The sequence below is a fragment of the Excalfactoria chinensis genome, chromosome 25 (assembly GCF_039878825.1).
Source record: "Excalfactoria chinensis isolate bCotChi1 chromosome 25, bCotChi1.hap2, whole genome shotgun sequence".
Classification (NCBI taxonomy): Eukaryota; Metazoa; Chordata; class Aves; order Galliformes; family Phasianidae; genus Excalfactoria; species Excalfactoria chinensis.
The window spans coordinates 39,048-177,734 of record NC_092849.1 but is presented as its reverse complement, the minus strand read 5'-3'; the positions used below and the strand labels follow the sequence as shown (position 1 = coordinate 177,734).

At 52.0% G+C, this 138,687-nt stretch overlaps 8 protein-coding genes, 1 long non-coding RNA gene and 4 pseudogenes across 20 annotated transcripts in view; 4 read left to right on the top strand and 9 right to left on the bottom strand.

Moving 5' to 3' along the window:
• Positions 1-19,690, bottom strand: part of LOC140262584 (uncharacterized) — a 23,762-nt gene extending 4,072 nt beyond the window's left edge. Inside the window, exons 1-3 of one of the 3 annotated variants that reach the window (XM_072357014.1) lie at positions 19,003-19,690; positions 809-5,831; positions 491-617 (exon numbers count right to left, since the gene is read on the bottom strand). In XM_072357014.1, coding sequence (XP_072213115.1) covers positions 491-617; positions 809-832 — 151 coding nt within the window. In that variant the 5' untranslated portion in view covers positions 833-5,831; positions 19,003-19,690. The remainder of the gene's footprint in view (positions 1-490; positions 618-808; positions 5,832-19,002) is intronic. The other 2 variants (XM_072357015.1, XM_072357016.1) reach the window with 2 other exon arrangements.
• An 8,388-nt stretch (positions 19,691-28,078) lies between these two features.
• Positions 28,079-29,020, bottom strand: LOC140262549 (olfactory receptor 14A16-like). Its single transcript, XM_072356935.1, has one exon. The coding sequence runs from the start codon at positions 29,018-29,020 to the stop codon at positions 28,079-28,081; it is 942 nt and encodes a 313-aa protein (XP_072213036.1).
• Positions 29,021-30,292: 1,272 nt separating this feature from the next.
• On the bottom strand, positions 30,293-38,330 carry LOC140262548 (annexin A4-like; annotated as a pseudogene).
• Positions 38,331-42,391: 4,061 nt separating this feature from the next.
• Positions 42,392-56,180, top strand: LOC140262547 (annexin A4-like; annotated as a pseudogene).
• Positions 56,053-60,192, bottom strand: LOC140262646 (ciliary microtubule associated protein 1A-like; annotated as a pseudogene).
• Positions 60,193-63,153: 2,961 nt separating this feature from the next.
• LOC140262546 (uncharacterized) lies at positions 63,154-66,826 on the bottom strand. The gene is given in 9 exon segments (XM_072356933.1): positions 63,154-63,334; positions 63,557-63,832; positions 64,132-64,243; positions 64,706-64,830; positions 65,327-65,412; positions 65,613-65,869; positions 66,063-66,216; positions 66,464-66,525; positions 66,683-66,826. Coding segments are annotated over 9 exon segments (1,356 nt in total). The 5' UTR covers positions 66,786-66,826.
• Positions 66,827-69,260: 2,434 nt separating this feature from the next.
• On the bottom strand, positions 69,261-71,056 carry LOC140262698 (uncharacterized). Its single transcript, XR_011905850.1, has 3 exons — positions 70,983-71,056; positions 70,093-70,304; positions 69,261-69,437 (listed from the first exon to the last, which is right to left on the bottom strand). It is a non-coding gene; the product is annotated as an uncharacterized lncRNA (long non-coding RNA).
• Positions 71,057-76,686: 5,630 nt separating this feature from the next.
• LOC140262684 (protein MANBAL-like) lies at positions 76,687-80,264 on the bottom strand. 5 transcript variants are annotated; one of them, XM_072357170.1, is made up of 5 exons: positions 80,008-80,264; positions 78,173-78,262; positions 78,017-78,098; positions 77,442-77,636; positions 76,687-77,031 (listed from the first exon to the last, which is right to left on the bottom strand). In XM_072357170.1, exons 4-5 carry the CDS (start codon positions 77,589-77,591, stop codon positions 76,924-76,926), a joined length of 258 nt encoding a protein of 85 aa, XP_072213271.1. In that variant the 5' UTR covers positions 77,592-77,636; positions 78,017-78,098; positions 78,173-78,262; positions 80,008-80,264; the 3' UTR covers positions 76,687-76,923. The 5 variants fall into 5 exon arrangements, with proteins under 5 accessions (XP_072213271.1, XP_072213275.1, XP_072213272.1 ...); XM_072357174.1 differs by having other exon boundaries at positions 77,442-77,633; XM_072357171.1 differs by lacking the exon at positions 80,008-80,264 and adding an exon at positions 79,871-80,003.
• A 3,796-nt stretch (positions 80,265-84,060) lies between these two features.
• LOC140262665 (SUN domain-containing protein 2-like) lies at positions 84,061-89,422 on the bottom strand. The gene is made up of 10 exons (XM_072357133.1): positions 89,403-89,422; positions 88,989-89,050; positions 88,784-88,833; positions 88,300-88,340; positions 87,939-88,035; positions 87,279-87,363; positions 86,654-86,754; positions 85,968-86,135; positions 85,094-85,180; positions 84,061-84,168 (listed from the first exon to the last, which is right to left on the bottom strand). Exons 1-10 carry the CDS (start codon positions 89,420-89,422, stop codon positions 84,061-84,063), a joined length of 819 nt encoding a protein of 272 aa, XP_072213234.1.
• Positions 89,423-103,015: 13,593 nt separating this feature from the next.
• On the top strand, positions 103,016-106,086 carry LOC140262653 (ciliary microtubule associated protein 1A-like). Of its 2 annotated transcripts, XM_072357117.1 has the most exons (6): positions 103,016-103,182; positions 103,425-103,625; positions 104,004-104,105; positions 104,447-104,568; positions 104,736-104,876; positions 105,434-106,086. In XM_072357117.1, exons 1-6 carry the CDS (start codon positions 103,065-103,067, stop codon positions 105,515-105,517), a joined length of 768 nt encoding a protein of 255 aa, XP_072213218.1. In that variant the 5' UTR covers positions 103,016-103,064; the 3' UTR covers positions 105,518-106,086. The 2 variants fall into 2 exon arrangements, with proteins under 2 accessions (XP_072213218.1, XP_072213217.1); XM_072357116.1 differs by having other exon boundaries at positions 104,736-106,086.
• A 183-nt stretch (positions 106,087-106,269) lies between these two features.
• On the bottom strand, positions 106,270-111,899 carry LOC140262545 (annexin A4-like; annotated as a pseudogene).
• A 7,588-nt stretch (positions 111,900-119,487) lies between these two features.
• Positions 119,488-122,945, top strand: LOC140262624 (protein MANBAL-like). 5 transcript variants are annotated; one of them, XM_072357076.1, is made up of 5 exons: positions 119,488-119,631; positions 121,370-121,459; positions 121,534-121,615; positions 121,999-122,190; positions 122,601-122,945. In XM_072357076.1, exons 4-5 carry the CDS (start codon positions 122,041-122,043, stop codon positions 122,706-122,708), a joined length of 258 nt encoding a protein of 85 aa, XP_072213177.1. In that variant the 5' UTR covers positions 119,488-119,631; positions 121,370-121,459; positions 121,534-121,615; positions 121,999-122,040; the 3' UTR covers positions 122,709-122,945. The 5 variants fall into 5 exon arrangements, with proteins under 5 accessions (XP_072213177.1, XP_072213173.1, XP_072213174.1 ...); XM_072357072.1 differs by having other exon boundaries at positions 121,996-122,190; XM_072357073.1 differs by lacking the exon at positions 119,488-119,631 and adding an exon at positions 119,636-119,768 and having other exon boundaries at positions 121,996-122,190.
• Positions 122,946-123,626: 681 nt separating this feature from the next.
• LOC140262544 (uncharacterized) lies at positions 123,627-131,371 on the top strand. Its single transcript, XM_072356932.1, has 9 exons — positions 123,627-124,020; positions 124,151-124,257; positions 125,458-125,556; positions 126,398-126,514; positions 127,198-127,298; positions 127,718-127,814; positions 128,336-128,387; positions 129,070-129,306; positions 129,626-131,371. The coding sequence occupies exons 1-6, from the start codon at positions 123,627-123,629 to the stop codon at positions 127,722-127,724; spliced, it is 825 nt and encodes a 274-aa protein (XP_072213033.1). The 3' UTR covers positions 127,725-127,814; positions 128,336-128,387; positions 129,070-129,306; positions 129,626-131,371.
• The last annotated feature ends 7,316 nt before the right edge of the window (positions 131,372-138,687 follow it).

Here is a 138,687-nt window from a genome sequence, read left to right as displayed (position 1 = left end):
CCTGAATGATACCACACCTACAGCTTCCCTTGGAGAAAAGAATGCTTTTTCGACTCTGCACATTGTGAAGGGATATTTTTTCCTTTCAAATTAACTTTGCAAGAGATTACTTATTTTCTTAGAAACTACCACTGGTCAAGGCATCAAAATGTTGATGGCAATTGCATGGAAAATCCTCAATTCAATAGCAGTATCCAGGGAGTCATCTGTGAGCTGGAGCTGGTGGCACCATGCAACACACAACACAAGGGCTGGTTTTCTCCCCCTGGCTGATGCCTGCATGCCAGCACTGACTCTGCAGCTTTGATCAGAGTGCCGTGCATACTAATCCCTTCTGAAACTCATGCTTCTCAGTATCTCCTTTCTTGCTGGCACTGTGGTGTTAGTCAATATGTAGCTGCATGGCAATTATTCAAGGCCCGGCTTGCAGAGGCTCATTCTGCACAGCCAAAGGTGTCCTAACAAGGAGGGAAGGCAGCCAAGCTCTGACCCAGCGAGGCCACACACTGGTACGTCTCCAGCATCACGTCCCGGTAGAGTACTCGTTGCGCAGGGTCCAGCAGCGCCCACTCCTCCTTGCTGAAATACACGGCCACCTCCACAAAGCTCACGGGCTCCTGCAAGCAAAGAGGCTCCTTGCTGGGAACAGCCAAGGCCCAGGCAAGCAGCTCACACAGGACAGAAACTTCCATCCCAGCCGCATCTCTGTCCCCAGCACACACATACGCTGGCTGAGGGCACCTCCCTCTTCCCCTGCATTCACATCCCTGGCCCCTCGGCCTCTCCTGTCCGCTTCCCCAACCCCTACCTCAGCTGGATGTGCTGCGGCCATTTGCTGCTCTCCTGCAGCCTGCGATGATCACGGCTGGAAGGCAGAAGTTGAACTGGAACCTGCAGGGAGAAGAGAAATGGCAGGGGAGCTGTGAGGGAATGCAGCAGTCCCAGTCCCAGCTCAGCCCTTCTGCAGGGCACTACCTGGCCCTGCAGAGGAAGACAATGAGCTGCAGCACAGGAAACAGTCTGGCTCAAACAGATGAACTGTCACAAAACTGTCTCAGACTGGGAGGCAGAAACAACTGGTAGCTGACACTTAGTTCAACAGCTGAGACTGAGATGGGGACTTAAGACAAAGCATGGCAAGGAGGCAGTCATCTTACCCCAAAACAGAGAGCAGCCCAAGTGCCCCTCCAGCTCTGCTGCACAGCAGCAGGCTGCACCACAGGATCTGCCCTCGAGCAGGGCTGTCTCTGCAGCTCACACCTGTACTGAGATCCCTTGCAGCTTGGCATCAAGACTCCTTCTCAATACAGATCTTCTGTAAGACACCCGTGGTTACTTTGGAGCTTTCATGTGTTCTCTAAGGTTCAGCCTTAGAGGGACCATGCAGGTTTGATTCCTTCTACACAAAGCCCTGACCAAGCCTGGGACTAGGAGAGGATCCAGCCACATCCTAGCTCCTTACCTCTGTGGTCTGAAGACATGAGAAAGAAAGGGGAACTACTCTGAGCCTCGTGACTCAATGGCAGGGCCTCCTGTAGGTGTGTGTGTAACCCTACCCTCTAAGCAGTAAATAACCAAGTGTATCCAGCCACCTCCGATCCTGTTAAGTCACTGTTAAATCACTACAGCATATCCCTATTATATCAACAAATATAGTCCTGCTTCTCCCTTAGGAGCGTGTGCTGTGTTTGGATCCACCTGTGACCAATGGGCAAAGTCTGAAGGGTAGCAAGAAGGGAAACAAACCGATGACAAGAGACATGAAGCGCATCCCAAATTCTTCTGTGAATGACTGCTTATTGTCTACCTTAGCTGCAGTTAAGGAAACTGAACAGTGATAGACGAGGAATGGGAAAGGGGAGTTTTATTGGAGGTCTGAGTGGTGAAGGAAGTTGAGGACATACAACAAGGACAGCCTGTGCCAACTGGGGGATCTTTTGATTGACTGCAAGCACACCTAAAGGGGACGGCTACCCAGGAAAGAGCTGCAGAAATACTGTAAGAAAATGGTACGGCCATCCAACCATCCAGCAGGAGGTGCAGAAAAGCACCTGGTTCATGGAAGAGCACTGTGAATGCAGCCCCCAACACACAAACACAGCGAGCCTCAGCGCAGATGGCAGCTGCCAGCAGAGCAGCCTGCTGGAGCACCACCTCTACAGATCAGTGAGGGGAACACCTGGTGGCAAATGGATTAAATCCTCTGGCAGATGTCTGTATATCCTCTCAGGAGTGGAAGCAGCCTTGGGCTTGCTGAAATCAACCAAGCCCTCAGAAAAGGGTTGGGAAAAGTACTTTGTGAAGGAGGCTGAAGTAGTTCTCAAAACCACCTCCTGCTGATGTTACCTACAAGTGATGATGGCTCGCATTCCTTGGGTAAGGAAGTGCAAAACGTCAAGGAGTCAACTGGATGGTACACACTTCTCAAATCAATAGGACGGCTTACTTAAACACGTAAATAAATCCAACCATACGGAGATCATTTTTTCATCTCCTGAGAGCGTATCTAACAGCACTGCAGCCTGCGACAGTCACAACCACCACCAGCCAATGCTGCGCTGGTAATTTTAACTGAACCATGAAGGCAAATTATCGAATAGTAGCAGTGCTATAACAGAACAATTAAGGCAATAAACAACCACGTGGTTACAACAGCCTTGTTAAGCCGTTGTTAGAGCACTCCAGGATACCTGCATTACATCAATAAATACATTCCTCCCTCTCTCTTCAGCTGAGCACGCAGACTGCGCTCACTGCCAGGGGACGCTCTCAGCAGCGTGTGCCCTTTGCAGAAGGCAGCCTGGGCTGTGCTTTACTCACCTGCTGCTGCTCGGCCGTGCTCTCAACGCATGCTCCAGTCAGCCCACAGGCTGCCAGCTTCTCATCGCCTGTTCCAGAGCCCAGCGCCGGAGCTGCTGCAGATGCTGAACGTGCTCAGAGCACACAGCTGTGCGCTCAAGGCATCTGCAGCTGCTGGGGCAGCCTGAACAAAAGCCTTGCGAGGGATTTGCACAACCCCAGCTGAGCCATCAGGCAAGAGCTCAGCAAATAAAAGGTAACGCCATTTCAAGGGTCACCAGAGGCAGATGTTGCCTGCAGGGTCCCCGAAGGGAAGCTGGGGGCTGCCGAGGAGGAGGAGCAGGGGGAGTGGACATTTCCTCTTTTAGGCTTCACATTAAGATACTCTAAAGGAGGCATCGTGGAGTTTAAAGGTTCCATCAATCCATGCGTGCAGAGCTGCAGAGCTAGGTCGTCTCGTGTCTCCCATGGCCCAGAGGAAGAACTGCAGTCCCAGCTGCGCTGTGTTACAGAGATCCAACCAGGCAGCAGTGAACAGTGAAGCAAGAAGCAGAGGCTCTGTTGGAATTTAGAATAAAGGGGGATAATTAAATGTAGTTTGTAGAGGAATGATCTAGTTAGTTAGAATAACAAGTAATGGAAACAATGGGTCTGGGAGAGCAGGAAGGATGCAGATAAGGGGTGAGACCTCAGGAAGACATCAGGCAAGGAGGAGATTAGAAGTTTAAATACCAAACGAGGAGCTGCATCTCCCTAATAAGATGGGCAATAACAAGAGGAGGTCTGCATGCTAAAGAACTACTGAATATGTATCAGAATTCCGAGAAATCACCGACTATGTATGAGGTGTACCTATATCTGTGTCACGATTTTACAAGTTGGTGTGCAGGTTTGGTGGAGCTATCCCCCTTGCACTTGGTGCCGTGCAATGCTGGAACCAATCTCTGGATTATAGAGTTTGATTTCCACAAGTCATGGCAATCTCCGGTACAGCACCAGAGGACATTCTGTGTTGAACAGAACTCTTGCAATGGAACCGAGCTGTGGATAGGAGCTTTACGCAGAAGCTGCTATAAGAATATGAATTTCCCCAGATCCTTGTCTAAGGGTCCTAATATGTCTTCTGTGCAGCGACTGCATGGGGTTCTGTGTGGGTTTGTGGTCTGTATGGCTGGCTGTTGTAGATTCCTGTGACAAAACCAGACAAAGACTGGTTCTGTACAGACTGGGAACAGTGATACTTGAGAGCAGCTCAGCAGAGAAGGACCTGGGGGTCCTGATGGATGAGAAACTTAACATGAGCCAGCAGTGTGCTCCTGCAGCTCGGAAAGCAAACGGTGTCCTGGGCTCCATCAGGAGAGGGGTGGCCAGCAGGGACAGGGAAGTGATTCTCCCTCTTTACTCTGCTCTTGTGAGGCCCCATCTGGAGTGCTGTGTCCAGGTGTGGAGCCCTCAGTACAAGAAAGAAGAGGAGCTGTTGGAAAGGGTCCAGAGGAGGGCCATGAAGATGATCAGGGGACTGGAGCACCTCCCCTATGAAGACAGGCTGAGGGAGCTGGGCTTGTTCAGCCTGGAGAAAAGAAGGCTGAGGGGTGACCTCATTGCAGCCTTTAGGTACCTGAAGGGAAACTATATCCAGGAAAGGAGTAAACTCTTTGAAAGGGCTGATAATAGCAGGACATGCGGAAATGGATTTAAGTTGAAAGAGGGTAGATTTAGGTTGGATGTTAGGGGGAAGTTCTTTACTAGGAGAGTGGTTAGGCCCTGGAACAGGCTGCCCAGAGAGGTTGTGGATGCCCTGTCCTTGGAGGTGTTCAAGGCCAGGTTGGATGGGGCCCTGGACAACCTGATCTAGTAAACATGGAAGTTCGGTGGCCCTGCCAGGCAGGGGGATTGGAGCTTCATGATCCTTGAGGTCCCTTCCAACCCAGGTCATTCTGTGATTCTGCGCAACAGTTTCTTACTCAGGCTTATAAGCTCACTGAAGCAACAGCTCCAGAACTCCTAAGTGCTGCTCAGAATGTTAATTCCAAGAAATAAATAAATAAATAAATAAATAAAAATAATAAAAATGCCCAACTTTTATGGCACAAAGGTAGGCTCAGTTAATTAATACAAGAGGAAATACACACCTGAGAAAGGTACGACAGAGTAGAAGAGATAGCAAAATACCAGCAGTTCCTTAGTGTTTGCTGCTAAGTAAGGTTAAGCAGCAGGCATCCTCTAATGCATAGCACAGACTAAGCGCTTGCACAATATACACTGAAGCCAAACTCTTGAAAACGTCCCAATTGGGAACATTCCTCTCAATATACAACTACCAAACAATTTTCTGAGCAAAGCTTACACACAAATCAAGTACTTAATCTACTTAAAACCATCTACTGCAACATTTATAAACACAGTACTATCTGCTATGTCATCTGCCAAAAGCATCCCAAAACACAGCTTGCTGGATCCTGCACAGCAACACTGAAACAGCAACAAATGCCATTTGGCAGAACTAACAGAGTAAAATTCCTGTTACAAAACGCAATTCCATACTCTTAAGGGCAACTATTACACTCTTAGTTTTGATTACTGTGAGTAACATGTAGGAAATCCATTTATCTATGAATCAGAAATTAACTCAAGACCAGTAATACAATTCCTGTATAAACCAAAAAGACCTGCAACAACTGGAAAGTGCTGTAATACGTAGTTTATATCATTCATGGAACTGATAAAAAGTTAAGGCTCCTACCAGGTATGGAGATACAGCTGCATTCAACAGTTCCGCCCTAATAGTTTATGATGCTGACATATAAAACACTGAGATACAATTCTGATTAAGACATACTAAAAACAGTTCCTTCACACAACACTCGTATGATGGAAATTATAATTAGAATACTTCCTAGATGAGAACCGTCTTTAACTTCTTGCACTTGCTGCACCTGCGGTTCAGCCACAACTTTAGTGTCCTGATCAGAAGTCACAAGCTGTCTGCTTTTTGGCTGCTCAGAGAGAACTTTCCTGGTCACTTTTGTAAGCTGTGGAAATACAAAAAGATTCCATAAGTGGTGGTGGGCAGTTCTGAGAATTCACAGCCTTACCCCGATGTAGTAACACAGCGATTCAGCCAAAAAAACTCTGACACAGTCAGTAATGTGTTTGGGGAAAACCTGGTGGCAGAGGGCATGCATAAAGCTTCTAGTGGTTGGCAGCCTTTGGAATGCAGATGAGTAGCAAGCAGAACACTTACATTGCACTTACATCTCACCTTAATTATTCAGACTGCTTTTCAGACCATGCCTTCTTTACACCTCTTGGTACATTTATTTAACTTATTGGAGCATTCCAGTCACAAACCAGCCTTTGTCTTCTACAACTACTCTGACAATCGCTTAATCTTCACAAATTGTAGGAAGCTGTTACAACACTTGTGCTATATTAGGAAAGCTCAACAAGTTGTTTTTCATCATCCTAAAATGCTATTTGATTTGGCAAGTGGAGAAGTGAATAGAGTTGGATGTCTGAGTGGCTTAGCTTTGAAATTTGAGGCTATTACTTAATACTGTTATTTTAGGAAATACTCAGTCGTTAAGAAAAGGAAAAGCTTATTGAAATTATGAAGTCTCAAAAGTAAACACTAGGAGGTAAATCGGGGTAATTTTAAAATATTTCTTCTCTATACAGACTACAAACAAGTTCTGATACACTTTTTCATTTATATATTCTCCTAGAAATAAAAATTTGGCAACACGCTGAAGAAAACAGTACAGTTACACTCCATAGTTGTATGAACTCCTTTTATGGTACCTGGACTCCTAAAGATACAAACATATTCCAGTCAATATATGGCTTTATACCCTTCCAGTGAATCCACGCTACATTGTATTTTCTAACGGACGAAAACAGAAGTTCCTCATGCAACTGGTTTTGTAAGAAGTCAACACATCAAAAACATGTTTTTGAGAGCAAAATACACACTACATCACTCAAACACCCAAACTTTGGTTTGTTCCATTTGAACATCCCACCAGCTCCTCTTCAATGAGAAGCTATTCGTGTATGGGAGAAATTAAATACACAAGAAAAGCAAAAGAAAAAGAAATCAAGAACTGCCCTGCCCCACACATTCACAAAGTCTAAATTGGAGGAAGTCTGGAATTCATTTGGGATGCTTGTATTTTATTAAATAATTGAAAGTTATCCACTGGATGAAAGCAATTTTTTGAAAGCAAACATTAAATGGCACAATTCTGTGCTGTTCAAACCCACGCATGGGAAGCTGTGTGCACATTAACAAAAAGAAGGTGTCTAGGCTTCTTGCTAAAAGCTCCTGTTAATGCTCTTTAAAGAAATTGGTTTTAGCCTCTAAAATTTCAGATATATTTTTTTTTCTAAAAAATTACAATACTTATGCATTTTGTGTTCATTCCACACAATCTACATTGCTGTTTACGCTAACTGTGGGCACGTGCCTTAGTCTACATCCACCAGCCAAACCCTACAGAACCTCTGCTACGTTTCAGTCAGTAATAATGTCGTACGCTTTGTATGTTGATCCCCAAATCAATGTACTTCTTTACATGTCTCTGCATCACCTGATTATCTTACATTCCCATTCCCTTCTAGGTTCAGCATGTTCTGGGTATGCAGCATTTGCATCAGTACTTCTTAAGTCCACAGACTGGGGCAGGAAAAAAAACTTAGATCATGTGATGCTAACAAAAAGAATAAAGTTCCAGTACACATATGCCCTGTAAATCTTTGGCTGAGCAGCCATCTGTTGTAGGCGCTAACAGTTTAACGTTGTAGGCGCTAACGTTAAGGGTTTGAACCATGGAAGCACACAGCAACAGCCATCAAGCACAAAATATTCAGCTAAATCACTAATTTTGGCTGAAGGTAGGTAAGTTGATAGTCAACTTGACAGATAACAGATGACTGCAATATTCCCATTACTGGTGGTTTGCGTGAGAAATTTCAAGTTGCGCTAAGAACAGCGCATCATTCTACTGATCTTCATAGGTTCTTCAGATGAGCTTGCACATGACCCTTATCACAGACTACATTTGGACTGAAGCTCCAGGTGACTGTTCAAATTGCTCTCTTATTGCTTAAATGTATTTGATGTGATACGCACCACACTAAAACAAGTGACCTTGTGGAAAAATATTTTGATAAATATATGGGTTTTGCACTACTGTTAAGTTGAATTTCCATCATTAAGGACCAAAACGTTTCTTCAAACAAGTAAAATACCATTATAACCTGCTTAAAGCAAATATTCAACCCACCTTTTAAGTTCTATCCTTTCAACAATGACCAGCTATTGCCTTTCTACAGGTGGGCAAACAATACTGAAAGATCCTGAATAGGGGAGTTCCCTTAGCAGTTATGTGCATTTAGTATGGCACAATGCTTGTAGTCCCCAAGATGTCAGTGCTCTGCTGTAAAATCCCATCCACTGTGCTATGCTTCAATATGACTCCATGCACTGAGCTGGAAAGTTGGGTCTCATTCATGTTTCCGCCATTTGCCAGTCTCTTACACCTGCGTGACAGTAGGCTTCCATGACTATCATATCAGAGTATAAAGCGTCTATGGAAAAAAAAAAAAAAAAAAAAAAAGCAGTGTTCCTTCATATAGATGGGAAAAAATAAACATAAAAACCCTAAAATAACTAAGTGGTAAAGGCTACTGACAGGATGTTTTAGCAAGTTTTTCATTAATATTGATACTACTATCAATATCTTCATACATAAAATTATTTACAGAAGCAAGAGTCAGTCTTCGGTAGTTCTAGCAACTACAGATGAGGACTGACAGTTTAGAAGACAGTTTATCCTCTCTTGATGGCAATTTAATAGTCAAAATCTCAAGTTAAATGTGGCATCTTAACACAGCAATAAACATTATCATTTCACTGAAGAGGAGTGAAAGAACAGATCAATGCAAACCACTGCTCCTTTGGACTGGAGGGGAACAAAAAGAGCCTTAACACAGGGCAACTACACTGCCAAGTACCTGCAGCAAGACAAGCCCGGAGCTCAAGACCCCTCATTCTCCACAGCACTCCATACCTGATTCTGCTTCCAAAGGGTATAACGTCAGAAGTGTTAAACGAGCCTAACAGTGGAGGAAAGCTAAATTTTCACATAATTCTCTAAGAACAGCCAACCCAAATAGCGTCCAAGTATATAAAAAAAACCAAATTAATTAATAGCTGACATGGATTAAAAGAAGCTGTAGAGCAAGACAGAAGCTCCCTCCACCCACAGTATTTTTAAATATATATGGAACTACAGACAAAGAAGCCCACCAATGAGACTTTCATCAAAGCACAGGCATCACATATGATCCTAAGACACTACTCATTCATTTCTTGTGATGCTCCCACCCATTCACATTTACCTGTTACGTACAACTGAGCTGTGAAGCAACAGCCTATCCTGTGCAGTGTCCAGTGTGCTGGGATCCTGATCTGCAAATGCAAGCCCAACCTGAGGTCATGCAAATAAAATGTGCTGATATGTTTAATACAGAAACTTCACTGCTGAAGTTGTTGACCTGCTATACAAATATTAACTGTAGGTGCTTTGGTGCAATCTTCTGTAGGCTAACTGCATTCATTTCTCTAAGATGGAGCTTCTCAACAACTTTTTATATGTCTACGCATACAAATTCCAGGCTTTTAATGTACACTAGTATTTTAAATACCAAATACTGTGTACTGATTTAGATTTTTATTTTTTTTTCATTTAATGCCCACATTAATCACTAGCCATCACCATCCACATTGCCTGCCCACACTGAGGTCACACAAATTAACAACTGCACAACACCTCTGTACATGAGGAAAGCAGAAGAACAGCAGAACTGACCAGGAGCAGTAAAATGAGCTGCAAACAAAGCTAAAGCTTCCCCTGGACTGGACAGGCCAGAAGTTGGTATCTGCTAATGCCTATGGATTTCATAAAACACTTATTTTCATTTTTGTACTATTTTTAAACAGGCATATTCAGAACACTAGATTGTGACTTGAACTTCAACATATTTTAAGTAAGATACACTTTAAAAGAAACTTCCAAATATTTTCAGCCTATGTTACTTCCCATAGCCAACACCTCAATGAAGAGATTAACACAACTACCAGAAAAAGCCACGCAAAAGGCTTCTCAGATGTTTCTCCTATAACCTATAGCTCCCTGTTCTGCCATATTATTCCCAGCTAGTGAGCTTACTCTGGCGCTCCGGATACCAAGTCTGTATCTTTCTATCTTATCTTCTCTCATGTACAGATGAAAAATTACTATGCAAGGATACTATCATGCAGAATGATATGTTTCCTCGCTAATCTTCACTCCCTGCACAGCTGGTTTGCTCTCATTTAGTGGAGGGTTGTTTCTTCTTTTAAAGTATCTGTTGAAGGGAAGTGGGAGAGATTAATCTTCCTATTCCACAACTGAAGGAAGCAACAATTATCCGTGCTACAAGTTCATACGCAGCAATAAAGTTCACAAAAACTGTTGCGCTTTTACTCTGGCAGGCAACTTTGATTCTGGTACTGAAACCAATCCCGGAGTAGGATGGGAATTGGAAAAGATACCAAACTTTGCGGGCTAATGAACTCCCCAACAACTCTGCACGGCAGCCTCGTCATAAACAGACCTGTGGTTTTATGAATCGCATCTATTCCCTAAAACAAGTGAAAGCTCAACAATATCTTAACAGCAGACTCAGATTTCTAAAGCCGAGGTGCAGCAACTGATGTGCTGGTCAGCCTGTTCTAATTCTTCAAAGATATTAAGTATCATCATAGTATCGTGCGAGTTGGAAGGGACCTTAGAGATCATCGAGTCCAACTCCCGGGCTTTGAGCCCCCTGTGGAGCGAAGCGGCACTTCTACCCCTGCGCCACAGGGGGGATTCGAACCCGGGCCCTCCGGTGCCGCAAGCAGCAGCTTATACCACTGCGCCACTGGGGGCACACTTCAGGAGTCTACAGGAGATGACACGTGACAGAGTACCAACCGCTTCAGCGCTTGCTTAGAGGAAGCAAGTTACAGGTTGAGCATGAAGAATGTCAGTGTGGCAATGCTGGGAACAAGGAACTTCCTGGTTTCAATTACTGGATGTTCCTCCTCCTTATTTACCAACATGATTTTCAGTTTACCGCAAAGTTCTTTTTGCTGCTAAGCGAAGTGGCCAATATCATGCAACGCTACAGATTTGTCAGTGACTCGAAGCAGTGCAGTTCTCAAAGTAAGTATCTGCTCTTTTCAGATCTGCCTGGCAGAATTTTACAGACAGCACCTTCTTCAGAAAACCTGGAAGCTGGTAGGAGAAGATGCAGTTTGTCATTATGAATGTTTGAAAACATCACTTGAAGCTCTAAGGTCAGTTCTTAAGGCAGTTCCAAAGGTGAGGCCAGAAGTCTGATGTCCTTTTACAAGTCTTAAAACGCTTATCTTAGAACAACCGTATTGCTATTATTTAGATTTCACGTTTCAAGTCTGCAGTCAGCACCGTGCTTAAGGAACTGGAAGTCAAACGCTGGATTAAGGGCTTCCAGGACACTTAAAGAGTAATTCAAAGCACAAACAAGCTTTGAAGCTAGGTTTAAGTTCTTTATCATCATATTTTTGAAACATACAACACGTGCCTAATTCAGGGAAGTTGAGATCTGAATCCAAGGAGCTCAGATGCAAATGCATGTACATCTAGAACTCCAGGGAAGAACTAACGCATACCAACAGAACAGCTGCTTCAGTGCTGTTATAATACACTGTTGGCCAAAAGAGGTCTTGGAAACCATGACAGAAAAGGACCTACCATACCTGAGGTCCAAGAAGGCATATGTGGAACCAAATAAGTCACGGACAATTACAGTAAATATAAATAAATAAGTTCTCTTCCAAAAGGAATGTATAGAATTGACTACGCAAAGGTTATTTTAATGAACGATTCTGCAGAACTTACAAACTCGGATGAACATCACACAGGCTTTGGAGTTTGCTTCAGATGCCTTGAAAAGGATTCATTTCCATAAAATGTGCTGGTTTAAGTTCTGAAACATGTTCAGGACCAAAGCTAAAGTGAAATTAAACTACTTACAGAAGAAGCATCACTTAACTTTGAGACTGTGATAATAAGAGGAAGTCAGTGTTTTTGCCAGTGATTAACTTCTTGCCAAAAATAGAGTTTAACCCAAATAGTCCAGTGATTTTCATATTACTTTGTCTTTTGAAAGATGTCACCATCATCCATTACAAGCTGAACTGAAATCAGAAGTAACTTTTGCTTACTTTTGGGCCACTGTAGGAAAATCTGTCACCTACTGGGTGCACGTTTGTTCAAAGTTGGAGCACCCCACCTTCTCAGAGTATCACTGCAATCAAAACTACAGGTAATTCAGGTTTCGACTCGCTGTTAAAGGATAGACTGTTCCAGTACTGGAGCTCAGATTTAAGCACAATAATCCTTCCTTGCAAGTCAAAATAACAGAGAACAGACCCTCCTAAAAATTCCATTGATACCCTGAATCCAAACAATAAAACCCAGCGTTAATTAATACGATTATAACTGTAACAAAAATGCTCAATAAACTAAATTGCAACAGGCTCATAAAAATAGGATTCCCCCAGCCCAAGCCTTTTAGACAGGTACTGAAATAACTGGACAGTAAGCTTTAAACAGGAGCAGTAATACAGACTTAAGATCCTGGATTAACTCCAACAGAGGCAGTGATATTTTGCTGGAATTGTTTGCCTTGCTGCTTCAAACAGCAGCACGTTGATCATTCTCTGTCTCTATCCATCGGGCAGCAACAACACTGAATGGGAATGAAACTCAGAGATAAGTCTGACGTCCAGGTAGCAACTTCCTAAGCTTTGATACTCAGTGCTTGAAGTAGCTGTGCCCTGATGCACTACCCAGCTTTGCTGTTTTTCTAATTCCTAGAACACAAGTCAGAAACCAGCTGAATATCTCAGATCATTTTAGCATAAACCTCCAGCGTCAGGCTGTGAAAAAGCAAAGCCACTTTGGACACTGTCCTTTTGATTCATCAGTTCCTTATTTGAACAACAGTTAGAGCAAGCCTCTGTTGTGGGGCAACCTGTGACAGCATCACAACCTATAAAACTACGCTTACGCATACCAGCACTGACAGCAAACAAACCCATAAAGCCAGCAACAGACTTCACCATCAGGTTTCTCAAGCACTTTGTTAAGTTTCTGACAAGTGAGCCGTATCGAATGGTTCAATATTTTTTCCCTGATACAGCTACTATTTAGGTAACATTGCATTTCTTGAGGCTCTTCGCTGACAACCTACAATAATAAAATACTTGAAAACAGACGCAGAAGCTTCGATCTGCAGAGAAATATCTTTCATGGAATAACAGAAGTCTGCAGTTTTGTCACGTGAGCCTGTAACATCATTACCAGGACAGATGGAATTTGTTTCACAAACGTCCTCAATAAAGTATTAATACTTCTCCACTGTCACTTATTTCCAGAATCTAGCAGGAAAGAACCAGTATTAAACTGTGGGAGAATTAGTTTAAGCAAAGAGAAAATAACTTGGGTAAGAGAATCTGAAAAACATTAAATATATAGGGATTCAGAATTTAAACTGACTTGCAAAAAGCCCATCACAGCTTGACAAGGAAGCTTCAGACAAAAACGTTACATTCCACAACTGTGCTCAAAATACAGCACGTTCCTGAAGAAGTTTCACATGACTGAATCTGAAGGTCTAATTTCTTCAGTCTTTACACTGCTATCAGTTTATGTGCAGTTTTAAGAGTGTAAGCAATAAGGACTTCCACAAAGTCCCTGAGAAGCAAAGCATTTCCGAGGCCAACATCATAAGCTACCTTGGATATATGCAGACATCCATGTATCCGTCTCCACATCCATCCATTCAAGGAATAGCACCTGTACGTATGTATACTGAATTTGAGATGTCTATAATATCAAGGCAACCCCGAACAAACCTTCTCTGTAGGATACTGGGGACACCAGCTCCTTCCACACCAAAAGCCTTATGCGGATAACAGAGCTGCTGGAAGAACAGAGGCAGCGGCAATCTATTCAGCTTATGAACGAATGATTCCTGTTGTATTACATCATTCAGCTACCCATTAAGGAGCTGGACTGACAGGATCCAGAACACGCGCAGCCCAGCAAATGAGTGTTGGCAAATGAGTGTTAGAAAAGATGAAGGCTCAAAGAAATGGGTGATTCATCAGGGCGTCAAAACAGCATTTCCCCAGTTCTCTGCAATGTTCTAGGCTAAATAGCTGGCCTTGTACTGGTAACTCCATCAGACTTCCAAAGTTGGAGCTAATTGCTGTTCCTGAAACACGTAGCCAGACACAAAATACCTGCGGCAGCACACATCACAGAATGCCGTCATGGCTATCCTAATCACAACATTATGCCACATTACAGTCACACCTCATTTAGGCACCTCTGTTCTCTGCAGCTATTACTCTGTGGCCACTCTCCCCTTGGAAAGGGCACGTAGCAGCAACACGGACAGCAAACAAATGTGAAAGACCAATGAAAAAAAAACAACCAGATGATCAATTCTTGGCTCCATCGCTTCACAAAAACTTAAAGATACGTGGGCTGTGAACCAACAACAGGATGTTTCTCTCTTACAGCTCTTTGAGGTTCGCAAAATGTAAATGAATGAGTGGTACAAAAAAATAAAAAATAAACAAATAATCAACTTCTCGTCTCCCGTTTTTACAAACTTCTTCAAAAATTACTGTTCTAATTTATATTGTCAGACAGAACCTCAGAAATACACGCTGTTATAATAGAAATGGGTCTTCAATTATCCAGTTTGTACAGCATCAAATTACTTTTATAGACCAGCTAAAATATGGCTATTGCTAGTTTCATACTCACATAAAGAGCTTCAGAAGCTCCATATTTTCAGAATCTACTGTTATGACTTACTGGCTTGCCTCAATTTTAGCACAAAAAAGATAAACGCTTTGGAGAAGTTAGCCTTTACACTTACAACGAGCTTCTTCAAAGGAGCACATTACGTGTGCTTGCATTTTCCTTCTCAAGAATATCAGATACAACAAGTATTATTTTAAACCTGAAGTGTTACATCACCTTCCCCTCACTCATTTGATGACTGGGTGTACCTTGTGAGAAGCCATTCAGCTGGCTAGCTCTCGTCTTAACCACTCCAGTTCATGTAAAACAGATGTACATCATAAAACATATTAGATTCAGTACATATATGCTCTACTTAGGGGGCACAATTGCTTAAATCCCTTTCCTGAGCCTTTTACTACAATACCAGCTTTTACTCATCTACACAGCTCTCCGCACACTGTTTCCTCTTAGAAACAGAAAACTACAGAGACCACATTTTTAACAGAATGAGCATCTTACATCATAAAACAGCACCTCATATGTACACACGTGCAAAAACTGCGCTTGCCAAAGTCTGCTATTCCCCAGGCCTGAAACTGTGCTTCCTTGCTTTCTTCACGTGGCCTCTTCTGCCCTTTTCTGTGCACCAGGGACAGCCTACTTGACACCACATTTCCTAGATACCTTTACAGCCACCTCTGCATTGTGCATTGACAGAAGGATGCTGTTCTTCAAAATCAGTCAGGCTGCAGCCCTTGAATAAACCCACTCTTTCCAACACAAACAAAAAACACGAATCCAATGCTCCATGCACTCACTTGTATCATTCAGCTGTTATCTTTACAACTCTAATAAATTATATCCAGGAATCACAGAATTAAACATTGTAAGAGCCAGAAAGCAACCTGGTTTAAAAATATATATACATATATATATATAAATATATATATATATATATAGAACTAAAAGTTCTACACCCTATTACTTTGTTCTTTATAACTCCTTTATTACTACCTGTCACTTCAGAACTGTCACACACTAAGGTGGGAAATCTCTCTTTTGCATCTGGAAGGTGCATTTTGGTAGGCAGCATGCCCAATATTTAAGGATGCTCATATTGTTGAGCCAATTAAGCTCACTACTAGTCTAAAAGAAAACCACCACCAGATATGAGACTTCAGAAATACAGCAGCAGGTCTCCCCAGCACACACAGATTACACAGAGGTAAGCTGGTATTTACTTTGCGCTTCAATAAAATAAACAAAGTGGTTAACTGCACTTGAAGCTTAACATCAAAGCTGGAGATTGCCTGTGTCACTTACAGCATATCTCAAAAGAAATTCCAATCCAAACGTCCCCACAACTACCCTCCATCTTGCTCTGCACTGAACTAGATTTGAGTTCTAGCCACGTACTCAAATGCACATATGGCATACAAATCACACATGCCTTTCTACATGTGTATTTGTGTTAGAGCAAGCCATAAGAAGCAACCAACACAGAACGCACTTGGGCTGATCTCTCAGTCCTTTTAAGGCACATGTGTGTAAACACACACAGAATAGAAAGAATTACAGGGGAAAAAAATAAATCTATTCCGGAACATTATTTACAAATAAGGACCCGATTTTCTATCAAGAAAATTTGCAATCACTTGCTTAGAAATATCATAGAGGTCAAAAGCTTAGTTCTAAAAACTCATTTATACAGACTTCATATCTCAGTGACAACAAGGAATATTTCTGCTTCTCCAGATATGAGACCAACTAAACACAACGTTGACTTTGGCTATCTATATAAACCGCATACCCATAAGAACAGCAACACACGTAGCAGAATAAGACTTCCCGTAGATATTACATATAAAAAAAAGCACTGTTTTTCTATATTTGCTATGTCAGGCCATAACTCAAGTTTTCTTCTGCCGTTCTCTGCCCACAACACATGATATCCAACAGAAAACATTAAAGTCATTTTAATTGCCAGAGTGAATAAGCTGATTAGTTCCATATCTTAAGGATTAACTAGAAGAACAGATTCCAAGTCAGCAGGAAACAAGTGAAAGTTCAACTGATCAAAAGTTCCAGATCCAAATCAAAATCCCGGAGTTGTGAAATCCTAAAGTTAGGAAAAAGAACAAAACACACTCGGACCTTTTAGAAGTTATCCAGTCCTTTCAAACCTGATAAGATTTACATAAAAATTAAACCACGTGAAAGGTTAATGCTTTGCAGTAATGAGAGAGAGATACATCTCTGAGAAAAATACTTAAAAAACTCCAAATTTGCTTTGGTGGCCTCTGCAGTAAAACAGTGCAACTTTCTACACCAACGCAATACTTTCTCTGAAGTTTTCCTAGACAACTGAGATGAAAAATTTCCCTGAAATGCAGAGCTTGGCATTTTCTTCTCCAAAGAGGACAAAGGCAGTGAGAGTATTTGTATGCCTTCAAACAAATCAGGAGATGGCTTCTGTTTGACTTATTTGCTGTTTTCTTAAACTTTAGGGCTCGTTGACGGCATGCAAAAGGAGTCGAGAAAAATCACACCATCAGAAGGCAAACAACTGAAAACTTAAAAAGCACATGCAAATTCCACACAAAGTGCGGACAACGCACTGGTAAACACATCAGAAAGCAGAGCAAAGACGACTATGCTAGCTCAAAGATTCCAAAAAAAAAACCATTAGAAAAATAGCTACCGGTTTACTCTTTTTCCACTGCATCTATCAGAATCAGAAATTTAGAGGAGATCAGCAAAGAGATTTCAGCTTTAATTACAAGGTATTTCCATTTGCAGTTATGTGTTTTGAGAATGAAACCTCCAGTTGCCTGTTCTGTCACTGTATTGACATTTCTTCCTACAAAAGCCACAACTGTCTCTCCAAACTCCAGATGTACAGCATGCTACATGAAGTCTTTTTGTCAACACATTCCCATTGCACTCTGGTTCAGAGGCCAGCCTGGTTTCTTTTACTAGGTTCAGAAAGAGATGACAAAACATGCTTCCTCTGCATTTCCTTGCCTGAAATCTAAGTTCATCTGTAAAAGCCTGACAAACTGAAGTGACTGCCACTGGCTTCTTTCTTGTCTGCTTCAGCACAGTTCTGTTGATCACATTCCTGGCCCCCAAACACATGAGTGACACAATCCTTAAGGAGTCCAGGCTGTGACAGGAGTTAGCATTAGAAAATGAATGCAAACGGTACTCTGTAATGACTGGAAATATTTATGCCAAATACTACTGCCTCAAGCCTAAGAAAATTAAGTGTAATGTACAGTCACATACTCATACAGCTTTGCACCAATGCGGTTAAAGAATCCTACCTTCTCGCAGTTCTATTATTATATGGAAAAATACATAAACATGAATGAGAATATGGAAAGAGAAGTATAGGAACTTTCTCACACTAAGATTGATCCAAATTAAGGGGGGTTGGACTCGATGATCTCTAGAGGTCCCTTCCAACCCCTACAATTCTGTGATCCCGAGGTGCTGCTGTAAGAACATCGCTGCAGATTCAGACGTGGCCAACAAAACCAGGTCAGAGCCAGGCACGATGCTGGAAAACAAAACTGCTACAGTTTGACCCCAACTGTGACTCAAGTTTAAATAGCGGTTTGGAAACCAAGCCTTTCTGTGGCCATAGGCAAGCCTGAACCGCTTCACCTCAATTCCGTTACCTGCAGAACATAATTATACTTATCTGCCACGGAGAAATCTCGTACAACGTTGTTTGGCAAGCACGCATCTGTTTAAACCGCGGGCAAAGCTACGTAGCAATTTCGAGCGTCTGCACAAACTGAAACTGAAAACGACTCGGCGGCAGCAGCCAGAGAAGGCCCAACAATAACGGAATACCAGGGGCAAAACACGCTCCGTGCGGCGGCTTCCTCCGCGCTCCGCCACCTGCAGGGCTCCGGCGCAGCCCCTTCACGTCTTCGGGGCGCAGATCCCAGCGAGGGACCGGCACCGCCCGTGCCCGCCTCGCTCCAGCCGCGATCTTCGGGAAGGGGTCACGGCCGCGTCGCGGTGCCTTCGTCCTGCCCTCGCGCGGCTCCCCGCCGGGCGGCTGCCGCTCCGTTGTCGAGGAGGCCGGGCCCGGCGCCTCGCCCCGTCCCGCCGCCAGCCAGGCCCAGAGCCGGCTGCCGCCGCCTCCCCCTCCTTCTCTTCCTCCTCCTCCTCCTGCTCCGCCGGCAACCGCCTCTGGTAGGAAGATGGCGGCTCCGGGCGAGGCTCGGCTCGAGAGGGGCCCGCGGCTCCCGGCTCCGCCATTCCCCTCCCGCCGCTGAGGGCCCCCCGCGCTCACCTGTCACAGCCGCCGCCGCGCTCGGGCCGAGCCTCCACGGGAAGAAGGGGGACAGCCGCGGGGGGGATCTTCCGCCGGGCGCCGGGGCCTCTCGCCGCCGCCGGATGCCGGGAGGGAGAGAGTGGAGCGGGGGGCGGGACGAGGCGCAGGGGGCGGCAGCACAGCGGGAGGGGGGAGCGGGGCAGAAGGCGGCGGCGGGGCCCGAAACGCCTCCGAGCCCAGCCTCGACCAGCCGCTCGCACGAGAGACCCGCTTCAGGCTACCGGGGCGGTTCGGCTCCTGCTGGGTTCCGGAGCCGCGGCGGGGCCGGCTGGGACGCGGAAGGTTCCGCCTCGCTTCGACCTTACCCGGTGCCGGCCCGGCCCGGGCAGCGCGGAGACTGGGAGCGCCTGTGGGTTGTTGGGCTGAGCCGTGCCCGTCATCGCGATGGATGAAGTGGGGGCTGTGGAGCATTTCCACCGCAGCGCTTTCTCTCAAAAGTCGGATCCCTTTCTCTATATCAGTCCATTTCTTTTTCTCAGGCCTCAATTGAAGGGATGTCTTTCTTTTACTGCTAACAACATCCGCTTCCAGAGGGTGTAGGACTGATCGTGGCATGTGCCAATACCTCTGTCACTGTGATCCTGAGACAATCCCGTGTACACGAGATACATGGCGTACATTTACAAAGGCTGCACTGACTTGCGGAATCAAGCTCTATGATCCAGAGACTGGTTATGAAGCAGGTATGTTTATTCCAGCGTTGCACAGCGCCGGGTGCAAGGGGGATAGCTCCTCCAAACTTGCACCCCGACTTGTAACATCGTGACACAGATATAGGTACACCTCATGGGTCTGGGAGAGCAGGAAGGATGCAAATAAGGAGTGAGATCTCCCTGAGACACCTGGCGAGGAGTGGATTAGAAGTTTAAATACCAAAAGAGGAGCTGCATCTCCCTGATAAGATGGGTGATAACAAGAAGGGGTCTGCATGCTAAAGACCTATTGAATATGTATCAGAATTCCGAGAAATCACTGACTATGTATGAGGTGTACCTATATCTGTGTCACGATGTTACAAGTTGGTGTGCAAATTTGGAGGAGCTATCCCCCTTGCACCCGGCGCTGCGCAAGGCGGGAATAAACATACCTGCTTTATAACCAATCTCTGGATTATAGAGTTTGATTCCACAAGTCAGTCTCACCTGGGCACTGCAGGTCCTCACGTGATGGGCTGCAGACACAACAGGGCCAACCCTGTGGTTGGTTAAAAAGTACATGGAGGATACAAGCAATAAGTGGTAGGAAGTGAAAACAAACCACCAACAACCAATAACAATAAATAACCCAGTCCAACCAATAGGGGTATTTGTGTCAGCTGCTTTCTGCACCCAGGAAGTCCCAGTGTAAGCCAGGGTCCAGGTGGGAATTCTGCAGTGCAGACAGTGGTGTTTATCAACAGCCTGTGAAGGACAGAACTGGTTTTCTTTTGTTGTCTCAAAGCTTGCTTGGTGAGGCTTTTCTGATGATAAGACTCTGACTGGCGACTGCTAACTATCTAGGAGGGTGAATGGTGGGTGTTATTGTGCCATCCCTGCTTATGATTGCAAAGATAAGCAGAGACAGGACAAGCAGTCTTTTTCAGGGGTGCTGCTTGAAGGAGCAGACCACTGCAGAAGGCGAAAATGCTTGTGTCTGGCAACAGAGGCACCCCTCCTTGCTGGCTTATCTGTGGGCCAGGAATGTCACAAAAGCTGGTTTTAAACCATTTTACAAAGAGTGTTTGCCTTCAGAAGATGCTTGTTTAGACATTCAGTGTTTGTTCGAGATACGTTCCCAAAAATGCTGAGCTGTAATCCTCAAGCTTCAAAGAAGAAGAAAAAACAGCCCCACAGAAATGGGGGATAAAAGGCCCTCGCTAAAGTGGGGACTTGGGAGACAATCCCCCAAAGACACCTTTGACGGAGAATTCCTCTTCAGAAGGACCCCCCGAGGCCGGCTTGCTGCGGAGCTTCCTGGCTTTCTCCCATCCCCTGCGGTGATCAGACGAGTTCCTGAGATCAACGGACCTACGGTGCACCTCGCTGGACACACGGTGGTGACTCTTTTGCTCTCTACAGACTCCTTGCTTATTTTTCCTACTTTTACTATCGCCCACCTTCCCTTCCCCATCTCCCTAAAACGGCTGGGAATTTAATAAACTGCTTGGACCAACGTTTGAACCGTTGCTTCTTAATCTCACGCGGGGTATACACATATCAAAGAACCTTGCCTCCCTCCTACAAATTGGAGCGAAACATCACCCCAACAGCACCACCCCCAACATCATCCCAGCATCACCCCACTGGACCACCAGGGAGCAGTGGACAGCATTGGGGTGCTCTCCATGTCTTATCATAGGATCATGAGATGGCCTGCACTGAGAAGAACCGTAATGATCATCTCGTTTCAGCTGGTGCAGCTGGAGGCCATTCCTTCTCGTCCTATCACTGTTCGGCAAGAGAAGAGACCGACCCCCAGCTCACCACGGCCTCCCTTTGGAAGTTATAGGGAGCAATAAGGTCTCCCCTGAGCCTTTTTTGTAGTGAGGGGCCCAACAATGAACACAGCACTGGAGCTGCAGCTGTGGGTCTCATCCGGCCCCATGGACTCGTGGTGGTCCAGGTGGAACAGCAGGACTCTGTTTCCTCCTGAATCGTGGGGGTTTGCTCTGCTCCCCATCCGAGACAGCCAGGTCAGAGAGCAGGGAACCTGTCAAGAGCCTTTTTGTCACCCTTGTTCTCTTCACATCCCTTGCCCACTGCAGCCTTTCGCTTCCCTGAAGCTGCTCTCCACAAGAACTGCTGGAAGGGTCCGAAAGCCACAACCTCCAGCCCTGGGGTCAGGATTTTTTGTGACAGGGATGCACCGTTTGCATTTTGTCCCATCCCCTGAGTCTCCCCGGCTCAGCAAAGGGTCACAACCACCAAATTGAGGGGAATAATAGGTATGTATTTATTGAGGGCTTTCTTAACAACCAATTGGAGGTAACATTGGGTAATGGGCTAATTGCAATGAGAGGCCGTTAGCATAGGCCACGGCTGCTTTGATGAGTCAAAGAATGAAAGAAGACCAAGAGAAAAGACAGAAAGCAGGGAAGGAGGGACAGAGAGGCAGCAAAGCGAGGCGGTTCAGCGCCCGTAGATCCAGCCACGTCCTGCTGTCGGGTGCGGATCTTCCGTCTGATGGGCCGTCGGAGGTTTGTTCTTCAGCTGACAGCGACTCCCGATGACAGTCCAGACCGATTTCCAACAAGTCCAACGTGGTGGCACTCAGCCGCCTGCCAGCACTGCCCCACTGCTGTGCCTGGGGGCAGGAGCACAGGACAGGCCCCTTCCGTGGGGACAGAGCCCTGTCCCCTGCCCCAGCACGCAGCCCCGAGCTGGGAGGGGTTATTGAGCTGGGCGGTCAGATGGGCAGCAGCCCATCACAGACCACACGCAGGGTCCTGCTTGCAAAGTACGCCACGGAAGCGTACATTGGCTGGGGCAGCACCCGCGGCAGGAGCCGATAGAGCAGCTCCTGGTCATAGTGCCGGGCGTAAAATAGGGCAAAGCCCAGCACGGCCACGAGCAGCAGCTGGAGGCAGACCAAGATGAGGCAGATGGTCCTGTGGGGCAAAAGAGGGGTCCTGGCCATCAGCCCACTGATGGGAGCCCGGCTGCTGTCGGGTGGGCACCGGGCAACGAGGGGATACTCACTGCATCCAGAAGGAGAGCCCACGTCTCCTGGCCCGCTCCTTCTTCTCCTGTAGGTGAAGATGGGGCAGGGATGGTGGTCAGGGCCTGCTGCGCAGCAGGGCTTCATGCAGGACTCGGGAGCCCAGCAGCACAACAGTCCCCAGGGAGACCACTGTTGGATGGGGTGAGGGTGCCGTGTGTTCTGCCCCTTACCAGCTGTGCCTCCACCAGCTCCGGCAGCACAGCCCCAGGCACGCGCTCTACCTCCAGCTCCATCTGATGCTGCCGCCTGTGGGCAACAAGGCTTGGTTGGAGGCTGCCGGCCTCTGTCACCGCGGGGGCTCCCCAGCAGCGTGTGCCCACCCCAGGGCTGGGACGGGGCCGCTCTGCCACACCATGCAGGAAGCAGAGCCCCATCCCCAGCAGCGCTGCAGTCCCATTGCTGCCCCAGGTGTGTCAGAGACCCCCGTGTGCAGGCGTGGGCTGCAGGGTCCCATGGGTGGCTCCCATGCACTCACCAGGCACCCTCCAGCTCCAGCTCCTCCCGCTCCTCTCGCAGGCGCTGTTTCTCCCGCCGCAGCACCTGGCAGACAAAAGGCTGAGCTCCATGTCCACAACACGGGGGTGGGCAGCCCCGCTCCCCTCGCCCCTCCACACTACCTCCATCTCCTCGCTCCCAGCCTTCAGCTGCTCCTCCAGCTGGCCAATGAGCTGCTTCTCCTGCAAGACAACGGCTGTCATGAGGGCTGGCCGACTCGGGTCCCACGGATGGACCCGAGGGATGGGGACCGAGGTCCTCCTGCACAGCCAGAGGCGTGAGGATGCCGAGCTGTGAGGACGAGCCCTCACTGCCCCCTACCTGCTCCAGCTCCTCCTTACGGGCAGCCGTTCTTTCAGCCCGTATTTGCTGGGCGTCCTGTGCGAAAGAGAAGAGCAGCGGCCGTCAGGGCACCGGCGCTCCCACGGGGCTCCGTCCCCTCCTGCCTCCTCCATCGGGGCAAGCAGGGCCTGCAGGGCTGGAGCTGCAGACCCACACGAGGGCACTTCTCCCACCCCACCGCACCCCACACAGCAGCATCTGCTCACCTTCAGCAAAGACGCCCTGGCCGCGGCCGTGCGCTTCTCCATCAGCCGCTCGTGAGCCTGTGCGAGGGGAAAGGAGCGGCGTTGGCACCCGGCTCTCTGCTGCCATGCCGTGGGCAGGGTGCCCTCCAGCCGGCAGCTCGGCCCTTCTGTGCCCGTCCACCCAGAGCTCACCTGCTCCAGCTGCTGCAGCAGCTCCACGCGCTGCAGAGCTGTTAATGTTCCGCTGGCAAACTGGGCCCGCATTGCTGCACCACTGGCACAGCTGCTCGCAGGACCTGCACCGCCTGCAGAATGGGGCCGGCAGGTTCGGCGCTGACCCACTGCCCCTGCCCCACCCCGGGGGGGCTTCTGTGAGGTCAGCGCGACATTGTGACGTCACCAGCACAGGAGGGTCCTGGGAGGTCACAGGGACAGAACGTGGTTTGTGCTGGAAGAGTCCTTGAAGGTCATAAGGAACCAGAGAATGGTTTGTGTTTGGGATGGCATGCGCTCCTTGGGAGGCTCCTTGATGATCAAAGAAGCGTGGATCGGCTTGTGTTGGAAGGGTCCTGGATGGTCACAGGACCGTAGGATGGCGTGGGTTGGGGTGTTCCTTAATGATGATAGAAGTAGTGAAGGGTTTGTGAGGGAGGCTGTGGGGCAGCAGGTGAGGACCTGAAGGATACCTCAGCTGGGCTGATGGGTCACCAGGAAGGGAACAATTCTGTTCACAAGCTGTGTGGGAAGAGCTTTGTCTGGTGCTCAACCCTCAGTAGACCCCAGTAGACCCCGCAGTAGACCTCAGTTGAACCCAGGGGACCCCTCAGTTGATTCCAGTAGACCCCTATGTAGACCCCGCAGTAGACCCCACGAGATCCCAGGAGACCCCTCATTCAACTCCAGTAGACCCCTCAGTAGACCCCTATGTTGACCCCAGTAGACCCCTATGTAGACCCCTCTGTACACCCCAGTAGACCCCTCAGTACACCCCAGTATTCCCCATGTTGATCCCAGTAGACCCCTCAGTAGACCCCTCAGTAAACCCCAATAGACCTCTCAGTACACCCCAGTAGTCCCCTATGTTGACCCCAGTAGACCCCTCAGTAGACCCCTCAGTAAACCCCAACAGACCCCTCAGTTAACCTCAGTGCACCCCTCAGTCGACCTGGGAGTGCCTTGACAGCAGGAAGAGCTCCATCCAGAGCTCATTGCACACCTGGGGGTCCACATGAGAAACTCTATAAAGGTGCCGGCCTGTATGTAAGAGCTTTTTGGCTACGGCTGGAACCTGCTGAGGTACCAGAGGGTCTGCACTTGGGTGAAGCCCTATCCGTGCCTGCAGCAGCTCTGAGCTGACATGGCAGGAAGCCTTAGAAATGCCCTCGAGTGTGAGAAGGGCTTTGTGTGGAGTGCAGAGCTCCTCACACGTAGGAAGAAACTGATGTGGTCAACCACAGCTCCTACCTGATCAAGCACCAGGGGATCCACTCAGGGCAGAGACCCTAGAAATGCCCGCATTGCAGGAAGAGCTTCATCTGGAGCTCCATCCTCATTAACCATCGCCCAGTCCATGTGTTGTTATTGGCCCTGCAAGTGTCCCTGGTTGCAGGAAGAGTTTCTCTCAGGGCTGGCAGCTCATTTCTCATGGGAGAACCCCAGTGCAGAGAGACCCTCAGGATGCTGGAGAGCCCAGGGATGAGGGAGACCCCAACCCTTCTCCCCACACAGGAAGAGTTTGCAAAGGAGATGGCATCGCTGGCACCCTCTGCAGAGGGGACTTAACCCGGGAGCTTCAGCTGGCCTTTCCTTGCTGCCCAAAGCAGTTCTCTCACCATGCCTGCTTTCCTCTCCTGCTCTTTTTGATGCCATTTCCTAATGGAGAAGCAGACACGTAGGGCTGTGCTGTGTGTCTGTGTGCACGTGTTGCTCTCAGTCATTTCTGAGTGCGCTGATGGGTCCCAGAGAAGGGTCAGCAGAGCAGTAACGTGGCTCTTGGAGGTTGGCTGAGAATCATCTGTGGTGGAAAGGGAAGGGGGTGAATAAAGTAGCCAAGTTGTTCTAGAGCTTTCTTTCTTCGTTGTAGTCTTGGGTTTTTGCTCTTAAAAGCAGTGTCAGCATGTGGAATGACGAGAGGGGAAGGTGCAAGCAGGGTTTGGTTTTGGTGCCAACCCCAGCCCACTGCTTGCTTCTGGGAAAGGCCTTTCTTCTACACAAGCCTATCATCCTTCCTAACCGTGCAGCACTTTGGTTCTACCGCTCTTCCTGAATGCTTTAACCAGGAGCTCAGAGCAGCTGTGAGACACCAAGCCTTGGCTGCCACCAATAAAACTACTAAGCTTTCTCTCTTCCTTAACGCACCATCCATTACAGCTTGAAAGAGCAGCGGCCTGATGTACCCTACCAGATAACAAGCTGCCAACCAGAGGGTCAGGGACAAGGTTCAGTGTTAGAGGTAGGTTTAAGCTTAGAATTAGGGCTGAGGGCTAGCACTGATGGTTAGATTTAGTGCTAGGTGCAGTGCTCGCACGTGAGTTAGTGTTAGGGCGAGGGATGTGATAAGGGTTGGTGTTTAGGGGAAAGAGCTTGAATTTAGCTTGAAGTTTAGGACAAGAAAGGGTGAAGGCTGTACTTTAAGATACTTTAGGTATAATTTAGGGAGTTCAAGTTATGGGTTAGGAGTTAGGGATCGGGTTAAGGTTAGATTACAGATTGTTATATGGGTTAGAGTCAGCACTAGGCACCAATTCCCAGCTTCCTTACATGGAGAAAAGCTACGTGAAGACACGGACAGATATAGTTAATGGACAGCAGAGGAAAGCAAGAGGCATAGTTCTGTAAAAGTAGATTTTACCAAGTCCAAATTATATCCACTGAATCATAGAAACACTTGTGTTGGAAAGATGAGAAAGATGATCTAGTTCCAACCCCCCTGCTCTGGGCAGGGTTGCCAACCACAAGACCAGACAGCCCAGGAACACGTCAAGCCTGGCCTTGAATACCTCCAGTGATGGGACATCCACCCATTCTCAGGGCAGGCTATTCCAGTGCCTCAGCACACTCTGCATGAAGAATCTCTTCATAACCTCCGACATAAACCTCCCCTCTTTCACTTTAAATCCATTTCCCTATCACTACCTGTGTAACAAGTCAGTCTCTCTCCTGCCTTTCAAGGAAGTTCCTATCAAGTACTGCAAGACTGCAATGAGGTCTTTCTGGAGCGTTCCTTCTCCAAGCTAAACAATCCCAACTTCAACATCTTTCATCAGCCCTCTGATTATCTTTGTTGGTGCTCCAACAGGTCCATGTTTTCCCTGTGCTGGCTTTGCCAGGCCTGGGCACAGTGTACCAGATGGAGCCTTCAAAAGGCAGAGTAGGGGGGTGCAATCAGCTCCCTCACTGCTGGATACCCCTCTGTTGGTGAAGGCCAGGTTACCATTGGTCATCCAGGCTCCAAGAGCACAGTGCAGGCTCATGGCCAGCTCTTCATCCACCAGTGTCCTCAGTTGAATCCACAATGGAGAACCTCTGAGCAATAGAAAATATCTTCTCATTGTGTCAAACACAGATTTCCAGAGCCCCAAAACACTCACTGCCCACGTCCTTCTTGGCTGCTACTTCATCTCAGACACGATGAAGCTGTTGTGCTGTTGTGATCCCTGTTGTGGCTATTCCACATCAGAACATCATTCAGAGCAGTGGCAGTTAAAGAGCTTGTGTCCTGGTTCCGTGTTACCGCCACTGGGGGCAGTTTGGGTTCCCGGAGGGTCACGGACTGACATCTTGGGGTAACCCCGTGACAGAAGCATATGCTGAAATCACAAGCTGCCTAGAAAGAAGGAGGGAAAGGAACACAGTGAAAGGATTTGAGGGGAACAAAAGAAGCATAAGGAGTTAGAAAACATTAAAGATGCATTGAAGAATGAAACACGCTAAAGGAAAACAACAGAGCACAAGCTTGGAGAGGGATACATTAGGAGTCACCTGGGGAGAGAGAGGGAATCAATGAATCTTTACTGCTGTGTAATCTGCAAATGCACTGATGACACAATTGAGAACATCCAGAAGAGTTAGGCTACGTTGTGTGGTTTTAAGAGGAATAGATGGTGCCTACACTTATCCTGGGCTCACTACAAGCCTCTACAAGGAGAAACCTCCCAAAGAGATCCTTTCCCAATGATAATCAGCTCTAAAATGGGATCTAGGAGAGGTGGAGCCAGGCTCCACCCCTTTTGCTAGCACAGGAGATTACCTTCACCTGTACTCCTAGGCTTATTGCTTGCCTCAGGTGGTTAATCAGAGGTTCAGGCTGTGATTCAGCAGTTCCCATACAAGTGAAAAACATCCTTAATAAGTTTCCAAATGGCATCCTTCAGTGCCTGGTTCCGCATGCTGTAGACGAGGGGGTTCACTGCTGGAGGCACCACAGAGTACAGAACCGCCACCAACACATCCTTGGCTGGGGAGGAGGTGGACTGGGGCTTCAGATAGGTAAAGAAGGCAGTGCTGATAAAGAGGGAGACCACGGCCAGGTGAGGGAGGCACGTGGAAAAGGCTTTGTGCCGTCCCTGCACAGAGGGCATCCTCAGCACGGCCCTGAAGATCTGCACGTAAGAAAGCAGAATGAACACAAAACACCCAAAAAACAAAGATACACTGAGTGTTATGAGGCCGAGATTCCTGAGGTAGGGGTACGAACAAGAGAGCTTGAGAATGTGTGGCATCTCACAGAAGAACTGGTCCACAGCGTTGCCTCGGCAGAGAGGCAGTGAAAATGTATTGGCAGTGTACAGCAGGGAATGGAGAACCCCAGTGCCCCAGGCAGCTGCTGCCATGATGGCACAAGTTCTGCCATCCAGGAGGGTCCCGTAGTGCAGGGGCTTGCAGATGGCAACGTAGCGGTCATAGGACATGATGGTGAGAAGGAAAAATTCAGCTGACAGAAAGAATGAAAACACAAAGAGCTGTGCAGCACACGCAGTGTAGGAGATGGCCCTGGTGTCCCAGAAGGCATTGGCCATGGCTTTGGGGACAGTGGTGGAGATGCTGCCCAGGTCGAGGAAAGCCAGGTTGAGGAGGAAGAAGTACATGGGGGTGTGTAGGCGGCGGTCGCAGGCTACGGCTGTGCTGATAAGGCCATTGCCCAGGAGGGCAGCCAGGTAGATGCCCAGGAAGAGCCAGAAGTTCAGGAGCTGCAGCTGCCGTGTGTCTCCCATTGGCAGCAGGAGGAACTCGCTGATGGAGCTGCTGTTGGACATCTGCCGCTCCTGGACATGGGGAATCATCCCAGGAGAAAAAAAGGCAAGTTAGGTGAGAGTTCTCTTGGCACAAACCTGTACCGTTCCTTGGTGACCTTCCTCCTGCTGCGTAATCCAATCTTTTTCTTTCTCTGAGGGAAATGTTGGTTCAGATCCACAGCCTAAGATTGTTTTCATGAGTTGGAATAGGGATGGATGAGGAAAGTAGGAGAGGCCTCTGCCCGTGGGCTCTGGAGAAGGTGATCCTGAGCTACCCAGGTGGGTACACTGTAAAGTGGCAGGAGTGCTCAGTTTTATTTGTAGAATGTGACGTCTCTCTTAGCATCTCTCCACATCATCTCCATGGACTGATGCTCATTCTGTCCATCGAGCCAGGAAAGGCTGATGGAACATAAGGATGCTGCTCACAAACCTACTCATCTCCAAAGCTACAGCACAGCAGTCTCAGTGCTGTGTCAATATATACAGCTTGTCTCCCATTTCTCTGGTCATCCCTACCCTAACGGTAGGAAAATGAACAAAAGGCAGGAATTCCCATGTTTGGTCCTCTTTCTTGTAAAGTCCCCTCTGCAATACCCCGAGCATGCAGTGCAGCTGTGAGCCTCCAGCCTATGCAGCACCCTGAGCAGCAAAAGGCCCCTGTGCTGCTGGGGGTCTACTTCCCCTTCCCCACATCTCCCTACAGCTGCCTGGGCAACTCTCCGGGCAGGCTGAGTGCTGAGCCTGGTTGGCAGCTGAGTCCTTGCCCTGGCACAGTGACCTGGGATGCAGGGATCCTGGCTCTGCAGGACATATTTACACTTCCATAGGGACAGGATTCAGCTGAATCCATTCAGGCATCTTATCCTGAGATTGTAGTCCTGGCTCCTGGAGGGGATGCAGCTCCCTCCCATGCCTCCCACACACCCAGCCGGACCAGCACTGACCACACATCTGGCCACAAGCAACTGGCCCCCTGCAACTCTCCTCTTGCACAGCCTTCTTTCTCCTCCATTGGCATTCATTCCCATCTTTGCCTGTTGCAGTCACTCTCCAGTTATCAGCTCTCACTGACTACATTTCCCTCTTGGATCCCCAGTGCTACCCCCGTGCTGGCTGTACCTCCCTCTCCCTGACGGAGCTGCCATCTGTGTCACACGGGTTGTGCTGCACTCGGTGACATCTCGGTGTCTGGTGTAAGACAAAATACCCTTAAATAGGACATCTCCTTTTTTGTTTCAAGCGATCCTTGAAACCTTCATCTGCAACACAGAGACCTCCCTAAGGAGCAGTTCAGGCCTGGAAGACTTGAGGGAAATGACTTGTTAGGTCTTTCTGCACTGTAATGAGCCCCACAGCGTATGTGGTGTCCATGAACTTTGGGGACCGAGGGAAGACTGCTGTAAGCAAATGATGGAGGTGCAGTCAAAATGCTGTCCAGAAATGTTAGAGAGTGTTGGAGCTGTAATTGGTCCCTGTGGGGCCATTACCAACAAAGCCTCCCCACAGCTGTGTTAGAGCAGATAATTGGAGGCTGTGATTACAGGCAGGCCTTCATCTTTTTTGCTTAGCACCACTACTGTGGGGAAGTGGGCTACAAACTTCAGTTCAAGATGATGAGCACAGCACCAATAGATGGTAGCCTGACAGTCACACCTGGTTTGACTGTGATGTTGTTGGCTATTCTCAGTTGGCAAAGCATGAAGAGAAGTTTGTTACTGTCAGACTTTAGCTCTTTCTACTGCCACTATTGATGGAGGGTAGTAAGGGACACCAGAAACTCCTTGAATAACTTCTCATTTTGCAGTTTATCATATAAAGTCAGTTGGCCATGAAAACCACGGAGCCCATTGGCTGTGTGCTACACCACGTCAGTTTCTAGGAAGCTGGTGAAACATTAGGGCAAGTGATTCTCTTCTTGAGATACTCCTTTAAAGAATTAAGAATAATATGTATTGTTGTCCAGGCTGAGCTGCTTACAGTAGACTCCCACAGTGACATCCACTTTAATTCCTTGTCCCTTACACAGAGGCTTTCAACCATGTCATTGCTAACTGTAAGCTCCATTCTATCCAGCCCACCACATACAGCACCCCTATTCCATCTTACCTGCCCTGCATCTCTGGCCTGGAGAGCCCAGAGCCACCCATCACACACAGCACACCCCTCACAACGTGAAAAACCAATAAGGCATAACAGCCTCACACATGGGCACCTGGGGGGCTGCTTGTTCCCTTGGGAGCTCTTGTTTGTGGCTGTGTGGAAAAAGGGCCTTTCCTCTTGGGAGGAGTATAGGAGTGTTGTCAGGGCCTGCAGAGAAGCAAAGACGAAGGATAAATCTCACATGGAGCTGAAGATGGTGAATGAGATAAAGGATAATGAGACGATCTTCCTACTGGTTTTAATTTCTCTTTGGTTTTCCTCTTTTTCTCTGAAAGCTGTTAGTAACTCAAGCCTTATGTGGTATTTGAATAAAGCATATGGCTTAGACAGATACGATTGTGAGAGGGACAACGCATACAGGAGAAGCATTTTGTAGAAATCTCCTAAAGAAGCTGATTTTTTATTTCACTTGTGTATGAGGGTCGTTTCACCTTAATGTAACTGGGGGGACTGTGAATCTGGTTGTCTCTGCCCCAATTCATGGGCAGGACGTGACCGCGTTGAACGAACTAGAGAAGGAACGTGGCTGGTAAAGGGCCATAGAAGTGATTCTTTCAGCACAACCTGTCAGGTCATCCCTCGCCTGCAATAGTTGTGCTGTGGTGCCAGAGACCTCCATCAGGACTGTGTGATCAGTCCTTGCTGTTGTGTCATGAGGAACAACTGGTGAGACTGCAGAACCATCAAAGTAAGGCAGTGCCAGGGTGAGTGCCAGTGCAGGAGTCGAGGTGAGTGTCTGCAGCACGCAGGGAAAAGGAAGCCAGTGTAGGACTGCTTAGAACAGCCTTGGGTGGAGATGGCAAGAGCGCTGGCAAGGCTGGAGGGCCCCAGCAGGAAACCAAGCTCTTTGTCCTCTTTGCTGCAGCAGTTGTGTCTGCCTCCACCCCTTCCTAGACCTCATTTAAGGGTAATCTCTTGCTGGAGATCCCTGCCTACCTGAGGCTCTCCAGAGGCAGGCAGCTCTGCTGCATTTGGGCTTGTTCTCATTTGCTGTATCCAAAGACTTTGCCCCCCTGCTGTTATCATCTCAGCATAGCATTACAACAAGCATAGGCTGCACAAGGACTGCCATTGTGAATGTGGTTTATTAGCTAAAAATTTAGCAAGTATTACCCTGCTCTAATATCATTTCATATTATTTTTCCAGCAGTAAGAGGAAATCAAGAAATCACTTCAGAAGCACATGAAAAAACAGTGTGAATCGATGGTCTCTCATGGAAAAGAGTGTTCCAATGGTGTCTACCCAACTAGTGCTATGATAACATTTTTTCTCCTTTCTTACATCACACACCTCCCAAGCTCCGAGCCATGCAGTAGGCAGGATGTTGGGTGTACACACTGGACTTGGTGATACAGCACCAGATTATGTCTTCTGGAGTAATTGATTTGAAAAGTATGGAAAGTGTTTGCCATCCTTACTCAGATCACATACTATCCTACTCTGCAAGAAACCCCGAGAAGAATTTATAGGATTATTCAATGAGTGAGGTACTATTCATGGTGAGTAAACGTGGTAGAATGAACTTGTTACTGATTACGAGCAGCTTTCCCTCGCTTACGCTGCTGTAAATTTAAATTAACTCCACTCAATCAACGGTGAATAACTGATATAAAAACAGAGTAAGAGGAGAATTAGTCTGTAAGTATGTCTAGAATGAATAAACAGCAAAAAATTGCTGGCGTGTAGAACTCCCCCTTGAAGCTTAGCTGCAAGGTTACTTTTATAACTGATATTTTCATTCTTGGAGGGGCTGCACTGCTGCTCAAAAAGGAGGTCTATACTGAGCTGCTATGTGCTAAAAACACCCATGGTTTGCAGAATCCCACTGAGTTTGGGACAGTCCTTGGGCACAGCCCAGCAAGCGAGGGCAAGCAGCTCTCCTGTGCAGTGCCCTGCTGTGTGCTGCTGGCTTGCAGCTGTTTTTTCACTGGAGGATGCTGGGCTGACACAGGAGGGGAGTGATTTGAACACTGCCTCCCCTTCCTCACAACCAATTCAGCAGATGCTTTATAAGAGCAAACAGAAGCTCTTGTCTTCAGCTGGGAGGTGTCTGCTCCTTCCTGGCTCCCCAGAGCAAGCGTTGCATTCAATTATATTTGTATGGCAGTTCCCACTGTGGGGTTTGGAACTGGCCAATGCCTCTAATTACCAACACAAAGCTATTACTATTTAATCTGCAGTGATCTCAGGATGCCTTTCTGGTGGCATATTTTTTATGCTCATGACTGTATCTCCTGGATGTCGTTTAATTTTAGCTCTGCCTTTTAGATTTTGAGAACAAAAAACCTGCCTTCCTCCCTCTGTGATGCTGACCACAGACCCTGCTCTCACCTGAACTCTGGCCGTGGCTTTTCCTGCCCCACTTAACCCCCTCCCTCCCCTTCCCTCCCTTCCCCCAAGCAGTGGGTTGGGGAGGGTGCCATCACCTCTGGAACTTGCAGATTAAAAGGCAAAAAACTGACAATAAACTGCCAGTGGCTCATTTACTGTTGACGGTGAGTCAATCAAAATCCTGCTTTCCCTCTGCTTCCTGGCTTTCCCTCCTGTGTGACTTCATGACCCAATTTCTGATGTGTTCCACACTGTTACTTTTTTCCCCTCAGAGTTTAATTGCTTCTGTTTCACATTTGGGTGCTGAAAAGTTGTCAGAAGCTGTACAATCCCCTCCAGCAACAGATCCTGTTTATATTGCTGTAAACTATGTTTTGCAGTGATATGATAAGTAACAAAGGGGGGAAAATTAAACAGAAATGCACATCTCTTTGTAGAAAACCCTGTTATCTGCCAAGTTTTACTCTGAGGGTCACCAGAAATGCTAGCACAGTGTAAGGAAGCCTCCAAGTCTGCCTGCACAGGGCATTCTGAAAGCAGCACCACAGCAACTTGCCTTACACCAGGGACAGCATTTACCCAAACAGAGGTCAGTCTCAGGACTGAGCATCCACAGTGTGCAGAGGAGGAGGGAGAGCAGCAGGAGGAAGGCTGGAATTTAGAGAAGAGGTTGTGGCAACAAGGTGGTTGTGCTGTGATCATCTAAGGATGTCAATAAGGCTAATAGCTTTTAAAAGACCAATCATTGTAGCTGGAGGGAAAAAAAAAAAAAAAAAAAAAAAAAGAGGAAAGCTTTTGGGCACATAAACCCATCTTGAATGACATTTCAACTCTCCTCCCATTTTCATAGGATCTGAAATAGACCCATTTCTTCTCTGTCAGGATCCCATGCCTTTTTTGTTGATATTTTTCTACCTCTTTTTGTCTTGAATACACATCTGAACTTTTATTTGCTGGAAACCACCTATGCAGTAAATGAAAATGGATACCTAAAGTTACCAAGTGTTTTATTTACTGAAAGATATTCCTGGTGCAGAGAATGCTTGATGAAACTTTTGGTATTATTTGTGTCAGTATTTTAAGAATTGAAATTATCCAGAAACACTCATACGAATCAGGAAGCCGAGGTCCTGGAACAGGCTGCCCAGGGAGGTTGTGGATGCCCCATTCTTGGAGGTGTTCAAGTCCAGGTTGGCTAAGACACCTGTTGACCCAGAAGAGCTTGCACTTACTCAACACCTATGAAGCTCCTACACAAGCATCACACAAAAACAAGGAAGGGAAGAAAAACCCAGGACACTGGGGAGGGGTCCTACCTCTCAGTAGGTGATGCCTGTTCCATGTATAGAGGACAGACATAAATTGCACCTCATCTGTTCCCCATTTCTTCTCCCTCGCTTCGTACAGGCACTTATTATGGATGACAAAGTAAGGCTCATGGAGAAGACTGGGTATACACGAGATCTTTAATTCATTGGTGCTAAAGAACTGCTGGAACATACTTGTCCAGATCATGGATATTTTCCAACGAGCACCAACCAGGCATGGCAACTCACAGCTGAAATGTCATTGCCCCTGCCAAGTAACCAGTCTACCTACAGACTTCTCATTAGAGACTTGCAAACAAGACCAGAACCCATTTATTCCCATTTCATGGGTTGGCTTCTCTTCACCACACATCACATGCACAAGAATAGATTGCTCTTGCAAGGAATCACGTTCCTACACACCTGAGCATCCTGCTGAGCAAGAGCATCATCCACATACATTCCCTCATCTCTGTTACCCTGCAAAGGTACAAGGACAGAAGACACAGCTCACCACAGCATCTACTGGAAGCAACCCTTGAGAATTCCCCACTCAGAAACAGCTGCAGGAGATGGCTAATGGAGTCCTTCAAAGGGAATACTAGCTTACAAACACAGTGACACATCTCAAATGTGCTTTGGGCTTCTTTCTGAAAGAAGCAGCAGCCCACTTTACTGGGACATTTAGAAAAGAGCCCATGGCATTCATGCACACCCAGAGTCAGAATCCCCTCCCTGCAGAAGATGGGTTTGAGGAGCAGGCCATGAGACACGCAGGGTGAGAAAAAGCCAGCCTGGAGCTCCTCACCAATGAGCACACAGCTGCGCCCACAAGAAGATTCAATCCCTTCTCCCCTCTCCCTTTCGCTTGGCTCACCGTTGCAAGTGACACAAGGACACTTGGAAAAATGGAAGATGTGTTGGATACGATGTCATCCTCAAGGGAGCAGCCATACTCTCGCAAGAACACACGCACACGGCATCTGTTAGAAGCAGAGCCACCACCTGGGTGCCTCCCACAATGTTTGCCAGCTGTAACCCAGCTAAGTACTGAACTGTGCCCAGGGCTCTCAGCATCACTGCAGCAGTCCATTCATCATCATTAGTGCTACAGCCTTCAATTAAGAAGCACAGACAGTAAGAAACTGGCAAGAGAGCCATACGTCCTGCTGACAGACAGAACGCTCCTCCCCATTTCATTTACATCAATTCAGTTGCCGGTGAAATTCTAGTCTGGCTCCACTCTGAACAAACAGCCACAGCGAGGTTGGCCAACATGTCACACCTACAAGCTCCCCAGATTCCTTCCTCCTCACACCTGCCTGCACACACACAAACTGACTGTCAGGCAGCAGGACAAGGCCCGGCCTTTCGCACTACTTATAAAGCCTGGAGTTCTCATTAATGAGACCAATCTCTTCACTGGTGCGAGAAGCCAGAATTTCCATCAGGCAGCCTTCATCTGTTCCTGCTCCCAGGAATTGCCAAGGCAAGATTTAAGATACCAACAGCTGCTCCAGACATGCAATCAAGTTTCTTTAAGCGTTAATAATAAATTAAGAAGACATTCATAGTAAAGCAGTAAGTCCTTGGCCTGAACTTCAACAATACAAAAGAAAGATTTCCAAACCTTCACAGCCCTCCTCAGTTCAAGCACATCAGACGTGGCGGTGGGAGTCATCATCCCAACCATCACCCTCTCAAAATTCCCACTCAGCAACCACATCAAGTCACCAATCAAATCCTAGAAAGCCAAGAGAGGAGGAAGGAGGTGGCAGAAGGTACGGCCTTCCAGGACAGACAGAACCGAGCTGTTCACCTCTTCTCTTTAGGCTCTAACCCTCCTTGCATCAACAACTGCTCTGAACTGAACAAAACCAAAACAACCTTGGTCAAGGAAATTCTTCACCGACCTTTCTCTTATGGAGATTGGGTCCTTTGTCACTTTTCACCCAAATGACACAACCACCTTCACACATCTCTGTAGACCTTTTAGGTGATCAGAACTTGCTGACATTGGGAAACATTTAGTTTGGTCAAGATATCGATGATTTCTTCATCCGTGCCTGCAGGAAACAAATGGAAGCCAGTCAGGCTGCTTGCACAAGAATCAGAACTGCCCTCTGGTCTTGTGCCGCCCCAAGTCCCCTCCACAGCCAGTTCTCAACAGCCCCAGGACCACATCCATGCACACAAAGCTAACAGGACCCACTCCACCAGAGGAGCCATATTTCAGGACATAAGAAAGGCAGCTGTGTTTCCTCTTCCCAACTATTTTTAGGGCAGTTGTGCAGCAGAGCAATACAAGCAGCTGCGCTTCCCTCGAACAAACCATCCGAGCTGCCATTCCCAGTGCTGGGAAAAAAACCAACAACAAAACTTGACCTGCGGAGGGAGATCAACTTACCAAAGCCCTTCATGGCCTTCCTGAGTGCTGTGCTTCTTGCTCAGTGCTGAAACTCGAGATCCCCTTCATTGTTGCCTACAGCCACAAGAAAAGGATTTAGCAAAGGCAGACTTGCACCCGTGCACACAGAGTTGAATTAAAACAAAACAAAGCACATAAAAGATGTGAACACAGAGATAGTAAAACTCCACCCACACAAGTGATGTTGTATCAGACTTGTGTCTCACGCAGCAGCCTATACTAGGGGGACTTCCCAGGCACATCAGAAAGAAGCCACAGGGGCACAACTATATGGAGAACATATCTCCATGCTGCTGCCCAGAGTCTGCAGTAAAACAAAAGCTGGACCACCTTGCATCTGTGTTCAGTCCCACCAGACCTTCTTCCTAGCAGTTCTCCATGTCAGTCATAAAGCAGCGTGCTCCCATCATAGCCCTAGCTACTTCTCTTGTAGCAGGTAAGGACCATTACTCAGCACCATTAATTTTGCTCTACTCGGCACTGGTGAGGCTGCACCTGGAGAACAGTGTCTGGGCTCCCAGTACAAGAGACAGCTGGACACACTGGAAATGGAGGGCTACCAAGATGGTGAAGGGACTGGAAGACGTCTTCTATGACAAGAGCTTGAGAGAAGTGGCTGCTCAGTCTGGAGAAGGGGAGCTCAGGAGGATCCCACCCATGGCCATCAATCCATGCAGGGAGGAACAGAGAGAATGTAGCCAGGCTGCATCCAGTGGAGCCCAGTGCCAGGACCAGAGCTTGCCACCAAACATCAGGAGCACTCCTGCACTGTGTAAGTGCCGCAGCACTGGCACAGAGACCCACAGAGGCTGCAGAGTTTCCTCTAGGAGATCTCCAAGCCCAGGATGTGGCCCCGGGCACCAATTCTGCTGGCCCTGTTGCAGCAGGGACTGGACCAGATGGGCCCAGAGGTCCTTTCCAACACCAACCATTCTGTGCTTCTGCAACACACCACGACATGCTGTGTTTGGCTCAAACTGGCCATTCACAAACAGCTTTCTCCTGCCTCTTGCTCAGTGCCATCTCTGTGGGATCACACTGCCTCCTACGGCCCAACTCTGTTCCAGTCAAGGTCAACACCAACACAGCGCTGACCTTCATGGAGCCTGGGCTTTGGGAAACAGGCACAGGAATAACCACTGCACGGGTGGAACCTTGTGGGTTGAACCAGGAGGGAGCAGTACGCCCAGAGAGCTTATCTGGAAAAATACTTCCTCTGGGTACTGACATTCAGTTGCATTTTCCATTCACTCTCAAGCAGGAGAAGCACAGACGTGTGGGGCAATATCTTCTCGAAGAAGGAAACAGAGAGAAGTTAAAATTAACTCCTCATAAAAAGACAGGCGGTGCTCCTCCTGCCCCATCCACACTCCCTGTGTTTATCTGATTGGAGCAAATGCCGGGCACAGCGTGGTACAGCAAACAAGCGCACTCACCACTGCTTGAGGTTTTGGTCATTCTTAGGGCTCTGTTCCAGCAGCAGCTGCCAACTGCAACAAAAACCAGAGAGAGCAGGAGTTTTCTAGCAAAGCATCAGTGGTAAAGAAATGCTTTTTCTATCCCGAGAGTGACAGCCTGGCGGAGGTTACAAAGAGAAGCAGACCGCCACCCTCGTCCTGCCCACAGTGCCCGAGTGCTGCTGCCATGAGCCCAGCACACGGCGTCCCCATGTCTGTGTGCACTGTGGAACCCCACAGATGTGACAGCGGGGTCTGGCTTGTGGGGCGCTTCTCCAAGGAAACCAACGCACGGTGTCAGGAGGGGAAGAGGAAGCAGCTCATCCTGCCACTAACGCTGCCATTGTGCGTCCCTCCCCAGGACTCCTACAGCTTCCTCTTCCCAGCCCCGCTCACCTCGCAGGCTGCAGACGCTGCTGGGCGCTCACACTCGATGCATGTCATCTTCTTCTTGTGCCTCTGGGCCACTCTCTGCAGGGCTGCGCTGAGTTCCTGCCGCTGCAGCAAGAACTGCTGCTCCTGTGCTGACGGATGGAGGAGTTTCGTGCCGGCACCCAAAGCACGTTGTCCCCAGGCTCCCGGTGCCACGGCAGGATGCTCCTCCCCCCCATCGCCCCTCAGCTCTCGCATCCTCCTACGATCTGCCTAAGGACGCAAAGACCCTGCGGAGGGATCTGGACAGGCTGGTCGACGACTGATGCCCACCAATAGCATGAGGTTCAACAACAGCAGCTGCACAGCAGGCGCATGGCGCGGCGCGACGACCTCACGGGCGAAAGGAAAAGCCCCCAGCAGGGAGCGCTCGCCCCATTCGGCGGACCGACCAATGGGAGCGCAGAGGAGGCGGGGCCGAGCGCGGCTTCTCCGCCAATAGCGCTTGCGGGCGCCGGTCCGCTATGACGACGCCGGTCCGCTATGACGGCGCGAGTTGCGGAGCTTCGCGCGGGTCGAGCGCTGCTCCGCCGCCCCGCGTCCCCGCCGCCGCCTGTGCCGTGCCTCGGGGGACGCCGGGCGGTCAGGCGAAGCCAGCGCAGGGGCAGAACTGAGCCGTCCTCCGGAGTCAGCGTGGCGGTGGGGCGCTGCTGGGCGGTGAGAAGCGGCGGCTGACCGCGAGCAGCGGAACGCGCCCGGTCTCGAGGAGCAGCTCCTGGCTGAGCCGGGCAGCCCCGAAAGAGAGGGACCGATCCCACGGATCGAGACGTGTGAAAGCCTGGCAGAGAATCAGGCGGGCGCCCGCAGGGAGGTGCAGAGAGGACGGAGCCAGACCGCACCCGGTGGTGCCCGGCAGCGGGACCGGAGGCACGCGCTGCAGCACGGCAGGTCTCCCCGTAGCGCTGCTGCCGTTGTCCCTGTTCCCTTGATTTGTGCCTGGGGAAGGAGATGGTCACGTACTAACCACATCCCTCCCCGTGCCTCCATTCACTGCAACAGGAGCTGAGTTGAGTGCACCTGTGGGGATGTGGCACCCACAGCCTCTCTGGGCAGCAGTGCCAGGGCCTCAGCTTCGGGCTCAAAGTCCTCTGGGGCAATGCCACTCCTCCCCTCCCTTCTGAGAGCCACAGTGCCCAATGAAGGCAGGCCACAGGACCAGAAGGTGAACTCTTGAACTGCCACCGCTCTGCATGATGTTCTGATGTGGGATATCTACAAAACATCCCCAGACCACAACAGGTAGCACGGAGCTGCAATGGGGAATGCCCTCCACACACGGCCCTGTCGGTGCACGATGCTGCAGGCACGCTCCTTGCCATCTGCACACACGTGGGCCGGCTTTGCACGGCCGGGCACATCATCTGGCCTGGGCACTGCAGGTACCCACACATGATGGGGTGCAGACACGGCAAGGCCAACCCTGGCTGACTGTGCATCTCATTCCCGCTTGGCGTGGGAAGAGGGACTTCAGTGGGACACAATTGCTCCAAAGGAGTTTTGGGGCTCGGTTACGAATGTTGCCCTGACCTGTTGGCCTTGTCTGTCACCAGTTGCAGTGGTTACAAAGCACACGGAGGATACGTTGCGTTGTGTAAGCTGAATAAAACACGGGATCACACAAAGTACAAACGCCTGAGTTACAACAGCACACATCACCAACTTGTCACAGACACTAGCCCTGGTTCTGCAGGAGTGGTGACACAAACATTTCAGACCATTACTGATGTCAACATCTTCCTTTCCCACCCTTTTCTTCCCTGCACACGAAGCAGCAAGCTGCTGGCCATCAGAGGGCTTGCAGTGACATCAGAAGGTGGCTGCGGTCATCTGAAGGCTTTTCTGGTTGTCGGAGGGCTCCACTGGTTGTCAGAGATGTTCACTGACCATCAGAAGGCTTCATTGATTGAGTTGGGATGTCACCGGTCATCAGAGGGCTTCATCGGTCAGTGGAAGATCGGAGGTGTCCATGGGAGGGGATATGCAGCCCTTGTTCTGGGTGACGGGTAGGGGGTTGGGGCACTGAGGCACGCGGCCTAAAGCAGACCCAAAGGAGTGACAAGTGGCTGCAATAAGAGAGGGGCTAAAAGTAGGGTGTTGTGGTCACACTGTGTCCATGCAGAGGCGGATCAAAGGGTGAAGGCTTTGGGAGGAAATGTACGGAGGAACTGAGAGAGAGCAGAGGGAGGGTACTGGGGTTGATGGCAGCATGAGGAGCTCCATCCTTTAGGACTTTGGAGCGGATGATGAGTGAGGGAGGGGAAGCCCACAGGGGTGCAGGACATGGTGCGCATGGCATGGAGCTGGGGAGGCCTCCCAGAACTGTGAGGTGGCCAGTCCCTGCTGAGCATGAGAACAAGGACACGGACACAGAGAGTGTAGGTTTGCTGAGGGATTTATTGATCGTCAGAGGGTGTCGCTGATCATCGGGGTCTTCGCTGCTCACCAGAGGGCAGCACTGGTCATCAGAGGATGTCAGAGTGCTGCACTGGCAAGGAGGAGCCTTGTCCCTGCAGGGTTTGTCCCCAAGGACTCGGGGCAGGAGAAGGACTGGCAGCAGCCAGGAGACCCGGGGCAGGACGTGGGTCCCCTGGGGACAGAAGCCACATCCCCTGTCCCACCTGCATGGTGACTCTGGGCCATCCAATAGGGCACCCTGAGCCTGCCCCCTCCAGATCCGTTTCTCTGCACAGCCCCATAGAGCACAAAGGAAGGGCTGGAAGTGACAGTGCCCAGGTCCCCCTGGAACAGGCCACGGACAGTCCCCTCCATGCCATCAATTAATTCCCAGCGCCTGATGCCCGGTCCTCAGGGCTGCGGAGACACCCAGGGTCCCCCAAGTGCCCTGTGGTGCAGGGGCCCATTGTGAGCACTAGAACAACGTGGCCAAGTCACGGTCATGTCGCCTGCTCAGCCCCAACTGCCCCCCATTGCCTTCTTCCCCTTCCTGTTGCCCACCCATGGCAAGAGGGAGCCCAACAGAGGCTTTGGAACAACAGGGGTGTCCCCAAGGCCCAGGGGAACTGAGAGAACAGCAACACATCCCAGCCCCATCCTCACCCCTCAACTCACAGGCCCGGGAGAGGGAGAAGGCAGAGATGGGTCAGCAGTGCCAGCATCATCATGGGCAGCTGGCCATGATGTCACCGCGTTGCCGTGGTGGCGTTTGTGACACGGCCACCCGGGAGGGGGGTGAAGGCAGAGCACGGAGGTGGGTCCTGCATCCTGAAGGAGCAGCTGGTACAGAGCAGACGCATCTGAAGGATGAGCTCCAGCATGGCTGACGCCGACAAGGAGCAACCCAGAATGAGTGAGAACAGGGATGCGGTGGCCGCCTTCATCCGAGAGCAGCTCCTGGTGCACAAGGTGTGTTTGTTGGCTGTTGGGTTCCTCCTCGCCCTGTCTGGCTCAGCCTGGACTTCCTCTGAGTCTTCCCCTGCACACACAGCAGGAAACTCACCCCGTGTTTCCCTGCTGAGCTGCATTTGGGAGGAAGGGCGAGGGGAAGGAGAGGTGCCTGTCCCGTACAGTGTGTTCCGCAGCTGGGGGATGTTGGGGTGGTTGTGGTGAACCAGGAGCTGCAGCTCCTCAAGCTCTTCCTCACTGATAGTCTGCCATCACGGCTGCTGCTGCCATTGTCCCTGTTGCCTTGTTTTGTGCCTTGGGATGGAGATGGTTACGTACTAAGCATCGGGTGTGTTGACGTGGGGACACTTGGCAAGACTGGTGGCCCTGTGAGGCTATTGAGGGCCGCAGAAGCACTGGGCACGTGTGGAACGCTGGGTCGATTCTGGGCTCCCCAGCTCAAGGCAGACTCCCCTGTGCGACTGCAGCAGGGAAGCTGCTCTGTGGGGAGGCTGTACTGTGCTCATCTGCAGAGCTCCCTGCCAGCCCCTGTGCTCCTGTGTCAGGGGGATGTGTGAAGGGAGACAGCGAGCTGGGGGATGTTGGGTGGCTTTCTGGAGTCAAAGCACCACAGCCCTGCAATGCCAGCACGTCTTTGAGTGTCATCAGCCACATCCCTCCCCGTGCCTCCATTCACTGCAATAGGAGCTGAGTCCAGTGCACCTGTTGGGATGTGGCACCCACAGCCTCTCTGGGCAGCAGTGCCAGGGCCTCAGCTCCCCCTCAGTGAACAACTTCTCTCTGACTCAGAAGAGTCACAGGCACGTTAGAGGAGTTTCTTTTTTCCTGTACAGTAGGGCTTTGCCTCCAACTTTGGCTTTGTTTCTATCACTAGCTATCAGATAGCAAAGGAAGTTCAATGCAGCGCAGCTGGTGCACTGGGGCAGCAGCAACATTCACTGATGGTGCTTAGTCCCTAGAGATCACACCATATCCTAGACCAACGCAGGAGAAATTATTCTCTCCTCTGCAGATCCTATACAACGTTCCCACAACTTCTAGGGACTCTCTTCCTAGAGTTTGGACCTCAAGCCCAGCCTCTTCCAAACGCTGAAAGGAAAATCAAGAGCTGTTCAATTTCCTTGACATTTCTTGCCTCTTACAGTACACTATGACAAGCTTAACATGGAATGGGCTTCCTGGCCTCAAATAGCAGAAGTAACCTCTCAGTTAGGAAGGGATATCCATTTTTCATATAGATATAAACAAGAAAACAAACAAAACAATAAGAATGTTTGCATGCTCGAAGAATGTTTACAGTGAGACATCCACATCCAGGTGTCCTCACAAGCAAGATCTCTGCAAAGATAGCTGTCTGATAGAATCACAGCCTCATGAAGGCCATCCTAGAATTAACAAAGCCAAGTGTTCTACAGAAAGCTGCCAAACAAAGGAGAGCTTTTCACACAACAGAAAGTGGGTACAACTTAAAAGGCAGGTGTATGGGAACTGCTGAATTATGGCCTGAACCTCTGATTGACCAGCTGAGGCAAGCCCTGAGTCAGCTGTGGGAGCGCAGGAGAAAGGCAGTTCCTCTGTGTGACTGGAAGGGGTGCAGCCTGGCTGCAGCTCTCAAGGAAGGATCTCTTTCTGGAGATTGCTCCTTTGGGAGCTTTTATTATTAGTATTATTGTTTTCTGTGAGCCTAAGACATGGGTTAGCCTTTTCATTTAGCTTTGATTATCCTTTTCCAACACGATCATCTTTCTAGCTGTATCATCTGTAGGTACCAGCCTAACCACACCACCCTGTCCATTTGTTGGCTGTACAGCAACTGAGCCAGTCTGTTCATTTGTAGCTTTAGAAAAGCACACCTGTTTGCTCCAGGAACAGACACGGTCCATTTAAAGCACAATCCCCAGTTTTTGCTGAGTTCATCTCTGCTATGCTGATGCACAGTAGCAGCTTATAGACAAGCACTCTGGCTTTGGAGTTCAATGATGGCAGGGGATGAGGAGGAGGAGCTCTGAAGGAGCACTGAAGAGCTCAAGAAACTGTAACATGAGCAACTGAGCCAACCTAGTGGCTCATTCCTGCTGTTTGTTGAGTGCAAAAGAGCAGGCAGAAAGAAAACCAAACCCAGGGAACAAATGCACGCAATGCATTCAGGACACGAAACTACAGCAGCAACACAAATGTCTCACTGAGAGCTCTGCAGCCCTGCCATCATCTTGATGCTCAGCTGCTGCTGTGTGCAATGCTCCACGTGCAGACCCTGCAGAGCCCAAAGGTCTCTTTGGCCGCTGTCACCCACCTGAAGGTTGCAGGGTGCCGTGCCTTCTGAGTACATACAAACTAATTGATTAAATGTGGTAATATTAATAAATGTGTTAATTAATTATATTAATCTATTATATAAATTAATAAATAATAACTATAATGAGGGAGACTGTTTAAATAGCTGAAGGCTTTACACTGATTCTGAAGTGATGCATGCAGTTGGGACAGGTAGTGGCACTGAGAGGTTAAGGAGGGGAGTGTCAAGATGAAAAGCCCCATCAGGTGACCTTGTTTGGAGTTATATCTCCTCTCTGACTGCAAAGTCCCCTGGGGAATGCAGTTCTTCTTCTCCTCTGGGCAGGTACCCTGAACTGGAACATTAACGGTTTAACTCCTGGTGCACTACATGATGTTATGTTGTGGAATACCAGTAACAAAAGATCATCCAACTGTGACATTTCCCTCCGTTTCTACATCACTACGTCGTGCTTAATATACACAAAGAAGCCACAATTAACAAGAATTAAGCACATGCGCACAGAAACCTATATGTATATACATGCAATTACTGACTGCACTCCCCCAGCATCAAATTCCCTTGTGGTACACGCTGACTATTCCCATTTTTCTTCATCACCCACCGAGTGGACCCAGGTCCCTGGACAAAAACAGTTCCACGAAGAGGCTTACCCTTTCCAGAAGCTGGAAGGACCCAAATTGCTTTTCCCAGCATGTTCTCTGCATGTACTACAGGGACCTTATCTCCCTTGACAGTGTGTAGGAAGCTGGCATGACCACTGTGATTGATAGATCCTCGGGTGTTGACCCACCAGGTGGCTGGTCAATCAGAGGTTCAGGCCATAATTCAGCAGTTCCCATACACCTGCCTTTTAAGTTGTACCCACTTTCTGTTGTGTGAAAAGCTCTCCTTTGTTTGGCAGCTTTCTGTAGAACACTTGGCTTTGTTAATTCTAGGATGGCCTTCATGAGGCTGTGATTCTATCAGACAGCTATCTTTGCAGAGATCTTGCTTGTGAGGACACCTGGATGTGGATGTCTCACTGTAAACATTCTTCGAGCATGCAAACATTCTTATTGTTTTGTTTGTTTTCTTGTTTATATCTATATGAAAAATGGATATCCCTTCCTAACTGAGAGGTTACTTCTGCTATTTGAGGCCAGGAAGCCCATTCCATGTTAAGCTTGTCATAGTGTACTGTAAGAGGCAAGAAATGTCAAGGAAATTGAACAGCTCTTGATTTTCCTTTCAGCGTTTGGAAGAGGCTGGGCTTGAGGTCCAAACTCTAGGAAGAGAGTCCCTAGAAGTTGTGGGAACGTTGTATAGGATCTGCAGAGGAGAGAATAATTTCTCCTGCGTTGGTCTAGGATATGGTGTGATCTCTAGGGACTAAGCACCATCAGTGAATGTTGCTGCTGCCCCAGTGCACCAGCTGCGCTGCATTGAACTTCCTTTGCTATCTGATAGCTAGTGATAGAAACAAAGCCAAAGTTGGAGGCAAAGCCCTACTGTACAGGAAAAAAGAAACTCCTCTAACGTGCCTGTGACTCTTCTGAGTCAGAGAGAAGTTGTTCACTGAGGGGGAGCTGAGGCCCTGGCACTGCTGCCCAGAGAGGCTGTGGGTGCCACATCCCAACAGGTGCACTGGACTCAGCTCCTATTGCAGTGAATGGAGGCATGGGGAGGGATGTGGCTGATGACACTCAAAGACGTGCTGGCATTGCAGGGCTGTGGTGCTTTGACTCCAGAAAGCCACCCAACATCCCCCAGCTCGCTGTCTCCCTTCACACATCCCCCTGACACAGGAGCACAGGGGCTGGCAGGGAGCTCTGCAGATGAGCACAGTACAGCCTCCCCACAGAGCAGCTTCCCTGCTGCAGTCGCACAGGGGAGTCTGCCTTGAGCTGGGGAGCCCAGAACCGACCCAGCGTTCCACACGTGCCCAGTGCTTCTGCGGCCCTCAATAGCCTCACAGGGCCACCAGTCTTGCCAAGTGTCCCCACGTCAACACACCCGATGCTTAGTACGTAACCATCTCCATCCCAAGGCACAAAACAAGGCAACAGGGACAATGGCAGCAGCAGCCGTGATGGCAGACTATCAGTGAGGAAGAGCTTGAGGAGCTGCAGCTCCTGGTTCACCACAACCACCCCAACATCCCCCAGCTGCGGAACACACTGTACGGGACAGGCACCTCTCCTTCCCCTCGCCCTTCCTCCCAAATGCAGCTCAGCAGGGAAACACGGGGTGAGTTTCCTGCTGTGTGTGCAGGGGAAGACTCAGAGGAAGTCCAGGCTGAGCCAGACAGGGCGAGGAGGAACCCGACAGCCAACAAACACACCTTGTGCACCAGGAGCTGCTCTCGGATGAAGGCGGCCACCGCATCCCTGTTCTCACTCATTCTGGGTTGCTCCTTGTTGGCGTCAGCCATGCTGGAGCTCATCCTTCAGATGCGTCTGCTCTGTACCAGCTGCTCCTTCAGGATGCAGGACCCACCTCCGTGCTCTGCCTTCAACCCCCTCCCGGGTGGCCGTGTCACAACCGCCACCACGGCAACGCGGTGACATCATGGCCAGCTGCCCATTATGATGCTGGCACTGCTGACCCATCTCTGCCTTCTCCCTCTCCTGGGCCTGTGAGTTGAGGGGTGAGGATGGGGCTGGGATGTGTTGCTGTTCTCTCAGTTCCCCTGGGCCTTGGGGACACCCCTGGTGTTCCAAAGCCTCTGTTGGGCTCCCTCTTGCCATGGGTGGGCAACAGGAAGGGGAAGAAGGCAATGGGGGGCAGTTGGGGCTGAGCAGGCGACATGACCGTGACTTGGCCACGTTGTTCTAGTGCTCACAATGGGTCCCTGCACCACAGGGCACTTGGGGGACCCTGGGTGTCTCCGCAGCCCTGAGGACCGGGCATCAGGCGCTGGGAATTAATTGATGGCATGGAGGGGACTGTCCGTGGCCTGTTCCAGGGGGACCTGGGCACTGTCACTTCCAGCCCTTCCTTTGTGCTCTATGGGGCTGTGCAGAGAAACGGATCTGGAGGGGGCAGGCTCAGGGTGCCCTATTGGATGGCCCAGAGTCACCATGCAGGTGGGACAGGGGATGTGGCTTCTGTCCCCAGGGGACCCACGTCCTGCCCCGGGTCTCCTGGCTGCTGCCAGTCCTTCTCCTGCCCCGAGTCCTTGGGGACAAACCCTGCAGGGACAAGGCTCCTCCTTGCCAGTGCAGCACTCTGACATCCTCTGATGACCAGTGCTGCCCTCTGGTGAGCAGCGAAGACCCCGATGATCAGCGACACCCTCTGACGATCAATAAATCCCTCAGCAAACCTACACTCTCTGTGTCCGTGTCCTTGTTCTCATGCTCAGCAGGGACTGGCCACCTCACAGTTCTGGGAGGCCTCCCCAGCTCCATGCCATGCGCACCATGTCCTGCACCCCTGTGGGCTTCCCCTCCCTCACTCATCATCCGCTCCAAAGTCCTAAAGGATGGAGCTCCTCATGCTGCCATCAACCCCAGTACCCTCCCTCTGCTCTCTCTCAGTTCCTCCGTACATTTCCTCCCAAAGCCTTCACCCTTTGATCCGCCTCTGCATGGACACAGTGTGACCACAACACCCTACTTTTAGCCCCTCTCTTATTGCAGCCACTTGTCACTCCTTTGGGTCTGCTTTAGGCCGCGTGCCTCAGTGCCCCAACCCCCTACCCGTCACCCAGAACAAGGGCTGCATATCCCCTCCCATGGACACCTCCGATCTTCCACTGACCGATGAAGCCCTCTGATGACCGGTGACATCCCAACTCAATCAATGAAGCCTTCTGATGGTCAGTGAACATCTCTGACAACCAGTGGAGCCCTCCGACAACCAGAAAAGCCTTCAGATGACCGCAGCCACCTTCTGATGTCACTGCAAGCCCTCTGATGGCCAGCAGCTTGCTGCTTCGTGTGCAGGGAAGAAAAGGGTGGGAAAGGAAGATGTTGACATCAGTAATGGTCTGAAATGTTTGTGTCACCACTCCTGCAGAACCAGGGCTAGTGTCTGTGACAAGTTGGTGATGTGTGCTGTTGTAACTCAGGCGTTTGTACTTTGTGTGATCCCGTGTTTTATTCAGCTTACACAACGCAACGTATCCTCCGTGTGCTTTGTAACCACTGCAACTGGTGACAGACAAGGCCAACAGGTCAGGGCAACATTCGTAACCGAGCCCCAAAACTCCTTTGGAGCAATTGTGTCCCACTGAAGTCCCTCTTCCCACGCCAAGCGGGAATGAGATGCACAGTCAGCCAGGGTTGGCCTTGCCGTGTCTGCACCCCATCATGTGTGGGTACCTGCAGTGCCCAGGCCAGATGATGTGCCCGGCCGTGCAAAGCCGGCCCACGTGTGTGCAGATGGCAAGGAGCGTGCCTGCAGCATCGTGCACCGACAGGGCCGTGTGTGGAGGGCATTCCCCATTGCAGCTCCGTGCTACCTGTTGTGGTCTGGGGATGTTTTGTAGATATCCCACATCAGAACATCATGCAGAGCGGTGGCAGTTCAAGAGTTCACCTTCTGGTCCTGTGGCCTGCCTTCATTGGGCACTGTGGCTCTCAGAAGGGAGGGGAGGAGTGGCATTGCCCCAGAGGACTTTGAGCCCGAAGCTGAGGCCCTGGCACTGCTGCCCAGAGAGGCTGTGGGTGCCACATCCCCACAGGTGCACTCAACTCAGCTCCTGTTGCAGTGAATGGAGGCACGGGGAGGGATGTGGTTAGTACGTGACCATCTCCTTCCCCAGGCACAAATCAAGGGAACAGGGACAACGGCAGCAGCGCTACGGGGAGACCTGCCGTGCTGCAGCGCGTGCCTCCGGTCCCGCTGCCGGGCACCACCGGGTGCGGTCTGGCTCCGTCCTCTCTGCACCTCCCTGCGGGCGCCCGCCTGATTCTCTGCCAGGCTTTCACACGTCTCGATCCGTGGGATCGGTCCCTCTCTTTCGGGGCTGCCCGGCTCAGCCAGGAGCTGCTCCTCGAGACCGGGCGCGTTCCGCTGCTCGCGGTCAGCCGCCGCTTCTCACCGCCCAGCAGCGCCCCACCGCCACGCTGACTCCGGAGGACGGCTCAGTTCTGCCCCTGCGCTGGCTTCGCCTGACCGCCCGGCGTCCCCCGAGGCACGGCACAGGCGGCGGCGGGGACGCGGGGCGGCGGAGCAGCGCTCGACCCGCGCGGAGCTCCGCAACTCGCGCCGTCATAGCGGACCGGCGTCGTCATAGCGGACCGGCGCCCGCAAGCGCTATTGGCGGAGAAGCCGCGCTCGGCCCCGCCTCCTCTGCGCTCCCATTGGTCGGTCCGCCGAATGGGGCGAGCGCTCCCTGCTGGGGGCTTTTCCTTTCGCCCGTGAGGTCGTCGCGCCGCGCCATGCGCCTGCTGTGCAGCTGCTGTTGTTGAACCTCATGCTATTGGTGGGCATCAGTCGTCGACCAGCCTGTCCAGATCCCTCCGCAGGGTCTTTGCGTCCTTAGGCAGATCGTAGGAGGATGCGAGAGCTGAGGGGCGATGGGGGGGAGGAGCATCCTGCCGTGGCACCGGGAGCCTGGGGACAACGTGCTTTGGGTGCCGGCACGAAACTCCTCCATCCGTCAGCACAGGAGCAGCAGTTCTTGCTGCAGCGGCAGGAACTCAGCGCAGCCCTGCAGAGAGTGGCTCAGAGGCACAAGAAGAAGATGACATGCATCGAGTGTGAGCGCCCAGCAGCGTCTGCAGCCTGCGAGGTGAGCGGGGCTGGGAAGAGGAAGCTGTAGGAGTCCTGGGGAGGGACGCACAATGGCAGCGTTAGTGGCAGGATGAGCTGCTTCCTCTTCCCCTCCTGACACCGTGCGTTGGTTTCCTTGGAGAAGCGCCCCACAAGCCAGACCCCGCTGTCACATCTGTGGGGTTCCACAGTGCACACAGACATGGGGACGCCGTGTGCTGGGCTCATGGCAGCAGCACTCGGGCACTGTGGGCAGGACGAGGGTGGCGGTCTGCTTCTCTTTGTAACCTCCGCCAGGCTGTCACTCTCGGGATAGAAAAAGCATTTCTTTACCACTGATGCTTTGCTAGAAAACTCCTGCTCTCTCTGGTTTTTGTTGCAGTTGGCAGCTGCTGCTGGAACAGAGCCCTAAGAATGACCAAAACCTCAAGCAGTGGTGAGTGCGCTTGTTTGCTGTACCACGCTGTGCCCGGCATTTGCTCCAATCAGATAAACACAGGGAGTGTGGATGGGGCAGGAGGAGCACCGCCTGTCTTTTTATGAGGAGTTAATTTTAACTTCTCTCTGTTTCCTTCTTCGAGAAGATATTGCCCCACACGTCTGTGCTTCTCCTGCTTGAGAGTGAATGGAAAATGCAACTGAATGTCAGTACCCAGAGGAAGTATTTTTCCAGATAAGCTCTCTGGGCGTACTGCTCCCTCCTGGTTCAACCCACAAGGTTCCACCCGTGCAGTGGTTATTCCTGTGCCTGTTTCCCAAAGCCCAGGCTCCATGAAGGTCAGCGCTGTGTTGGTGTTGACCTTGACTGGAACAGAGTTGGGCCGTAGGAGGCAGTGTGATCCCACAGAGATGGCACTGAGCAAGAGGCAGGAGAAAGCTGTTTGTGAATGGCCAGTTTGAGCCAAACACAGCATGTCGTGGTGTGTTGCAGAAGCACAGAATGGTTGGTGTTGGAAAGGACCTCTGGGCCCATCTGGTCCAGTCCCTGCTGCAACAGGGCCAGCAGAATTGGTGCCCGGGGCCACATCCTGGGCTTGGAGATCTCCTAGAGGAAACTCTGCAGCCTCTGTGGGTCTCTGTGCCAGTGCTGCGGCACTTACACAGTGCAGGAGTGCTCCTGATGTTTGGTGGCAAGCTCTGGTCCTGGCACTGGGCTCCACTACATTCTCTCTGTTCCTCCCTGCATGGATTGATGGCCATGGGTGGGATCCTCCTGAGCTCCCCTTCTCCAGACTGAGCAGCCACTTCTCTCAAGCTCTTGTCATAGAAGACGTCTTCCAGTCCCTTCACCATCTTGGTAGCCCTCCATTTCCAGTGTGTCCAGCTGTCTCTTGTACTGGGAGCCCAGACACTGTTCTCCAGGTGCAGCCTCACCAGTGCCGAGTAGAGCAAAATTAATGGTGCTGAGTAATGGTCCTTACCTGCTACAAGAGAAGTAGCTAGGGCTATGATGGGAGCACGCTGCTTTATGACTGACATGGAGAACTGCTAGGAAGAAGGTCTGGTGGGACTGAACACAGATGCAAGGTGGTCCAGCTTTTGTTTTACTGCAGACTCTGGGCAGCAGCATGGAGATATGTTCTCCATATAGTTGTGCCCCTGTGGCTTCTTTCTGATGTGCCTGGGAAGTCCCCCTAGTATAGGCTGCTGCGTGAGACACAAGTCTGATACAACATCACTTGTGTGGGTGGAGTTTTACTATCTCTGTGTTCACATCTTTTATGTGCTTTGTTTTGTTTTAATTCAACTCTGTGTGCACGGGTGCAAGTCTGCCTTTGCTAAATCCTTTTCTTGTGGCCGTAGGCAACAATGAAGGGGATCTCGAGTTTCAGCGCTGAGCAAGAAGCACAGCACTCAGGAAGGCCATGAAGGGCTTTGGTAAGTTGATCTCCCTCCGCAGGTCAAGTTTTGTTGTTGGTTTTTTTCCCAGCACTGGGAATGGCAGCTCGGATGGTTTGTTCGAGGGAAGCGCAGCTGCTTGTATTGCTCTGCTGCACAACTGCCCTAAAAATAGTTGGGAAGAGGAAACACAGCTGCCTTTCTTATGTCCTGAAATATGGCTCCTCTGGTGGAGTGGGTCCTGGCAGCTTTGTGTGCATGGATGTGGTCCTGGGGCTGTTGAGATCTGGCTGTGGAGGGGACTGGGGGTGGCACAAGACCAGAGGGCAGTTCTGATTCTTGTGCAAGCAGCCTGACTGGCTTCCATTTGTTTCCTGCAGGCACAAATGAAGAAATCATCGATATCTTGACCAAACTAAATGTTTCCCAACGTCAGCAAGTTCTGATCACCTAAAAGGTCTACAGAGATGTGTGAAGGTAGTTGTGTCACTTGGGTGAAAAGTGACAAAGGACCCAATCTCCATAAGAGAAAGGTCGGTGAAGAATTTCCTTGACCAAGGTTGTTTTGGTTTTGTTCAGTTCAGTGCAGTTGTTGATGCAAGGAGGATCAGAGCCTAAAGAGAAGAGGTGAACAGCTCGGTTCTGTCTGTCCTGGAAGGCCGTACCTTCTGCCACCTCCTTCCTCCTCTCTTGGCTTTCTAGGATTTGATTGGTGACTTGATGTGGTTGCTGAGTGGGAATTTTGAGAGGGTGATGGTTGGGATGATGACTCCCACCACCACGTCTGATGTGCTTGAACTGAGGATGGCTGTGAAGGTTTGGAAATCTTTCTTTTGTATTGTTGAAGTTCAGGCCAAGGACTTACTGCTTTGCTATGAATGTCTTCTTAATTTATTATTAGCTCTTAAAGAAACTTGATTGCATGTCTGGAGCAGCTGTTGGTATCTTAAATCTTGCCTTGGCAATTCCTGGGAGCAGGAACAGATGAAGGCTGCCTGATGGAAATTCTGGCTTCTCGCACCAGTGAAGAGATTGGTCTCATTAATGAGAACTCCAGGCTTTATAAGTAGTGCGAAAGGCCGGGCCTTGTCCTGCTGCCTGACAGTCAGTTTGTGTGTGTGCAGGCAGGTGTGAGGAGGAAGGAATCTGGGGAGCTTGTAGGTGTGACATGTTGGCCAACCTCGCTGTGGCTGTTTGTTCAGAGTGGAGCCAGACTAGAATTTCACCGGCAACTGAATTGATGTAAATGAAATGGGGAGGAGCGTTCTGTCTGTCAGCAGGACGTATGGCTCTCTTGCCAGTTTCTTACTGTCTGTGCTTCTTAATTGAAGGCTGTAGCACTAATGATGATGAATGGACTGCTGCAGTGATGCTGAGAGCCCTGGGCACAGTTCAGTATTTAGCTAAGTTACAGCTGGCAAACGTTGTGGGAGGCACCCAGGTGGTGGCTCTGCTTCTAACAGATGCCGTGTGCGTGTGTTCTTGCGAGAGTATGGCTGCTCCCTTGAGGATGACATCATATCCAACGCATCTTCCATTTTTCCAAGTGTCCTTGTGTCACTTGCAACGGTGAGCCAAGCGAAAGGGAGAGGGGAGAAGGGATTGAATCTTCTTGTGGGCGCAGCTGTGTGCTCATTGGTGAGGAGCTCCAGGCTGGCTTTTTCTCACCCTGCGTGTCTCATGGCCTGCTCCTCAAACCCATCTTCTGCAGGGAGGGGATTCTGACTCTGGGTGTGCATGAATGCCATGGGCTCTTTTCTAAATGTCCCAGTAAAGTGGGCTGCTGCTTCTTTCAGAAAGAAGCCCAAAGCACATTTGAGATGTGTCGCTGTGTTTGTAAGCTAGTATTCCCTTTGAAGGACTCCATTAGCCATCTCCTGCAGCTGTTTCTGAGTGGGGAATTCTCAAGGGTTGCTTCCAGTAGATGCTGTGGTGAGCTGTGTCTTCTGTCCTTGTACCTTTGCAGGGTAACAGAGATGAGGGAATGTATGTGGATGATGCTCTTGCTCAGCAGGATGCTCAGGTGTGTAGGAACGTGATTCCTTGCAAGAGCAATCTATTCTTGTGCATGTGATGTGTGGTGAAGAGAAGCCAACCCGTGAAATGGGAATAAATGGGTTCTGGTCTCATTTGCAAGTCTCTTAACGAGAAGCCTGTAGGTAGACTGGTTACTTGGCAGGGGCAATGACATTTCAGCTGTGAGTTGCCATGCCTGGTTGGTGCTTGTTGGAAAATATCCATGATCTGGACAAGTATGTTCCAGCAGTTCTCTAGCACCAATGAATTAAAGATCCCGTGTATACCCAGTCTTCTCCATGAGCCTTACTTTGTCATCCATAATAAGTGCCTGTACGAAGCGAGGGAGAGGAAATGGGGAACAGATGAGGTGCAATTTATGTCTGTCCTCTATACATGGAACAGGCATCACCTACTGAGAGGTAGGACCCCTCCACAGCGTCCTGGGTTTTTCTTCCCTTCCTTGTTTGTGTGTGATGCTTGTGTAGGAGCTTCATAGGTGTTAAGTGCAAGCTCTTCTGGGTCAACAGGTGTCTTAGCGAGAGCCCCATTGCATCCATTCCCTTTGGTCTGTTTTATTCCCTTCTGAGACTGGAAGGGATTTCAGAAACCTAAGTACAATTTGCTGCTGCTCTAGCATGGAAAGCAGAGATCGGGGAGTGTGACCACCATTGGGGCAGGGGGGAGAGGAGCTGAGAAATTCATCTGCCAGGTCTTGAAAATGGGAACAGTTGTTGTAGGCCAGTTAGTAAGCATGTTAGCAATGGAAACGAATTATTCTAGTGGGAAGGTCCTGATTTAGCTGGCAGTGCTGCAGGAATGATAGGATGTTCATGCAGCACGTGAGGAGCTTGTTCTTGCAAAGTGGTCCTTTGGATCTCTCTGACTCACTACCATGGACTCTTCCTCCTAGTTTTCGATGTGTACAGAGGCATTGCTAACAAGGACGTAACAGACAGTATTAAATCTGGGAGGTCAGGAGACCTGGAAGATGCTTTGCTGGTTGTGGGTGAGCGCTCTGCTTTTAAACCTTGCATGCAGAGTAATGAAATGATGAGAGGTGCTGTGTGTCCCCTTGAGTGGCTGTTACAGGTTTCAGGGGGTAGACGTGGTTTGTCTTTGTTTATGTGCACAAAGCCGGGCTGGGTGGGACTTGGAGCTCCCTGGTGTAGAGGGAGGTGTCCCTGCCTACTGCAGGTGGTTGGAACTGTGTGATCTTCGAGGTCTCTTTATACCCAAACCATTCTCTGCTCCCAGCTTCACACCTACTGCCTGCCCTTCTCTGTTCCCTGCTCGTGCCCTCCAGGCTTTTCCTCCCCTTGCTGAGCAAGGCCATGCCCGGTAGCTACCCTGGATCCTCCTCCGCTCTTTGCCTTCCTCCACACGGATGCTTGCTTCTGGCCAGCACTTCAGCCACTGCCAAGCTTATGCACCTCATCTCTTGGGGAGACAGCAAGGTGGCCTGGAGCGGCCCACAGCTCCTCCCGGACATGGCTTCTCAGCTGTGCTTCAACCCCAGAACCCAAAGGAGTTCCTCTTACATTCTGGCCCAGATTCTTTTCCTCCCATGCAGCTCCTGTGGCAAGCAGGGGCACAGCTCTTCCCACATTCCTCCATTCCTGCAAGTTTGCTTTTTTCCATTCTTTCCCTTGCTTTGCTTTCCTTTGCTGTGCTATGGTTAGCTTTCCTACTTGCTTTCTCTATCTTTGTTGCCATCCGTTGCTTTTTATCCTCTTTTTGCCTCCGTCTTTCATGATTTTCCCTTCAGCCTTTGTTCCAGGAATGTCTTTACGGCCAAGCCAGGTGTTGTCACGGGTACAGGAAATGCTGCCGGCCATCCTGTAAGCTGGCAGGTGATCACCAGCAGGTGTTTAAGTCGCCCAGCCCCAGGCATCTCACTGACATCTACCTGATGGCGCTGGAAGGGCTGCACTGCCCACGGCCACTGATTCCTTACTTCAGCACGTGGCAGACCTCAGTAATGCAAATGACTGATAAAGCAAGCGTCAGCAGTTTGCAGTGCGCTGATGTTAGAAAGGCTTCAGGGAGCGGCAGCGCATTCCTGTGTGCAGCAGTGAGGAAAACAGAGTAACAAGAAGGTATACATAAAGGTACTAAATTAATTTATTAATGACTTACTCCTAACACTGACATTAACAGTATAATGGGCAAAAGCCCAACTGGATGAAGGGAAATGGAATCAGAAGGAAACCGGCAGTTGGCTGCTCTTTCTTCTCCTCCCCTCCCGTTCCAGGAAAGCAACCACGGCCTTCCAGACTTTGTGTCTTATTCCACGATGAGAGGGGTTGTGTAGAGGGAATGCCGGATCCCAAAAGTGGAGGCAGGCGCCTGGGGCTTGATCAGCGTCACCTGGAAGGGCAGAAAGGAAAGGCAGATCAGCAAGGGCCCTTCTTTGCTGCCCTTGCTCCCTGCTGTCCTGCACCCCTCCCAATCCCAGACAGTCCCTGGTGCCTCACTGGGAAGGGCTGAGCGCCAGTGCAGAGCCGGTGCAGCTCCCTGCTAGAGCAGAGCTGGCTCAGGGAGGTGTGCTGGCCTTACATGTGCTCTTATGGGCCCCTCCTGTCTCAAAGAGGACTGGCTGTGCACCTGGGACCTCACAGCTAACTCTCCTATGCTGGGGGTGTGCTGCTTGGAGCCCCTCTGAGCTGCATCCCCCCCGAAGAGCTTGTGAAGGACCAGCACGGCCCATTGAAGGTAATAGGAGCAGAGGGAGGAAAAGCTGCGTGCTGCGCTGTTCCTCACTTCCTCTACTTGGAGGTGGCACGAGGGCAAGGAGCAGGCCTGCTGTCCTGCACTTGGTTCCTGCAGCCAGAAGCTGTTTGGCTGGATGAAGCCTCAGGGAAAGGGGGAGAGGCATGAAGGCTGTGCTTGTGAAGCAGAGGGGAAGAGCTGAGCAGCCGCCTTACCTGGCCTACGCTGTAGTCTGCTGGCCCGGGCTTCACTGCTTTGCCCTCTCCCTGTTTTGGTCGGGCTGGCATCGTGTATGCGGGCGCCCTGGTCTTGTACACATCCACAGCCACTTTGGGGAGCGCCGCAGGACCTGGAGTCTGCAAGAGAGGCATGGCCGCACGGGGCTGGGGTCACATTCAAGGCTCTCTCTTTCCCTGGAAGGCTGCATTAAGCAAAGTTGCAGCAGGGTTGGAAGCCCCTGTGGCTCAGGAAGAGCAGCCCAGGTTCGGACGCTAACATGGAAAAGAGGAGCAGCGGAGCTCACCTTGGCAAGGTCCTCATCAAAGCGACCGCGCTGGCTCCTTCCCCTCATGGAGTAGCAGGGGCTGGCCGATGTGTAGGCTGTGTTGGGCCCCATCAGCCTGGGCAGTGTGTAAGTGCCAGGACCTGCAGGAGGAGCAGCAGAGAGTGTGTGCGTGAGGGGATGGAGGAGATGGAAGCAGCAGCGAGGGGCAGCCTGCCCAGCCGGCTGGTGGGAAGTGGAGGGACATCTTGCCCCTCTGCCAGTTCCTGCCTCTCCTCTGACACAGGGCCAGTGCCAGCAGCTTCGAGCATGAGCAGCTGGAGACGCTGCTGGCCGAGAGGTGGTGGTCATGTAAGAAAGCTTGTGGCCCGGCACCACATCTTGCCGCACAGGCCATGCAGTAGGCCCTCTGCTGGTGCTGAGCAGCAGCCCGTCCCTGGAGGATGCTCAGGCTGAAGGGTCTGCCTTTGCCAGGGTCACGTACCTGGAGGGCGGTCTGTCTGGAGGGGCTCCCGCCGGAAGGCCATGGACTGCACCGGTGGGCACTTGAAGACGTGCCTGTTGGCAGCTTCGGTGCGGTAGTCACCTGGGACAGAGGAGGAAGAAAGCTGTGAAGGGCTGGTCTCCTTCTGCAGCCAGAAAAGGTCCTCTGAAGAGCTGCAGAATTGCTGGGGGACACAGGCAGCACGCAGGGACACTTCACATAGTGTGCCTCGCCACTATGTCCTGCCTTGCTGTCCCCCCTGTCAGCCCCCTGCTCCTTGTACTTTTCAGACATAGTGCCTTGTGCCCTGGGCCCATGGTGCAGCTGTCCTTCTCCGAGGGCATTTATCGCTGCTCAGAGCAGCTCATGCTCTCTCAAAAAAGACCTACAGTTCCATCAGGGCGTGAGCTGACCCCGGGCAAATGTGCTGCGTGCTAGTGTTGTCTGGGAGAAGTGCTGCAGCAGTGCTACTCACTCGGTCCGGGGGTGACGGTGGTCTTTGTCATGGGTCGTCCCCGGAGGTGGGTGCCTGGAACCACGTACTTGCCATTCCTAGTGATGGCCGGCTCCACAAAGTAGCAGGGACCTGGCCCACAGCTCTCTGCCGCAGGCCGTTTGGTCCCTCTAAAGGTGTACGCGGGGGCACGGTTTTTGGTGGGGCTGTGGCCCACGTAACCTAGGAGGAAAAGCAGAAGAGAGCACACCTCTGTGCAGCTGCATGTTTTGAGCTCCTTTGGACCCAGACCAGAAGCAGGCCCCTTTGTCCTCGGGTCACAAGGAGCAGCGCCAGCAGCATTGGCCTTCCTCGGCCGGGCCTGGCTTGCAGCTGCGCCAGAGAGCCAGGAGGCTCTGACAGAACAGGGCAAGGCTGGGGAGCTGCTCTGCCCCTCTGACCAGCCCTGGGGACGGTCGCTGTACCTGTTGTCCCCGGGATGGAGTACTGGGGCCCGGGGCTGGGGAACTGGGCCGAGATGAGGCCACGTGGGCGATGGGGTCTCCAGGTCCCCACCCAGGCTCCGTCCATGCTGGCAGGCATGTGCCTCCAAACCTAAAGGCAAGAGCACAGCAGTTACTGACGGGGGTTCCTGAGCAGGAAGGGCCGGCAGCAATTTCTCCTGCTCACTGCCAGTCCTGTGCTACACGCCCCTCACACACACTGCAGCCAAGCCCGCATCCTGCAGCTGGGCTCTGCAGCCTGAAGTGTGCAGGAGCTCTCCCTCACCTCTCTGAGCCTTGGAGGACGAGCGCGATGAGGCTGAGCTGCTCTGCTGCTGGGGCTGCTCTCAGGCACAGGGCACGGCGAGCGGCTGCGGGCAGCACAGCAAACAAATGAGGTGCCTGGAGCCAGTGGCCGGCTGTCCTTGGGGAGGGCCCGGCGTCGTCATGGCAGCGCATTGTGACAGCACACAGGCTCCGGGTGATGCCATCCGTGCTGTGACATCTCCTGGCTGGCCTGGAGCCGCGCCCTCCATGCCTTCTCGGCCTCGCACCCCAACCAGTAAGAAGTCGTAGCTCACACTGCTGACACCTGCAGATGGACCGAGCTCTTAGTTAGATCACACAGCAGAGCTCAGCTTGGTCCTGCTGGCTGTTCAGATTGGTAGTTTTTCTCTCGTTTTGTTTTTAATTGTTGGATTAACACGTGTGAATGGGAACTGCTGTGCAGTCAGGATTGGTCAGTTATGGAAATGTCACATGCCCAGAAGTGTTATGAAAACGTTTGTCCAGGCAGTGAGAGGTCCTGGTGGGACAGAAGGTGCAGCAGAGATGAGAATTACCTTTAGTGAGGCTGGAAAGGAGGAAAAGAGGAAAGAATGCAGCAAAAAGGGGGATAGATTTATCTCCAAACAATTCAGTAATCTATGCATAACCTGTCACGTGTGATGTCTGCATATTCCCCTAGAACATGCAACAATTTTCTGCTGCTTGTTGTTTGGAGCTCTCCTATGGCTTGATCAAGTTAGTCTTGATGCCAGCCACGGGTGCACCTTTAGCCATTCTCAGCAGAATGGTAACAGAGGTTGCTCAAAGGGAGAGAGGAAAGGAGGAGCTAAACTGAAGCCAACACTTAGTTGCAAAGAGCTCTGCCTGCATTCCATGTCAGCACCCAGACATGAGCCGTACAGCCCTTGCTCTCAGCACACACACCTCTTCTCTTACCAGCTGCCTGCATCCCTGCGCAGCACTGCTCAAAGCTCTCCTCCAGCTCTCCCTTCACAAAGCAATACGCAGTCTCTCCCCAGCCATGAGCTCTGGGCTGTTTGATGCCTGTGCCATCAGCGGGACCTGCAGAACAAACCTTGGCTTCAGAGCTTGGAGGAGACAAGCGCTCTGTCTAGGAACATTCACCATCTGAAGCACTTGAAAGCAGCGGCTTCTTGAAAGCCCTGGATCTGTGTGACACACCAGGAGATGCTCAACTCAAGCCGCAGCCCTCTCCACAATGGAAGGGCTCTTCACAACATTTCCTTGGCTTGTTTCCACTCTTCCCTGCTCTTCTCAACCCTCTTCCTCAGAAGTGTCACTGAGTCACATGCCCGAAGCTCCAGCCTGGATGGTGTGCCTGGGGTCTCATCTTCCTGCAGTTCGGGCAGCGCAACCTCACGCTCGGCTTCCCCTGCTCCTCCTTCTTCATCGAGGAACTTGACCCGTCTTGTTCGGCCCAGCCCTTCTTGGTTATCCGTTCCCTCCTGGCCCTGCAGCTGGCAGCTCATCGGCTGCTGTGGGGCTGCAGGCACTGCCCGGATGGGTGGCAGAACACTGAAAGGACAGAGCGGGAGGGGTCCGCCTGAGTGGCTGATGGCTTTGGGGCCGCATCCCTCAAGGCTGAGCCAGAAGCCTGGGCTGTAATGCAGCCTTCCCCACAGACAGCTGACCGGCTGCCCCGGGGCTCTCTGCTGATGTGGAGAGGGGCCAGCCCTGTGAGCTGGGGGACCCAGGGGAACCCTGCCAGGCCAAAAGCTGAACAGGAACCGGGGTGCCCTGCCATGCCAGAAGCCAAGCAGCCGGCACAGAGGGCCCTGCCAGACAAAAACCCGGCGGACCCAAAACCTGCCAGGCCAAAAGGCGGCAGGCTGGCTGGGCGGGCCCTTCTGGGCCTGAACTTCTGTGCCCTTTGTCCGAGAAGTTGGAGTGAGCCCCAGGCCAGAAGTGGCTGCCTGGATGCTGTGTCTTGGGGCTCTGGAGACAGGCTGGGCTCAGCCCTTGAGAAAGATCTCGAATCTCTGATGAAAGCTGGCCGTCCAGACAGGGAAGCCCTGCATGGCCAAAACCCAGCTGGCAGACCCAGGAGTCCCTGCCGGGATAGAACCAGCTGGCTGGCCTGTGGGGTCCCTGCTAGGCCAAAACCCAGCTGTCCCAAGGCGCCATACCAGGTCAAATGCCAGCCGGGTGGCTTGAGTGGGCCCTGCCAGGCCAATAGCCGGCCTGCTGGCACATGGGGTCCCAGCCAGGCCAAAAGCCAGCTGGCAAGGAAGGCCCTCGGGTGAAAGCCATCTGGTCAGATAGTTGCAGGGCACCTGCCAGGCCAAAGGCCGACTAGGGAAGCCCTGCCAGGCCAAGAGCCTGCCGCCGGCCAGCAAACACTGGCAAGGCCAAAAGCTGGCTGGCCGGCTTGGGGATTCCTACCAGGCCAACATCCAGCCTGCCTGGGGCTCACTGCCTGGCAACAAAATGGCTGACTGACCCGCTGGGCCTGTGAGGCCAAAAGCCAGCCACAAAGTTGGGGGCTACCTTGTCAGGCCTGAAGCTGGTAATCCGGTTAGGGGGGCCCTGCCAGGCTAAAAGCCAGCTGTCTGGTCTGGGGGGCACTGCCAGGTCAAAGGCCTGCAGGCCGGGGAAGCCCTTCCAGGCCAAAAGCCTGCAGGCCGAGGTCCCTGCCAGGCCAAAACCCATCCTGTCCGAGGCTCCCTGCCAGGCTAGAAGCCGGCTGTCCGGCCTGTGGGGCCTGGATTACCGTGCATTCCCTGATCATAGTTAGTGAAAGAAGTTTTCCTCCTTAGATCGTTGCTGCTGCTCTCTTTGTTTCCTTGTGCCCAGCTCCCATCTCCCTACCCCTTTCCCTATTCCCTTCCCATTTGTCGGGGGCCCCACAGCCCTACTGCCCCTCTTCCCCCACCCCTGTCACGGGCAGATTGATCCAGATAACACCATGACAGAGATGTCTGTGTTTCTGGGATCTCCGTTCCACGTGGTTACCATGCGACAGATGGCAGCAGAGACACCAAATTGGGTCTTGAGAAACAAGTCCTGTGGCGACATGGCACCCCAGAAAGAACTGAGTCTGATAATGGGACTCCTTGCAAACATTCCCTTATAAATACTTGGGCCAAAGATCATGGCACTGAGTGGGTTTATCATATCCCCTACCATGCACCAGCTCTGGTAAGACTGAAAGATACAATGGGTTGTTGAAAGCTATGCTGAAAGCAATGGGTGGTGGAACATTCAAGCACTTGGAGAAGAATTGGGAAGAAGTCACTTGGTTGGTCAGTACTAGAGGATCTGTCAGTCGTGATGGTCCTAGCCAATCCAGCCCCCTGCACACTGTAGAGGGAGATAAGGTCCCTGCAGTGCATGTAAAGAGCGTGTTGGGAAAAGCAGTTTGGGTCCTTCCAGCCTCTGGAAAGGGCAAACCTCTCCCTGGAACTGCTTTTGCCCAGGGAGCTGGGTGCACTCGGTGGGTGCTGCAGAATGATGGGGATGCTTGTGTTACCACAAGGGAATTTGATGCTGGGGGAGAGCAGTCGGTAACTCTGTCTATATATATGCATACAGACCCAAGTGCGTAAGGTGTTTTGATGATGGTTTATTTGTGTGTAGATTTGTATATTAAGTAAGATGTTGTGATGTAAAAGAGCAATAGCAAAAATTAGCAAGCCATGACAGTCTTTATCCCTTGCCTTGAAAACACTTCCAGCTGTAGGGTTTTGTTCCTAAGCATCTCCCAGAGGCAAGGGGTCTCGCAAGAGTCCTCAGTCGCTCTCCTTGTTCCTTTGCTTTTCTTCAAGGAGGTGGCATGCAGGAACGACACAGATGGGTCTCAATGGCACTAATGGACTCAGCAACTGTTTTGCAGCCTCCGCTGGAGCTCTGTCTGTCCTGGGCACCCCATGCCTGCATCAGAATGGGTAAGGTGTGTCCTTCCTGCGGGGTGGGGCTTCGGTCTTTGGAGACTGACATCTGGGAGACCCCGTTTCATTCCTTATGGGAGGCAGAAATCCAGATCTGATGGTTGAGGACTCCTGTGGTAGGCTGGACTCAGCACGAGATGCTGCTGCTGCCATCTCTTGCATGGGAGACCTCGTTTCTTCCTTTATGGGTGGCAGCAACCCAGATGGGACAACAGAGGGCTCCTTGGGCAAGCTGGGCTCACCATGAGATGTTGCTGCTGCCATCTTTTTAGTGGGAGACCCCGTTTTTTCCCTTATGGGAGGCAGCAATACAGATCTGTCGCAGGACTCCTCGGGCAGGCTGGTCTCACCACGGGATGTTGCTGCTGCCATTTCCTTGCCTTGTTCCCACTCTTCCCTGCTCTTCTCAACCCTCTTCCTCAGAAGTGTCACCGAGTCACATGCCCGAAGCGCCAGCCTGGATGGTGTGCCTGGGGTCTCATCTTCCTGCAGTTCGGGCAGCGCACTCTCATGCTGGGCTTCCTCTGCTTCTCCTTCTTCATCGAGGAACTTGACCCGTCTTGTTCAGCCCAGCCCTTCTTGGTTATCCGTTCCCTCCTGGCCCTGCAGCTGGCAGCTCATCGGCTGCTCTGGGGCTGCAGGCACTGCCCGGATGTGTGGCAGAACACTGAAAGGACAGAGCGGGAGGGGTCCGCATGAGTGGCTGATGGCTTTGGGGCCGCATCCCTCAAGGCTGAGCCAGAAGCCTGGGCTGTAATGCAGCCTTCCCCACAGACAGCTGACCGGCTGCCCCGGGGCTCTCTGCTGATGTGGAGAGGGGCCAGCCCTGTGAGCTGGGGGGATCCTGGCGTCCCCATACCAGCACTCTCGGGCGACCACAAACAAGCAGCGACCCTTTGGTGTTAGGGAATGGGCTCTCGTTGGGTCACCTCCATGCACAACCCATCCCACAGCCACCAGCCTCACCTGCAGGCAATGCTCTCCCTCCGCAGTCTGTTCTTTATCTTTCGCAACTGCCCTCCATCAACACTTGCAGTGCTCAGGCGTCTGATGAAGGTTGGAGTCTTGTCAAATCTTACTGCAGTTGGGAAGGAAGAGGAGATTCGCCATCAAGCCTTTGGCTCGCTCACAAGCAGCACTCAGGCCTGTTCCCAGAACCTGCCCTGAAACCATCTCTGTCCCCACTCCTCCTCTCTGCAGTTCAGCTCTGCTTTGGGGCTGCAGGAGGGATGCTGGGTTTGGGAAAGAGGAGCTGTCTGGTGACAATAAGGCGGCAGGGTGACTTTTGAGGTCCCTGCCCTTCCAGTGGCGGAGGGCAGGGCCTGAGATCCCCACATCCTCCTGCCATAGCCAGGGATGGGGTACGTCACACCCTGCACCTTCCTTTTGAACTGGCCAACCATAACCTAAGGGGAAGAGGCCGTGCTGAGCCAGCAGAAAGGTTTGACACACATCAGAGCCCTGGGCTGATGGTCAGCAAGGGACTGCCCACCTCCAGTTGATTGCCCGTGCCGTGGAAAGGAGCTGGAAGCCACTTTACCTTTCTTGCCCCCAGTAAGAGGTGGCAAAGTCTCTACTTTGGTTGCTTTCCCTGACCCAGAGAAGCTCCCGGAGGACTGGCGGCGTATCAGCGGCGGCAGTTTGGGGACCAACTCCATTTGAAACCTGAAAGCAAGGAAAAGGCAGTGAACGGTGTGACAGTGCAACAGCAATCCTTGCTGCTCTCTCTCTGCTCGTCTGCTCACAGGCACGTTTTCGTGCTGCATGGCGGCCACTACTTTCTAAAGCTGTTAGCAGGGTCACTTGGGATAGGAGGAGGGGAAACAGTTTCAGGAGGAAAGAGGGAAGACTGGCTTTGGATGGGAGGAAGGTTTTGGCTGGAGGGTGGTGAGGCACTGGGATGTCTTGCCCAGAGAGCTGCTGGGTGCCTGGACAGGCATTCAAGGCCTGGCTGGACCAGGCTCAGAGCAACCTCATTTGGAGGTAGGTGTCCCTGTTCCCCGCAGGGCAGTGGGACCGGGTGCTCTTTTTTTCCCTTCCTGCTCCAGTCGTTCTGTGATTCTCTGGCACATCCTCCTGGGCAGGACACTGATGGACACAAGGCACAAGCGCTACAGAATGAGAGCTGAGCAGCTGCATCAAGCAGCAGAAAAATACTCACTTGGGTAATACGACAAGGCAGCCAGAGAACACCAGGGAAGCCACCGGTGTCACACGGGACACCCCCATGTCCAGCAGCAAGGGGGCCTGCAGGGGAGGAACAGGGAGGTTGTGAGATGTCCTGGTCATGGCTGAGGCACTGGGGACACGAGGAGCCCGAGGCAGGGAGAGCTGACAGCACCGCAGCACCTGCACGGCTCGAGCAGCTGCCCAGGTCCTGGTGGGCCGTGTGCGGGCTGAGTGAGGCTCACGGCACTGCCCGGGCTATGGAGAAACCTACGGCTCACCTTGCGGACGGCTCTCCTGAAGTTCTCTTTCCCCGACAGCTTCTCGAGGAAGTCGTAATAGAACTTCATTTGGAAGGTCAGCCCGTCAATGAGCAGCACTCCAACGTCCTTAAGAACCACAGCCACGTTCTCCCCATTCTGCAGGCAGCTGGAGAGCAGCGACACGGTGCTTTGGATGCAGGTCTGCGCTGTCTTCCAGCTCACAGAGGCAGCTGCGGCCACCTGGCTGCTCTTCAGGGCCTCCACCTTCCTGTCAACTGAGAAAATACCAGGGATGGGGTTGATGATAAGGTTGCTCTTCCACCTAGAACTGCTTCTAAGGGACATCATCCAGAACGTTCCCGCGTTTGGACGGGCTCCTCAGAGGGGGAGGTCTGCTTCTGAGAAGGGAGGCGGTGGCCCTGTTTGCCCCATCCATGAAGCCAGCAAGGGTTTAATCCCCCCTCCTACCTGGCAGGGACCCCCTGTGGGACCTGAGGCGGTGCATAGCAATGAGGTTGCTGGCCAGCTGAAACACGGGCCAGCACAGGGTCACGGTCTTGTCCTCCATCCTGATCTCCTTGGAGATGATGTCAAAGGAGCCAAAGGTGGGAATCCAGACCCCCTGCGAGTGGAGGAGGAAGAAAGGGCGGAAGAGTTAAGGGCTGGCTGGAGGAAGAGCTGGAGGTGGTCCTGTGCGGGGACGGCTTTGGGGCTGCACAGCCCGCTCCTTCCCCTCTCCCTTCCTCCCGAACACAGCTCAGCAGGGAAACACGGGGTGAGTTTCCTGCTGTGTGTGCAGGGGAAGGCTCAGAGGAAGTCCAGGCTGAGCCAGACAGGGCGAGGAGGAACCAGACAGCCAACAAACACACCTTGTGCACCAGGAGCTGCTCTCGGATGCAGGCGGCCACCGCATCCCAGACGGCAACTCGCTCTGGAGGGCAAAGGAAAAGCAGGTCACACTCTGCATCTGCCTCTTCCTGGCACCCCTCCCACTGCTGGGCAGGATGGAGGTGGCAGATGGAAAAGTGTCATCTCCATCCCAAAACTGGCTGCAGCACCGCTCCCATGGTGGCTGTGGGCCCGTGTACCTTCAGTTTCACTGCGTGTTCGTCCAGAGGCATGGCCCACCATGAGGCCGTCCTCGCTCATTCCAGGTTGCTCCTTGTCGGCGTCAGCCATGCTGGAGCTCATCCTTCAGATGCGTCTGCTCTGTACCAGATGCTCCTTCAGGATGCAGGACCCACCTCCGTGCTCTGCCTTCATCCCCCTCCCGGGTGGCCGTGTCACAACCGCCACCACGGCAACGCGGTGACATCATGGCCAGCTGCCCATTATGATGCTGGCACTGCTGACCCATCTCTGCCTTCTCCCTCTCCTGGGCCTGTGAGTTGAGGGGTGAGGATGGGGCTGGGATGTGTTGCTGTTCTCTCAGTTCCCCTGGGCCTTGGGGACACCCCTGGTGTTCCAAAGCCTCTGTTGGGCTCCCTCTTGCCATGGGTGGGCAACAGGAAGGGGAAGAAGGCAATGGGGAGCAGTTGGGGCTGAGCAGGCGACATGACCGTGACTTGGCCACGTTGTTCTAGTGCTCACAATGGGTCCCTGCACCACAGGGCACTTGGGGGACCCTGGGTGTCTCCGCAGCCCTGAGGACCGGGCATCAGGGGCTGGGAATTATTTGATGGCATGGAGGGGACTGTCCGTGGCCTGTTCCAGGGGGACCTGGGCACTGTCACCTCCAGCCCTTCCTTTGCGCTCTATGGGGCTGTGAAGAGGAATGGATCTGGAGGGGGCAGGCTCAGGGTGCCCTATTGGATGGCCCAGAGTCACCATGCAGGTGGGACAGGGGATGTGGCTTCTGTCCCCAGGGGACCCACGTCCTGCCCCGGGTCTCTTGGCTGCTGCCAGTCCTTCTCCTGCCCCGAGTCCTTGGGGACAAACCCTGCAGGGACAAGGCTCCTCCTCGCCAGTGCAGCACTCTGACATCCTCTGATGACCAGTGCTGCCCTCTGGTGAGCAGTGAAGACCCCGATGATCAGCAACACCCTCTGATGATCAATAAATCCCTCAGCAAACCTACACTCTCTGTGTCCGTGTCCTTGTTCTCATGCTCAGCAGGGACTGGCCACCTCACAGTGCTGGGAGGCCTCCCCAGCTCCATGCCATGCACACCATGTCCTGCACCCCTGTGGGCTTCCCCTCCCTCACTCATCATCTGCTCCAAAGTCCTAAAGGATGGAGCTCCTCATGCTGCCATCAACCCCAGTACCCTCCCTCTGCTCTCTCTCAGTTCCTCCGTACATTTCCTCCCAAAGCCTTCACCCTTTGATCCACCTCTGCATGGACACAGTGTGACCACAACACCCTACTTTTAGCCCCTCTCTTATTGCAGCCACTTGTCACTCCTTTGGGTCTGCTTTAGGCCGCGTGCCTCAGTGCCCCAACCCCCTACCCATCACCCAGAACAAGGGCTGCATATCCCCTCCCATGGACACCTCCGATCTTCCACTGACCAATGAAGCCCTCTGATGACCGGTGACATCCCAACTCAATCAATGAAGCCTTCTGATGGTCAGTGAACATCTCTGACAACCAGTGGAGCCCTCCGACAACCAGAAAAGCCTTCAGATGACCGCAGCCACCTTCTGATGTCACTGCAAGCCCTCTGATGGCCAGCAGCTTGCTGCTTCGTGTGCAGGGAAGAAAAGGGTGGGAAAGGAAGATGTTGACATCAGTAATGGTCTGTAATGTTTGTGTCACCACTCCTGCAGAACCACGGGCTAGTGTCTGTGACAAGTTGGTGATGTGTGCTGTTGTAACTCAGAAGTTTGTACTTTGTGTGATCCCGTGTTTTATTCAGCTTACACAACGCAACGTATCCTCCGTGTGCTTTGTAACCACTGCAACTGGTGACAGACAAGGCCAACAGGTCAGGGCAACATTCGTAACCGAGCCCCAAAACTCCTTTGGAGCAATTGTGTCCCACTGAAGTCCCTCTTCCCACGCCAAGTGGGAATGAGATGCACAATCAGCCAGGGTTGGCCTTGCCGTGTCTGCACCCCATCATGTGGGTACCTGCAGTGCCCAGGCCAGATGATGTGCCCGGCCGTGCAAAGCCGGCCCACGTGTGTGCAGATGGCAAGGAGCGTGCCTGCAGCATCGTGCACCGACAGGGCCGTGTGTGGAGGGCATTCCCCATTGCAGCTCCGTGCTACCTGTTGTGGTTTGGGGATGTTTTGTAGATATCCCACATCAGAACATCATGCAGAGCGGTGGCAGTTCCAGAGTTCACCTTCTGGTCCTGTGGCCTGCCTTCTTTGGGCACTGTGGCTCTCAGAAGGGAGGGGAGGAGTGGCATTTCCCCAGAGGACTTTGAGCCCAGAGGAAGAAAGATGGAGCTCCCGGAAGGATGCCAGTATTTGACTTACGGAGATATTGTTACAGTTACCTGAGTCTTGGAAATTACAATAGAAGGACATTTCGACAATGAATTTCTGTACAGTATTTTACCATCCAGTGCTGCTTATCCAAGCTCATGGCCTTGTTCAATAGAGCATATAAACACAAACAGTCTGGAATCCATGTACAAACTTTCAAGTCCTCCGAGAACTGATAATGCTAATACTGCATCATCAGTTCATCACCAAAAATGTTAAGTACCATCATTTTCAAAACCCAGTTATTTTGTACCTCTTCCTGAGACACCAAAGAAGTCTCCAGAGAAAACTGACAGCATCGTGGAAGAATAACACAGAGGATAACGTCCATTAACACTCCCGACAGGAAACATCAGTCTGCAAACGGGAATCTAAGTTGAATCTGTGCAATCCCAGGTGGTCTTGTCTTCTGCAAAACAAGTGAAGAACCACAGTGTGAACATAGTTTGAAAAGTTAGATGTGTTACACAGAAAAAGATCAGAACTCCTCAGAGGGCACAAGCAAATCTCCAGCAACTTTGGGCAGACGGTTCTTTTGCTGAGATTAGCAAGACTGTGAGGAAAACAAAGCAAAGCTACGCCCTGGATTGGTGCCACAGTTTGACATCCCCTGAACAGCAGTCTGAGTCCCACTGGCACGTGAGCAGACTCCAGGCAAGGAAAAACAGTCCAGCCACACCTGAGTTAGAAGAATAGCTTAAGTGATGAATTTGCTCACAGTAGGCAGAGGACGGTTACAAGCCGGCTCTAATAACACTGCTGTCAAGAGGTGATGATGTTGCTACAGCACTGCAGCTACTACTGAACTTCCCAGTACATCAGTAGCCAAATATGCTACTGAATAGGAAAGACAAAACTATTTTAAAAAAATCTCTCAGTCCTTAGGGACGCATTCTAAGTGACGAAAGGTAAAACAAAGCAGAGCCCAGAGCTGTATTAAATCTCTACTCGGGTCACAATTCCTTTGTCACCATATCTGATTGTTCTTGTGGTTTCTGAAAGTGCTCGGTAGAAATCCAAGAGTTTACGTGGATAAAACCTCAGGATAACATCCATTTACTTACACGCTACTATTGCTAAATAATCCAAGTCAAGTCTACTTTACAAGGAAGTGTGCAACAAGCAGAAGAAGCGAAGAAGAACGTCACATTGAGTTCACATTCTTCAAGGTGCAAATCGCAGCTATTCCTGCCCAAAACGTTCTGTTTCTTCAATTGCAAATAACAGCTTTTCCTTCAGCTGCTCCTAATTCTTCTAGGGTGGAAGGTGCAAGCGACTGAAAATGAAAAGAAAGAGAAACCTGAAGTATTGAAGAACAGCTTAGACCACCAAAAAAATCCACTAGGAACACAGGCATGTGAACTGTCCTGTTCAGAGGGATAACTGCATTTGTACCCTCTAAAACAGCTGTATCTTGACGTGCATTTGTCTGTGAGAGTTAAAGCACAACAAGCACTTGAGCAGGGATAACTTTCCAGAACTGGCAACGTATTTAGTAACAACTCTCACCTTATCTCTCTTCTGTATCTGAAATTTAAAATCTGAGCATCTTCACAAAGCACCAGCAGAACTGAGAAACTGAGCAGAAGCTACATTTCCTCCAGCCAAGAGGGAGCACGAATGCGACTGTTTGTTTTCATTGCCAAGATCGGGTCTGGTGATCATGAAAGATCGATCCCAGACTCTTCAGAAGAAAGTACTACCTTCAGTACTAAAAGTAACTTGCTGTTTTTAGTGGTGTGCAAATCCACGGCATTTACAATGGAATCAGCTCCACAACAAAACTGCTTTTCAGAAGTTCAACTATTACTCAGCAGAGCTTACTGCCATCACCCAGTGATTTGCTTTCACACAATCTCAGCCACTTCCATATCACACCCACTTCCTACAATCTGAAAGGAGATTGCCATCCGTAAGAACAGAACCACGGCAGAGTTTGAGCCTTCGTACTTACCAGGAGTGACTTCTAGGGAACCAGTTTTCCTTCCCAACTTTCTCAACGCAAAATTTTTGGGGTCCGTTGCTCCCTGTACAAAAAGCAAACCATGAATTCTTAGGTCTAACTGCCCGTGTCTACCAGTAGGTAATACATGACAACAGCGCGAGAAAGGCTCGAAAACAAGATTAGAACTACTTGCAGAGCAGAAAGACATCTGTCTCTCACTACATCCCTCTGAAGAAATCCACGTAGTGAAATGCAAAACTATCAAGCGGTTTTCAAAGAAACTCAACCACTGCATCACATCGTTGGTTTGGTACTGGAAGGAATCCCTGGAGTTTACCTAGTCCTTCCACTCTGAGCAAGCAGGGATACCCAGAGCAGGCTGCCCTGCCAGGACCACGTCCAAACCATCTCTCAAGTCACTGATGCAAGATGTGTTCACATTCCCTGTATCTCTATTTCTATCACAGCTCTACCAATATGCAAGAGTCAGAAAAAAGATTCCATATAAATTTATGAAAAAATACCCTTAAACACACAGCTTGGTCCTTATTAGGAAAAAAGGAATTAACACAAGCATAAAATGAATTAAAAAGGGCTCGTTACCCGTGAGGTCAGCAAATCCTCCCACTGGTAATCCACACGTTCCAGTAACAAACTGTAGAAGTCTCATTCTCTTCTCGTTATCTATTCTTTCACAACCTGAAAAATAATAATTAACACTGATGTTAAGTTTAATATTGAGACGTTCACTTCCCCATCACCCCTCGGACAGTTGGATCAGCAGTTATCATTTATATTTACACGCTACGTATCTGTTGAGTAATTCTGACTGCTGCTCACTAAGCTGTTGCTGTGTTCTTGTGAGGAAAAAGAAGTCTACAAACCTGCCAGAACCACAGCATCTGTCTGCTGGTTCTGGTATAACGCCGGTAGATGGTATGCCTCTGCCAGTCATTCGGATCCATTTCTTGCATTCCACACAGGAGCACAGGAGAAAATGGATCATAAACATGGAAACTACAAGCTACTACTTGGCTTCTACAGCAAGACCTTTGTACTTCAATACTACTGTACTTCAAAGCACCTGCAATCACAGTACGCTCGTTTTTAATATTAATCTCTCAAGCTGTGCTTGAACAACGCTTACAGTAAGGGACGCCTACCTTGCAATGGCCACACGGGAGCTTTGGGACACAGCCACGTGTTGCTCTCCTGAGTCCCGGCTCCATTTCTCAGCCACTTACACTCTGCTCCTCCATGTTCTGCAAAGGAAAAGTCCCAAGAGGGAAATTCAGTTCATCACAGATGTCTTCAAACCTCCGCTCTCAGGGCAGTCGCACTCATTGCTCGGGGTGAGCAACCAGCTGTGTGCTTACCCAATGAGCAGCGGTTACTTTTACTTGAGCGTAGCAGGCAATGCCTAACTCTACAGTACAAACAGTAACCTATGCCTAACTCTAAAATAACAACAGGAGCCTATACCTAACATTAAAGAACAAACAGGAACCTATGCCTAATGCTAAAACGAAACTGAACACTAACACTAACCTAACACTACCATCAACAACAAAGCCTAGAACTGGCGCCTAACTCTGACAGGGGGAAGAAGGAACTGGGGGCCCACAGAACCAGAGGAGCAACAAGGTGGAGGAGGAGCAGATGTTAAATAATGCCACCCAGCTAACGCCGGGGGCAGGGGCCGCACAGCAGGTAAGGTGCCGAGTGCCTGGACCAGCGATGGTGAAGCTGTGACCATGCCAACGTGGGGCCTGGCACGGTGGTGTGGTGCCAGGCCAGCTGTGCCGCAGGCGGATCCACATCCATGGGCTTCTCTGGAGGCGGATCCACTTCCATAGGCTCATCCGGAGGTGGATCCACCTCCATCGGCTCCACATGGTTGGTGGTCACCAGGCTGGTCCAGGCATGATGGAAACGGGCTCTCTTCCCCCTCCTCCACTTGATGGTCATGGCGGGACCCCTCCTCCTCTTTGGTTCTGGGGCCCCCAGCTCCTTCTTCCCACTTAAAACCACGCTACCCTGGTCTCTCACTCTCTTCATGCTGGACATGGCTGCCTCCTGCCCAGCACTCTCAGAGGCGAGTGCGCCAGGTGGGGCAGCAGCAACCAAGGTGACAGCTGTGACACGGGGAAGATTCCAAAATGGCACCTGTGCTGCTGGGAGTGGCATTCTGCATAGGATGAGGAGGGGCTGGAGGGCAGGGAACGGCACGGGATCTACAAGGCGCTCCCTGAGCCCAGCGGGCAGCCCTTCTGTCCAACCAGCATGAGGGCGCAGAGGAGCAGGCCCCAAGAAAAGGGTCCTCAGCCTCCTTCACCCTCCCCCTCCTTCCACAAAGGAATCCCCCCTTGGGTCTGGCGCACGCAGCAAGCAGCGGCACACTCAGGGATCTCCTGAGCTCAGCACCAACAACAGCAGGCTCCAATGGGGACCTGACTACGCCTGCCTCCTGGGACACAGAAGCCCTGGCTTCCATTTCAGCACCCAGCGCCTCTTCCTGCAGGTCACCTCTGGGCACTGAAACATCACCAACAAGAAATACGGACAACTGAGTTCTGAACAAAAGCTTCAGAGTCTCTGAGGGAAGACCTCATAGGGAACAAGCTTCCTCAACAAGACTGCTTGTTACTCGCCTGGCTTAGAAAGCCCTTGCGTTCAACAACCCCCTTGCATTCAGCAATCACACCCCCACTGCTCGCCAGATCATCTCAGGCAGCCTTGCTGGCAAAGACGGGCTAGGGAAGTATTGCAGGACACAACTTCCAGAGGACACCCAGGGACTTGGAAGGACAGCAGCCACCTCAGGCCTGTGGACGATGTCGGCGTCCTTTCCCCACTGCAGATGTTCAGCAACAGCAAGAGAGCATCTCCTCCTGCCACGAAGCAGGCAGCCGGCAGCAGGGAGCAGGGAGGCAGCAGCTGGGGTACAGAGCTGTCAGCAGAACAGGAAGCGCACGCTAAGTGAGCTGCGGGAGGCGCACGCCGAGTCCAGCAACACTTCAGCTGCACCGAGGGGATGGGCACATGCTGGAGCTGCGGCTCCGTGCCCAGGGGCGCAGCTGCTGCAGGGCCAGCCTACATCAGCCCGGGCAGCTTCTGCCAGCTCCCACACAGCTTCTCCCCTTTGCACTTTCTCGTGCCAAAGAAAAGAAAAGAAAAAAAAGAAAGAGTGGTATTTGGTACTAGAGCACAGGGCCTGGATGGGCCAGTACATGATTATTCACCTTTGGAACTGAAGTGGGAAGGGCCCTACAAAGTGCCACTGACTACACATACTGCGGCTAAGGTGGAAGGACTGATCCTGTGGATACATCACACTCGCCTGAAAAAGGCTGCCCGACCACGGTGGACTGTTGAAGAGAAAGAACCTCTTAAGCTTAGACTTAAGAAGAAAACATGAACGTATTAGTTTTTAGTATATATATATATATATAGGAGCTGCTTTAGCTTGGCGGGATAATGCTTTTATACAAATGACAGAAAATCTTACTCGAATTATGAATATTTCAGATTCCTGTGTATGTACAGCCTTGCCAACGGATGGAGGAATGGAACTCCCTCAAGATGGGTTTCCATTCACTAATTGGACATTGTGGAAAGGAGCAGGAGGTAAACGTAAGTGTATGAATGAGAATATAACCTCAGAAATAAAGGGACCTAAGTTTGAGTTACAATTCTGGGCAAAACATAACATTACAATGCTTAGGAGATATGGCATATGTCAACCAGTAAGCATAGGGGAATTTAATGCGTCCCTACGAGATGGAGTACAGTTTTGTAATCTTGAAAGCCCCAGACAAAGTGGGAAAAACGACCCTTGCTATAATATCATGGGTCAGAAAAGTGCCCCTTGGGACCGGGGTTGTGGTGGCTTTGTGGTGATGGACAGGCAAGAAAGACTTTACCAAGTTAACTGGAGGAGACACTGCATAGGGGGATATTTGGTACAACAACACGATTCTCCCTCCTGGGATATTAAGAACTCCTTGGAAGAGGGTGAAGCATGTAAATAACCCCCTTATAGACAGGCCAACTGCCTTTCATAGCTTTGCAATCATTTATATTTCAGCTACGTTAGAGATAATAGAAAATGCAACTATTGATGCAATACAAGCGCTATAAGTAGAAGTTTCAACGTTAAGTAAGGTAGTACTGCAGAATAGAACGGTGCTGGACTTCATAACAGCAAAAGAAGGGGGAAGTTTGCTGTGCTTACGTAGATGAGACACAAAGAGTAGAGATGGACTTACAGACTATGTGGGAATGTACTACAGTGCTCCATCAAGGTTCATTAGACGACACTTCCCTTGGTTTTACAGAGTTCCTGGAAAAGTTAACTGATTGGCTCCCCAATTTTACCTGGTTAAAATAATTGTTTCTGACTTGCGTTGCAATATTGGCCTTGCTTGTTTTGGTGTGTATCACGTCATGATGTGTGACATGGCTTTGCAAAGATAGAGAAATAGCTATGAGGATTGGAAGAGGCATAGATTACGGCAGAAGATGGAAAATGGAAGTTCTTTTAGAAATTCTCTTTCTAGAAATGGAATCATTTAGCAAAAGATTTTGCTAGATTCAAGAAAAGGGGGGAATTGAAAGTAAGAATTAGGGTAAATGGGGGCCTTTCATGAAGATTAAGCATCCTAGGCTTTGGGGGATGTTAGAAGAAAAGGACTAGTGGGACATGTCGACGCTGCTATAGTTATAATACAGTTGGGATAACACAGCTGGGATAATACAGCTGGGTCTATAGTTAAGACAATACCGTTGGGGGTATGCATAAGGGAAAGGTAGCCAAAGAAATTGGCTTTGACTGATTGAGTAGAGGAACTGGGTCAAAGTAACCTGAGGAAGACTACTGACTTCATCCCAACGACCACCGGAGCGAGACCCCCACTACGGACTGCGCACGTGTCAGTAGGAGGGACAGCATGTGCATGAGTTCCCGGAAAAACAATGGATATGTGATGAATATGTATATGCTTGCTCTATAACTTGCTAACGCTTCTGTCCATCAGTGCACATGCTAGGAGGAGCCATCCCCCATGTGCCCAGCGCTGAATAAACACATACCTGCTTTATAACCTGATCCTGGTTATAGAGTCTGATTCCGCACGTCAATACCGACACGTCGTACAACAGCGGACCGAAGCACGCCGGGGAGTCGCGGCTCGGCACCCGGCGCCACCCGGATCTTACAGCCAGCGAGCGACCGGCAAACAAACGGACGTCTTCCTGCCGCGCGGCCCAGCACGGCCGGAGCCGCACCGCACGATCCGGGCCGGCTCAGGCTCTGCCTCCAGGCTTTTGGGGCCGGCCGGCTGACTCCGCAGCGAGACCGTGGAGCCGCCTCTGGCTGCCGGCAGCGCCGCGAGCTCCTCCCCCGGCAGTCCCTCCGTGCCCCCGCACGAGGCCCGACCCCGTCCGCAGCGCACCCGCAGGACCCGGCATTTGCTCTTGTTGAACCTCATCCCATTGGCTTCAGCCCGGCTCTCCAGCCTGTCCAGAGCCCTCTGTAGGGCCTCGCTACCCCCAGGCAGATCCACACTCCCAGCCAATTGAAACGGGGGACAAGCAGCTCCATTTCCAGGGAGGGACCGACCGCTTCATGGCCCTGCGACTGCCAGCCCGAGCCAGGCACCTTTTGAGCAGCTACTGAAAGAGGCAGCACCACTATTCAAATGTTTGTTCCGCTTTTATTTGCAAGAAAGAGATGCTAAATGCAACCAAAATGCATTTCAATGGGAAATCAAATAGGCGGGATACTGGTAATGACTAAAGACACCGCTTCCTTAGTTCCTCTCCGCAGTCCACTAAAGGGAAAGCACGGCCATGCCTGAAAACAGGACCACGCAGTCTGTGTCCTTTGGTGCACCTCTGAGGAAGCATTCCAAGCGATTCTGCTGTCCTTTGCGCCTCACTGCTCAAGCCCTTATCGTTTCTTTTTGCTTTCCTTCTTGGCTTTCTTGCTCAGCTCTGCAGCACTTGACTTGGGTTTCTTCACCGTCTCCCAAGTCTTAGACTCAAAACCCTCCGAGTCCTACAAGAAGCAATTGGGACACAGTCAGGGAGCTCCCTATCAACTGGCTGACAGCTGGCTTTGGGAGCTCAAGTCACCTGACCGAGCAGCTTTGGGGGCCAGCACTGGAAATCGCCTTCCTGACCTCAGGGCACATTAGAAACTCCCCCTCTGTCTAGTTCCCAAAAATCCCATGAAAATTAGAGCCTAAAGTCCTCTATAGCAAGGTTGTCTTTGGCTAGTGGACCCCCTGCCTGGATAGGATAGGACAAGCTGGCACCTCAAGGCTGCTGGAGTGCGGAAGGAAGGACAGAACCAAGTGCGGCACTCTCAGCAGTGCCGGGGCACTCTGCCGTAGGCAGCAGCTACAGACGGTTCCCTCCCAGCCCACTGCCTGAGCATTGCTATCAGTCTCACACAGCGCTACTTACTGCCTTTGGGGACTTGGAAACTGGCAGGATGATGGCCAGAACACACAGGAGCTGGAAAAGGGCTCCAAACAAGAGTCCGCAGCGCAGCACGTTCTCCATTAGTGTGGGCTCAGGGATCTCAGGTGGCGAGAAATGCAGTTCAGCAGCCATAGTGCAGACAGCCTGCTGCTCCACTGCTCTCACGGAGGCTGCCTGCTGAGAGGGGGAAAAAGGCAGCGTTAGTCTCAGGCACTGCGACGGGGTCACTTCCTGCTAGCAAACATTTCCAGGCTAACTTAGAGAGCTGCTCGGAAGAGATCCAGGGCCTACTGACCCGAGAACAAAGAGGGACATCAAACTTGCATTCCAGTTCCCTTTGCCCGCCTGCCTAGGAAAAGAGCCCTCAGCCTTCGGTACTGCTGCACTTGTAGGTGGGGGAAGAGAAGCAAGAGGGGACGGGTGGACGTCAAATAAGGGAAGAGCTTACCAGGCAAGATTAAACCTATCCCTGAGCTCCATCACACACACGTAACCACTGCCCTATTACTATCACAGCAATGTTATTCTTACCATTAAAGTTACCCATGTTCACGTACCTGGTTGTGCACGTGTTCGCGGCCTTGCTGCTGCTGTGCTCTACAACGCCAGCCACAGAAATAAAGCGAGCAGAAAGCTGATCTGTTGAAGACAGGGGAGTGAGCCGTGCTTAACCAGCACTGCTTCAGAGCACGCTTACAGTAAGGCACACCTACCTTACTATGGCAGCTCCAGACGCAGCTCCAGACTGCTCTCCTGAAGCCCAATTGCATTTCACAGCCACTCACGCGCTGCCCCTCGACAACCTGCAACACAAGAGTCACAAGCTGCAAATCCCATCCCTGGGAGATGTCAGCACATCTCCGCACTCATGGAGCAGCACTCACGTCTTCGGGTGAGAAAGCAGGCGTGTGCTTACCGAGTGAGCGCTGTTTGCTGCCAGCTGCTGGTAGGAACCCACCCAACTCTAAGTACGAACAGTAACCTAAGCCTAACTCTAAAACAGGAACAAAAACCTACACCTAACAATAAAACACCAACAGTAACCTAAGCCTAACTCTAAAACAGGAACAATCGTCTACTCCTAACACTAAAACATGAACAGTAACACCTACTCCTAATCAAAAACACAAACAATAAACTACTCCTAACCCCACAACTAAACTTAACAAGAAAACAAACAATACAAATGGGTGAAGATGGGACATAGGAGGGTTAAGATGGGACCGGGGACCCGCAGAGGAGGAGCAGATGTTAAATGAAGCCTCCCGGCTAATGCCGGGGGCGGGGGCCGCGCAGATGGGAAGGAGCCCTGCGCCTGGACCAGCGATGCTGCAGCCCTGGTGGTACTGATGCGGGGCCTGGCACGGTGGTGTGGTGCCAGGCCAGCTGTGCCGCGGGCGGACCCACCTCCATGGGCTCGTCCAGAGGTGGATCCACCTCCATGGGCTCGTCCAGAGGTGGATCCACCTCCATGGGCTCGTCCAGAGGTGGATCCATCTCCATGGGCTCCACGGAGGTGGTCACGGGGCTGGTCCAGGCGCGATGGGAACGGGCTCTCTTGCCTGTCTGCTGCCCGATGGTCATGGCGGGCCCCCTCTTCCTCTTGGATCCTGCGGTCCCTGGCTCCATCTTCCCACCTCCATCCTGCCCATCGTCCAGCCTCGCTCTCTTGGCTGCCCACATGGCTGTTGACGGCCAGAGCTCGGAGAGGCGAGTGCGTTGCGTGGGGCAGCGGTGACCAAGGCGACGGCTGTGACATGGCCAGGGTTCTAAAATGGCGGCCGCGCTGCTGGCACTGCTGGCACTGGCGTTCCACATGGCATGAGGAGGGGGCTGGAGGGCAGGGCACGGCACGGCAGCCAGAAGGCACTCGCTGTGCCCAGCGGGCAGCCCTTCTCTCCGGCCAGCAAGAGGGCACAGAGGAGCCGGCCCTGAGCAAAGGGCCCTCGGCCTCCTTCGGCCTCCTTCGGCCTCCTTCGGCCTCCCCCTTCCACCACAAGGGAATCTCTTCGGGCTGCCATACGCAGCACGCAGCACCACGCTGATGGGGCTCCTGAGCTCAGCGCCAACAACAGCAGGCTCCAAAGCGGACCTGACTACGCCTGCCTCCTGGGACACACAAGCTCTGCTCTCCATGTTGCCATCCAGCGCCTCTCCTTGGGCGGCCTCTTGGGGGATTCAACCACGACCCACCATTAATACCTCCAGCTTCCACATCCAACAGACTCACAACGGCAGCAACAAGGCGGGCAGGAACGGGCCGTGCTGCTGACTGCGGGCGCTTGTCAAGCCTCCCTCTCGCTGCCCCCATTCTGCTCGGGCAGCCGGTCCCAGCAACAAACACCATCACACACAACTGCAGCCCTGACTCGTCCCGCTCGCCGACAGCCAGAGGAAGGACATGGATTCACCTTCCTTCAGCTCCGCACTCGCTGGCACCGCACGCATCGCCTCTGCGTGCCGCCAGCACCGCCAGCTGCTCCGCCGACATCCCTCCGTGCCCCGCACCGCGGCCCGGCCCCGCTGGCAGCACACAGCCCGCTCCTACCGGCCCCATTCAAACTTCCGCGCCGCCACGCCGCGCTGCCCCGGAAGCGCTCTCGGCCGGCAGGAAGCACTTCCTGCCCCGGCCCTAGCAACCGCCTGCGCCGTCCCGTTGCTAAGGGCGGCCTGGGGCCGGCCCGGGCCTGTGGGGGGGTTCGCTTCCGGATTCCTGGCGGGTGGCGCCGGCGGCACGGAGCTTTCCTTCTCCTTTCCTGCTCTGGCCTTTTGGACTCCTCTTTTCCTTTCCTTTCTTTGCCTTCCTTCCCCTCCTCTCCTCCTCTCCCTTCACGTTCCGCCCACACTCAGTACGCAGATCTCCAACGGAGGTGCCTGCAGAAGCTCGTCTGTGCAGGCAGTCAATGGCTCGTGCTGTGCTTCGCTGCTTTGTGCTCTTCAATGACCGCTCTGCTGTGCCCTTTCCTAACCCCTTGTGCACTATCAGGATGGCCCGGCTGGCTTTGCTGCAGAGCCTCATCGGAGAGTCTGCAGACGTGGGGGAAAAGCTCAGCAGCTGCCGAGGGAAGGTTTCATGCCCTGGCCTGCACACAGCTCGGCCCTCCCTGCTCTGCGCTCCTGGCGTCCCCTGCGGCCCCTGTGCTGTGACCAACACGAGCGGGGCTCAGGCCCAGCGCCCTCCCTGCTGCTGGCCCTCCCCCATGCCCATGTGCTGCACCCACACCGGCTGCCCCAGCCCCGCAGCCCTCCTGCAGGCAGCACAGCCCCAGGCACCGGGCTCGGCCCCAGCCCCGAGGTACTGCTGCACGGGCTGAGCCCAGACCTAAGATGCAATGACCACTCACAAGTATTTGGGTTTCCCTCATTTTCCTCCTTTGCTGCACCCAACCCGACAATCCTGTCTCCCATCTCCAGCAGCGCTTCTTGCTGCCAGGCAGGCAGGCAGGCAGCAGGAGGCAGTGCCTCGTGGCTCGCTGTACCGAGTCCACCGTGCAGGCTGGAGGAAGGAGGAAGAAGCCAACAAACCAATTGAAAATGGCCACCAGACACTCTTGTCCTCCAGCCTCTCCTCTTTTGGCTCTCGCTCAGCAATGTGCCCTTGCTGCCCCCTGGCACTAACCACGCGGCGCTGCCCATCATGAAGCCATTGGACTGAAGCAGCGCAGCACGGTGTAAATGGGTTACCTAGATTTACCTGTGATAGAGGCTGCTGCCCCTGGAAGGAGGGAAATGGACAAAAACAGTGGCAGCAATCTAAGGAGAAAACTTACTTTACCAAATAAGATATTGGAATACAAGATAACACAATACGATACAATATAATTGCGGCTAATAAATCGAACAAGACAGAGAGAGAGAGAGAAAGAGAGAAAAAGAGTCCCCGAGAACGGGGGGGCCTACTGTGATCTCTAGGCAACGGGCTGGAACGTTGCTGATAGAGCGAGACGGCAGGGATGGAGCGCTCCAAAGCGATAGATAGAGCGAAAAGAAGGACGTTCCAGCCTGGGAGCGAGATTATATATGTGTCCTCCTCCGGTGATTCGTCTCTGGCCGCGTCGTCCCCTGGGATATGTAGTTCTCCTCCAAGAGCTGAGTACTCGGGATGCTGCCATTCCACAGAACGGGAGCATGAACCTTCCACACTTCCACATACCCTCTGTTACACTTCCACATACCCTCGATTACACTTCCGTATGCCATTGACAACTACACTTTCTTATACCACCAAAACAGTTTGCCACTATTTGTACCCTCAGTTAATGATTCATACTGCACATGATGTCATGATGTAGAATGTTGACAGCAACAGCACAAAACCATGACACACGGCTCGGGGTCCTCCTGGCTCCTGGTGGACTCTGCTCCGATCCACTCGGTCGTTCCCCGGCAGAGGCCAGGTGTCACTTCCGTGGCGGTTCGGGTGCGCTGGCACAGTCTACCCGACTCCAAGCGGCTGTCCCCAGCTGGGCTGGCGGTGTGGTCTCCATTAGGAGAGGGGTGGCCAGCAGGGATAGGCAGGTGATTGTCCCTCTCTACTCTGCTCTTGTGAGACCCCATCTGGAGTGCTGTGTCCAGGTATGGAGCCCTCAGTACAAGAAAGACATGGAGCTGTTGGAGAGGGTCCTGAGGAGGGCCATGAGGATGGTCAGGGGGCTGGAGCACCTGCCCTATGAAGACAGGCGGAGGGAGCTGAGCTTGTTCAGCATGGAGAAAAGAAGGCTGCGGGGTGACCTCATTGCAGCCTTTCAGTACCTGAAGGGAACCCATATGCTATATCCAGGGGGTGATTTCATTGCAGCCTAAAGTACCTGAAGGAAACCTATATCCAGGAGGGGAGTAAGCTCTTCAAAAGGGCTGATAATAGCGGGACAAGGGGAAATGGATTTAAGTTGAAAGAGGGCAGATTTAGGTTGGATGTCAGGGGGAAGTTCTTTGCTATGAGAGCGGGGAGGTCCTGGAACAGGATGTCCATGGAGACTGTGGATGCCCCGTCCTTGGAGGTGTTGAAGGCCAGGTTGGGTGAGACCCTGGGCAACCTGATCTAGTCAATAGTGGAAGTTTGGTGGCCCTGCCAAGCATGGGGGGTTGGAGCTTCATCATCCTTGAGGTCCCTTCCAACCCAATGAGGCTGAGGTGCAGCCGTGAGGGGTCTGGAGAACCTGATGGGGCTGATGGGGAGCCAGGATGGGTCAGCGTGGAGAAGAGGAGCACAGGGGAGACCTCAAGGCTCCTGAAGGGAGGTTGTGATGAGCTGGAGGTCGGCCTGTGCTCCCGTGTAACAGTGATAGGATGGGAGGGAATGGTCTCCAGTTGTGCTAGAGGAGATTCAGGCTGGACGTGAGGGAATAGTGCTGCTCCTAAAGAGTGGTTGGGGGCTGCAATGGGCTGCGCAGGGGGTGGTGGGGATGGAGATGCCGCATTGAGGGCCGTGGTTGAATGAGAGCTATTGGTGATGGGTGGGTGGTGGGGGAGCTTGGAGGGCTTCTCCAACCTTGGTGATTGTGGATGGGGGGTTGGGGGCGATATGGGGGGTGGAAGAGGATTAGAATGGGGGAATAGGAGGGGTGGGATGGGGGAGGGACCCTTCGGGAAGGGACAGGGGGACTCACTGGGGTGATTCTGGGGAGACAACAGGGGACTCTATGGGTCAGAATGAGGGAACTGAGAGGGATATGAGAAGGGGTAAAAGGATCATAAAGGGGAATAGAAGGGATGGGATGGGATGGGATGGGATGGGATGGGATGGGATGGGATGGGATGGGATGGGATGGAAGGGAAAGGACCCTTAGGGTAAGAATAGGGGGAGTTGCTGGGGGGGACAGAGGAGCTGGTGGACAGAATGGGGTGTTTCATGGGGGGTGAGGTGGTGGATAGGGGACTCTAGGGGTCGGAATGGGGGACTGGGGGGGGATATTGGTGGGGGGAGAGGATCAGAATGGGGGAATAGGAAGGGTGGGATGGGGTGGGGTTGGGGAAGGGACCCTGGGGGTCAGAATGGGGGTAGGGAACTGAGGTGGGGGGGAGTCCAAGAGGGCTGTAGGAATCAGAATAGGGGAACTGGAGTGCGGGGGCTCTGAAGGTCAGATGGGAGGGGGACCAGGGGGGACAGTGTGACCCTGGAGGTCAGAGAGAGAGATAAGGAGGGACGGCGGGGGGGGGTGTTGTAGGTGAAGTGTTGGGAGGGTGGAAAGGGGGGCAGTGAGGTACCCTGGATTGGGGGGAAGTAGGAGTGGAATGCAGTGCAGCTCCCCACACCAAGCAGAGGCCCTGAGCACCGCAGAGGCAGCATGGAGCCAACGCAGAGCAGCCCACAGCCCCCACCCCCTTAGCCCTGGACCCCTCCCTGGTGCCCCCCCAAACACCCACCCAACTCAGCCCCGCAGCTTCTCCCTCCCCCCAACCAGCCTCGAGGTGGGCAGAAAGTTATCAGCATCTCTTCATTGAATGATCAATCCCTAATTAAAACCCTCTGGTAGACATCAGAGTTTAGGGGTTTTTAGGGTTTATTAGTTTTTATTTATTTATTTATTTATTTATTTTGGGGGGGGGGGGGCGGGTGTTAGCGTTATTTTAGGGGTTTTTAGGGGTTTTTTAGGGGATTTTAGGGGTTCCCATGGATTTCCACCCAGTACACGCAGGTGTATTCCATGTTCCCCCAGTTGCTCTGCACTTCCACTTTGATCCTTTGATAGGCTTGAAGGGGCTCCTCCTGCCAATACAAACAGGAGAGGCTTCGTTATGGGACCAAAGCCCCATAGTGCCCCATAGATCCCACTGTTCACCCCATAGATCCCACTGCATCCCATAGATCTCATAGTGCCCCATAGATCCCACTGTTCTCCCCATAGATCCCACTGCATCCCATAGATCTCATAGTGCCCCATAGATCCCACTGTTCTCCCCATAGATATAGGTAAACCTAATAGATAGTCAATGATTTCCTGCAATTCGGATCCATATTCAATAGTTGTTTAGCATGCAGACCCCCCCCTCTTGTTATCACCCATCTTATCAGTGTGGGAATCAAATGTTGTTTCTGCATTTAGAACAAGATACAATTCTTTTCTTTCAAGGTCTCAGTATATAAGTGCAGCAGTAGCAGAGGAGAGGCTTCGTTATGGGCATGGGAAGATTAAAAACAAAAAGTGCTTCCCATGGGGTCATTAATTACATCCCCCTCCCCAGCCCCACCCCGCGCCAAAGGCTCTTTAATTACAAGGGGTTAATTAGGGGACCCTTTAAATGTTGGGGGGGGGAGTCAATTTAAGGGTGAGGGGGTCTCAATTATCGGGCTGATTTGAGTCATTAATCAGATCCCCCCCCCACAAAGGCCCTTTAATTATAGGGGTGTAATTAGGGGTTCCCCTCCCTTTCCCCAAAGGCCCTTTAATTACAAGGGGTTAATTAGGGGTCCCAGACCCATTAAATATGGGGAGGGGGCTCAATTTATAGGGGGGGGTCCTAATTTTGGGGGTGATTTGGGGTCATTAATTACATCCCCCTCCCCCCCCCAAAGGCTTCCAACAGGGACCCCATGGGAGTCGGCCATGTTGGAGAGCAGAGGGTGGGCAGGAAAGCTCTTTCTTCCCGTGCCTTGCAGGCAGCCCGGCCCTCCCCCCTTGCACTTGCCATACCTGAACATGGAAGGTCTGGGCGATCTCTCCATCCACGTCATAGAAGAACGACCCCAGCAGAGTTTCGTTTTCGTTCTCATCCACTCCCTGAAAGACAAGAGATGATGGCGGTCACACTGAGGCAGGCCATGCCATAAAGAACACACCAAAGGTGGGAGCCCTTCCAACCCTCTATTGGGTGTCTGTGGGGCCCCTATGGGGCTCTGTTGGGTGTCTGTGGGGCACTATGTGTCTCTGTGGTGCTCTGTGAGCTCTTGTGTGGCTCAATGGGGTCTTACACGGCTCTATGTGGCAGTTATGGGGTTCTGTTGGGTGTCTGTGGGGCCCTTACGGGGCTCCATGGGGTGTCTGTGGGCACCGTAAGGCTCTACAATTCTCTATGAGCTCTTGTGCAGCTCTATGGAGTCTTACAAGGCTCTTTGGGGCAGTTACGGGGCTCTGTTGGGTGTCTGTGGGGCACCATGAGGATCTTTGGTTCTCTATGAGCCCTTGTGTGACTCTATGTGGTCTTACGGGCATTATGGGACTCTATGGGGTGTCTGTGGGGGCTCTCTATGGTCTTTTGCTGTGGTTATGGTGCTCTGCTTGTTGTCTCTGGGGCTCTATAAAAGTTCTATGGGGTCTTATGGGGCTCTATGGGGCAATTGTGGGGCACCATGAGGCTCTTTGGTTCCCTATGAGCTCTTCTGCAGCTCTATGGGGTCTTATGTTGTGGTTATGATGTTCTTTTAGGTGTCTTTGGGGCTCTATAGGGTTTCTATGGGCTCTTATGGGGCTCTATGAGCTCTATAGGGGTTCTATGGGTTCTTATGGGGCTCAGTGGCAAAGCTGTTTCCTCGGGACCCTCCATTAGCAGCAGCAGGCAGAGCCTTACCAAGATGGCAAAGTCTCGGGGGGCGCTGCTGACATCCCCAGAGGGAGAGACCGCCTTGGAGACGTGCCACATGGTGACAGCCGTGGGCCAGATGTTCTCCGGCAGCTGGATGACTGCGTGGCCCCGAGAGCCTTGGAAAGCCCAGCAGCTGCCAGCAGAAACATCGGGCTGAAAGGAGAGAAACGCGTCCATCAGGCAAAGAGCCGCCAGAGCTGGATGGTGGGCAGGGAGCACAGACCTTGTCTGCTATGGGGCTGCCCGTCATGGAACGATACTCAAGGGACGGGAGGGCAAGATGCAAAGGGTTGGACAACAGCTCTGGGCTCAGTTGCCTTTCTCTGCTTGCACAGAGGTGGCGGGGCAGCCCTCCCAGCATCTGTCAGCCCAGCACCCTCCCAACGCTGGTGTCAGTGATGGGAAGAGTGTGGGATGAGCAGCAATGCTGGGCCAAAGGAAAGTGATGAGCAGCCAGAATGGGGTGAGGATGGAGGGGAAGGATTGGGGGGAGGATGGGGAGGGAGGGAGGATTGGGGGGTGGGAGGATGGGAAAAAGATGGGGGTGAAGGATTGGGGGAAGGAAGAACTAGGGGACGTAGGGGGGCCCTTATGGGGCTCTATGGGGTGTCTGTGGGGGGAGGGGGGAAGCAAGGGGGGGAAGCCCGCAGTCACCACTTCTCATGCCTTACCTGCAAGAGGGTCTCAGGGGGCTTCGCGGAGGAAAAGAGGGGAGAAATCCAGCCTTTCCCACCGTAACTCTTGGTTGTCCTCTCCACATCAACAGTGGCACCTGAAATCAAGATGGACAGACGTGCACTGGGACGGCCCAGAGACAAGCTGAAGGACTGAATGCTCATTGCCCAAAGCTCTTGGTGGGGCTCTGGGGTGCAGAATCCCTCCTGCTGTGTATGGGAACTGCTGAGTCCCGGCCTGAAGCACTGATTGGGGCAAAGAGCCGGTCAGCCCTGGGAGCAGAGGAGAAGGGTTTGTCAAGTCTGAGAGATGGGGGGTTTAGATGGGATGTGAGGAGGAAATTCTTGACCCCCAGTGGGCGGTGAGGCCCTGCAATGTGCTGCCCAGAGGAGCCATGGATGCCCCGTTCCTGGAAGTGTTGGAGACCAGGTTGGATGGGGCCCTGAGCACCTTGATGCAAAGCCCTGTCAGTGGCAGGGAGTTGGGCTGGGATGGTCTTAAGGTCCCTTCAGACCTCAGCCAGCCTAAAGCTCTGTGAGATCACTGTGACAGAAAGCAGAGCTGGGCAGGTTCTGGGGAGTATCAGGCGCAAAGCTGAGGGTAGAGAAGCTGTCGACATACCCAAGGATTTCAGAGCCCAGTTGGGCATCCAGTTGCTGTTTTCCATGGCTGTCTCGATCTCCTGCCGTGTCAGCTGCAGAATTTCCTGGTGACAAATAGGGAATGGAGAGACAGCAGTGAGCACAAAGACAGGAGGTGGGTGTGAGCAGGGAGTCCTACCCAAGAGCTAAGGGAAGGCTCCGTGTCTTTCCAGGTGTGCCCTGATGAGCCACTGGACTCCAGAGACACAGCAAAGATGGACTTTGGGCTCTGCCTGATCCCCTTGTTGCCAGCCTTGTGTCTGCTGCACAACAGCCTGGGCAGGCAGTCAGATCGTGCCCTGAGCCAGCCAGGCCCTGCAGAGCTGCAGTTGCAGCTGACCTAGAGAATGGCCCTTCCAGCTTAGAACCTGACACACAAGTCTCTTGGAAGGGGCCACGTCCAGCCTCCAAGGCAAGCCCAGCCAGTGCCTGGCTGGGGCTCGGCCATGGGGGAATCCAGAGCTCTGCACAGAGCACCCTGATCCCAGCTGTACCAGCAGCAGCTCTCAGGAAGGGGAGCAGAGCAGTTCCAAGACACAGGGGAGGCTGAGCCCCATAGCCAGGTGTGGGGCGGGCAGCCAGAGCACAGATCTGTCCTTGTAAAAGGCTGAAAGGAAACAGGAGGCAGCAGTGCCATTACCTCTCTCTTCAGTCCGTGGATCCCGTTCTCTTCCAGGACATCAGAGAGTGACTCAGCAATGAGCTCCTTCCTGGCCGACAGCTGAACCAGTGGGTTCCTGAAGGCAAAGACAAAGCAAGTCTTGTTCAGCCATGTCCACCCTGCAGGTCCATGTTCCAGTGCCACGAGGTGAAGGATTCCAGGGGGTTGTGCCCTTCCTTATCCCCCAGCCCTTTTAGTTCCTTGGCTTTGCCAAGGGCTGCCTTCACCGTACAGATGGGAAAGGCTGGAGCCCTGGGCACGAGGCGAAGGCGTGCATAGAGCACACAGCCAGCTGAGGCCACCCTACAGAGCCAGGTGAGTGGCAAGGAAGTGTCCTTACCCCAGAGACAGGAGCTCCTGCCCAGGTCCTGCAGACACCACCTGGAAGAGAAAGGCATTGGATGGGAGGAAGCACCAGGAGCACAAGGAGCTTCCAAAGGAGCTTCCCAGGGAAACAATGGCAGAATTTCCGGCTGCTTCCCAGCACTTTGCAGAGGACCGCGGCCCAAAGCTGGGCTCTTCAGCCCTCCATTGCTGCAGAGCATCTGCTGCTTCTCCCTTCGCTTTCCCATCCCCTCCGGACTCCCCAGTGCCACAGATGGCCCAAAGGCTCCTTCTTCCCATGCGCTGTTGCCTTCAGCCCGAGCTCTGTGCTGGGCGCTGGGAAGATGCTGCCACCCCAAAGCCCTCCTGCTGCCAAGGCAGCCCCCAGCCTGGCTCAAGGGCCCACCCTCTGTCTCAGCAGCGATGAGCCCATGGCCGAACTGTCCCCACGGAGGCAGAAGGGCGGAGCTTTGGCCTCTGCCGCGCAGCGTAGCACTGACCTGCAGGACGTCATTTCTCCATGCTCCCAAAATCCAAATGAAGGCTCCAGCTGTGGGGGACATCGGTCAGGAGAGACCATGAGTTTGCCAGGCTGCTCTGAGCCCTGCAGCCCATTTCCCTCCTCCCAACCCAGCGGGGACACGCCGTGTGGGACAGTCCCGCTCCCCGGCTGTGCTGGGATGGCTTTGGCTGGGGAACACTCACCGGAAAGGACCGCTAGAGGCAGGACGGGAGTCCTCCTTCCCCTCTCTCGGGCGACACATTGCCTAAGGGAGAGATCAGATGGTGGTTATCACGGCCCTGCACAGGGACACACACGGTCTCCTGGGATCCTTTAGCAGACGGCTGCCATGGGTTCCTCTGCCCAGCAGGGATGTGAGTCCAGGGGGGGCCCTTTAGCAAGAGCTGCTTAGTGCCACAGGACCCGTGGGACACGTGAGAGTGAAGGGCTCTGCTGTGCCATGGGGGGCAGCAGCCTTGCCCCGTTGGGCTCTCCCCAGAGCAGGAGCAGGGCTGTGCCCACGGAAAGGGAGTTTGGGCTGCCTGGCTGGAGAAAGCCCAGCAGCACGCAGTGATTCTGGCTTCCCCTCCCCACATTGTGGGCCCTGCTGCACCCACCTGCCCAGCTGGGCTGGCATTTTGGCACCTTCACTCCTCTAACAGACACAGAGAATGGCTTGCTCTCCTCCCAGGACACAAGCACCTCTTCTCCACTCGCCTGCTCTGCACTCCTCACGGGACTGCAGTGCTGCACAGCTCTGCTGCGTGGCTCAGTAGGACGGCAGGTTCCGATGTCATAATGGCTGACAGCTGCCAAGGCCGAGTGACGCCTTCTATGAGCTCACAGGGTCTGCCCAGGAGGGACAGACCCCGTGGGTTTGCCCCCAGCCCAAGGCTGGAATACCCAGGAATAGCTCAGAGGAGCAACTTTGGATGCCCTGGTAAAGATGTCTGTGCCATTGCACAGCTGCTCCTGTCCTGGGCACGGACAGGCTTCTGGTGGGGGCTGTGAGAGTCACAGACTCATAGAATGGCCTGGGTTGAAAAGGAACGTAATGATCATCCAGTTCCAACCCCCTGCTATGTGCAGGGTCACCAACCAGCAGCCCAGGCTGCCCAGAGCCACATCCAGCCTGGCCTTGAATGCCTGCAGGGATGGGGCATCCACAGCCTCCTTGGGCAACCTGTTATCTGGATCAATCTGTGTCCATGACAGGGGGGTAGTAGGCCTTTGGGCTCCCTGGCCCCTCAAAATGGGAATGGAAAGGGGTAGTGAGATGGGAGCTGGGCTAAGGAAACAAACAGAGCAGCGGCAACGATCTAAGGAGGAAGACTTACTACGATGTCGGGATGCAAGATTACACAATAGAATACAATCTAATTGAACCTGAGTTCCTCTGGGCCATGTAGTTCTTCTTCTCTGTGCTCCACAGGATGTGATGAGGTGGGATACCATAGCAAAAGGTACAAATCCATGACAGCTTGGCTGGGGAGGAGTTCCCAGCTCCAGCGGTGCCTTCCATGGTGTTGCTGTGAAAGGGTGGATGAATTTGGAACCTGGAAATGCCAATTTTGGGGGTTGGAGATGAAATCTGGCACTGGGGAGAGGGTGGGGAAGGAGGATCCCTTGGGAATAGAGATGGAGAGGAATGGGCTTGGATTTCAGTGCCAAAGGGGTAATGTTGGCCCAAGGGGACACACGACATCGTAGAACGAACCGCCCCTGGTGGGAACAAGGCCACAAAGCGCCATCTTCACCACTGATGGGAGGGGAGCTGTCAGTGGGTTATGGGCTGGTTCGGCCCGGTTCCGTGAGCAACAATGCAGAGGGATTTGTGAATCCATGCCTTAGGAAAGGGGAATCCAGGGACACCAAAACAATGAAAAACAGCAGCAACGATCTGAGGAGAAAGAAAGTAATTTACTAACTATGGAATGGGAATGCACGGTAACACACTGTAATACCATATAACGAGGATTGAAGCTGATCAATCCAATAGAATGAGAGTGTCCAAGAGGTGGAAAGGCCTCACCGTAACGCCGAGGGGAGACGCGCTGTCAGGTGGAGCAGCAGGGAGGAGAGTGGAAGGAAAAGGGATGTCAGATGAGCTACTGTGGCCTTACATGTATTATTGCCCCTAAGCAGGAATGAGAACAGCACAGCCAGCAGCCTGCTGGGGAATGCAGGAGTCTGTCTTCTCCAGTGCCCGCAGGATGAACTCTTTAGCTCCCAGTGCACGACATGGTGCTGTGGTGTGGGGTACCGATAACCAACAATCATCAGTGACATTCCAGCCCTTGTTCCACATCACTGCAGCGTGTTTAATACACACAAACAAGAAACAGTCATTCACAAGCATTAAACACACGCACACACAAACCTATACGTGTGCATGGAATTCCTGACTGCCCTCCCCCAACATCAGATTCCCTTCTGGTGCAATTGAACAGCCCCATTTTTCTCCACCCAACAAGTGCACCCAGCTCCCTGGGCAAAAACAGTTCCATGGAGAGGTTTGCCCTTCCAGAAGTTGGTAAGACCCAAACTGCTTTTCCCAGCATGTTCTTTACATGCCCTGCAGGGACCTCATCTCCCTCTGAAGAATGAAGGGGGCTGGATTGGCTAGGACCGTCATGATTGACAGATCCTCTAGTATTGACCAATCTTCTGCCCAATGCTTCCCCAGTGCTTCAATGTTCCACCACCCATTGCTTTCAACATGGTTTTTAACAACCTATTTTGTCGTTCAGTTTCACCAGAAGCTGGTGCATGGTAGGGGATGTGATAAATCCACTCCTTGCCATGATCTTTGGCCCAAGTATTTACAAGGACAATGTTGAAATGAGCCCCATTTTCTGACTCGGTTCTTTCTGGAGTGCCATGTCACACAGGACTTGTTTCTTGAGACCTAATATGGTGTTTAGAGGGTAGCACGGGGTACTGTGTATGTTTCAAGCCACCCAGCCCCATAGAGCGCAAGGGAAGCGCTGGAGGTGACAGTGCCCAGGTCCCCCTGGAACAGGCCACGGACAGTCCCCTCCATGCCATCAATTCCCAGCCCCTGATGCCAGTCCTCAGGGCTGTGGAGACACCCAGGGTGCCCCAAATGCCCCCTGGGACTGTAGTGTCCCCGTACCACTCACCTGGACAGTTGGGGTTGGAAATAGGGATAGGGCAGGGGTGTGGGGGGACCAAAGGGAGAGAAATAGGGGTGCCCAGAGACTTGGGGCTGCCAAATAGAGAGGAAGGGGGATCTCAGAGGGAGGAGAATGGGGGTTGGGGACCTAAAGAGGTGAAAATAGGGCTGCCAAAGAAAGGAGATCTGTTGGTGCCAAAAGGATGGGATATGGGAACCCAAAGAGAGGGCATTTGGAGCCGCAAAGAGAAGGGATTTGGGGGAGCCAAAGAAGGATGAGTAGGGTGCAAATGGGAGAAGTTTGGATGTGCCAAATTGAAGGGTGGTCTCCAGCACCCCACAGAGTGCAGCCATCCAAAGAGAGGCGCTTCAACCCCCACTTGTCCTTGAAGCTGACTTCATTCCCATGGCAAACTGATGTTGCCGTATTCAGGTCTATTTGGCACTGCAGTGCTTGCAGTGTCTCTTAGCAGTGCATGGACCCAAGGGTCTCCTGCTTTTGACATGATAACCCCTATCCAAGAGTATGAGAGCTGGCAATATTTTATACTGACTCGTGGATGGTGGCAAATGCCTTATGGGGGTGGTTACAGCAGTGGGAGCAAAAGAACCGGCAGCGGAGGGGTAAACCTATTTGGGCTGCTGAACTGTGGAAAGACATTGGTGCCCTAATAAAGAATATGGGAAAAGCAGTTTGGGTCCTTCCAGCCTCTTGAAAGGACAGAGCTCTCCATGGAACTGCTTCTGCCCAGGGAGCTGGGTGCACTCAGTGGGTGCTGGAGAAACACAGGGACGTCCAGTGTGTACCACAAGGGAATCTGATGCTGGGGGAGTGCAGTCAGTGATTCCGTGTATATATACGTATATAGGTATGTTTATGTGTAACACATGTTAATTCTTGTTTCTTCCTACACAGATAGCCAGTTGAGGTAAAAGAAGCTAGAAACTCAGTAGCTCCTCTCTTTGGATTGTGGCATCTCCTTTAAAATAAGGGGCTTTGGACCAGTCCTACAAGCCATGGTGAAGCCAAGAAAACCAACACAGGAATGTGACACACCAATGGGTTCTGTTCCCTTTATTGCGGCGCTGGGTGCATGGGAATGGCTGCACCAACCCACACACCCAGAGAAGCAGCGACTACTCATTTATAGGCATAGCCTATCCGTGGTCATTAATTCCAAGGACGTGGGCAGGAATTCCAAGCATTAATGAACATCTCTGGTGATGGTGGGATGAAGGCTACTAGCTCTTCTCGCTGCAAATGCCCAACTCTTTAAGGGGGGCTGCCCAAACCGGCTCCCGCTGATGTTACATCCAGCTGAAGCATCTGTTCTGCCATCTTATCTTCAACAGCAGCACATCTATTCTACCTTCTAATCTTCCCTTGACAGCAAACTCCACAGCCCACTCCCAGTTCTGTTCCTGAGCTGGCACAGCTCTTCCCAAGAACCACTCCATGCTTCTTTGATCGTCCAGGACCCTTCCAAACCAACGCGTTCTGTACTTCCTAAGATCTTCCAGAACCCTTCCAACACAAACCTTCCTTGCAGTGCTGAGATCTTCAAGGATCCTCCCCCACAAACCCTTCACTACTTCTATCATCATTAAGGAACACCCCAACCCATGCCATCCTACGGTCCTGTGACCATCCAGGACCCTTCCAACACAAGCCGATCCACGCTTCTTTGATCATCAAGGAGCCTCCCAAGGAGAGCATGCCATCCCAAACACAAACCATTCTCTGGTTCTTTATGACCTTCAAGGACTCTTCCAGCACAAACCACGTTCTGTCCCTGTGACCTCCCAGGACCCTCCTGTGCTGGTGACGTCACAATGTCGCGCTGACCTCACAGAAGCCCCCCCGGGGTGGGGCAGGGGCAGTGGGTCAGCGCCGAACCTGCCGGCCCCATTCTGCAGGCGGTGCAGGTCCTGCGAGCAGCTGTGCCAGTGGTGCAGCAATGCGGGCCCAGTTTGCCAGCGGAACATTAACAGCTCTGCAGCGCGTGGAGCTGCTGCAGCAGCTGGAGCAGGTGAGCTCTGGGTGGACGGGCACAGAAGGGCCGAGCTGCCGGCTGGAGGGCACCCTGCCCACGGCATGGCAGCAGAGAGCCGGGTGCCAACGCCGCTCCTTTCCCCTCGCACAGGCTCACGAGCGGCTGATGGAGAAGCGCACGGCCGCGGCCAGGGCGTCTTTGCTGAAGGTGAGCAGATGCTGCTGTGTGGGGTGCGGTGGGGTGGGAGAAGTGCCCTCGTGTGGGTCTGCAGCTCCAGCCCTGCAGGCCCTGCTTGCCCCGATGGAGGAGGCAGGAGGGGACGGAGCCCCGTGGGAGCGCCGGTGCCCTGACGGCCGCTGCTCTTCTCTTTCCCACAGGACGCCCAGCAAATACGGGCTGAAAGAACGGCTGCCCGTAAGGAGGAGCTGGAGCAGGTAGGGGGCAGTGAGGGCTCGTCCTCACAGCTCGGCATCCTCACGCCTCTGGCTGTGCAGGAGGACCTCGGTCCCCATCCCTCGGGTCCATCCGTGGGACCCGAGTCGGCCAGCCCTCATGACAGCCGTTGTCTTGCAGGAGAAGCAGCTCATTGGCCAGCTGGAGGAGCAGCTGAAGGCTGGGAGCGAGGAGATGGAGGTAGTGTGGAGGGGCGAGGGGAGCGGGGCTGCCCACCCCCGTGTTGTGGACATGGAGCTCAGCCTTTTGTCTGCCAGGTGCTGCGGCGGGAGAAACAGCGCCTGCGAGAGGAGCGGGAGGAGCTGGAGCTGGAGGGTGCCTGGTGAGTGCATGGGAGCCACCCATGGGACCCTGCAGCCCACGCCTGCACACGGGGGTCTCTGACACACCTGGGGCAGCAATGGGACTGCAGCGCTGCTGGGGATGGGGCTCTGCTTCCTGCATGGTGTGGCAGAGCGGCCCCGTCCCAGCCCTGGGGTGGGCACACGCTGCTGGGGAGCCCCCGCGGTGACAGAGGCCGGCAGCCTCCAACCAAGCCTTGTTGCCCACAGGCGGCAGCATCAGATGGAGCTGGAGGTAGAGCGCGTGCCTGGGGCTGTGCTGCCGGAGCTGGTGGAGGCACAGCTGGTAAGGGGCAGAACACACGGCACCCTCACCCCATCCAACAGTGGTCTCCCTGGGGACTGTTGTGCTGCTGGGCTCCCGAGTCCTGCATGAAGCCCTGCTGCGCAGCAGGCCCTGACCACCATCCCTGCCCCATCTTCACCTACAGGAGAAGAAGGAGCGGGCCAGGAGACGTGGGCTCTCCTTCTGGATGCAGTGAGTATCCCCTCGTTGCCCGGTGCCCACCCGACAGCAGCCGGGCTCCCATCAGTGGGCTGATGGCCAGGACCCCTCTTTTGCCCCACAGGACCATCTGCCTCATCTTGGTCTGCCTCCAGCTGCTGCTCGTGGCCGTGCTGGGCTTTGCCCTATTTTACGCCCGGCACTATGACCAGGAGCTGCTCTATCGGCTCCTGCCGCGGGTGCTGCCCCAGCCAATGTACGCTTCCGTGGCGTACTTTGCAAGCAGGACCCTGCGTGTGGTCTGTGATGGGCTGCTGCCCATCTGACCGCCCAGCTCAATAACCCCTCCCAGCTCGGGTCTGCGTGCTGGGGCAGGGGACAGGGCTCTGTCCCCACGGAAGGGGCCTGTCCTGTGCTCCTGCCCCCAGGCACAGCAGTGGGGCAGTGCTGGCAGGCGGCTGAGTGCCACCACGTTGGACTTGTTGGAAATCAGTCTGGACTGTCATCGGGAGTCGCTGTCAGCTGAAGAACAAACCTCCGACGGCCCATCAGACGGAAGATCCGCACCCGACAGCAGGACGTGGCTGGATCTACGGGCGCTGAACCGCCTCGCTTTGCTGCCTCTCTGTCCCTCCTTCCCTGCTTTCTGTCTTTTCTCTTGGTCTTCTTTCATTCTTTGACTCATCAAAGCAGCCGTGGCCTATGCTAACGGCATCTCATTGTAATTAGCCCATTACCCAATGTTACCTCCAATTGGTTGTTAAGAAAGCCCTCAATAAATACATACCTATTATTCCCCTCAATTTGGTGGTTGTGACCCTTTGCTGAGCCGGGGAGACTCAGGAGATGGGACAAAATGCAAACGGTGCATCCCTGTCACAAAAAATCCTGACCCCAGGGCTGGAGGTTGTGGCTTTCGGACCCTTCCAGCAGTTCTTGTGGAGAGCAGCTTCAGGGAAGCGAAAGGCTGCAGTGGGCAAGGGATGTGAAGAGAACAAGGGTGACAAAAAGGCTCTTGACAGGTTCCCTGCTCTCTGACCTGGCTGTCTCGGATGGGGAGCAGAGCAAACCCCCACGATTCAGGAGGAAACAGAGTCCTGCTGTTCCACCTGGACCACCACGAGTCCATGGGGCCGGATGAGATCCACAGCTGCAGCTCCAGTGCTGTGTTCATTGTTGGGCCCCTCACTACAAAAAAGGCTCAGGGGAGACCTTATTGCTCCCTATAACCCCCAAAGGGAGGCCGTGGTGAGCTGGGGGTCAGTCTCTTCTCTTGCCTAACAGTGATAGGACGAGAAGGAATGGCCTCCAGCTGCACCAGCTGAAACGAGATGATCATTACGGTCCTTCTCAACGCAGGCCATCTCATGATCCTATGATAAGATATGGAGAGCCCCCCAATATCCTCCACTGCCCCTCAGAGTCCCCCAGTGATGCTCAGAGCCCCCCGTATTCTCCACTGCCCCCAGTGCCCCTCTGAGCACCCCAGTGCCCTCCACTGCTCCCCAGTGCCCCACTGGGGTGATGCTGGGGTGATGTTGGGGGTGATGCTGTTGGGGTGACATTGGTGTGGTATTGTGGTGACACTGGGGTGATATTGGGGTTGTGTTGGGGTGATGCTGGGGTGACATTGGGGTGATGCTGGGGTGACATTGGGAGGACATTGGAGTGACGTTGGGGTGATGCTGTTGGGGTGACATTGGAATGACACTGGGTGATGTTGGGGTGATGCTGGGGTGACTTTGGAATGACAATGGGGTGGTATTGTGGTGACACTGGGGTGACGTTTGGGTGACACTGGGATGGTATTGGGGCTGTGTTGGGTGAAGTTGGGGTAACGGGGTGATGTTGGGATGACGTTGGGTGACGTTGGGGTGACGTTGGGGTGATATTGGGGTGATATTGGGCCTGTGTTGGGGTGACATGGGGGTGACGTTGGGTGATACTGGGGATGTGTTGGGGTGACGTTTGGGTGATATTGGGCCTGTGTTGAGGTGACATGGGGGTGACATCAGGGTGACGCTGGGGTGATGCTGTGTCACGGGTTACCTAGATCTACCTGTGCCCGTGAAAGGGGGCAGCCGCCCCGTGGGGAAATGGAAGGGAAAATGGGGAATGGGAAGAAAGAACAGCGGCAGCAGTCTAAGGAGGAAAAACCTATTTTACTGAATATGATATCAGAATACAAGATAACACAATATAATACAATGTGATTGAGGCCAATAAATCGAACAAAACAGAGAGAGAGTCCCCGAAAACCGAGAGGCCGACTGTGAACTCTAGGCAACACGGCTGGAACGCTTCCCACTGTCCGAGAGCCCGAGAGAGAGAGAGCTCCATCCAGGGAGCGAGATTATAGATGTCCTCCTCCCGTGACTTCTCTCTGGCTGCAAAGTCCTCTGGGATACGTAGTTCTCTTCTGAGAGCTGAGTACTCGGGACGTTGTTATTCCACGGAACTGGAGTATGAACCTTTTAGTGATCCATACTGCACATGATGTTATGATGTGGAATATTGACAGCAACAACACAAAACCATGACACGTGATCTGATGTTGTAGGGACGGGGCCTGCGCATCCATGGCAGGGAGCGGGGCAAGGGGAGAAACGGAAAGCCTCCGTGGGTAAGAAGCTCTTGTGAGCTGCGGTGTGGGTACCTGCCTCTAAATAGGGCTGCATGAAGGGCAGTGTGTGTGATGGAGGAGAGAGGAAAGGACGCTGCATAAGTGGCACAACACTGTAGCAGTGGAAAGGCAAATGGAAGAAACTGCTCTTGACCAGAAGCTTGTGGTTGGCTGTGCTCAGATCCTCCTCCAAGGAGATGCTCTTCATGTCTTTCTTGTCTCCTTTCTGTCAGAAGCTGATGCAAGCATCCTTCCAGCAGAGTTCAGCCTTGCAAAAGGCCAGGGGAGGAGCACAGAGTGTGGCACAGCACCCAAGAGAGGTACAGACACACAGCAGGCATCTGGCTTTGGTGCACTGTCTTCCTAGTTAGGCTTTCTGTCCTTTGCTGGGACGGTTGTCATTGAGTGTCCTTGGGGTCTTAATCCCTGGGCTTTACATTTACCGACACTGTCATGATCATCAATGGGAAGCCAACATTCACCAGAGATCCCTTGGTACGGGATGAACATGGTACGGGAGAGCTGGCATTGAGCCTTTGGGATTCTCTTGCTTTTCCCAGCAGAGGCGACCGGCTCGGATGTGCCAGAGGACATCACGGACATTCAGGGTTTGCTCTCTTGGATCAGTGGTGAGTTTGGGGGCTGCAGAGCCCACAGGTGTGCGTTTGCACAGAGTGGGTGTGGGAAGGCTATCAGCACCTTTCTGGGATGTTCTTGCATTTTCAGATGTGGCAAGAGCTGCTGAGGTCCCCCACGCAAAGCCCAGCAGCCCTGCCCCAGGACGCTTCATCGCTGAGCTCCCTGACAAGCCCTGGGACAGCACAGAGCTCAGCACGGAGGCACAGGCTGCCAGCGGGACCCCCAGCGACCCCTTCTGGGGGCTTCCACCATCCCCTGGGTACCTGCCTGAACTGCAGTGTGGGTTGTCACAGCTGCGCCCTGCTGTGCCACCAGCCAGTGCCCGGCTCAGTCCGCTGCCGACCACCCTGGCTGTCAGCACAGCTCCCTCAGCCCAACCCACACAGCCCATCGAGGAGGTGCAGCCAAGGCAGCCCCAGGTGGGTCAGGCTCCCTCGCCACCATGACGGGGCTCTGTTATCTGCCGGGTGGCAGATAAGAAGAAGAGGGGCAGCACCGAGCGGGCCAAGCGACCTGCACCTGCTGACACGGCCCAGAAAGGGGAGAGTTCCCAGCAGGAGCAGCCCACCAGCAGCGCTCCAGCCAAGAAAAGGAAGCTGCCGCCACGCAAGGAAAGAACAGAAAGAAAATGCTGCAAACGCCCACATCAAGTGGAGCTGTCTGGGGCCAGCACAGGAGCCAGCAGCAGCGGGCAAGAGGGCACTGCCAGCGAGCTGCGCGTGCACCTGTGTGAATCCATCCAGGCCGTGCACCCGCTGGGGCAGAGAGTGACTGCGGTGGGGCCGGTGCGCCAGCCACCCTCTGTGCAGCCCCAACCCACAGCCAGCGCCAGCCCTGCTGCCCTCCAGCCCCAAGACAGAGGCCCAGACAAGGCAGCGCCGGCACCTCCAGGCAGCACGGTGCGAGAGGAGGACGCTGCCAAGAAGACGGCACCGAGCTGCCTGCGCCCGTCACCACGGAGGAGCTCAGCGCTGCAGAGGGACCCGCTGCCACAGCTGCACCAGCAGCAGCCTCGGCCACAGCACCCCGTGGACTTTGTGCCCTGCGTGGGGCCCCGGGTGGGAGGCAGTGCGGCACCCACAGCGCTGGAGGAGTCGCTGCCCATCACAGCCGAGCAGCGGCCCGAGAGGGAGCGCATGAAGAGGCTGGCCCAGGAGGAGCGGCAGCGGGCGGCCCAGCAGATGAAGATTGGCCCCGTGCAGTTCCTGGTGCAGCGGGAGATAGACATGGCCATAGCTGACAAGTACGGCTACCCGTAACCCTGTGCTCTTTGCCGGCCCCGCAGCACCGGGCAGCAGCGGCAGCGTTCCAGGGGCACCAGCAGCGGCTCCATCCCTCCCCTCCAGAACAGAGCCATCCTCCAAAGTCATCATTGCCGTGGGATGGGACGCTGTCTGGGCTCTCAACTGTGGGATGGCAATTTTAGGAATATTGTTGTTTCCGTTGCTCATTGTTTTCTATGATGGGTTATTAAATGATTTGTGTTCCCTTTGCTGTATCCCTCTGCCTGCAGACATTTGTGCCGTGTCACAACCCCTCAGACTCTGGGAGTGGCAGCAGGGGCGGCTCTCATGGAGGGGGGAAGCAGGGGCAGCTGGGCCTGCTGTGCAGATGGACAGACAGGCATCAAGATCCCTCACATGGCATCGTGGCTCCTCTGCCTCGTTTGGGTCCTGGCAGGTTTGTCTTCAGACAAAGAACTTCAGACTCAGCCAAGCCTGGACACCCAGAGCAGCCTTTTCCAGCTGGCGGCAGATCACCAGTGGTGTCCCCCAGGGCTCGGCACTGGGGCCGCTCCTATTGAACACCATGATCAGGGATCTGGGCCAGGACATCGAGTGCACCCTCAGTAAGTTCACAGACAGCACCGAGCTGGGACGGAGTGCTGATCTGCTGGAGGGGAGAAAGGAGCTGGAGAGACCGCATTGATTCGATGGTTGGGCTGCAGTTGGACTGCAGGACCTCGAAGCTCTTCCCCAGCTGGAGCAATTCTAGGGGGAGCTATAAGGTTCTAAAAGGGGCCGGTAGGGTGCTCTGGGTGGGTTATAGGAGGATTATGGGGGATGTGTCTCTAGGGGGCTGTGGGTGGGCAGTAGGAGGATTCTAGTGGGATACAGGGCTATAGGGGATGTATGGGGCTATAGGGTGTATGAGGCTACAGAGTGGGTTATAGGGGCATGTGGGGCTAGAAGGCTCTCCCTCGCTTCCCCTTTCCCTTTCCCCCTCCCTTCCCCCTTCCACAGCAGGGTGGGTGAAATGCTAGTCCCGAAATTTAAATCAGAATTGGAATTGTATTGGACTAGAATATGACTGTTTTGTGGTCTTGGATCTGAACTGTGTTTTCTCCTGGGGCTTCAGGTCCAGGTACTGTTTAATAATGACATTGGAGAAGGTTTCAGCATCCAGTCTCCTACTCAGGAAGAAAGAAGGAAGTTTCTGGAGGACTTGCAGACAAGTGGAGCTGCTGCTGAACCTCCCCTTCCAAGAAGGCAGCAGGTGAGGCCGTGGTGCATCTTGTCATGAATTGGACCAAATCCGTTTTCAAATCATGAATAATTTATTGATTTGAGTAAGCGACCGCAAACAAAAACAGCGCTGGGCGACCACGGGAGTCACAGCTCCGCACGTGTGGTGCACCCTCCCCCTGCTGGCCCCAGCTTTTATAGTCTCTCTTGTATTCTGATTGGCTGCCGTGTTGGCCTTCCACGCCTGCGCTCCCTTGTTGCCGGGCAGTATTGCTCCGAGTGGTTCTTCTCTTCTTGTTGATTGGTCCCATTCTTCCCGCCACTCTGTTCCCCGCCGCTATGCTTTCCCGCCACTCGTTGCCACGTGGCGGGTAGACAGAAGCCGCAGAAACAGGGGCGGCGAGTGCAGGAGCCGCAGGGGCGCTTACAAAACCCGGAAGCCCGCTTGACTCCGTTCCGCGCAGCCCCCTCCCCAACAACAACAACAACAACATACCCAACACAATGAACAAACTTTCACCAACTTTTTACACATCTCAGCCTTTCCTCAGCGCAAGGTAGCAGCGATTCAGGCTGTGCTTTGCGCTGCTTCTCCAGCAGCACTTGTGCTTCTATCTGAGCAGCAGGCGGCCGCCAACGTTGTCTGCTGGCTGCATGCTGGGCAGGCACGGGAAGCACTGCCTGCAGCAGCAGCAGCTGCCCTGCTTTGGTTCAGAGCTGTCAGACCTCTGTGCGTCTTTGCTCCCCCTCCATCCGGTTGTGAAGAGCCCTTCCATTGTGGAGAGGGCTGCGGCTTGAGTTGAGCATCTCCTGGTGTGTCACACAGATCCAGGGCTTTCAAGAAGCCGCTGCTTTCAAGTGCTTCAGATGGTGAATGTTCCTAGACAGAGCGCTTGTCTCCTCCAAGCTCTGAAGCCAAGGTTTGTTCTGCAGGTCCCGCTGATGGCACAGGCATCAAACAGCCCAGAGCTCATGGCTGGGGAGAGACTGCGTATTGCTTTGTGAAGGGAGAGCTGGAGGAGAGCTTTGAGCAGTGCTGCGCAGGGATGCAGGCAGCTGGTAAGAGAAGAGGTGTGTGTGCTGAGAGCAAGGGCTGTACGGCTCATGTCTGGGTGCTGACATGGAATGCAGGCAGAGCTCTTTGCAACTAAGTGTTGGCTTCAGTTTAGCTCCTCCTTTCCTCTCTCCCTTTGAGCAACCTCTGTTACCATTCTGCTGAGAATGGCTAAAGGTGCACCCGTGGCTGGCATCAAGACTAACTTGATCAAGCCATAGGAGAGCTCCAAACAACAAGCAGCAGAAAATTGTTGCATGTTCTAGGGGAATATGCAGACATCACACGTGACAGGTTATGCATAGATTACTGAATTGTTTGGAGATAAATCTATCCCCCTTTTTGCTGCATTCTTTCCTCTTTTCCTCCTTTCCAGCCTCACTAAAGGTAATTCTCATCTCTGCTGCACCTTCTGTCCCACCAGGACCTCTCACTGCCTGGACAAACGTTTTCATAACACTTCTGGGCATGTGACATTTCCATAACTGACCAATCCTGACTGCACAGCAGTTCCCATTCACACGTGTTAATCCAACAATTAAAAACAAAACGAGAGAAAAACTACCAATCTGAACAGCCAGCAGGACCAAGCTGAGCTCTGCTGTGTGATCTAACTAAGAGCTCGGTCCATCTGCAGGTGTCAGCAGTGTGAGCTACGACTTCTTACTGGTTGGGGTGCGAGGCCGAGAAGGCATGGAGGGCGCGGCTCCAGGCCAGCCAGGAGATGTCACAGCACGGATGGCATCACCCGGAGCCTGTGTGCTGTCACAATGCGCTGCCATGACGACGCCGGGCCCTCCCCAAGGACAGCCGGCCACTGGCTCCAGGCACCTCATTTGTTTGCTGTGCTGCCCGCAGCCGCTCGCCGTGCCCTGTGCCTGAGAGCAGCCCCAGCAGCAGAGCAGCTCAGCCTCATCGCGCTCGTCCTCCAAGGCTCAGAGAGGTGAGGGAGAGCTCCTGCACACTTCAGGCTGCAGAGCCCAGCTGCAGGATGCGGGCTTGGCTGCAGTGTGTGTGAGGGGCGTGTAGCACAGGACTGGCAGTGAGCAGGAGAAATTGCTGCCGGCCCTTCCTGCTCAGGAACCCCCGTCAGTAACTGCTGTGCTCTTGCCTTTAGGTTTGGAGGCACATGCCTACCAGCATGGACGGAGCCTGGGTGGGGACCTGGAGACCCCATCGCCCACGTGGCCTCATCTCGGCCCAGTTCCCCAGCCCCGGGCCCCAGTACTCCATCCCGGGGACAACAGGTACAGCGACCGTCCCCAGGGCTGGTCAGAGGGGCAGAGCAGCTCCCCAGCCTTGCCCTGTTCTGTCAGAGCCTCCTGGCTCTCTGGCGCAGCTGCAAGCCAGGCCTGGCCGAGGAAGGCCAATGCTGCTGGCGCTGCTCCTTGTGACCCGAGGACAAAGGGGCCTGCTTCTGGTCTGGGTCCAAAGGAGCTCAAAACATGCAGCTGCACAGGAGTGTGCTCTCTTCTGCTTTTCCTCCTAGGTTACGTGGGCCACAGCCCCACCAAAAACCGTGCCCCCGCGTACACCTTTAGAGGGACCAAACGGCCTGCGGCAGAGAGCTGTGGGCCAGGTCCCTGCTACTTTGTGGAGCCGGCCATCACTAGGAATGGCAAGTACGTGGTTCCAGGCACCCACCTCCGGGGACGACCCATGACAAAGACCACCGTCACCCCCGGACCGAGTGAGTAGCACTGCTGCAGCACTTCTCCCAGACAACACTAGCACGCAGCACATTTGCCTGGGGTCAGCTCACGCCCTGATGGAACTGTAGGTCTTTTTTGAGAGAGCATGAGCTGCTCTGAGCAGCGATAAATGCCCTCGGAGAAGGACAGCTGCCCAGCACCATGGGCCCAGGGCACAAGGCACTATGTCTGAAAAGTACAAGGAGCAGGGGGCTGACAGGGGGGACAGCAAGGCAGGACATAGTGGCGAGGCACACTATGTGAAGTGTCCCTGCATGCTGCCTGTGTCCCCCAGCAATTCTGCAGCTCTTCAGAGGACCCTTTCTGGCTGCAGAAGGAGACCAGCCCTTCACAGCTTTCTTCCTCCTCTGTCCCAGGTGACTACCGCACCGAAGCTGCCAACAGGCACGTCTTCAAGTGCCCACCGGTGCAGTCCATGGCCTTCCGGCGGGAGCCCCTCCAGACAGACCGCCCTCCAGGTACGTGACCCTGGCAAAGGCAGACCCTTCAGCCTGAGCATCCTCCAGGGACGGGCTGCTGCTCAGCACCAGCAGAGGGCCTACTGCATGGCCTGTGCGGCAAGATGTGGTGCCGGGCCACAAGCTTTCTTACATGACCACCACCTCTCGGCCAGCAGCGTCTCCAGCTGCTCATGCTCGAAGCTGCTGGCACTGGCCCTGTGTCAGAGGAGAGGCAGGAACTGGCAGAGGGGCAAGATGTCCCTCCACTTCCCACCAGCCGGCTGGGCAGGCTGCCCCTCGCTGCTGCTTCCATCTCCTCCATCCCCTCACGCACACACTCTCTGCTGCTCCTCCTGCAGGTCCTGGCACTTACACACTGCCCAGGCTGATGGGGCCCAACACAGCCTACACATCGGCCAGCCCCTGCTACTCCATGAGGGGAAGGAGCCAGCACGGTCGCTTTGATGAGGACCTTGCCAAGGTGAGCTCCGCTGCTCCTCTTTTCCATGTTAGCGTCCGAACCTGGGCTGCTCTTCCTGAGCCACAGGGGCTTCCAACCCTGCTGCAACTTTGCTTAATGCAGCCTTCCAGGGAAAGAGAGAGCCTTGAATGTGACCCCAGCCCCGTGTGGCCATGCCTCTCTTGCAGACTCCAGGTCCTGCGGCGCTCCCCAAAGTGGCTGTGGATGTGTACAAGACCAGGGCGCCCGCATACACGATGCCAGCCCGACCAAAACAGGGAGAGGGCAAAGCAGTGAAGCCCGGGCCAGCAGACTACAGCGTAGGCCAGGTAAGGCGGCTGCTCAGCTCTTCCCCTCTGCTTCACAAGCACAGCCTTCATGCCTCTCCCCCTTTCCCTGAGGCTTCATCCAGCCAAACAGCTTCTGGCTGCAGGAACCAAGTGCAGGACAGCAGGCCTGCTCCTTGCCCTCGTGCCACCTCCAAGTAGAGGAAGTGAGGAACAGCGCAGCACGCAGCTTTTCCTCCCTCTGCTCCTATTACCTTCAATGGGCCGTGCTGGTCCTTCACAAGCTCTTCGGGGGGGATGCAGCTCAGAGGGGCTCCAAGCAGCACACCCCCAGCATAGGAGAGTTAGCTGTGAGGTCCCAGGTGCACAGCCAGTCCTCTTTGAGACAGGAGGGGCCCATAAGAGCACATGTAAGGCCAGCACACCTCCCTGAGCCAGCTCTGCTCTAGCAGGGAGCTGCACCGGCTCTGCACTGGCGCTCAGCCCTTCCCAGTGAGGCACCAGGGACTGTCTGGGATTGGGAGGGGTGCAGGACAGCAGGGAGCAAGGGCAGCAAAGAAGGGCCCTTGCTGATCTGCCTTTCCTTTCTGCCCTTCCAGGTGACGCTGATCAAGCCCCAGGCGCCTGCCTCCACTTTTGGGATCCGGCATTCCCTCTACACAACCCCTCTCATCGTGGAATAAGACACAAAGTCTGGAAGGCCGTGGTTGCTTTCCTGGAACGGGAGGGGAGGAGAAGAAAGAGCAGCCAACTGCCGGTTTCCTTCTGATTCCATTTCCCTTCATCCAGTTGGGCTTTTGCCCATTATACTGTTAATGTCAGTGTTAGGAGTAAGTCATTAATAAATTAATTTAGTACCTTTATGTATACCTTCTTGTTACTCTGTTTTCCTCACTGCTGCACACAGGAATGCGCTGCCGCTCCCTGAAGCCTTTCTAACATCAGCGCACTGCAAACTGCTGACGCTTGCTTTATCAGTCATTTGCATTACTGAGGTCTGCCACGTGCTGAAGTAAGGAATCAGTGGCCGTGGGCAGTGCAGCCCTTCCAGCGCCATCAGGTAGATGTCAGTGAGATGCCTGGGGCTGGGCGACTTAAACACCTGCTGGTGATCACCTGCCAGCTTACAGGATGGCCGGCAGCATTTCCTGTACCCGTGACAACACCTGGCTTGGCCGTAAAGACATTCCTGGAACAAAGGCTGAAGGGAAAATCATGAAAGACGGAGGCAAAAAGAGGATAAAAAGCAACGGATGGCAACAAAGATAGAGAAAGCAAGTAGGAAAGCTAACCATAGCACAGCAAAGGAAAGCAAAGCAAGGGAAAGAATGGAAAAAAGCAAACTTGCAGGAATGGAGGAATGTGGGAAGAGCTGTGCCCCTGCTTGCCACAGGAGCTGCATGGGAGGAAAAGAATCTGGGCCAGAATGTAAGAGGAACTCCTTTGGGTTCTGGGGTTGAAGCACAGCTGAGAAGCCATGTCCGGGAGGAGCTGTGGGCCGCTCCAGGCCACCTTGCTGTCTCCCCAAGAGATGAGGTGCATAAGCTTGGCAGTGGCTGAAGTGCTGGCCAGAAGCAAGCATCCGTGTGGAGGAAGGCAAAGAGCGGAGGAGGATCCAGGGTAGCTACCGGGCATGGCCTTGCTCAGCAAGGGGAGGAAAAGCCTGGAGGGCACGAGCAGGGAACAGAGAAGGGCAGGCAGTAGGTGTGAAGCTGGGAGCAGAGAATGGTTTGGGTATAAAGAGACCTCGAAGATCACACAGTTCCAACCACCTGCAGTAGGCAGGGACACCTCCCTCTACACCAGGGAGCTCCAAGTCCCACCCAGCCCGGCTTTGTGCACATAAACAAAGACAAACCACGTCTACCCCCTGAAACCTGTAACAGCCACTCAAGGGGACACACAGCACCTCTCATCATTTCATTACTCTGCATGCAAGGTTTAAAAGCAGAGCGCTCACCCACAACCAGCAAAGCATCTTCCAGGTCTCCTGACCTCCCAGATTTAATACTGTCTGTTACGTCCTTGTTAGCAATGCCTCTGTACACATCGAAAACTAGGAGGAAGAGTCCATGGTAGTGAGTCAGAGAGATCCAAAGGACCACTTTGCAAGAACAAGCTCCTCACGTGCTGCATGAACATCCTATCATTCCTGCAGCACTGCCAGCTAAATCAGGACCTTCCCACTAGAATAATTCGTTTCCATTGCTAACATGCTTACTAACTGGCCTACAACAACTGTTCCCATTTTCAAGACCTGGCAGATGAATTTCTCAGCTCCTCTCCCCCCTGCCCCAATGGTGGTCACACTCCCCGATCTCTGCTTTCCATGCTAGAGCAGCAGCAAATTGTACTTAGGTTTCTGAAATCCCTTCCAGTCTCAGAAGGGAATAAAACAGACCAAAGGGAATGGATGCAATGGGGCTCTCGCTAAGACACCTGTTGACCCAGAAGAGCTTGCACTTAACACCTATGAAGCTCCTACACAAGCATCACACACAAACAAGGAAGGGAAGAAAAACGCAGGACGCTGTGGAGGGGTCCTACCTCTCAGTAGGTGATGCCTGTTCCATGTATAGAGGACAGACATAAATTGCACCTCATCTGTTCCCCATTTCCTCTCCCTCGCTTCGTACAGGCACTTATTATGGATGACAAAGTAAGGCTCATGGAGAAGACTGGGTATACACGGGATCTTTAATTCATTGGTGCTAGAGAACTGCTGGAACATACTTGTCCAGATCATGGATATTTTCCAACAAGCACCAACCAGGCATGGCAACTCACAGCTGAAATGTCATTGCCCCTGCCAAGTAACCAGTCTACCTACAGGCTTCTCGTTAAGAGACTTGCAAATGAGACCAGAACCCATTTATTCCCATTTCACGGGTTGGCTTCTCTTCACCACACATCACATGCACAAGAATAGATTGCTCTTGCAAGGAATCACGTTCCTACACACCTGAGCATCCTGCTGAGCAAGAGCATCATCCACATACATTCCCTCATCTCTGTTACCCTGCAAAGGTATAAGGACAGAAGACACAGCTCACCACAGCATCTACTGGAAGCAACCCTTGAGAATTCCCCACTCAGAAACAGCTGCAGGAGATGGCTAATGGAGTCCTTCAAAGGGAATACTAGCTTACAAACACAGTGACACATCTCAAATGTGCTTTGGGCTTCCTTCTGAAAGAAGCAGCAGCCCACTTTACTGGGACATTTAGAAAAGAGCCCATGGCATTCATGCACACCCAGAGTCAGAATCCCCTCCCTGCAGAAGATGGGTTTGAGGAGCAGGCCATGAGACACGCAGGGTGAGAAAAAGCCAGCCTGGAGCTCCTCACCAATGAGCACACAGCTGCGCCCACAAGAAGATTCAATCCCTTCTCCCCTCTCCCTTTCGCTTCGCTAACCGTTGCAAGTGACACAAGGACACTTGGAAAAATGGAAGATGCGTTGGATACGATGTCATCCTCAAGGGAGCAGCCATACTCTCGCAAGAACACACGCACACGGCATCTGTTAGAAGCAGAGCCACCACCTGGGTGCCTCCCACAACGTTTGCCAGCTGTAACTTAGCTAAATACTGAACTGTGCCCAGGGCTCTCAGCATCACTGCAGCAGTCCATTCATCATCATTAGTGCTACAGCCTCCAATTAAGAAGCACAGACAGTAAGAAACTGGCAAGAGAGCCATACGTCCTGCTGACAGACAGAACGCTCCTCCCCATTTCATTTACATCAATTCAGTTGCCGGTGAAATTCTAGTCTGGCTCCACTCTGAACAAACAGCCACAGCGAGGTTGGCCAACATGTCACACCTACAAGCTCCCCAGATTCCTTCCTCCTCACACCTGCCTGCACACACACAAACTGACTGTCAGGCAGCAGGACAAGGCCCGGCCTTTCGCACTACTTATAAAGCCTGGAGTTCTCATTAATGAGACCAATCTCTTCACTGGTGCGAGAAGCCAGAATTTCCATCAGGCAGCCTTCATCTGTTCCTGCTCCCAGGAATTGCCAAGGCAAGATTTAAGATACCAACAGCTGCTCCAGACATGCAATCAAGTTTCTTTAAGCGTTAATAATAAATTAAGAAGACATTCATAGTAAAGCAGTAAGTCCTTGGCCTGAACTTCAACAATACAAAAGAAAGATTTCCAAACCTTCACAGCCCTCCTCAGTTCAAGCACATCAGACGTGGCGGTGGGAGTCATCATCCCAACCATCACCCTCTCAAAATTCCCACTCAGCAACCACATCAAGTCACCAATCAAATCCTAGAAAGCCAAGAGAGGAGGAAGGAGGTGGCAGAAGGTACGGCCTTCCAGGACAGACAGAACCGAGCTGTTCACCTCTTCTCTTTAGGCTCTAACCCTCCTTGCATCAACAACTGCTCTGAACTGAACAAAACCAAAACAACCTTGGTCAAGGAAATTCTTCACCGACCTTTCTCTTATGGAGATTGGGTCCTTTGTCACTTTTCACCCAAGTGACACAACCACCTTCACACATCTCTGTAGACCTTTTAGGTGATCAGAACTTGCTGACGCTGGGAAACATTTAGTTTGGTCAAGATGTCAATGATGATTTCTTCATTTGTGCCTGCAGGAAACAAATGGAAGCCAGTCAGGCTGCTTGCACAAGAATCAGAACTGCCCTCTGGTCTTGTGCCGCCCCCAGTCCCCTCCACAGCCAGTTCTCAACAGCCCCAGGACCACATCCATGCACACAAAGCTAACAGGACCCACTCCACCAGAGGAGCCGTATTTCAGGACATAAGAAAGGCAGCTGTGTTTCCTCTTCCCAACTATTTTTAGGGCAGTTGTGCAGCAGAGCAATACAAGCAGCTGCGCTTCCCTCGAACAAACCATCCGAGCTGCCATTCCCAGTGCTGGGAAAAAAAACAACAAATAAACTTGACCTGCGGAGGGAGATCAACTTACCAAAGCCCTTCATGGCCTTCCTGAGTGCTGTGCTTCTTGCTCAGCGCTGAAACTCGAGATCCCCTTCATTGTTGCCTAAGGCCACAAGAAAAGGATTTAGCAAAGGCAGACTTGCACCCGTGCACACAGAGTTGAATTAAAACAAAACAAAGCACATAAAAGATGTGAACACAGAGATAGTAAAACTCCACCCACACAAGTGATGTTCTATAAGACTTCTGTCTCACGCAGCAGCCTATTCTAGGGGGACTTCCCAGGCACATCAGAAAGAAGCCACAGGGGCACAACTATATGGAGAACATATCTCCATGCTGCTGCCCACAGAGTCTGCAGTAAAACAAAAGCTGGACCACCTTGCATCTGTGTCCAGTCCCACCAGGCCTTCTTCCTAGCAGTTCTCCGTGTCAGTCATAAAGCAGTGTGCTCCCATCATAGCCCTAGCTACTTCTCTTGTAGCAGGTAAGGACCATTACTCAGCACCATTACTTTTGCTCTACTCGGCACTGGTGAGGCTGCACCTGGAGAACAGTGTCCAGGTCTGGGCTCCCAGTACAAGAGACAGCTGGACACACTGGAAATGGAGGGCTACCAAGATGGTGAAGGGACTGGAAGACGTCTTCTATGACCAGAGCCTCAGAGAAGTGGCTGCTCAGTCTGGAGAAGGGGAGCTCAGGAGGATCCCACCCATGGCCATCAATCCATGCAGGGAGGAACAGAGAGAATGTAGCCAGGCTGCATCCAGTGGAGCCCAGTGCCAGGACCAGAGCTTGCCACCAAACATCAGGAGCACTCCTGCACTGTGTAAGTGCCGCAGCACTGGGACAGAGACCCACAGAGGCTGCAGAGTTTCCTCTAGGAGATCTCCAAGCCCAGGATGTGGCCCCGGGCACCAATTCTGCTGGCCCTGTTGCAGCAGGGACTGGACCAGATGGGCCCAGAGGTCCTTTCCAACACCAACCATTCTGTGCTTCTGCAACACACCACGACATGCTGTGTTTGGCTCAAACTGGCCATTCACAAACAGCTTTCTCCTGCCTCTTGCTCAGTGCCATCTCTGTGGGATCACACTGCCTCCTACGGCCCAACTCTGTTCCAGTCAAGGTCAACACCAACACAGCGCTGACCTTCATGGAGCCTGGGCTTTGGGAAACAGGCACAGGAATAACCACTGCACGGGTGGAACCTTGTGGGTTGAACCAGGAGGGAGCAGTACGCCCAGAGAGCTTATCTGGAAAAATACTTCCTCTGGGTACTGACATTCAGTTGCATTTTCCATTCACTCTCAAGCAGGAGAAGCACAGACGTGTGGGGCAATATCTTCTCGAAGAAGGAAACAGAGAGAAGTTAAAATTAACTCCTCATAAAAAGACAGGCGGTGCTCCTCCTGCCCCATCCACACTCCCTGTGTTTATCTGATTGGAGCAAATGCCGGGCAAAGCGTGGTAGAGCAAACAAGCGCACTCACCACTGCTTGAGGTTTTGGTCATTCTTAGGGCTCTGTTCCAGCAGCAGCTGCCAACTGCAACAAAAACCAGAGAGAGCAGGAGTTTTCTAGCAAAGCATCAGTGGTAAAGAAATGCTTTTTCTATCCCGAGAGTGATAGCCTGGCGGAGGTTACAAAGAGAAGCAGACCGCCACCCTCGTCCTGCCCACAGTGCCCGAGTGCTGCTGCCATGAGCCCAGCACACGGCGTCCCCATGTCTGTGTGCACTGTGGAACCCCACAGATGTGACAGCGGGGTCTGGCTTGTGGGGCGCTTCTCCAAGGAAACCAACGCACGGTGTCAGGAGGGGAAGAGGAAGCAGCTCATCCTGCCACTAACGCTGCCATTGTGCGTCCCTCCCCAGGACTCCTACAGCTTCCTCTTCCCAGCCCCGCTCACCTCGCAGGCTGCAGACGCTGCTGGGCGCTCACACTCGATGCATGTCATCTTCTTCTTGTGCCTCTGGGCCACTCTCTGCAGGGCTGCGCTGAGTTCCTGCCGCTGCAGCAAGAACTGCTGCTCCTGTGCTGACGGATGGAGGAGTTTCGTGCCGGCACCCAAAGCACGTTGTCCCCAGGCTCCCGGTGCCACGGCAGGATGCTCCTCCCCCCCATCGCCCCTCAGCTCTCGCATCCTCCTACGATCTGCCTAAGGACGCAAAGACCCTGCGGAGGGATCTGGACAGGCTGGTCGACGACTGATGCCCACCAATAGCATGAGGTTCAACAACAGCAGCTGCACAGCAGGCGCATGGCGCGGCGCGACGACCTCACGGGCGAAAGGAAAAGCCCCCAGCAGGGAGCGCTCGCCCCATTCGGCGGACCGACCAATGGGAGCGCAGAGGAGGCGGGGCCGAGCGCGGCTTCTCCGCCAATAGCGCTTGCGGGCGCCGGTCCGCTATGACGACGCCGGTCCGCTATGACGGCGCGAGTTGCGGAGCTCCGCGCGGGTCGAGCGCTGCTCCGCCGCCCCGCGTCCCCGCCGCCGCCTGTGCCGTGCCTCGGGGGACGCCGGGCGGTCAGGCGAAGCCAGCGCAGGGGCAGAACTGAGCCGTCCTCCGGAGTCAGCGTGGCGGTGGGGCGCTGCTGGGCGGTGAGAAGCGGCGGCTGACCGCGAGCAGCGGAACGCGCCCGGTCTCGAGGAGCAGCTCCTGGCTGAGCCGGGCAGCCCCGAAAGAGAGGGACCGATCCCACGGATCGAGACGTGTGAAAGCCTGGCAGAGAATCAGGCGGGCGCCCGCAGGGAGGTGCAGAGAGGACGGAGCCAGACCGCACCCGGTGGTGCCCGGCAGCGGGACCGGAGGCACGCGCTGTGAACAGTGAAGCAGGAAAACAGGTGCTCTGCTTGAATTCCAAAGGAAGGGGGGCTAAAAGGGGGATACTTAAAGGTAGTTTATAGAAATAAGTAAAGGAAACTTAAAGGTAACAAGTAAAAGAAACAAGGGGCCTAGGAGAGCAGGGAGGATGCAGATAAGGAGTGAGACCTCACGGACAACATCAGGCAAGGAGGAGAATAGATACTGTAAATACCAGAAGAGGAGTTGCATTCCCCCGATAAGACAAGAGGGGGTTTGCATGCTAAAGACAAAAGGGGGTCTGTATGCTAAAGAGCTATTGAATATGTATCAGAATTCCGAGAAATCATTGACTATGTATTTGAAGTTCAAGAAATCATTGACTATGCATTAAATGTACCTATATCTGTGTCACGATTTTACCAGTCGGTGTGTAAGTTTGGAGGAGCTATCCCCCTTGCACCCGGCGCTGCGCAAGGCTGGAATAAACATACCTGCTTTATAACCAGTCTCTGGATTATAGAGTTTGATTCCACAAGTCATTTTGGCGACCCAGATGGGAGCCTCTCTGTTCGGCTGCAGGACCGGCTGAGAGAGGGGACACCTTTGGCGCGCCCCGAGATTTCTCGGAAGGACTCCCTTCCCTCATCCGATCACTGCGGGAGCAGACAAGGACCGTCTATCGGCGGATAAGGGATGTTAAATGGGTACAGGGGAATCCGTAAGTCGTGAGGAGACGTCCTACGCAGGAGTTGTGAGCTGTCATGCTCTCCCCTTTGGTAAAGGGCCCGGGTGGTTGGTTGTGTAATCACGATCAGAGGCCGTGTAGATCGTGGGTTCGAGTCCCACTGAAGCGGTCTGAGCTGTTCTAGTTGTGGGTTTGGGTCCCACTAAGGCAGTTTCAGCTGTGGGTTCGAGTCCCACCGGGATTACTGTACGTGCACGACGAGAGCTATTTTGCTCCCCCTTAAGGGGTTGGTTGGTTGGTGACAAAGTATAGTGGATACTCTGTCAACGCTAACTTGGGTTTTCCTAGCTGTATTAGCAGGAATTGTTGTGTATTTGGCCATTATTAACATCTCTTATTAGCGCTTGTTACTGTACATTTGAACTAAGTGTTGAAGTTTTGTACCTTGAACTGTGTAAGGACCGGTCTTGTGCAGTCTGTGTGAGTGTGAGTGAGACGCAGCACAGCTGCGGGGCGAGTGCGGAGTCCCGACCCGCGGTTCCGTCCTCCCGCGAGGGAAACGGCCGGGGACGGACGAAGCGAAAGTCTCTTTCATGTTCTATATGTTGCTGTGTGTTTGTCTTATTAATTGTTGGTAGCGTTGTGGCAATTGTTAGCGAAGCGCACACGAAGTCGGGCGGTGGAAAAGGCCCTCAAAGGCGAACCACAATTATTACCGCGACCCTGTTGCTTTTGTTGTAGAGAATACCGCAGTTTAAGGGTGATAAAGGTTCAGATTAGAGATACAATAGGGTTGTGTTACCTCCGCTTTAACGTGTTGGCTTTTCGAGATTTGTTTTGAACCATCGGTTCCCCCTCGTTGTGTGTGTACGAATCAATAGAAAACAGAGTAATGGGGGGGAACACAAGGGAAAGAGATACCTAAGAAAAAAAATGATCCCCAAATCAGGAAAAAGGACAGGGAAAAGTTGTTTAAATATTGTGTACAGATATGGCCTAGAGAGCCACTACAGGGAAAATCAATATTTGGCCAAAATACGGATCTGATGAAGTTTGGGTTTGTCAGATCTTGAATTTATATGTGTATATATATAAGAACAAAACCCCTTTTCAAAGGGGAGGAATCAGAATATGCTGCCTGTTGGATACAAGAAATCAGCCCGTAATTAGTAAAAAGAAAAAGGCCGGGACCAGGAGGGAGAGGAATTAGGAAAAACAAACAAACAAACAAAACAAACCCTCATCAATGGGACCCTCTAGAGAATCTAGAGAATCCCCCCCCATGTAACCCCAATGTAGCACAAAGGGGAGACAGGCACTGCCCCAGTAAGAGAAAATGGTAAAGCACATAGGGTCATTTCACAGACAAGGGGGGCATGCTGGGCTCAGGAGAGAATTAAAACAATGTGAAAGGGATGCTAGCTGTACCAACACCTCAGTGTACCCCGTATGGGAGGTCCCACTGGGACAAGGACAAATATGCTATGTAAACTCCCACTCACTAGTGGAGAAATTAGAAATCTTAAGAAGGAAATGAAATCTTTAATTAAGACAAAATAAATAATTGAGTTAAATAAAAGTAAGAGTAGCAGAACAATGAGATCAATACCTGGGGCTTTCAAAATTTTGGTCCCACCAGGAGCACCATGTAAATATAAAAGTGGGACCTGAGGGTGAAGAAGTTGTGGTTTTAGTTGATATGGGGCAGCTCATTCATTGGTGGCCCATAAGGTATCAGGACTCAAATTAACAAATGAGGCCTTAAAGACAACAGGGGTAGAGAGAACCTGGATGACAGTACCAATTTTTGAGAGTACTGAATTAAAACTAGGGGATAAAGATGAAATTGGGAATCAAGAAAAACATGAAATAAGGCCATAAAAATAAGGGTGGAACAGCCCAAGGAACTGAACACTATGGATTTCTAAAGGAACGTTATATGGTACTAAGGGTGTTTGTGGAAACTGAAAAACTATTGTTTGTTCTGTGGGCTCTGAAGGGAATGGAACAAACTGCTTTGATGGTATAAGAATTGTAATTGTTAATGATACAGAAGTATAACTGAGGGTATGTGGAAATGTAACTGAGGGTACAAATAGTGGAATAGTGTGCAAAGGAAAAAGAGTTAAAGAGAAAGTGAGTTTATCTGTGCCTGTATGAGAGCAACCCCCTGCACTGTTCCACCCCCCCGCAAGAACTCTTGGAGAGAAAGAGAGAGAGAGCCAGCCAGAGACTGCTGCTGTAATCCACAAAGGGGGAGGTGGAGGGGACAGGGCACTGGAGGTGAGAACAGCTTTCATGTGCAGAGGTCTGGGAAACCTGAAATTCCAGTGTTAGGGCTGGACACCTCTGGAGAGAAGGAGATGAAACTGAAATAGGATGTTAGTAGTTTATGTAACGATGAGAGTTTGGAAAGTCAGAAAGTTTGGGACAGACACAGGCTGAAGGAGGCAAGGACTGGCAAGGTGTAACAGGGATATCAGGACTGAAAAGAGGTGAACGATATGAAAACAAAACAAAACTGATTGACTAACAGATAGTGAGGGAACTGGGAACAAGAACAGCTGTTACTGTTGTGGTGCTAGAATAGGGCCATAGGACCCAGAGATCCCCTCAGGGAGAGGTGAAGGGAGTGGGGGCTTGAAGAGCCCAGGGAGGGCTCCGCCCCTGGAAGGAAAGCAGTGTGCAAACTGCAAAGGGAAATTGCATCTAGGGAAGCAGGATAAAGAGGTTTATTTTCTGGTGGATATGGGTGCTTCTTACTACACATAGATAGTTTTGTAGCAGTAGTAGAAGCTACTGCCCAACAAGAAAAGGGTTTACATTTTGGATTAATTAAATAAAAGTAGGAATACAGCAATTCTTGTACCTGCCAGGTTACTCTGGCAAGAAATTTAATAAAACTGAAGCTAAGGGTCCAACAATATTGACTGAATAAAAGATGTAAGTCTGGCTTTAACACAAATGGGGAAAAACAATGTTGTACCCCCCGGAGTCACAGTAATATCAAATATGATGCACTTAGGGGTGTGGGCATCAGGGCCAAACATGAAGCCCTAAATAGAAGTTAAAAGCAAGAGATTGCCCAGTCAGGGTAAAGCGGTGCCCTATAAGGATATGTAACTGTAGAAGGATAGAAGAAATAATAGATAACCTTTTGGAGCTTGGACTCCAATTTTGCAAAAATTTCTTATAGCAAGTGTAATAGTTTGGTACAAGACTTGAGGACAAATAATAGAATTGTTGAATGGATACACTCAGTGGTGGCAAATCCATGCACCTTATTAACCCAGTTAAGGAATGAATAGGTGGAGTTTACCTTCTGGATTTGAAGCATGTCTCTTCTGCCTGGTTTGGCCAATGTGGGGAGAAGAGACTCTGTTAAGCAGAACAGTGTTACCCAGGGCTGTGAGAACAGCTTAATGATTTTTGTGAACTGGTCAACTCGTGAGCCTGGGACCTGGGACCCTCCATCCCAGGGTGGAACTTTACTGCAGCACGTGTATGCCACAGCAACAAAAGAGAACTGTGTAATGGTCTGTGAGTCTGCTGAGTTTCTTCGTTTACAGAAAGCACAACTAACTCAACAGCAAGTGACATATTTGGGAGATTACAGCTGGACTTTGAACCTTAAGGAATGCCAGGAAAGAAGCCATCTGCCAAACCCCTGAGCTGCAAATTGCCCAGGAAGCGAGTAAGGGATGGCCGGGATGCCTGAGGGCAGTGGCTGCACTGGTGCTCAATATTCAAGCAGCCTGTAAATCTACATTGGGCCAAAGGATCCCAGTTTTAATATCTCATCCAGTGTTTACTGTATTGGAGGCAAAAGGGGTACATTGGCTCTCACCCCAAAGATCCCTGAAATACCAGGCCCATCCTAATAGAGCAGAATGTTGTAGAAATAATTGTAACTAATATTGTCAACCCAGTATCTTTCCTTAGCGAACACCTGGAGAACCAGCATCTCCTGACTACTTTGGAACAACAGAAGCTGCACATTTCAGACGGTCAGTCAGACCTAAAGGACAAACCCCTAGAAGATGTAGAAGTTCCTGGTTTACTGACAGCTGCAGTTTTGTGAAACAAGGAGACTGTAAGGCAGTTTATATGGTACCTGCTATTGACCAGGATCCAAGGACTTCACCCATTTCAAGCTGGGGACTGGATCCTGATCCAGATGGGGAAGGAGACAAAGCTGCAGCCTGACTGGGAAGGACCATTCCAAGTACTTCTAATGACTGAAATAGCTGTGAGGACAACCAAGAAAGGATGGACTCACTACACACTGTTAAAGGCATCCACTAGCCCTGAGGCGTGGGAACTGTTGCCACAGAAAAACCTTTAAAAGATAAGAATTAGAAGGAAATAATGAAAAGTATTTTTATATATGCATTTTTTTTATTATCATTTTAACTAACCTTTAACTTCTCCTCAAATAGGTGAATAAATTGTATATGTAAGTGGGAGAGTATTATAACCTATATAGAACTAATGCTCACAAAAGTTTTCCATGTTGTAACAAGGAGTTTTTTTTACTGCTGTACCCATTCGTTATCCTGATAATTATCTGGAAAATGTAAAATTTGACAATAATGCAGGGGAGGGACCAACTGATAGTTTTGATGTGAATAAGGGACTCTTGTAGTGTATGGAATGATGTATGGTGTACAACTGCCTATTGAGGCTGGACATATACACTCCTAACTAAATACCCAGAATGTCCAGGATAGGGAAGAGCTTAAAAAGGGGTAGAAAATCTTCCTAAAAACCCTGCAGTTAGGACAGTTAAGGAGATAAAAGATCTTAGGCAAACACTGGAAATTGAAACAAGATATGGGGACATTAATGCCTGGGTAGAATGGATTAAATGTACTGCCCAGAGTCTCAACCGTAGCAATTGCTATGCTTGTGCATCAGAACGGCCCACAGCTCAGGTGGTGCCCTTTCTGCTGGGGTGGACCAAGGACCCCAAGAGAATGCAATGCATGATTGCCCTGTACCAAGAGAAAACTGCCTGGGATACAGAGACTGCAGATCTCTCTCTCATTCCTCCAATGCCTGATACAGGTGTCAAGATCCCTCCTGCAATCTCTACAGCAGTAGGTAACCACACAGCTTGCCTCTCACGGCAGGGTGTGAAGGCTACCAGGCCTATGGGAAACTTTTCCTTATGCAATGAGGTCTTGAATGTTACGGAGGACTCAGCAGGAAATTATACAAGATTGGGAATCTCCAGGGCAAATCTCTGGTGGTACCGTGGGGACAGATTTTATGGTCCAACTTAACCATCTCACTGGGGAGGCACCTGGGCACTTCTTCAATCAGTTATACCATTCACCCTGGCATTTGAAAAAGAAATGTATATAGATTCAGTCAGGTTACCTAGAGGTGTCCCTGATAAATTTGAGGCAAGAAATCAAAATGCTGCGGGATTTGAGTCACTGTTTTGGTGGATGACAATCAACAAGAACATAGAAATTATAAGTGAATCTAGATGCCACACACAGGAAAGGAATGATCTAGCAGGAGAGAAATCCTGCTAGATTAAAGAAAAGGGGGGAATGAACAGGGAAGCAGAAAACATGCTCTGCTGGAATACAGAATAAAGGGGGGCTAGAGGGCTAGAAGGGGGATAGTTAAAGGTAGTTTTCAGAAAATGATTTAGTTAGGTAGAATAACAAGGAATGGATACAGTGGGTCTGGGAGAGCAGATAAGGAGTGAGAATTCCCTGAGATATCTGCTGAGGAGGGGATTAGGGGTTGTAAATATCAAAAGAGGAGTTGCATCTCCCTGACAAGATGGGAGATAACAAGAGGGGGTCTACATGATAAAGAATATGTATCAGAATTACGGGACATCATTGACTATGCATGAGGTGTACCTGTATCTGTATCACGGTTTTGCCAGTTGGTGTGCAAGTTTGGAGGAGCTATCCCCCTTGCACCCAGCGCTGAAATAAACATACCTGCTTTATAACCCATCTCTGGATTATAGAGTTTGATTCCGCAAGTCAACAGCACGAGCCATTGATTGCCTGCACAGACGAGCTTCTGCAGGCACCTCCGTTGGAGATCTGTGTACTGAGTGTGGGCGGAACGTGAAGGGAGAGGAGGAGAGGAGGGGAAGGAAGGCAAAGAAAGGAAAGGAAAAGAGGAGTCCAAAAGGCCAGAGCAGGAAAGGAGAAGGAAAGCTCCGTGCCGCCGGCGCCACCCGCCAGGAATCCGGAAGCGAACCCCCCCACGGGCCCGGGCCGGCCCCAGGCCGCCCTTAGCAACGGGACGGCGCAGGCGGTTGCTAGGGCCGGGGCAGGAAGTGCTTCCTGCCGGCCGAGAGCGCTTCCGGGGCAGCGCGGCGTGGCGGCGCGGAAGTTTGAATGGGGCCGGTAGGAGCGGGCTGTGTGCTGCCAGCGGGGCCGGGCCGCGGTGCGGGGCACGGAGGGATGTCGGCGGAGCAGCTGGCGGTGCTGGCGGCACGCAGAGGCGATGCGTGCGGTGCCAGCGAGTGCGGAGCTGAAGGAAGGTGAATCCATGTCCTTCCTCTGGCTGTCGGCGAGCGGGACGAGTCAGGGCTGCAGTTGTGTGTGATGGTGTTTGTTGCTGGGACCGGCTGCCCGAGCAGAATGGGGGCAGCGAGAGGGAGGCTTGACAAGCGCCCGCAGTCAGCAGCACGGCCCGTTCCTGCCCGCCTTGTTGCTGCCGTTGTGAGTCTGTTGGATGTGGAAGCTGGAGGTATTAATGGTGGGTCGTGGTTGAATCCCCCAAGAGGCCGCCCAAGGAGAGGCGCTGGATGGCAACATGGAGAGCAGAGCTTGTGTGTCCCAGGAGGCAGGCGTAGTCAGGTCCGCTTTGGAGCCTGCTGTTGTTGGCGCTGAGCTCAGGAGCCCCATCAGCGTGGTGCTGCGTATGGCAGCCCGAAGAGATTCCCTTGTGGTGGAAGGGGGAGGCCGAAGGAGGCCGAAGGAGGCCGAAGGAGGCCGAGGGCCCTTTGCTCAGGGCCGGCTCCTCTGTGCCCTCTTGCTGGCCGGAGAGAAGGGCTGCCCGCTGGGCACAGCGAGTGCCTTCTGGCTGCCGTGCCGTGCCCTGCCCTCCAGCCCCCTCCTCATGCCATGTGGAACGCCAGTGCCAGCAGTGCCAGCAGCGCGGCCGCCATTTTAGAACCCTGGCCATGTCACAGCCGTCGCCTTGGTCACCGCTGCCCCACGCAACGCACTCGCCTCTCCGAGCTCTGGCCGTCAACAGCCATGTGGGCAGCCAAGAGAGCGAGGCTGGACGATGGGCAGGATGGAGGTGGGAAGATGGAGCCAGGGACCGCAGGATCCAAGAGGAAGAGGGGGCCCGCCATGACCATCGGGCAGCAGACAGGCAAGAGAGCCTGTTCCCATCGCGCCTGGACCAGCCCCGTGACCACCTCCGTGGAGCCCATGGAGATGGATCCACCTCTGGACGAGCCCATGGAGGTGGATCCACCTCTGGACGAGCCCATGGAGGTGGATCCACCTCTGGACGAGCCCATGGAGGTGGGTCCGCCCGCGGCACAGCTGGCCTGGCACCACACCACCGTGCCAGGCCCCGCATCAGTACCACCAGGGCTGCAGCATCGCTGGTCCAGGCGCAGGGCTCCTTCCCATCTGCGCGGCCCCCGCCCCCGGCATTAGCCGGGAGGCTTCATTTAACATCTGCTCCTCCTCTGCGGGTCCCCGGTCCCATCTTAACCCTCCTATGTCCCATCTTCACCCATTTGTATTGTTTGTTTTCTTGTTAAGTTTAGTTGTGGGGTTAGGAGTAGTTTATTGTTTGTGTTTTTGATTAGGAGTAGGTGTTACTGTTCATGTTTTAGTGTTAGGAGTAGACGATTGTTCCTGTTTTAGAGTTAGGCTTAGGTTACTGTTGGTGTTTTATTGTTAGGTGTAGGTTTTTGTTCCTGTTTTAGAGTTAGGCTTAGGTTACTGTTCGTACTTAGAGTTGGGTGGGTTCCTACCAGCAGCTGGCAGCAAACAGCGCTCACTCGGTAAGCACACGCCTGCTTTCTCACCCGAAGACGTGAGTGCTGCTCCATGAGTGCGGAGATGTGCTGACATCTCCCAGGGATGGGATTTGCAGCTTGTGACTCTTGTGTTGCAGGTTGTCGAGGGGCAGCGCGTGAGTGGCTGTGAAATGCAATTGGGCTTCAGGAGAGCAGTCTGGAGCTGCGTCTGGAGCTGCCATAGTAAGGTAGGTGTGCCTTACTGTAAGCGTGCTCTGAAGCAGTGCTGGTTAAGCACGGCTCACTCCCCTGTCTTCAACAGATCAGCTTTCTGCTCGCTTTATTTCTGTGGCTGGCGTTGTAGAGCACAGCAGCAGCAAGGCCGCGAACACGTGCACAACCAGGTACGTGAACATGGGTAACTTTAATGGTAAGAATAACATTGCTGTGATAGTAATAGGGCAGTGGTTACGTGTGTGTGATGGAGCTCAGGGATAGGTTTAATCTTGCCTGGTAAGCTCTTCCCTTATTTGACGTCCACCCGTCCCCTCTTGCTTCTCTTCCCCCACCTACAAGTGCAGCAGTACCGAAGGCTGAGGGCTCTTTTCCTAGGCAGGCGGGCAAAGGGAACTGGAATGCAAGTTTGATGTCCCTCTTTGTTCTCGGGTCAGTAGGCCCTGGATCTCTTCCGAGCAGCTCTCTAAGTTAGCCTGGAAATGTTTGCTAGCAGGAAGTGACCCCGTCGCAGTGCCTGAGACTAACGCTGCCTTTTTCCCCCTCTCAGCAGGCAGCCTCCGTGAGAGCAGTGGAGCAGCAGGCTGTCTGCACTATGGCTGCTGAACTGCATTTCTCGCCACCTGAGATCCCTGAGCCCACACTAATGGAGAACGTGCTGCGCTGCGGACTCTTGTTTGGAGCCCTTTTCCAGCTCCTGTGTGTTCTGGCCATCATCCTGCCAGTTTCCAAGTCCCCAAAGGCAGTAAGTAGCGCTGTGTGAGACTGATAGCAATGCTCAGGCAGTGGGCTGGGAGGGAACCGTCTGTAGCTGCTGCCTACGGCAGAGTGCCCCGGCACTGCTGAGAGTGCCGCACTTGGTTCTGTCCTTCCTTCCGCACTCCAGCAGCCTTGAGGTGCCAGCTTGTCCTATCCTATCCAGGCAGGGGGTCCACTAGCCAAAGACAACCTTGCTATAGAGGACTTTAGGCTCTAATTTTCATGGGATTTTTGGGAACTAGACAGAGGGGGAGTTTCTAATGTGCCCTGAGGTCAGGAAGGCGATTTCCAGTGCTGGCCCCCAAAGCTGCTCGGTCAGGTGACTTGAGCTCCCAAAGCCAGCTGTCAGCCAGTTGATAGGGAGCTCCCTGACTGTGTCCCAATTGCTTCTTGTAGGACTCGGAGGGTTTTGAGTCTAAGACTTGGGAGACGGTGAAGAAACCCAAGTCAAGTGCTGCAGAGCTGAGCAAGAAAGCCAAGAAGGAAAGCAAAAAGAAACGATAAGGGCTTGAGCAGTGAGGCGCAAAGGACAGCAGAATCGCTTGGAATGCTTCCTCAGAGGTGCACCAAAGGACACAGACTGCGTGGTCCTGTTTTCAGGCATGGCCGTGCTTTCCCTTTAGTGGACTGCGGAGAGGAACTAAGGAAGCGGTGTCTTTAGTCATTACCAGTATCCCGCCTATTTGATTTCCCATTGAAATGCATTTTGGTTGCATTTAGCATCTCTTTCTTGCAAATAAAAGCGGAACAAACATTTGAATAGTGGTGCTGCCTCTTTCAGTAGCTGCTCAAAAGGTGCCTGGCTCGGGCTGGCAGTCGCAGGGCCATGAAGCGGTCGGTCCCTCCCTGGAAATGGAGCTGCTTGTCCCCCGTTTCAATTGGCTGGGAGTGTGGATCTGCCTGGGGGTAGCGAGGCCCTACAGAGGGATCTGGACAGGCTGGAGAGCTGGGCTGAAGCCAATGGGATGAGGTTCAACAAGACCAAATGTCGGGTCCTGCACTTCGGCTTCAACAACCCTGGGCAACACTACAGGCTTGGGGCGGAGTGGCTGGAAGACTGCATAGAGGAAACGGACCTGGGGGAACTGATTGATGCTCGGCTGAACATGAGCCCACAGTGTGCCCGGGTGGCCAAGAGGGCCAAGGGCATCCTGGCTTGCATCAGAAACAGTGTTACCAGCAGGAACAGGGAGGTGATTGTCCCCCTGTACTCAGCTCTGGTGAGGCCGCACCTCGAGGGCTGTGTTCAGTTTTGGGCCCCTCACTGCAAGAGAGACATTGAGGCCCTGGAACGCGTTCAGAGGAGGGCTACGAAGCTGGTGAGAGGTCTGGAGCACAGACCGTGTGAGGAGAGGAAGGAAAGGGGGAGGGAAAGGAAAGAAAGCGAGAGGAAAGACACGACATGAGACGGGGTGATGGAACATGGCGGCCCGGCGGGGCCGGGAGGAGCGGGCTGTGCGCTGCGGACGGGGTCGGGCCTCGTGCGGGGGCACGGAGGGGCTGCCGGGGGAGGAGCTCGCGGCGCTGCCGGCAGCCAGAGGCGGCTCCCGGGCGGCTCCACGGTCTCGCTGCGGAGTCAGCCGGCCGGCCCCAAAAGCCTGGAGGCAGAGCCTGAGCCGGCCCGGATCGTGCGGTGCGGCTCCGGCCGTGCTGGGCCGCGCGGCAGGAAGACGTCCGTTTGTTTGCCGGTCGCTCGCTGGCTGTAAGATCCGGGTGGCGCCGGGTGCCGAGCCGCGACTCCCCGGCGTGCTTCGGTCCGCTGTTGTGCTGATTTGCGGAATCAAACTCTATAATCCAGAGATCGGTTATAAAGCAGGTATGTTTATTCCAGTTTCCTTTACTTATTTCTATAAACTACCTTTAACTATCCCCCTTTGAGCCCCCCTTTGTTCCACATTCCTGCTTCACTGTTCAGTGCGACGTGTTGGTGTGCCTTGTTGTTTCAGGTGTCCGAATGAGGACTCCCCGCCGGAATCGGTGCCGAGCAAAGCGCGGGCGAGGAACGGATCCGCCTCGGTGCCGCGTTTGGCCGGAGCGGTGGGCGTGGATGAAGGTCGGTACAGAAGGACTCGGTCTGGATTGCGGGGAGTGGGACGAGTCCGGGCTGCGGTTTGGCGTGGTGGTGTTTGTTGCTTTGAAGGGCCGCCTTCATAGGCCGGAGGGAGGGAGAGGGAGCTTTGAACAGTGCGAGCAGTCGGGAGCACGTCGCGTTTCTGCTGCTGTGTTGGCGCCTCCAGCCCCCTCCTCATCCTATGTGGAACGCCAGCACCATCGGTGCGGCTGCCAGTTTAGAACCCTCCCCACCTTGGTCACCTTGGTCACCGCTGCCACGCGCAACGCACTCGCATCTGACAGCTGTGGCAGATAACAGCCATGTCAGCAGTGAAGAGGGCGAGGGTTGAAGTTTGCCCAGTTTCAGGAGGGAGGATGGAGCTGGGGGCCCTAGAAGCGAAAAGGAGGAGGGGGCCCGCCATGACCATCAGGCAGAGGAGGGTTAAGAGAGCCCATTTCCATCGCGCCCGCACCAGCCTGATGACCAGCAACCATGCGGAGCCTATGGAGGTGGATCCAGCTCCAGAGGAGCCCTTGGAGGTGGATCCACCCGCGGCTCAGCTGGCCTGGCACCACACCACCGTGCCAGGCCCCGCATCGGCACCATCGCAGCTCCACCATGGCTGGTCCAGGCGCTGAGCTCCTTACCTGCTGCGCAGCCCCCGCCCCCAGCATTAGCTGGGTGGCATTATTTAACATCTGCTCCTCCTTCGGGCCTCTTCTGCAGCCAGATTCTGTGGGCCCCCAGTCCCATCTTTATGCTGTATGTCCCAGTCCCTGTTTCTCTTGTTGTTTTTTGGGTTTAGTTTTAGAGTTAGGCGTAGGTTATTGTTCATGTTTTTGAGTTAGGCATAGGCTATTGTTCGTGTTTTCGAGTTAGGCGTAGGTTATTGTTCATGTTTTAGTGTTAGGAGTCGGTTTAGTGTTAGGAGTTGGTGTTTTCCTGTTAGGAGTTTGTTCCTCTTCATACTGTAGTGTTAGGAGTAGTTGGTTGTTCCCATTGTAGAGTTAGGCATAGGCTACTGTTGGTACTGTCGAGTTAGGATTGGGTTCCTACCAGCAGCTGGCAGCAAACAGCGCTCGCTCGGTAAGCACACGTCTGCTTTCTCCCACGGAGCCGTGAGTGCGACTGCCGTGAGAGCGGAGGTCTGATGCCATCTGCGAGGGATGGGATTTGCATCCGGTGGCTTTTCCGTTGCAGAATGTCCAGCAGCAGAGCGTGAGTGACCGTGAAATGAAGCTGGGCCTCGGGAGAGCAGTCTGGAGCTGCATCACGAGCTTCCTGCGTGGCCAGCGCAAGGTAGGTGTGCCTTACTGTAAGCGTGCGCTGAAGCAGTGTTGGTTAAGCACGGCTCACTCCTCTGTCTTCAGCAGATGGGCTTTCTGCGCGCTTTATTTCTGTGGCCGTAGAATTTCCCTCTTTCTTCCCATCAGATCTGCGAAGGTTTTTTGTGGGAAGGTTTTGAGGGATGAGGGAGCAGAAATTGCTTTTGTCACGAGTCATCTGGAAAGGTGTCACAGAAATGGTGACATTTGCATAGGCTTGAATTCAGCATCATATCTGCTGCTCCCTGGGTTCAGGTTCTTCGGGTCTCCTGCCTGCTTTTCACCCTTTTATTAATGGAGAGTGGAGTTTCTACCTCAGAGCAAAGTTTCATGATTAACAGAAACAAATATGGAGCTTTCCAAATGGACGTAGTTGTTTCTTGGTAAGCTAGCAATCCTCCTTATCTTCACCAGTACCACTTGACCTCAATTTTCCCTTGTCGTGGATAATGACTGAGATTTCTGGGGAGGATATTAGATATCAGATGATTTCAGCTCTGCATTTTTTTCTTCCTCCGAATAGCAAGGGACTGCTGTGCTCTCATTAATGTCATCAGTGAGTAGATGCTGCCTCCTGTTTGAGCCTAAACTGCTTTCCATAGTTGAGTGGTTGGAAACATAGGGTTTTAACTTAAAATTGTTTGCTCAGAGTGAAGGTTGCGAATACAGTTAGAATACAGTTATACAGTGCTCTATCCCCAGAGCTTTCCATCATTTTTCTTAACACAGCTTACGGTTCATTATAAAAGAAACTAACAAAGATGAACTTGGGTTAGTGTAGCCTGTTTTGAATGATCCTTCTGTGTCTTTTCCAGGCTGGTAGCAGAATGGAGGAACAAGGCACTGAGGAACAGACACAAGCTTTTATTGAAGGCTTCAACGCAGTTCTGCCACAGCAGTGTCTGCGGTACTTTGATGCTAAGGAGCTGGAGGTAAAGGATTCTTTGACTATTGCCAGATCCAGGCTGCTCCACGTAATCCTTCAATTTCAGTCAGTGTCTGAAGAGCAGAGTTCATTGAGGCTGGCGGTTCTGTTTTCAGGATGTGCGAGAGAAGCCTTCTGTATCAGTTAGTATTCGGTTAGCACGTTGTTCTTAACTTTCTTCTTTGCAACCAACTTACACGTTCCTAACGTTAAGATTCTGCCAGTGTAAATGTTTTGGGTAACAGTGTTTTTGTAATCCTTGACAATGTGATTTGCATGTGTTTAAAGAGTGAGCAATTGGAAAGCAAGGGAGATAAGAACCAAATATCAGCGGATGGTCAAATTACTGAACGGACCGGGTTTTAGCTGCTTTTGTTCTCTCCAAATTATAATCTGCAGCAGAACATCGCATTTCTAGCACAGAATGGTACGTTTAGGCAATGACAAAGTATGGTCTGAATGTCTAAATACTAACATTTTCATGACTGGGGTATCTCTTTTGTGGTCTCTCCACATTTTCTTTGTGAGCGGATGTTGTTATTTGCTGTGGAAGTTTGAGAGTTTAATATTAAAAACGAGCATAATGCAGGTGCTTTGAAGTACAGTAGTATTGGAGTACAATGGTCTTGCTGTAGAAGCAAAGTAGTAGCTTGTAGTATCCATGTTTATGACCCTTTTTCTCCCTTAAAGGTGCTCTTGCGTGGAATGCAAGAAATTGATCCGAATGACTGGCAGAGGCATACCATCTACCGGCGTTATACCAGAACTAGCAGACAGATGCTGTGGATCTGGTAGGTTTGTAGACTTCTTTTTTCCTCACGAGAACACAGCAACAGCTTAGTGAGCAACAGTCAGAATTACTCAACAGATACGTAGCGTGTAAACATAAATGATAACTGCTAATCCGTGTAAATAGAAATGATAACTGCTAATCCGTGTAAATAGAAATGATAACTGCTAATCCGTGTAAATAGAAATGATAACTGCTAATCCGTGTAAATAGAAATGATAACTGCTAATCCGTGTAAATAGAAATGATAACTGCTAATCCGTGTAAATAGAAATGATAACTGCTAATCCGTGTAAATAGAAATGATAACTGCTAATCCGTGTAAATAGAAATGATAACTGATCCAGCTGTCCGAGGGGTGATGGGGAAGTGAACGTCTCAATATTAAACTTAACATCAGTGTTAATTATTATTTTTCAGTTTGTGAAAGAAATAGATAACGAGAAGAGAATGAGACTTCTACAGTTTGTTACTGGAACGTGTGGATTACCAGTGGGAGGATTTGCTGACCTCATGGGTAACGAGCCCTCTTTAATGCATTTTATGCTTGTGTTAATTCCTTTTTTCCTAATAAGGACCAAGCTGTGTGTTTAAGGGTATTTTTTAATGAGTTTATTTGGAATCTTTTTTCTGAGTCTTGCATATGGGTAGAGCTGTGCCAGAAAAAGGGACGGAGGGAATGTGAACACGCCTTGCATCAGTGACTTGAGAGATGGTTTGGACGTGGTCCTGGCAGGGCAGCCTGCTCTGGGTATCCCTGCTTGCTCAGAGTGGAAGGACTAGGTAAACTCCAGGGATTCCTTCCAGTACCAAACCAACGATGTGATGCAGTGGTTGAGTTTCTTTGAAAACCGCTTGATAGTTTTGCATTTCACTACGTGGATTTCTTCAGAGGGATGTAGTGAGAGACAGATGTCTTTCTGCTCTGCAAGTAGTTCTAATCTTGTTTTCGAGCCTTTCTCGCGCTGTTGTCATGTATTACCTACTGGTAGACACGGGCAGTTAGACCTAAGAATTCATGGTTTGCTTTTTGTACAGGGAGCAACGGACCCCAAAAATTTTGGGTTGAGAAAGTTGGGAAGGAAAACTGGTAAGTACGAAGGATCAAACTCTGCCGTGGTTCTGTTCTTACGGATGGCAATCTCCTTTCAGATTGTAGGAAGTGGGTGTGATATGGAAGTGGCTGAGACTGTGAAAGCAAAGCACTGGATGATGACAGTAAGCTCTGCTGAGTAATAGTTGAACTTCTGAAAAGCAGTTTTGTTGTGGAGCTGATTCCATTGTAAATGCCGTGGATTTGCACACCACTAAAAACATAAAGCTACTTTTAGTACTGAAGGTAGTACTTTTTTCTATGGAGTTTGGGACTGATCTTTGATTATCACCACACCCGATCTTGGCAATGAAAATAAATAGCCACATTTGTGCTCCCTCTTGGCTGGAGGAAATGTAGCTTCTGCTCAGTTTCTCAGTTCTGCTGGTGCTTTGTGAAGATGCTCAGATTTTAACTTTCAGATACAGAAGAGAGATAAGGTGAGAGTTGTTACTAAATATGTTGCCAGTTCTGGAAAGTTATCCCTGCTCAGGTGCTTGTTGTGCTTTAACTCTCACTTTCACAGACAAGTGCATGTCAAGATACAGCTGTTTTAGAGGGTACAAATGCAGTTATCCCTCTGAACAGGACAGTTCACATGCCTGTGCTCCTAATGGATTTTTTTGGTGGTCTAAGCTGTTCTTCAATACTTCAGGTTTCTCTTCCTTTTCATTTTCAGTCGCTTGCACCTTCCACCCTAGAAGAATTATGAGCAGCTGAAGGAAAAGCTGTTATTTGCAATTGAAGAAACAGAAGGTTTGGGGCAGGAATAGCTGCGATTTGCACCTTGAAGAATGTGAACTCAATGTGACGTTCTTCTTCGCTTCTTCTGCTTGTTGCACACTTCCTTGTAAAGTAGACTTGACTTGGATTATTTAACAATAGTAGCGTGTAAGTAAATGGATGTTATCCTGAGGTGTATGGGAGATTGGTAATCACAGCCTGAACCTCTGATTAATCAGCTGAGGCAAGTATGGGGTCAGCTGTGGGAGCACAGGTGAGAGTGATGTAGCTGTGCTCCCGGGAGGGGTGGAGCTTGACTCCATCCCCTCTGAGACCTCATTTAAGGGCTGACTCCCACTGGAGCAGTATCTCTTGGAGATCGCTCACCAGGGAGGACTGCCTCAGCTGCTTCAGTCAAGGCACCACCATTGGTGAGTTTTTCCTTTACTTATTCACTTATATACCTTCTGTACATTTTGTTTCCATCTGTACATTTAAAACCAATACATGAGGTTTTATCCACGTAAACTCTGGATTTCTACTGAGCACTTTCAGAAACCAAAAGAGCAATCAGATATGGCGACAAAGGAATTGTGACCCGAGTAGAGATTTAATACAGCTCTGGGCTCTGCTTTGTTTTACCTTTCGTTCCTTAGAATGTGTCCTTAAGGACTGAGAGATTTTTTTAAAATAGTTTTGTCTTTCCTATTCAGTAGCATATTTGGCTACTGATGTACTGGGAAGTTCAGTAGTAGCTGCAGTGCTGCAGCAACATCATCACCTCTTGACAGCAGTGTTATTAGAGCCGGCTTGTAACCGTCCTCTGCCTACTGTGAGCAAATTCATCACTTAAGCTATTCTTCTAACTCAGGTGTGGCTGGACTGTTTTTCCTTGCCTGGAGTCTGCTCACGTGCCAGTGGGACTCAGACTGCTGTTCAGGGGATGTCAAACTGTGGCACCAATCCAGGGCGTAGCTTTGCTTTGTTTTCCTCACAGTCTTGCTAATCTCAGCAAAAGAACCGTCTGCCCAAAGTTGCTGGAGATTTGCTTGTGCCCTCTGAGGAGTTCTGATCTTTTTCTGTGTAACACCTCTAACTTTTCAAACTATGTTCACACTGTGGTTCTTCACTTGTTTTGCAGAAGACAAGACCACCTGGGATTGCACTGATTCAACTTAGATTCCCGTTTGCAGACTGATGTTTCCTGTCGGGAGTGTTAATGGACGTTATCCTCAGTGTTATTCTTCCACGATGCTGTCAGTTTTCTCTGGAGACTTCTTTGGTGTCTCAGGAAGTCCGCAGCTGGGCCAATTACCGAAGTAACACCAAGAGGGCGAGTGGCAAAATGGCGATTTCTTAAAGCAAACACACACTTATATGACCTACGCCCTTCGTGTACGCCTCTCTTGTACACGTCATCGATCCTTCCAGAAATTAGGGAGGGCCTGTCGCGTGACAGCCCGATATCCCCGTATTTCGCCTAATACAACATCTCCCCCTCCCCATGCTAAGAAAACTTAACCTGTTACAATACGCAACACTATAAACCTAACCAATGCTTAAAGCTTATCCTGCATTCTATGGTATTCTATACTCTAATGGAAATACCTAAAGAAACTCTATTGAATTATCCGTCTTATTTGCTATACCTTAACATACTATGCATAACCTTAAAATGCACTCTTACCATAACTAATATTGTATAGTACTCTATATAAACCCTTAACTAAACCTTAACAAACTCTCTATAATATAATTAGTAGCATAAGGCACAACCATGTTATGAAAACACCACCACAACTGTGTGGAGCAAGTGATTGAATAGTCCTCTTTTTGTCAGGAACCTTTTGAGAAGCAATTCTCGTCCGCAATGTTTTCCATCCCTCTTCATTCTTCTTACGCCTGATGTATCTTCTCTGTATGGTGAACATCCGTCAAAGTCTTTCTGTCCATATCCTCGATAGCGTCCATCAGCTCATCAGCACACAGCAACATGCACCATCGTTGCATTAACGCGTACTCAATATGTAGTGACTAGGTAACTAGAATCTCGACCTATAGGGTAAGAAGATCACACCTTAAGAGATAAGTGAAGTTGCAACCACAGATTAAGTGTGAATCTACTGTTGGCTGAGACCCAACAATTCCTGACTGAATCCCAAAGGTCCTTGCAATTGTTGTTCGAGCGATACTTATCACTGAGACCAACAGGAGCAGAACAACCTCAGGTACCAGATTCCCCATTGACTGCTCCTGTAAAGAAAGAACTCTTATCCCACTTCCCATAGTCAGTAAGGCGAGAAATGAAGCAGGACCCATTGTGAGCCTTAATGTGACTGGGAAAACCGACCACAGCAACAGCGATTGTCCAATGGTATCGGACTGCGGTCGAGCCAGACCTGACATGCTGAGTGGCCATAATGACAATAGAGGAGGTACTCACAGCAATAACCCACCATTGGCAGGGAGACAAGCAAGGCTCCCAGGTGACATCCATTTGCCAGATCTGCAGCGATCCAAGGCCAATGACAGGTGTGCTGGTAACTTTATCTGCTGTTGCATTACCTGTGGCAAAAAGGCTTGGCACCCCAGAGTGATCACACACACGTAAGGGTGCAACAGGAGCTGTGCGGAAGACCAAGGCCTCTTCCAGAGTTCCAGCAGCCTCTGTACCCTCCTGGCCCATCCGGGCCAACTGCTTGACTGCAAAGATGGAATCTGCAACAATGTTAGAGGGTATCATTCGCCAGAGGTGCACTGCAGCTGTTACAGCCATCACCTCAAGCATCTGCACGCTGACCTTTCTGTTTGTGAAGACAGCAGCCTGCCAACTACTGTTGGAATCCTGCCAAACCATCGCCCTGAGACTCTCATGCTGCACAAGCGATCCTTCCATGCAGCTCTGTACGATCTTTTGCCAAACTGCAGCCCTTTCGTTAGACCGATTTTTGAGTTCTTCTGCATCGGATCCCTTTAGCTGACCATACAAGGGTTTCCTCAATCCTGAAGGCATTCCCAAAGCACTCCGAACCCACTGGAGGGTTCCTACCATATTCTGCACATCCCATAGTGTCTTTACATGTGGTTGAATATCAAGACCCACCAGCTGCATCATCTCAGGACTAAACTTATATCCCAAGCACTCTGCTCTAATCCTCCCCTGCATGCCTATACCATGCACAGGGTGAAAGGAATCATCCTGCTCAGCTGCCAACACTCTCCCAAGCTCTGTCATCCACCCTTCTTTCCAGAGTGTGTATTGCACCCACTTGAGAATCACGTATGCGAGGCTTTCAGTGTCATGAGGGAGCACAGGGCCATGCACCGTCAAAGTTTCCGCTGTGTTTAAAGCTAGAGGCAAACGAAACTCTCTGCAGCAGCCAGCAGCCCGATGCCGGAAGGCGGAGCGGCTCCGCGCCGGCGAATCGAGCCCCTGTCCCCTGCATGACAGGCAGGCAGCAGGAGCCACAGCGAGCGAACAACTTGCAGCTGCGGGCCCTGTCGGTCCCCTTTGGACCTGGCTACTCCCCCCCCCCCGGGATAGCACCACGTTTGCGCTCCCCCCGGGTCCGGAACACGCCTACTTCTCCAACCACTTGAATTAACCGCGCGCCCGCACTCCCCGCCCCCCAATGACAAAGGAGAGGGGTCGAGAGGGGATGCGGTCGACTGGAATTCGCCATCTCCCTGTGGGGGTGCAACCAGCGCCGTTAGAGCAGCAGCTGACTGCAACTTTTTTCTCTCTCCGGGAGGTGCAGCTAGCACTGGAGCAGCGACTGGCTGTAATACTTGCTCTCCCTGATCCAATTTCTCAGCTGCTTTTCCCGGCTGGTCCCGGTCAAGTACAAGCCCAAGCGACAAACACACTTCAACAAGCTTCCCCTCCATCCTGGAGGCTTTAAGAGAACCCAAAATCAGACCCCAGGTCGCAAAACTCTCACTAGTCAGTGGGGTGCTTTTCTGATGGTCTAACACATACTTAATAATTTGCCCTGGGGTGGTCAAAGTCCCAGGCGCCGCTCTAATTATCTGTTGAATCTCCGGAAGCGATCTCTGCTTGAGGCAATCTATCACGACCAAGGACTGAACATCCTCGGGCAGGTCAGACCCCTCAACAGCACGAAGCAAACGATTTGCAAAATCAGAGAATGACTCAGAGGGCTCCTGTTTGATGTCAGTCCATGGGAGCACAGGCTCTGCGACCTTAGCCACTGTCCACAGGGCTGTGAGGGCTGCAGTTGTAAGCGCAGCCAGCTCCCCCGCTCTAAGCGTCCTTGCCTGGCCATCAGGAGATCCCACCATACCATCTGCTAAACCCAGAAGGCGAGGGAGAGTGGTCCGGGTGACTCTAGCCCCTCGGCCCTCACCTTCACGTTCATTGGCTGGGTGGTCAGCATTGCGATTCGCCTCTGCCACCACAACCTGAAACAATCTATTCCATTCATCATACCACAGAGTATACTGCACGGGTTCAAGAATGACCCGCATCAGGTTGGTCACATCGTATGGTAAAAGACTTGAGGCCATAAGAGCCTCAGCAGCCGACATAGTCACCGGAGAACGCAGACCCTTGTTCTTAACTAATTCAGCAAGGCGAGTAACCGCCTTGGTATCCAGAGGGGTCCACGCTGAACCCTCCTGCTTTACAACTATCGGAAGGGCAAACGTTGTTGCCGGGTCGGCTGCCTGGAGATCTTCTGTCGCCCGAGCCCAATCAGTGAGTGTGGGCGGGCTCACGAGGGGGGGTGCTGTGGGGCCACATCCCCCCTGGGCGGGCTCTTGGGCTACCCGCTTCAGATCACCACACCCACAGCCACGCTCACTATCTTGTGGGGCGGAGTGATCCGCCCCCTTTTGGGAGGGAACACTTTGGCAGGCAGAACCTGACGGTGGGGAGGTACCGCCCACCCGCTGCATGCTGTTATCAGCTCCGTTACTGACATCACCACATTCCTCAGGGGGCCGCCCTCCCCCTTCGTCCCTAAAAGGTTTCAAGGAAGGATATAGGTTCCGAGCAGGATAAGGAGGTGGGGGCTGGGTGTCGTCCTGGTCAGAGCGGTCTTGCGCAACTTCCTTCTGGATTGTTCTCGAAGGTGAAGCATTGGGTGGGATCGAGGGGGTCGGCGCCATCTTGGCCCCTTCCGAACCTGCAGAAGAGACAAGATTCCCCCCCGCCTCCAACCCCAATAGCTCCCTAGCGCGCTGGATTGCGAGTTTCTCCTCCCGAGCCGCTTTCAACGCCTCTAAGATAAATCCCCAGACCTTGAATTCCGACACCCTACGGCTGGCTAGCGTTCGCTGAGATAACGCGGTCGTAATTCTATCCCAGTTGTCAGGGTTATATAAATCAGAGGGGGATACTAATAGTCCTTCTTTCTCCAGCAGCAAGAGGACTGCTGTAACCTCCTTCTTAGAAGGAGTTTGTTTTCCACAGTGAAGTTTACAGGCATGAAGAATTACCTTGATAACGGCTTACATGTCGCCCCGGCCCACGTCTCCGGCCGCCCCCGGGCGCTTCCCAGACAGGTCCTGGGGATTCCGAGCGCTCGCTCTCTCTCCCCCGACGAAGAATCTTGGCCACGATCTCTCCGTCCCGGGCTTCTACCACCCACGGCAAAGGGAAGTGAAACGCTGTCCGTGGTAGGATCCTTGCTGTTATGCGAACAGCTGCCCCCGTCTCTTCTAGGTCTTCTAGGTCTCCTTATCAGTCTGCACTGTTGTAAATCGCAGCTTATCACGTTGGCGGGTCACCATTTGAAGACTTTAAGACCCTAGAAGTCCGCAGCTGGGCCAATTACCGAAATAACACCAAGAGGGCGAGTGGCAAAATGGCGATTTCTTAAAGCAAACACACACTTATATGACCTACGCCCTTCGTGTACGCCTCTCTTGTACACGTCATCGATCCTTCCAGAAATTAGGGAGGGCCTGTCGCGTGACAGCCCGATATCCCCGTATTTCACCTAATACAGCAGGTGTCTCAGGAAGAGGTACAAAATAACTGGGTTTTGAAAATGATGGTAGTTATCATTTTTGGTGATGAACTGATGATCTCTGCTTTCCATGCTAGAGCAGCAGCAAATTGTACTTAGGTTTCTGAAATCCCTTCCAGTCTCAGAAGGGAATAAAACAGACCAAAGGGAATAGATGCAATGGGGCTCTCGCTAAGACACCTGTTGACCCAGAAGAGCTTGCACTTAACACCTATGAAGCTCCTACACAAGCATCACACACAAACAAGGAAGGGAAGAAAAACCCAGGACGCTGTGGAGGGGTCCTACCTCTCAGTAGGTGATGCCTGTTCCATGTATAGAGGACAGACATAAATTGCACCTCATCTGTTCCCCATTTCTTCTCCCTCGCTTCGTACAGGCACTAATTATGGATGACAAAGTAAGGCTCATGGAGAAGACTGGGTATACACGAGATCTTTAATTCATTGGTGCTAGAGAACTGCTGGAACATACTTGTCCAGATCATGGATATTTTCCAACAAGCACCAACCAGGCATGGCAACTCACAGCTGAAATGTCATTGCCCCTGCCAAGTAACCAGTCTACCTACAGGCTTCTCGTTAAGAGACTTGCAAATGAGACCAGAACCCATTTATTCCCATTTCACGGGTTGGCTTCTCTTCACCACACATCACATGCACAAGAACAGATTGCTCTTGCAAGGAAACACGTTCCTACACACCTAAGCATCCTGCTGAGCAAGGGCATCATCCACATACGTTCCCTCATCTCTGTTACCCTGCAATGGTATAAGGACAGAAGACAAAGCTCACCACAGCATCTACTGGAAGCAACCCTTGAGAATTCCCCACTCAGAAACAGCTGCAGGAGATGGCTAATGGAGTCCTTCAAAGGGAATACTAGCTTACAAACACAGTGACACATCTCAAATGTGCTTTGGGCTTCTTTCTGAAAGAAGCAGCAGCCCACTTTACTGGGACATTTAGAAAAGAGCCCATGGCATTCATGCACACCCAGAGTCAGAATCCCCTCCCTGCAGAAAATGGGTTTGAGGAGCAGGCCATGAGACACACAGGGTGAGAAAAAGCCAGCCTGGAGCTCCTCACCAATGAGCACACAGCTGCGCCCACAAGAAGATTCAATCCCTTCTCCCCTCTCCCTTTCGCTTGGCTCACCGTTGCAAGTGACACAAGGACACTTGGAAAAATGGAAGATGTGTTGGATACGATGTCATCCTCAAGGGAGCAGCCATACTCTCGCAAGAACACACGCACACGGCATCTGTTGGAAGCAGAGCCACCACCTGGGTGCCTCCCACAATGTTTGCCAGCTGTAACTTAGCTAAGTACTGAACTGTGCCCAGGGCTCTCAGCAGCAGTCCATTCATCATCATTAGTGCTACAGCCTCCAATTAAGAAGCACAGACAGTAAGAAACTGGCAAGAGAGCCATACGTCCTGCTGACAGACAGAACGCTCCTCCCCATTTCATTTACATCAATTCAGTTGCCGGTGAAATTCTAGTCTGGCTCCACTCTGAACAAACAGCCACAGCGAGGTTGGCCAACATGTCACACCTACAAGCTCCCCAGATTCCTTCCTCCTCACACCTGCCTGCACACACACAAACTGACTGTCAGGCAGCAGGACAAGGCCCGGCCTTTCGCACTACTTATAAAGCCTGGAGTTCTCATTAATGAGACCAATCTCTTCACTGGTGCGAGAAGCCAGAATTTCCATCAGGCAGCCTTCATCTGTTCCTGCTCCCAGGAATTGCCAAGGCAAGATTTAAGATACCAACAGCTGCTCCAGACATGCAATCAAGTTTCTTTAAGAGCTAATAATAAATTAAGAAGACATTCATAGCAAAGCAGTAAGTCCTTGGCCTGAACTTCAACAATACAAAAGAAAGATTTCCAAACCTTCACAGCCCTCCTCAGTTCAAGCACATCAGACGTGGCGGTGGGAGTCATCATCCCAACCATCACCCTCTCAAAATTCCCACTCAGCAACCACATCAAGTCACCAATCAAATCCTAGAAAGCCAAGAGAGGAGGAAGGAGGTGGCAGAAGGTACGGCCTTCCAGGACAGACAGAACCGAGCTGTTCACCTCTTCTCTTTAGGCTCTAACCCTCCTTGCATCAACAACTGCACTGAACTGAACAAAACCAAAACAACCTTGGTCAAGGAAATTCTTCACCGACCTTTCTCTTATGGAGATTGGGTCATTTGTCACTTTTCACCCAAGTGACACAACCACCTTCACACATCTCTGTAGACCTTTTAGGTGATCAGAACTTGCTGACGTTGGGAAACATTTAGTTTGGTCAAGATGTCAATGATGATTTCTTCATCCGTGCCTGCAGGAAACAAATGGAAGCCAGTCAGGCTGCTTGCACAAGAATCAGAACTGCCCTCTGGTCTTGTGCCGCCCCAAGTCCCCTCCACAGCCAGTTCTCAACAGCCCCAGGACCACATCCATGCACACAAAGCTAACAGGACCCACTCCACCAGAGGAGCCGTATTTCAGGACATAAGAAAGGCAGCTGTGTTTCCTCTTCCCAACTATTTTTAGGGCAGTTGTGCAGCAGAGCAATACAAGCAGCTGTGCTTCCCTCGAACAAACCATCCGAGCTGCCATTCCCAGTGCTGGGAAAAAAAACAACAAATAAACTTGACCTGCGGAGGGAGATCAACTTACCAAAGCCCTTCATGGCCTTCCTGAGTGCTGTGCTTCTTGCTCAGCGCTGAAACTTGAGATCCCCTTGATTGTAGCCTAAGGCCACAAGAAAAGGATTTAGCAAAGGCAGACTTGCACCCGTGCACACAGAGAGTTGAATTAAAACAAAACAAAGCACATAAAAGATGTGAACACAGAGATAGTAAAACTCCACCCACACAAGTGATGTTGTATCAGACTTGTGTCTCACGCAGCAGCCTATTCTAGGGGGACTTCCCAGGCACATCAGAAAGAAGCCACAGGGGCACAACTATATGGAGAACATATCTCCATGTTGCTGCCCACAGAGTCTGCAGTAAAACAAAAGCTGGACCACCTTGCATCTGTGTCCAGTCCCACCAGGCCTTCTTCCTAGCAGTTCTCCATGTCAGTCATAAAGCAGCGTGCTCCCATCATAGCCCTAGCTACTTCTCTTGTAGCAGGTAAGGACCATTACTCAGCACCATTGCTTTTGCTCTACTCGGCACTGGTGAGGCTGCACCAGTGTCCAGGTCTGGGCTCCCAGTACAAGAGACAGCTGGACACACTGGAAATGGAGGGCTACCAAGATGGTGAAGGGACTGGAAGACGTCTTCTATGACAACAGCCTGAGAGAAGTGGCTGCTCAGTCTGGAGAAGGGGAGCTCAGGAGGATCCCACCCATGGCCATCAATCAAAAAAAAAAAGACTGACTAATTCTGCCCCATCTACACTCCCTATGTTTATCTGAATGGAGCAAATGCCTGGCACAGCGTGGTACAGCAAACAAGCACACTCACCATCGCTCGAGGTTTTGCTCAGTCTCTTGTGGCTCAGGTCCACCAGCAGCTGGCAACTGCAATAACAGACAGAAAGAGAAGGAGTTTTCTAGCAAAGCTCTA

Bases quoted from the DNA above. Each gene is read 5' to 3' on its own strand.
- LOC140262549 (XM_072356935.1), bottom strand. From the start codon at position 29,020: ATGTCCAACAGCAGCTCCATCAGCGAGTTCCTCCTGCTGCCAATGGGA.
- LOC140262684 (XM_072357170.1), bottom strand. From the start codon at position 77,591: ATGGCTGCTGAACTGCATTTCTCGCCACCTGAGATCCCTGAGCCCACA. The intron at 77,032-77,441 runs GTAAGTAGCGCT...TGCTTCTTGTAG, and splicing joins TTTCCAAGTCCCCAAAGGCA to GACTCGGAGGGTTTTGAGTC.
- LOC140262665 (XM_072357133.1), bottom strand. From the start codon at position 89,422: ATGCCAGCCCAGCTGGGCAG. The intron at 88,036-88,299 runs GTAAGGACACTT...CTTTGCCTTCAG, and splicing joins CAGGAGCTCCTGTCTCTGGG to GAACCCACTGGTTCAGCTGT. The intron at 86,755-87,278 runs GTATGTCGACAG...TCTTGATTTCAG, and splicing joins CTGGGCTCTGAAATCCTTGG to GTGCCACTGTTGATGTGGAG.
- LOC140262653 (XM_072357116.1), top strand. From the start codon at position 103,065: ATGCCTACCAGCATGGACGGAGCCTGGGTGGGGACCTGGAGACCCCAT. The intron at 103,183-103,424 runs GTACAGCGACCG...TTTTCCTCCTAG, and splicing joins CTCCATCCCGGGGACAACAG to GTTACGTGGGCCACAGCCCC. The intron at 104,106-104,446 runs GTACGTGACCCT...CTCCTCCTGCAG, and splicing joins CCAGACAGACCGCCCTCCAG to GTCCTGGCACTTACACACTG.
- LOC140262624 (XM_072357076.1), top strand. From the start codon at position 122,041: ATGGCTGCTGAACTGCATTTCTCGCCACCTGAGATCCCTGAGCCCACA. The intron at 122,191-122,600 runs GTAAGTAGCGCT...TGCTTCTTGTAG, and splicing joins TTTCCAAGTCCCCAAAGGCA to GACTCGGAGGGTTTTGAGTC.
- LOC140262544 (XM_072356932.1), top strand. From the start codon at position 123,627: ATGGCGGCCCGGCGGGGCCGGGAGGAGCGGGCTGTGCGCTGCGGACGG. The intron at 124,258-125,457 runs GTCGGTACAGAA...TTTCCGTTGCAG, and splicing joins AGCGGTGGGCGTGGATGAAG to AATGTCCAGCAGCAGAGCGT. The intron at 125,557-126,397 runs GTAGGTGTGCCT...TGTCTTTTCCAG, and splicing joins TCCTGCGTGGCCAGCGCAAG to GCTGGTAGCAGAATGGAGGA.